The 144,179-nt window shown below is 48.8% G+C and overlaps 1 protein-coding gene across 4 annotated transcripts; it reads left to right on the top strand.

Moving 5' to 3' along the window:
- Window positions 1-44,694: 44,694 nt before the first annotated feature.
- Window positions 44,695-109,078, top strand: LOC140407924 (cation channel sperm-associated auxiliary subunit beta-like). 4 transcript variants are annotated; one of them, XM_072495116.1, is made up of 9 exons: window positions 44,695-44,868; window positions 48,514-48,638; window positions 50,877-51,077; window positions 59,416-59,526; window positions 66,270-66,380; window positions 83,913-84,054; window positions 104,855-104,949; window positions 106,824-106,898; window positions 108,350-109,078. In XM_072495116.1, exons 1-9 carry the CDS (start codon window positions 44,748-44,750, stop codon window positions 108,545-108,547), a joined length of 1,179 nt encoding a protein of 392 aa, XP_072351217.1. In that variant the 5' UTR covers window positions 44,695-44,747; the 3' UTR covers window positions 108,548-109,078. The 4 variants fall into 4 exon arrangements, with proteins under 4 accessions (XP_072351217.1, XP_072351220.1, XP_072351219.1 ...); XM_072495119.1 differs by having other exon boundaries at window positions 106,804-106,898; window positions 108,350-108,559; XM_072495118.1 differs by lacking the exon at window positions 48,514-48,638.
- Window positions 109,079-144,179: the final 35,101 nt, after the last annotated feature.

Raw genomic sequence — 144,179 nt, 5'->3', positions numbered from 1 at the left:
CTCCCCCTTGCTTTGCCATGCGTTCTGAAATCCTTTGTCTGTGAACTCACCAGAATGAGACTGGCCTATCTCTACATTACAGTAACTAATATCTCTAAAACAGTTATTTTATATCACATTTGTCAGGTTCATTGTCTGGATTAGGTTGTTGTACAGCGCCCCCACGGCTAGTGTTTGCATGAACACAACATATTTGGGGTATTTCCGTTTGCACAGGGGTACAATGCAGGGATGTCCACTTTTCCCATTACTCTGTGCGCTTTCAATTGAGCCATTGCGATGGCACTTAGGGCATCGATGATGTGGAGGGGAATAGAGGGGGGGATATGAAACATCGAGTGTGCTGAATGCAGACGACTTCTTATTACTGATCTCCAGTATGAGTAGGAGTATGGAGACGCCAAGTAAATGTGGCTCTTTTTCAGGGTACAAACTAAATGTAGGAAAAAGTGAGGAGTTCCCAGGGGCAAGTTAGGACCCTGGAGAAGTTGCTGCTTTGGTTGGTCAGGATGGGTTTTCAGTATCTGGGAATACGGATGGGCTTTATTGGACAAGTTGAATGTGGTCAACTTGGTAGAGGGGGTGAAGGAAGATCTAACGAGGTGGGATGTTCTCTCACTATCGTTGGCAGGGAGGGTTCAAACAGTGAAAAAGACGATTCTTCCGAAGTTTTAATCTATTTTCCAGAATCTCCTGATTTTCCTGCCTAATAATTTTGGGGAGGATAAATAGGATAACGTCGGCCCTTGTATGGGCAGGTAAGGTACCTCAGATTCAGAGAGTCTTTTTGCAGAGGGCGGCCAGGAGGGATCTGTGGAATGTCTAAAAGATGTTTTTTGGAGCAGCTTATGACAGAGCCTCCTAGGGAACAGGCAATTCTGGATTTCGTGATGTGTAATGAGGCAAACTTGAATAGGGAACTGAAGGTGAATGAACCCTGAGGGATCAGTGACCACAATATGATAGACTTTACCCTACAGTTTGAGAGGGAGAAGCTGCAATCAGATGTAATGGTATTACAATTAAATAAGGGTCACTGCAAAGACATGAGGTAGGGGTTGGCCACAGTTGATTGGAAAAGGAGCCTAGCAGGGAAGACAGTGGAACAGAAATGGTAGAAGCTTTGGGGGTCATTCGGGAGGCACAACAGAAATTCATCCCAAGGGGCAGCATGGTGGTGCAGTGGGTTAGCCCTGCTGCCTCACGGTGCCGAGGTTCCAGGTTCGATCCTGGCTCTGGGTCACTGTCCATGTGGAGATTATACATTCTCCCTGTGTTTGCATGGGTTTCGCCCCCACAACCCAAAAGATGTACACGGTAGGTGGATTGGTCACGCTAAATTGCCTCTTAATTCGAAAAAATGAATTGGGTACTCTAAATTTAAAAAAAAAAAGAAATTCATCCCAAGGGGGAGGAAAATGCTGAGGGCAGGCCAAGGCATCATGGCTGATGAGGAAAGTCAAGGACAGCATAAAAGCTAAAGAAAAATCATACAAAATGGCAAGGATTAGTGAGAAGCCAGAGGATTGGGAAGCCTTTAAAAGTGAGCAGAGGACAACTAAAAAAGCAATAAGTGGGGAGAAGATGAAGTATGAGTGCAAGTAATATAAAAGAAGATAGGAAGAGTTTTTTCAATATATAAAAGGTAAGAGAGAGGCAAAAGTAGACATTGGACCATTGGAAATTGTGGCTGGAGAAGTAATAATAGGAAACAAAGAAATGGCAGACGAACTGAATAGTTACTTCGCATCAGTCTTCACAGTGGAAGAAACCAGTAGGATGCCAGAGCTCCAGGAGAACCAGGGGGAAGAGGTGAGTGTAGTGACCATTACTAAGGAGAAGGTTCAGGGGAAACTGAAGGTGGATAAATACCCTGGCCCGGATGGACTACACCCCAGGGTTGTAAAAGAGATAGCTCAGGAGATTGTGGAGGCATTGGTGATGATCTTTCAGGAATCATTGGAGGGAGGAAGGGTCCCAGAGGACTGGAAAGTGGCTAATGTAACACCACTGTTTAAGAAGGGAGGGAGGCAGAAGACTGGAAATTATAGGCCGGTTAGCCTGACTTCGGTCGTTGGTGAGATTTTAGAGTCCACTATTAAAGATGAGATTGCGGAGTACTTGGAAGTGCATGATAAAATAGGACTGAGTCAGCACAGCTTCGTCAAGGGGAGGTCATGTCTGACAAATCTATAGAATTCTTTGAGGAAGTAACAAGGAAGTTAGACAAAGGGGAACCAGTGGGCGTGGTTTATTTAGATTTCCAGAAGGCCTTTGACAAGGTGCCGCATAGGAGACTGTTAAATAAGTTAAGAGCCCATGGTGTTAAGGGTAGGCTCCTGGCATGGATAGAGGATTGGCTGACTGACAGAAGGCAGAGTGGGGATAAAGGGGTCTTTTTCAGGATGGCAGCCGGTGACTAGTGGTGTGCCTCAGGGGTCGGTGCTGGGACCACAACTTTTCACAATATACATTAATGATCTGGAGGAAGGAACTGAAGGCACTGTTGCTAAGTTTGCAGATGGTACAAAAATCTGTAGAGGAGCAAGTAACATTGAGGAAGTAGGCAGGCTGCAAAAAACTTGGACAGGCTAGGAGAGTGGGCAAAGAACTGTCAGATGAGTGGCAGATTATGGGCAGCACGGTAGCATAGTGGTGAGCACAATTGCTTCACAGCCTCAGGGTCCCAGGCTCGATTCACGGCGTGGGTCACTGTCTGTGCGGAGTCTGCACGTTCTCCCCGTGTGCGCGTTGGTTTCCTCCGGGTGCTCCGGTTTCCTCCCACTGTCCAGAGATGTGCAGGTTAGGTGGATTGGCCATGCTAAATTGCCCTTAGTGTCCAAAATTGCCCTTAGTGTTGGATGGGGTTACTGGGTTATGGGGATAGGGTGGAGGTGTGGGCTTGGGTAAGGTGCCGGTGCAGACTCGATGGGCCAAATGGCCTCCTTCTGCACTGTAAATTCTATGATGATGAAATACAATGTGTAAAAGTGTAAGGTTATGCACTTTGGAAGGAGAAATGGAGGCATAGACTATTTTCTAAATGGGAAGATGCTTAGGAAATCAGAAGCACAAAGGGACTTGGGAGTCCTTGTTCACGATTCTCTTAAGGTTAACATGTAGGTTCAGTCGGCAGTTAGGAAGGCAAATCCAATGTTCGCATTCATGTCGAGAGGGCTAGAATACAAGACCAGAGATGAACGTCCGAGGCTTTATAAGCCTCTGGTCAGACCCCATTTGGAGTATTGTGAGCAGTTTTGGGCCCCACATCTAAGGAAGGATGTGCTGGCCTTGGAAAGGGTCCAGGCGAGGCTTTGCTCCATTCTGTGTAAAGTGACCTCCTCGATGGAGTAGGGCAGGTTGGGGTCTGTATGAAATGGAAGAATCGAGTGACCCCCGAGTGGCAGAGGTCCTCTTGGAGGGCCCGGAGTCGGTCCACTTGTGCGTTAGCACATTTGCTGCGGGATAGGGCATCAGGAGGCTCATTTAGCTTCCCGGGACGATACAAGATCTCATAGTTGTAGGTGGAGAGCTCGATCCTCCACCGTAAGATCTTATCGTTTTTTATCTTGCCCCGCTCTGCATTGTCGAACATGAAAGCAACCGACCGTTGGTCAGTGAGGAGAGTGAATCTCCTGCCGGCCCGGTAATGCCTCCAGTGCTGCACAGCTTCTACTATGGCCTGGGCCTCCTTTTCAACTGAGGAATGGTGGATTTCTGAAGCGTGGAGGGCACGTGAGAAGAAAGCCACGGGCCTGCCCGCTTGGTTGAGGGTGGCCGCCAGAGCTACGTCAGACGCGTCGCCCTCAACTTGGAAGGGAAAGGATTCATCGATTGCGTGCATCATGGCCTTTGCAACGTCCGCTTTGATGCGGCTGAAGGCCTGGCGGGCCTCTGCCGACAGGGGAAAAACCGTGGATTGAATTAGTGGGCGGGCCTTGTCCGCATAGTTGGGGACCCACTGGGCATAATATGAAAAAAATCCCAGGCAGCGTTTCAGAGCCTTGGAGCAGTGGGGGAGGGGAAACTCCATGAGGGGGCGCATGCGTTCGGGATCTGGGCCTATAACTCCATCATGTACTACGTAGCCGAGGATGGCTAGACGGTCGGTGCTGAGCACACATTTGTCCTTGTTGTAGGTTAGATTAAGGATTTTTGCGGTATGGAGGAATTTTCGGAGGTTGGCATCCAATCTCACTTCTGCTTATTGATCGAGCATCAATTTATTGAACTAGATGTTTGCCCCAGCAGCGTAGGTACAGAATGCAGCTGCTAGGGAGACACAGGCTCTTATACTCCGCCTTACTGGGCGGAACTAGCAGGCAGGCCTCACCAATGATATTGCTGTCTCAGTTACCTCCCACACCAATGGTCTTACAGCATCAACCTGGGTACCGTAATACCCCTAATACCGACTACCACAAAGATGGCAATGGTTGTGCTGGAGTGCACCCATACAGCTGATGGGAGAGCACCCAGGGGGTGCCCTGGGGGGACTCCTATATGACCCGCGGAACCAGGTTCAAACCAGGCTGTTAGCAGTGTGCAGCTGCTGCATGGCTGCCTTGCCGTCAATGGCGCTCCATGTCCATCCACCCTGACTCCACAGTGCTTAGCACTGTTGCTTCACAGCGCCAGGGTCCCAGGTTCGATTCCCAGCTTGGGTCACTGCCTGTGCGGAGTCTGCACGTTCTCTCCACTGATGCTACCAGATACGCTGAGATTTCCCTGAAGTTTCTGTTTTTGTGTCCTGAAGCTTAATGTGTTTGCTTTACCCAGATGTTTCTGGACCCTGAGGATTATTTCTGCATTTTCAGAATCCAGCACTAACTCCAGTTTGTATTGTGCTTTCTGCCCGTGCATTATCGCCCTGTCAATAAATACAAAAAGAAACTGTAGAGAGTGGTTTCCTCTCACAGTCCCGAAAGACGTGCTGCTGTTAGGCGAATTGGACATTCTGAATTCTCCCTCCGTGTACCCGAACAGGTGCTGGAATGTGGCGACTTGGGGATTTTCAAAGTAACTTCATTGGAGTGTTAATGTAAGCCTACTTGTGACACTAATAAAGATTATTATATTAATTTCAGAACTGCAAAATACTGCCACACCTGCACTTTTTAAAATTCATTCATGGGATGTGGGTGTCACTGGCAAAACAAACATTTATTGTCCACCCCTAATTGTCCTTGAACTGAGTGGTTTGCTGGGCCATTTCAGAGGGCATTTACGAGTCAACCAGATTGTTGTGGATCTGGAGTCACATGGAGGGCAAACCGGCAGGTTTCCTTCCCTAAAGGACATTAGTGAACCAGATGGGTTCTGTTGGGGCAAACTTGGACCTTGCAGTAGAAGGCAATTTGTGTGGCTCTGAGTGAGAAAGGGATGAGAAGTATGAACACCGTAAATAGTATTTGCATTGTCATGTACTTTTTTTCCACCTTCCCTCTCATGGCCTATCCGCAGTTCCCTATGAGCCAGAACACTTGGCTGCATATCAGTGGGAAACTGATCCAAAAAGGTGAGGCTTTGCTCCATCCTGTGTAAAGTGACAATCAGAATGTATAGGCTATTGGTCTGTGCCAGCATGTACTCAGCGGCCTACAAAATGTGATTCTACATGCTGGTGACCACTCTTGCCATGCAGCCTGGCATCAGCATGCATTCCTGTGACATCAGGGCAACATTCTAGAGAAGCGTGTTCAATCCCTCTGGAAATGCAGATCGAAGCACTTAGATTTCCCATTGGTTGTCCAATCGTTTCCTTCCCATGGATGATCCCTGTGGTTCCGCATTTACATCCAGCTGACCAGAGCAGGGCTGAGTTGAATAGTCACAGCAAAGACCAATATTGCAACAATTAGGTTCCTGGCCTGCTACTGCCACACCAATGCCCCGATACCCCACCCATTCCGAACAGGTCGATTTGAATAATATTCTGCCAAAGATGCAATTTTAGATGACTAAAGTGGTTTCTCTTCAGGCCCTCTGTCTTTCAACGAACTCATTTCCCCCTGCATAGATTTCTATGGGTTTGGGAAACTCATCACGGTAGCACAGCGGTTAGCAATGTTGCCCCACAGCGCCAGGATTCCAGGTTCGATTCCCGGCTTGGGTCACTGTCTGTGCGGAGTCTGCACCTTCTCCCCATGTCTGCATCGGTTTCCTCTGGGGGCTCCGGTTTCCTCCCACAAATCCTGGAAGACATACTGTTAGGTAATTTGGACAGTCTGAATTCTCCCTCTGTGTACCCGAACTGGTGCCGGAGTATGGCGACTAGGGGCTTTTGACAGTAACTTCATTACAGTGTTAATGTAAGCCTACTTGTGACAATAATAAAGATTATTATTATCAATTACTCAAGCAACTAATTACTTTGAAACTGAGTAAACTGTCACAGAAATGCACATTTTTGAAATTGCTACTCAAGGTTTTGTCATTTACTTTTATTTTACTTTCCAGGAAGATGATGCAGGATTTTCTAGACCTCTTGCAATGCAGTTTCTCACTGACAAAAAAGTAATGTTTTTTGAGCACATTTCTTGGATTGAACCTGATGTTGGGTCCAAACCTATGTTTTCTGAAGTTCACGTTGGAAAAGTTATAATAATGAGGTAATTAAACTGTTTATATCCTACAATATAGATTCTGTAAAAATGTTCTTCTCTCAGACATATTAGGATGAACTTTACAAGCAACATTATTCCCACAGCCTTGAATTGGGAAAGCAGAAACAAAGAATTTGGGTGTCTAGTGCATTTGTCTGTTCCCTGCCTCGTGTGCACTATAATTAGAATTAATTGGAGGTTTTCTCGCCAGAGACTCTGGTGCCAACCATCTTCACCACTTTCACTCCCACAGGCACGAAAGGATTGGAGTTGTGGCATTTAATGATAAAATTAATGAAGTCTGATCCTAACCCAACTAAGTTATAAGTCCTCACTTAAGCACATTATCCAGGCTGACACTTCGCTGCCATACTGAGAGAGTGCTGCGCTGCCAGAAGTGCTGTCTTTTAGCTGCAATCGAAGCTGAGACCATGTCTGGATGCTCAGCCCGATGGTATTTGAAGAGCATGGTGGTCTCCTGGTGTCTTGACCAACGTTCATCCCCCAATTAATACCACAGCAAAAAGCAGATTATCTGTTGCTTCATCCATGTGCAGTTTTGGTGCTTTGTTACATCCATCATAACAAGGGATGCAGTCATTGCGGCAAGAAAAAAAACAATTGGGCGTTTTCTGGATACTAGAATAACTACAGTGCAGGAGGAGGAAATTCGGCTCATTGTGTCTGCACTGACCCTCTGAAAGAACACCATACCTAGGCCACATGATGAATGCTATTTCTGTGGCCATCAAGTCCTGAAGTGGGACTTGAACTCGGAGCTTCCGGCCCAGAGGGTGGGGCATTGCTACTGCGCCACTAGACCCCAATAAATAAAGATCAAAGCTAAAATATCCCATGCTGGCTCCCCCACTGTGTCCATGAATAATATATTTATTATTAATTCCCAAAATGTAGACAAGACTGTCCTTTCTTGCCCATCCCTAGTGCAATGAAAATATAGAATTATTGAATTCCTGCAGTGCAGAAGGAGGCTGTTCAGCCCATCGAATCTGACCGACTCTCCGAAAGAACACCCAGCCTAGGCCCAATCCCCTTCCATATCCCTGTAAGCCCTTAACCCCACCTAACCTTTGGACTCTAAGGGCAATTTAGCATGGTGGCCATGCATTAGCAGTGACTATGATAGTTATTGCTGGCCACAGTAATTGTCTGGTTTCATCCAGGGCACTGCCAGAGACATAGCAAAGATCTTGTAAGAAATGCTTGAGACAGTTGGCAGATGGAATATTTGCCAGAGCTGGGTATTATTTACTAATCATGTGGTAACAATAGCGAGATAGAGCAGGCACGTGGATTTGCGTCATTGGCTGGCTTCCCAGATCGACAGGGTGATATCAATTGCACCTTTGACAATCCAAACAAGTCAGATAATGAGAAGCATCTGTCCAGAACTAGGGGTCATAGTTTGAGGATAAGAGTTAAACCTTTTAGGACTGAGGTGAGGAGACATTTCTTCACTCAGAGTGGTGAATCTGTGGAATTCACTACCACAGAAAGGGATTGAGGCCAAAACGATGTGTAATTTCAAGAAGGAATTAGATATAGATGTTGGGGCTAAAGGAATCAAGGGATATGGGGGAGAAGGCAGGATCAGGGTATTGAACCTCCTGATCAGCCATGATCATAATAAATGACAGAGTAGGCTTGAAGGGATTTTACAATGTACATTAATTATCTGGAAGAAGGTACTGAAGGCACTGTTGCCAAGTTTTCAGATGATACAAAGATCTGTAGAAGGACGGGTAGTCCTTGAGGAAGCAAGGGGGCTGCAGAAGGACTTGGACAAGCTAGGAGAGTGGGCAATGAAGTGGCAAACGAAATACAATGTGGAAAAGTGTGAGGTTATGCACTTTGGAAGGAGGAATCTAGGCATAGACTATTTTCTAAATGGGGAAATGCTTCAGAAAGCAGAAGCACAAAGGGACTTGGGAGTCCTTGTTCACGATTCTCTTAAGGTTAATGTGCAGGTTCAATCGGCAGTTAAGAAGGCAAATGCAATGTTAGCATTCATGTCAAGAGGGATAGAATACAAGACCAGGGATGTACTTCTGAGGCTCTGGTCAGACCCCATTTGGAGTATTGTGAGCAGCTTTGGGCCCCATATCTAAGGAAGGATGTGCTGGCCTTGGAAAGGGTCCAGAGGAGGTTCACAAGAATTATCCCTGGAATGAAGAATTTGTCGTATGAGGAACGTTTGAGGACTCTGGGTCTGTACTCATTGGAGTTTAGAAGACTGAGAGGGGATCTTATTGAAACGTACAAGATACTGCGAGGCCTAGATAGAGTGGATGTGGAGAGGGTGTTTCCACTTGTCGGAAAAACTAGAACCAGAGGACACAATCTCAGATTAAAGGGACGATCCTTTAAAACAGAGATGAGGAGGAATTTTTTCAGCAAGAGGGTGGTGAATCTGTGGAACTCTTTGCCGCAGAAGGCTGTGGAGGCCAATTCACTGAGTGTCTTTAAGGCAGAGATAAATAGGTTCTTGATTAATAAGGGGATCAGGGGTTATGGGGAGAAGGCAGGAGAATGGGGATGAGAAAAATATCAGCCATGATTGAATGGTGGAGCAGACTCGATGGGCCAAGTGGCCTAATTCTGCTCCTATGTCTTATGGTCTTATGGCCTCGTCCTGCTTCTATTTTCTATGTTTCTATGTTTAAGTACAATTCCATCAGTGTTTAGTTGGTGGGAAGCGACAAGAAAAGGTTCATCTAGATCTGTGATAGAATTCCTGGGACTTTCCAGGTGCATGCGTACTACAGAATCCAACATTTCCAATCTTTTCAGGCTTGAAGCCAAGGTGACGTAAGATACCAAATATGGCTGATGACATTTCTGAGCAACATGACAAATTACCATCAGAAACATTACAGTATAAGCCATACAATAACATTTGTCATCAAACAAGCCATCAGCATGCTCACAATTCTGTTTCAGTTGTCGTACTGTTCTGGAGGTGCCCTTTAGTACTCACAGTGAGGCCATTGCAATAGCACTAATATGCTGCGTTCTGCTCAACATAGTACGTCAGTGAGGATGAGAGAGGCGGGAGGAACAAATTGCCCACCACTTCTTACCTAAAAATGATTGTCGTGGAGATAAGGAAAGGAAGGTGGCCATCCTAGCCACAGCTCAGACTGTTACAATAGTTCAAAGTTTCAATCAGTAACTCACACCTGACCAAAATAATGATCACATCTTACATCTTACACCTCCTCCACTGCCAGTTATGCAAGCAGTCATGAAACCAACTATCCATCCATGCAAATGCATACATTTTTACAAAAATGTTTATTAAAAATGTTCATATTAATGAAAACAGACCGGAACAATCAAACATAATTACACAATAGAAGAAAAGAACAAAAAAGCAAAAACACACACAACAACTAATTAACTTTGACACAAAAATTAACCTAAACCCCGAACAGATGATGGTGACTAACTCCTTCTAAAAGGAAAGTAATGGTTGCCATCTTAGGTAGAACCTCTCCACTGACTCCCTGATGGTGTACTTGACCTTCTCCAAATGCAATAATGATACGAGGTCACCCAGCCAAGCCGAGGCACGAGGTTGAGTAGGAAACCTCCACCCAAGCAGAATTTGCCTCTGGGATGTCAACAAGGCAAAGGTGAAGACATTTCCCTTCACCCCAGTCTGTATCACCGGCGAATCAGACACCACAAATATGACCACCAGCGGACATGGATCCAAATCTACACGGAGTATTTCTGACATGGTGTAAAAGAAAGAACCCCAGAAGCCTATCAACTTGGACAGGATCAAAACATATGGTCAGTTGGCCCACGAGAGCAGCGCTCACTTATTCTCAACCCTAGAGAAAAATTCGCTCATCCTAGCTCTGGTCAGGTGCATCTTATGCAAAACTTTGAATTGAGTCAGGCTCAACTGAGCACAAGAAGACGTGGAGTTGACCCTGCAAAGGGCCTCACTCCATACCTCACCATTCAGAATGGAACACAATTCACTGTCTCATTTCACCCTCACCTCACTCAACGGAACATAATTTGTTGAAAGGATATGGCCAGAAATGTTCACAATAAACCCCCTGTCAGGCCTAGCCAGAGACAGAATCCTCATCGACAGGATAAAGGGTGGTGCAAAGGAAAGGAGGGGAAAGTTTTACGCGAAAAATCACAAATTTGAAAAGACCTGAAAAGACTGGAAACAGACAGTTGGAATTTCTCAGCTAACTCCTTAGAACTAGCGAATCTCTCCTCCATGAACAGGTCCCCAAATCTCTCCAGGCCCTTCCCCTCCCAGGACTTAAATGTCGAGTCCAAACCAGCTGGTAGGAAAAAGTGGTTATTACAAACGGGGCTAGCGAAGACAGGGAAAGGAGCTTGAAATGTTGTCCAAACTGCTTCCAAGTTCTCAGAGAGGACACTATCACTGGATTTGAAGAAAATCTAAATGGAGGAAAAGGCAACATTGTAGTAACTATTGCACGAAGACTAGACATAGTGCAGGAGCTTGCTTCCATTTGTCCCCATATGGAACTGGGATCGCTAAACCACAACAACATCTTCTGAATACTAACAATATGATGGTGAACACATCTCCATCTTGCACATGATATTCACTATACTGGACCCAGATGCTCTTTTTTTACACCTGCTGTTGTTGCTAACTTTAGCCTTAGTTTAATTGCTCTGTTCTATCACCTTTGCTCTTGAGTCGCCAGGTATCTTTCTGATACCGCCACGTGGTTCAAGTCCAAATAATGATCAATAATCCAACACACCGCTTAGTAAGAGTTAAATCAACGCACATTTATTATATACAGTAATCAATACTTATGCATAAATTCTACGTCTAAGCTACTTCCTACAAATAACAGGCCAATACTTAACTTGGAAATGGCCCACCAAGTCAGGGAAACAAATGGCCTTTCGTTCGGTTTCTGAGCCTGCGGGATTCTAAGCTGGTACAGATCAATAGCTAGGAACGCCTATCTCGTAGCGAGCGTTGAAGTAAGACTTACGATTTGAGCGGCTGTTGCAGAAGGCTAGCAGAAGGGTGGCAGGAGGGTGCAGAAAGGTGCAGAAGGGGTGATTTGAACTTGGACTCTGTTCTTATAGTCCCCAGGGGCTTCCCGCCTTTCGGGGCGGACCCTGTACCTGGTTCCAAGTGATTGGACTTTGTCCCAATCACTTGGTTCGATATTCTCCAATGCTGGAGCGATTCCTTGATCAATGGGCGGTCTTGGGGTGATCGTTCACCTCCCTTTGTGTAGGCTCCTGTTGGCGCTGAAGAGTCTGGGTTGGCTTTGTGTGTCTAAATTGTTGCACATTGTTCCCGGGGATTGCTCATTAGTATTCAGATGGCTGGTGTTTTGTTGTGCTGATGGCTGCAGGTATCGATCTTGTCTGGCCTTCCCAGAGGTGAATACACAGTTTACCTGCAGCTGCTTGTTTTCGTCCTGTTGGCTGATTTTCCCATCAGCCTTTTCCGTTCGCCATTTTAAATTGGAGTTAGCCATTCTAAATCGGGAGGTCGCCATTTTAACTGGCTACATTCCCTCCTTGTGATCCTAACGCGAAGCGTGAAGGATCACATCATTATGTTGCTTTCCATTCCCTGACCTGGGGGGGGGGGGCACTTCCTTCATGGCCTCTGCACTGACCATAGCTATCATAGCTATGCACCAAAAATTTTAACTAACAATTCTAAGGGCGCTATGTCAGACAGGGACATGCATTACAAAACAATAAACTGGGAACCTCTAACTTACTCTTAATATACTACACTCACTTAAACGTTCCATTATCCTACCTTCCTCAATCATACAACAAAATCATAGCATTTCATATAGTCTTTCCTGGCTTGGCAGTCAAGCTCAGGATGATACAATTTGCTCATGAAAAAGTTCTTTACAGTTCCTTATTTACAATAACAATAAACGCAAGTGAATATAGTTTATTATAGATCGCGGGAATCGGGGGTCTGGTCGTAACCGAACATAGGGGATCTGATCCTATATACCGGGGTTCGAGCGTGGTAGGCTCTCCTTCTCCATTTCCATAGACGCATAGTCTGCACAATGCAGCAGAGTATCGCTAATGCGAGTAATGTTTCGATTACATAGGACAGAGAGTACCAGGTTATAAACCTGGCACACCAAGATGCTGTGGTGTCGCTGGTGACTGGGATCTGGGTACTGCGGGATAGTGAAACATTAACGGCTGGGGGCCTTGAAGTCATGGGGTTCGCGGTCACGCGCAACCAAATGTCCAAAAGCACAAGTGTGATCCACTTGAAGGAAGTCCTCATGGCTCTTCTCTTTCCTTTTCTTTCTTTGTCTTCTCCAGTCCTAGAGCTTCTGGAGTTCTTTAGAAACAAGCATAGTGTCTGTAACTATCTTTGTTTAATATCTTGTACGCTAGTGTGTCTGTCCTTTGGTGCCAATTATTCCCTTGATAATTGGTCACTATGTGTGACTCCCTCATTTTTTTTCAAAAAAACAAATTTTAGGAGAAGACACACTTCCCAATGATGAACCAGTGCTGATTTAGCATCCAAATGTTCCAGGATGTAAATAGCAGATGGACGGCAACCTAAAGGTTACCTAAACAAAACAAAACAAAAAATGCCAAAATGAGGTGCGTATGGGCCACGACGGGTAAGAGTTGGATGGAGTCCCCGGGTAGGACGGCTACCAATGCCGTGTCTCTCCTACCCGAGCGTAGTTGACCAGAGGGGGGATTCCCAGGCAGGGCGGGTCTCAAGCCGTTTCTCCACTGCCTGAGCAACCGACAAGAACAGGCAAAAAATGTAGTCATCGTGGTGGGGCTGCCGTAGTGGTTCTATCCTTCGAACCAGGAGGGCAGTTACGAACGGGCGTCTGGTTCCGTAACCAGTCTCTGCAGACAAGCTCTCAGAGGTTTCTGCTGAACTGGTGAGTCTCTGTAGGCAAGTCCTCAGAGGTTTCGGCCGAATAGGCGTGGGGCAGTGAGAAAAAATTCTCCGGTCGGACATACAACATTTAACAAACTTACGAACAACATAAAACATTCTGCAGGTTCCATCAGAAAAAACAACACTTCTCCCAAGCGGTTCCTTTTAAAACATCATCTGGACACCTCAGTTCTCGGTTGCGAACAGGGTCGCAAAGGGGTTCTCGGTTTGGGAGTCAGACACAAGGTTGTCCTCTTCTCCCAGGTGCCAAACTCTGGAGTGGATTAGGGCTGAAAGGGCTGCATGGTGTGAGTTGGGGTTGCTCTCGTCGTTGCGGACAAGTTGGTATGAGTTGTCACGGTGCCAATAATTGGTGTCTAGTTGTGTGGGGACAAAATCGGGGTCGTCAGTGTGGTTCGGTGGTCGATGGTGGGGTTTATTTAGGAAAGTGATCATGAAGGGATCACTTGGATCGTAGTCGGAATCGCTGGGTGTGGGTCCTGTTGCATGGGGATAGTAGGGAGGCATGCTGTGGCTATCGTCCGAGTCACAGTCGCTGTCTCTGCTGCTGCAGTCTGTGGGCGTTCCGGGGTGGAGCGTATATTTCGGGAGTGGAGTCGAGGTCGAGTCCGTGGCTGGGCTGGACGTGGCGGGGGTTGGTAGGGTTATGTTGCCTGTGGGCGGGGTGTGGCGTGCTGCGTCGAGCATGACGTGGTGTGCGTGGTTCGACTGTGTTCCATATGCCTTCAGCTGGTTTATATGAAACCACGCAGTCTTACCATTGGGGTACTTTATTTTATAAACGGAAGGGCTTACTTTATCCGCAATGGAATACGGACCCGAGTATTTTGGTGACAGGAATGTGCTGGGGTTATATACAGAGAGCATCACTTGCTGTCCGATACTGTACTCAGTTGCATGCACTATCTTGTCGAAACAAGCCTTGCTCTGTTTCTTTCTTGTGCCCAATTTTACTGCGGCTGCTGGCTGAGCTGTTTTAACATTGTCAACTAATTGCTCCACGGCTTTCTCGTGTGTGAGGGCCGTCACTTTGGGGCTGGTCAAGTCCAAACCTAACAAATATTCTGTGCCTTTCATGGGGCGTCCTGTCATGAGAGTGTGGGGGGTGTAACCTGTGGAGGTAGAAATAGTGTTACGCAAAAACATCAGCGCAAAAGGGAGGACTGAGTCCCAAGTGGTGTTGTTCTGCTGGACCATTTTTCTGAGGGTGGATTTTAGGGTCCGATTCATGCGCTCCACGATACCACTCGACTGTGGGTGGTATGCTATGTGGAATTTTTGGTGATGCCAAATATCGTGAGGACGTTCTGCATGACACGTCCCGTAAAATGGGAGCCTTGGTCGGATTCAATGCTGCGGGGGAGTCCCCATCTTGTAAAGATGTGGTGGGTCAAAATCTTGGCTGTGGTTTTTGCCGTGTTTGTACGGGCTGGGAATGCTTCCACCATTTTGTAAATGTGTCAATCACCACAAGTACATATTTATAGCCATTCCTACAAGGGGGCAATGGTCCTATAAAATCGATCTGGAGGTTAGTCCAGGGGCCATTAACGGGTCGGGTGTGGCTGAGTTGGGCCTTTTTGGCATATCTGTCCGGATTATTCTGGGCGCAGTTAAGACAATTTTCTATGTAATGGTTTACATCCTCCTTTAAATTCGGCCACCAACAAAGCTGCTTGAGATGGGCTGTAGTGGGATTGATTCCCTGATGTCCATGACCGTCATGGAACAAGCAAATCAATTGATTCCTGTCCTGTTCAGGAACCACATAAAGGGTGTCTTTTAACACCACACCGTCATGTGTGGTCAGTGCATTTCTAAACCTCTCATAGGGAGCTGGATATTTTCCCTTTACAATCTCCTTGAGAATGGTGTCCTGCTTCTGGGCCTCTACTAGATCCTCGATCTTTGTCTGTGAGACCTGAACTGCACTCACTGGTGCGCTTTCGGGGGGTGTCCAACAATATCCATGCCTGGAACCTGCTTTAGCCAGTGCGTCGGCTTTCACATTTCCAGGGGGGGAGGAACGATGGTGACTGCGGATTTTGATTATCCCATAAGTCCTGTTCTGGGCTCTTTCTAAAATATGACGGAGCAATGAGGCTGAGGGGAGGGGTTTTCCATCTGCGGAAACAAATCCTCTTGCTTTCCACAGGGGCAGAAATTCCGTGAGGCTGTTGCAGACATAGAGGCTGTCCAAGTATATGTCTGCTGGGCTGGGGAAGGAATCTGGGTGCTCAACTATATATGCGATGGCCGCAAGCTCTGCTGCCTGCGCACCTAAGTGTCCGGGTAGTTTTAACGCTATTTCCTCGAGGGCGCGTTTGTACTGGTCCTCGACATAGATACCACAACCTGTCATGCGTTTCCCATCCAAGACTGTGGAAGATCCGTCCACATAGATCTTTATGGGCTCACACACGTGTCCATGTGCTGGGGGCTCTGGGTTGAACTATCTATCTTTCTGGGGGGTGTTTTAGCGATAAAGGGGCCTGTACTGTGGTGTGGAGAGATAATTTCGCATTCATGGGGGGTTCCGGGGTAATGTAAATTGTTGGCTAAATAGGTGTGTGTCTTTGTCCTTTTAACAGTGATGTCCCATCCCTGCAAGAGAAGGGTCCATCTAGCTGCTCTTATTTGACTGATGGTACTGTCCTTGAGTCGTCCGTCCAGTAAAAGTTGGGTGGGGGTGTGTTGGGTGAGAATTGTGATGGGGCTCAGTCCGGTAATGTATGAAAAATACTGAACTGCCCAGAATACTGTGCGCAGGTGCCTCTCACAGGCTGAAAATCCTTGCTCCACAGCATCTAAGAGTCTGGAGGCGTAAGCTACGGGCCTTAACTGGTCATGCCGTTCCTGGAGGAGCACGGCTGAAAGGGTGCGGTCTGTGGTCGCTACCTCTATGGCGCAAGGGGAATGCGGGTCTGGAACTTGTAGTGCGGGGGCTGCTATGAGTGCCTGTTTTAAAGAGTCCACAGCATCCGTATGCTGCGGAAGCCATTCCCAGGGGGCTCCCTTCTTTAGGAGGTCTGAGAGGGGTGCTGCCTTGCTGGTGAAACCGTCAATGTGGTTTCGGCAGTAGCCAACCAGTCCTAAAAACGACCGGAGGGCTGAAACGTTCTGGGGAAGGGGCAATTTAGCAATCGAGTCAATCCTTTTATGCTCGATCTCGCGTTTACCATGTGTGATAATTGTTCACAAATATATCACTTTATCTTCTAAAATCTGGGCCTTTTTGGGGTTAACTTTACAACCAATTGAGTGTAATAGTTCCAGGAGTTCGGATAGAAGCTCAATGTGCTCTTCCTTGGTGTCTGTCTGCAGTAGTAGGTCGTCTACATACTGTACCAGACATTCGGGGCAAGAGAATTTGGCTAAACCATTTGCCAGCTGTCGGTAGAAAATGGAGGGGGAGTTGTGGAATCCTTGTGGCAGGCATGTCCACGTGTACTGCTGTGCTTTAAAGGTGAAGGCAAATTTATACTGGCACGCCTTTGCCAATGGAATGGACCAGAATCCATTACTGACGTCCAAAACCGTAAAGAATCGAGAATTGAGTCCCTGCTTGAGCATGGTCTCGGGACTTGTTGCTACTGTGGGGGCTGCTGCGGGGGTGACTTTGTTGAGTTCCCGGTAATCGATGGTCAGTCGCCATGATCCATCGGGCTTTCTCACCGGCCAAATCGGGGCATTATTAGTGGAGGCTACTGATCTAAGTACGCCCTGCTCTAATAAGCTTTCTATTACTTTTGAGATTTCTCCCTCTGCTTCTTGGGGAAATCCGTACTGTTTTTGGGGTCTAGGGTCAGGTCCTGTTACTTGCACGGAGCCAGTCATCCGTCCACAGTCGTGCTTGTGGGTCGCGAATGCTGCCCTGTTCTTTTGCAGAACTGCCCTAACCTGCTTGTCCATACTAAGCGTGGTCGGGTTGAACCAAAATTCGCCTACGGCGCTAATTTTGTTCATGTACTCTCCTATGTTGAGCGTTGCGGGGGCTCTTGCGGATTTTGCCATCTTCCAGACACAGTGGTTGACTGGATCGAATGAAAAGTGGTGGGAATTCATGAAATCGATTCCCAGAATGTGTTCTGCTTTGTGGGGTAGGTCAACTAAAACTACAAGGTGCTTGGTGGTGATGGTGCCGATTTGAATGGGTACAGGGGTTGTGATGTGTCCCTGCTGTGAGTGGCCTGTAAAGCCGCTGAGGGTGATAGTGGCTGTAGTGGGCCACGTGTCTTTTTGAAACAGGGTGGAGGAATTTATTGTGGTGCGGGACCCTCGTGTGTCCCAGAGAAATTCGATGGGCCGTCCCCGAATTTTTGCTGCAATTACCGGTCGTCCTGACCTATCCTAAAGGGTGTCGCAGACCCAACTGGGGGAGCCCGTACACCGTCAATCCGTTCAGGTCAAGTCCGTCTGATCCGAACGGGCGCTAACGCTATGAATGGGCTCTGTCTTTTTCTTAATCAGAATGCCCGTCTGCTGGGCTCTCTGTGGCTTTTTAGGGGCATTGCACTCTTTTGCAAAGTGTCCCAACTGTCCGCAGTTGTAACACTCCTGTGACTTGGGTGGGGGACTGTTCTTTCCCTCATTCACCCATGCACGGTTCTGGTGTGTTTTTACTGCCTGCATATCTGCGCCGGCCTGCTTTTCCTCGCTATCCTTAACTGCGGGTTTGCTCTGAACAGATTGCTCCCAAGCGCGGGACAATCTTTTCACTACCCACTTAGAACATAGAACATAGAACGATACAGCGCAGTACAGGCCCTTCGGCCCACGATGTTGCACCGAAACAAAAGCCATCTAACCTACACTATGCCATTATCATCCATATGCTTATCCAATAAACTTTTAAATGCCCTCAATGTTGGCGAGTTCACTACTGTTGCAGGTAGGGCATTCCACGGCCTCACCACTCTTTGCGTAAAGAACCTACCTCTGACCTCTGTCCTATATCTATTACCCCTCAGTTTAAAGCTATGTCCCCTCGTGCTAGCCATTTCCATCCGCGGGAGAAGGCTCTCACTGTCCACCCTATCTAACCCCCTGATCATTTTGTATGCCTCTATTAAGTCTCCCCTTAACCTTCTTCTCTCTAATGAAAACAACCTCAAGTCCATCAGCCTTTCCTCATAAGATTTTCCCTCCATACCAGGCAACATCCTGGTAAATCTCTTCTGCACCCGCTCCAAAGCTTCCACGTCCTTCCTATAATGCGGTGACCAGAACTGCACGCAATACTCCAAATGCGGCCGTACCAGAGTTTTGTACAGCTGCAACATGACCTCATGACTCCAGAACTCAATCCCTCTACCAATAAAGGCCAACACTCCATAGGCCTTCTTCACAACCCTATCAACCGGGGTGGCAACTTTCAGGGATCTATGTACATGGACACCTAGATCCCTCTGCTCATCCACACTTCCAAGAACTTTACCATTAGCCAAATATTCCGCATTCCTGTTATTCCTTCCAAAGTGAATCACCTCACACTTCTCTACATTAAACTCCATTTGCCACCTCTCAGCCCAGCTCTGCAGCTTATCTATGTCCCTCTGTAACCTGCTACATCCTTCCGCACTGTCGACAACACCACCGACTTTAGTGTCGTCTGCAAATTTACTCACCCACCCTTCTGCGCCCTCCTCTAGGTCATTGATAAAAATGACAAACAGCAACGGCCCCAGAACAGATCCTTGTGGTACGCCACTTGTAACTGAACTCCATTCTGAACATTTCCCATCAACCACCACCCTCTGTCTTCTTTCAGCTAGCCAATTTCTGATCCACATCTCTAAATCACCCTCAATCCCCAGCCTCCGTATTTTCTGCAATAGCCTACCGTGGGGAACCTTATCAAACGCTTTACTGAAATCCATATACACCACATCAACTGCTCTACCTTCGTCTACCTGTTCAGTCACCTTCTCAAAGAACTCGATAAGGTTTGTGAGGCATGACCTACCCTTCACAAAGCCATGCTGACTATCCCTGATCATATTATTCCTATCTAGATGATTATAAATCATGTCTCTTATAATCCCCTCCAAGACTTTACCCACAACAGACGTGAGGCTCACCGGTCTATAGTTGCCGGGGTTGTCTCTACTCCCCTTTTTGAACAAAGGGACCACATTTGCTATCCTCCAGTCCTCTGGCACTATTCCTGTAGCCAATGATGACATAAAAATCAAAGCCAAAGGCCCAGCAATCTCTTCCCTGGCTTCCCAGAGAATCCTAGGATAAATCCCATCAGGCCCCGGGGACTTATCTATTTTCAGCCTGTCCAGAATTGCCAACACCTCTTCCCTACGCACCTCAATGCCATCTATTCTAATAGACTGGGTCTCAGCATTCTCCTCCACAACATTATCTTTTTCCTGAGTGAATACTGACGAAAAATATTCATTTAGTATCTCGCCTATCTCTTCAGACTTCACGCACAACTTCCCATCCCTGTCCTTGACTGGCCCTACTCTTACCCTAGTCATTCTTTTATTCCTGACATACCTATAGAAAGCTTTTGGGTTTTCCTTGATCCTACCTGCCAAATACTTCTCATGTCCCCTCCTTGCTCGTCTTAGCTCTCTCTTTAGATCCTTCCTCGCTACCTTGTAACTATCCATCGCCCCAACTGAAACTTCCCACCTCATCTTCACATAGGCCTCCTTCTTCCTCTTAACAAGAGATTCCACTTCTTTGGTAAACCACGGTTCCCTCACTCGACGCCTTCCTCCCTGCCTGACCGGTACGTACTTATCAAGAACACGCAGTAGCTGTTCCTTGAACAAGCTCCACTTATCCAGTGTGCCCAACACTTGTAGCCTACTTCTCCAACCTATCCCCCCCCAAGTCATGTCTAATGGCATCATAATTGCCCTTCCCCCAGCTATAACTCTTGCCCTGCGGTGTATACTTATCCCTTTCCATCACTAATGTAAACGTCACCGAATTGTGGTCCCTGTCCCCAAAGTGCTCTCCTACCTCCAAATCCAACACCTGGCCTGGTTCATTACCCAAAACCAAATCCAAAGTGGCCTCGCCTCTTGTTGGCCTGTCAACATATTGTGTCAGGAAACCCTCCTGCACACATTGTACAAAAAACGACCCATCTGATGTACTCGAACTGTATCTTTTCCAGTCAATATTTGGAAAGTTAAAGTCTCCCATAATAACTACCCTGTTACTTTCGCTCTTATCCAGAATCATCTTCGCCATCCTTTCCTCTACATCCCTAGAACTATTTGGAGGCATATAGAAAACTCCCAACAGGGTGACCTCTCCTTTCCTGTTTCTAACCTCAGCCCATACTACCTCGGAAGAAGAGTCCCCATCTAGCATCCTCTCCGTCATCGTAATACTGCTCTTGACTAGCAGCGCCACACCACCCCCTCTTTTGCCTCCTTCTCTGAGCTTACTAAAACACCTAAACCCCGGAACCTGCAACATCCATACCTGTCCCTGCTCTATCCATGTCTCCGAAATGGCCACAACATCGAAGTCCCAGGTACCAACCCATGCTGCCAGTTCCCCTACCTTATTTTGTATACTCCTGGCATTGAAGTAGACACACTTCAAACCACCTACCTGAACACTGGCCCCCTCCTGCGACGTCAAATCTGTGCTCCTGACCTCTATACTCTCATTCTCCCGTACGCTAAAACTACAATCCAGGTTCCCATGCCCCTGCTGCATTAGTTTAAACCCCCCCAAAGAGCACTAACAAATCTCCCCCCCAGGATATTTGTGTCCCTCAGGTTCAGATGTAGACCATCCTGTCTGTAGAGGTCCCACCTTCCCCAGAAAGGGCCCCAGTTATCCAGAAATCTGAATCCCTCCCACCTGCACCATCCCTGTACTTCTCGTTATGGGCCTCCTCTGAGGGATCATAACTCGTACAAGCCTCTTCTGTCCTGTTTCTGTGGCATGGGAGATAAGGGTGCGGGTCCATTTGGCCATGTTGTCTGGGGACAAATGGGCACGGTCTACGTCTCCAAAGACGGCTGCAAAGTGAATCTACAGGTGTCCAGCGAACGCTGTGGGGTGCTCGGATTTCTTTTGCTTACATTTGTTGAGGCCATCTACGGGGTCACCCCGGTTATACCCGATCGCATCCAGGATCGCGGTATGCATTTCTGCAAGGGTGCCTCCTCCTACATTCTGTGGGTCGGGAAGGGCTGCTGCTACTGACGGATCTAAACTTAAAACCATGAGCTTTACATGCTCTCGCTCATCCAGGCCGTACATGGTCGCCTGATGTTTAACTGTGGCAAAGAAATGGTGGGGGTCTGAGGTGGGGAGGAACGGTGTGATTTTATCGCACGCGTCCTGTAATTGGGTCACTGTTAAGGGGGTGGAATATAGAAATTCCGCATCGTCTGGTGTGGCTGTGCGGCGGGTGGTTACTGAGTTCATTGGAGTGTGAACTATCTGCTGTGTGGGGGGTTGGGGTGCTTTTCTCTTTTGGGGCTTTCCCTGCGCACTTGTTCCCTGAACATGTCTCTGCGCTGTTTCATTCAGTTCTTCCCAATCAGGGCCGTCTTCCTGATCTAATTTTTCCCCAAAGGGTTTCCTGAAAACCTTTATGAACAGAAAGCAGCGATTGCAGCTCTGCAATCTGCTTCCGGCACTTTGCGTGGTCTAACATGCTTTGTCTTTGTTCTGTGGTGGCAGCATGGAGTGCTCTTAATGCTGCCTTTAGATCGCTACACTGTCTCTGTAACGCTTCTACCTGTTTTTCTGTCTCCTCTCGTACCAGGACTGCACGTTGCGTGTCCTGATAGGCCTTTTCGTATTGAGACTGGAAGTTGCTTAAATGCACCAGTCAAGACTGGTGAGCCCTTTTGGCGTCACCCACCTCTCCATCTTTTGCTGCCAATTTCCTCCTCAATTCTAAATTCTCTCTTTCTACTTCGCTTACATCGACTTTACTCATCCGATGTATGGCCTCAACTTCTTTCTGGAGCGTCCTAGCGACCTCCTCTGTGCCTCGCAATTGTGCCAAGCAGGACACGATTGCCATCGGCTTGCGAGCTTTCCCTAAGCTCTTTTTGTGGATCTCGCTCAGGTTCTCCCACCAAGTATGTCCTATACTCCCGGGACCTGATTCCTCATTATCACAGAAATCATTCCAAAGGGGCCATCCTTTCCCTTTGAGATATTTCCTGATCTCTTCCTGCCAAATGGGACATTGTCCCACTCTACTGCTGCTGGTCGCTGCGACTGCAAATTCCTCAGGGTTCATGAGGCGCTGTATTGCCTGCATTGCCATCTTTCCTATCCGAATGCTTCTTTTAAATTTGCAACAGGGGAGCTAAGGCGGTGCTGTAAATACAGGTACGGCTTTCGCTACTTTCCGATATACAAACTTCCGACAGTTTTGACGCAACAAAAATCTATCAGTTTTACCTTATAGCCTTGTTAGTTACGCATGCATACACACACTTCCGAATTATGAGTATTGATCAGAACTTCTTGAACACTTGTGGTTTTCTGTTTCCAATTGGATCTCTAATTCAAATTAATAATTAATTTAATTAATTAATGGGTTCTCACGGAGTGGTTTTCCACTTCTAGATCGGGTCCCGTCAGGATGTCGCCAGATGTTGTTGCTAACTTTAGCCTTAGTTTAATTGCTCTGTTCTATTACCTTTGCTCTTGAGTTGCCAGGTATCTTTCTGATACCGCCACGTGGTTCAAGTCCGAGTAATGATCAATAATCCAACACACTGCTTAGTAAGAGTTAAATCAACGCACATTTATTATATACAGTAATCAATACTTATGCATAAATTCTACGTCTAAGCTACTTCCTACAACTAACAGGCCAATACTTAACTTGGAAATGGCCCACCAGGTCAGGGAAACGAATGGCCTTTCGTTCGGGTTCTGAGCCTGCAGGATTCGAAGCTGGTACAGATCGATAGCTAGGAGCGCCTATCTCGTAGTGAGCATTGAAGTAAGACTTACGATTTGAGCGGCTGTTGCAGAAGGCTAGCAGAAGGGTGGCAGGAGGGTGCAGAAGGGTGCAGAAGTGTCGATTTGAACTTGGACTCTATTCTTATAGTCCCCAGGGGCTTCCCGCCTTTCGGGGTGGACCCTGTACCTGGTTCCAAGTGATTGGACTTTGTCCCAATCACTTGGCTCGATATTCTCCAATGCTGGAGCGATTCCTTGATCGATGGGCGGTCTTGGGGTGATCGTTCACCTCCCTTTGTGTAGGCTCCTGTTGGCGCCGAAGAGTCTGGGTTGGCTTTGTGTGTCTAAATTGTTGCACATTGTTCCCAGGGATTGCTCATTAGTATTCAGATGGCTGGTGTTTTCTTGTGCTAATGGCTGCAGGTATCGATCTTGTCTGGCCTTCCCAGAGGTGAATACACAGTTTACCTGCAGCTGCTTGTTTTCGTCCTGTTGGCTGATTTTCCCATCAGCCTTTTCCGTTCGCCATTTTAAATCGGAGTTAGCCATTCTAAATCGGGAGTTAGCCATTTTAACTGGCTACACTGCAAAATGGCCAAATTCAACCTCATTTCGAGGGAGTTAGATTGTAAAGATATAGAAATATTTTTAAAACTTAATAGATTTGTTGGTTCAGCGTTGCAATGATATAGCATTGTTGACTTAAATACTTTTCAAACAAAGTAAACAGTAGTTATTTAAAAAATTGATGGAATTATTTATCATTAACCAAATACACATTCCTAATTTTAGGTTAGGGGGAGGGGCTGAGATCACAGAAGTTTACCAGGAGCCTTCCGAATGTCAATTTTTGGCTGTTGCAATTGCAAACATCTTGTGGTCATTTTATGCAGAACCTTTTCGAAGAAGGCTCTTTTTGAACAAACTGCTTATTGTGAAAAGAGAGAAAATATTCCACCTTGAGCTGTTGGATGCTGGTAAGCAACTCGATGTTAACAACATTTATTTAATTGAACCCTGCCTTAACATGTTATTTCCTTTAAGATTTTTTGTGTATCACTTCCTATCCCCTGTTATGATATTGCAGGGAGTGAGCGCCAGGCTGCTCAAATCCCAAAGAGAAACTTGATAAAGGCATCACAATGATTTGCAATTTGTATTTTATGAAGTCAGCAGAAATAAGTTCAAATCACTTGTGAAGATTTTAAAATCTAAATTGAAACATTTATTAAAGTGAAGAAAAATGTAATCTTAAAGGCGGTTAATCGTACTTCTACAAGCATTTCCCAAAAGATTTTTGCTTAATTAATGCAGAACTAAATGTCCCTTTTAGGCAACAGTCCTCAAAGATTCTACTTTGTAAAAATTCCAGTAATCCTACCGCTCATCATCTATTGCTGTAGGGAAAATCTAACACATTTTTCTCTCCCTCTCATCCAACACTAAGAAGCCAAAACCTATCTCAAAACTTTACTCTGAGAGTGGCTCATTTTTCTCTGAGGTTGGCAGAAACTGCTTTTCCAAAGTCTGTTTCCAGCAGACAGTGCTTCAGGATCTCATAACCACCTCCCTACAGTTTTCAACGTCTCTTTGAATATTCTACGTTCCCTCAGAAGTTCAATTCTTTCATGTTACGTAATGGCCGCTACTCTTTAGACAAAAAGTAAACTTACCACTCTGTTAACCATCAGCTTACACGCAATGTCAATTGTATATGTTCCTTTTCAAATACAATAGTTAACTTCCGGTCACTTCCCTTATCTTCCTAATGTAAATTTCCATTCATGCTGCCCATTGGTACCCCATCTCAGTTCTGTTCATATCCACTTCAAACCACTTGTCTTCCTCACCTAACTCCCCTTTGGTGTTCTGAACTCTGCAATTACTGTCTTCAGTTTAATTAAGGTACCCATACTCACATATACAAGCCTGTTTCACAGTATACGATAGTGATATTGGAAAAATATTGAAAAATATAGGGCTGGATTCTCTGGCAGTGGGATTCTCCATTTCACCAGCAACGCATTCATGTCCGCGTATTTCCCAACGGTGTGGGGGTGCCCACAATGGGAATCCCCATTGGCCGACTGGCGGGAGGGAGGATCCCGCTGCCAGTGGGGGTGCACGCACCCGAAAATGGAGAATCCTGCCCATAATATTTCGTAACACATCCTTAAAATTTTATTATTGCTATGAACCATTCCTCAGCTGAGAGGCCAGGCAGACATTTGGCAGCTTTGTGTCTATCTGCTTTCTGTGAGTGTGCTCAAATAATTTGGCCTCTGACTAATTAATCACCATTACAAATTTCAGGTCCACAGATGATTGCTCAGAGTATGCTGGAAAGATAGGGGTGAATTCACAGAGGAGGATTTTATGCTCCCATCAGCAATGGAACTAATGGAGGGTGGGGGCACAAAATTTGGAGTGAGAGTAAAAGACAGTTTTGAGCCGACAGAATATTAGTTTGGAATTTTGTTCTCCTGATCTATGTCGGGAACCGTTTTTGCATCCATTTGCATCTCAAGAATGGTCATTAAAAATACTTACTGGAATCACATTCTCTCTCCAAATTTAATAGCCCTACCAATGGATCAATAGAATGGTTTGTTTCACTACCATTTTTAGATGGCACTCACCTGGTGAGCTGCACTTCACCAGTGACTTCACGATACATACACAATGCTTTCCTATACCTTTAACATGGGACTTTGGTGCTTGTCAAAAGCTGGACCATGGCTGGTGTATGGGAGGCAATACCTGCTGGGAATGGGAAGGCAGAGGCATGACTCGGCGGGTGGGGGGGTTGAGGGAAAGGAGGACTTGACTGGAATATAGGAGGGAAGAGTGGAACAGTATGACTATGAGTAGGAAGTGGATAGACAGTCTTTGTCAGAGGTACAGAAGGTAAATTGTGTGTAACAGTCCTGGGGCTAAGGCCACACTGTTGGGGACATATTTAAAAGATAGGTCCATACTAGAGAACATTACATGGCACACACGTCTTGGTCCCGGTGATGGGAGGGGGAAGGTCTCTCTAGGCACTGACAGTTGGACACAACTATCGGAGTGTGACAGTGGCTAGCACTGCTGCCTCACAGTACTAGGGGCCCGGGTTCAATTCCAGCCTTGGGTGACTGTCTGTGTAGAGTTGTATGTTCTCCCCATGTCTGCATTGGTTTCCTCCCAGTCCAAAGATGTGCGGGTTCGGTGGATTGATTAAGCTAAATTGCCCCTTAATGTCCAGGGATGTGCAGGACAGGTGGGTTATGGGGATAGGGCGGGGCAGTGGGCCTAGGCAGGGTGCTCTTTCAGAGGGTCGGTGCTGACTTGAAGGGCCAAATGGCCTTCTGCACTATAGGGATACTATGGTTCTATACACGGTTAATGTGTGACTGAGTACAGTACTGCCCAGACAGTGATATAAGAAGGCACATCTCTCAGAGCTAGGGTCAGTCTAGTGACACGCAGATATGTGTAAAGATCTAGGATAAAGTCAGATTCATACCTGTATATTCTTTGCTGTATATATGAACACAGCCAGTAAGATTTATCAACAGAAAATGATTCTACACTCTAAACCTGCAGCTGATCTCCACATTCTGCCCGTGTATGTGTGGGTTTCCTCTGGGTGCTCGGGTTTCCTCCCACAGTCCAAAGATGTGCAGCTTAGGCTGATAGACCATGATAAATTGGCTCTTAGTGTCCAAAGGTGTGTGCAGATTAGGTTAAGGGTTTACTGGGATAGGGTGGGTAAGTGTCCTTGGGTGGAGTATTCTTTCAGAGGATCAGTGCAGATCTTGAGGGCTGAATGGCCTCCTTCTGCAATGTAGGGATTCTATGGTTCTATGATCTGTGATCAAAGAAGATAATTCAGGTTTGCACAAAATATCCTGGGGGCTTGCATGACTCTTACATTTTAAAAAAAAATGTTTTTTTAAAGAATTTTTCATATTGTACAAAACAAAGGCAAGCGTGATCACACTCGAAGAACAAAAGAAGAAAATATAATAATATATACACATCGGTCATCTTTTATTATTTACATCAGTTGACTTTTCTTATTTACAATGGTTCCAGCTTCTTGTTTTACTTTCTCCAATAGGTGTTCATTTCTAGCTGTGTCCCCTACCTCCCTCTACCCCTTTCATCTTGACCCCTCTCCTCTTCCGGTCTTCTGGCACGCCCTCATCCCTCATCAGTTTTTATGTCCTATTTCTGTTTGGTTGTCGTTTGCTGGGCATGATTGGGCTCATGGCTTCAGGTTAAAAATGAGCAAAGGAACCTCTTGCTGATTACCATGTACTGTCCACCATCAGCTGATGAATCAGTACTCTTCCATGTTGAATACCACTTGGAGGAAGCACTGAGGGTGGCAAGGGCACAGAATGGGTCTTCAATGTCCATCACCAAGAGTGGCTCAGTAGTACCACCACTGGACATAGCTGCTAGACTGGGATGCAGCAGGTGGTGAGGGAACCAACAGGAGGGAACAGCATACTTGACCTCATCCTCAGCAGCTGCTGCAGATGTATCTGTCCACGACAGTATCTGTAGACGTGACCATATCTCAGTCCTGGTGGAGACAAAGCCCCTTCTTCACATTGAGAATACCCTCCATCTTGTTGTGTGGCACTACGACCGTGCCAAATGGGATAGACTTCGAACAGATCTAGCAACTCAGGGCACCCATGAGGCGCTATGGGCCATCAGCAGCAGAGGATTGTACTCATCCGCAATCTGCAACCTCATGGCCTGGCATATCCTACACTCTACCATTACCATCAAGTCAGGAGATCAATCCTGGTTCAATGAAGAGTGCAGGATGGTATGCCAGGAGCAACAGCAGGTATACATAAAAATGAGGTGTTAACCTGGTGACGCTACAACACAGGACTACTTGTGTGCCAAACAGCATAAGCAGCAAGTAATAGACAGAGCTAAGCAATTCCAGAGTGAACACATCAGATCTAAGCTCTGCAGTCCTGCCACATCCAGCCGTAAATGGTGGTGGACAATTAAACAACGCACTGGAGAAGGAGGTTCCACAAATATCACCATCCTCAATGATGGAGGGACCCAGAACATCTATCCAAAAGTCAAGGCTGAAACATTCGCAACCATTTTCAGCCTGAAGTGACGAGTGTATGATCCATCTTGGTCTACTATGGAGGTCTCCAGCATCACACATGTCAGTCTTCAGCCAATACGATTCGCTCCACATGATATCAAGAAATAGCTGAAGGCATTTGATATTGCAACGGCTATGGGCCTTGACAATATTGTAGCAATGGTACTGAAGACTTGTGCTCCTGAACTTGCCACACCCATAGCCAAGTTGTCCAGTACAGCTACAACACTGGCATCTACCCGGCAATGTGGAAAATTGCCCAGGTGTGCCCTGTACACAAGAAACAGGATAAATCCAACCCAGCAAATTACCCAGCAAATTATCAGTCTACTCTCCATCATCAGATAAGTGATGGAAGGAGTCACTGCAGGGGCTGTTTAGCACAGGGCTAAATCGCTGGCTTTGAAAGCAGACCAAGGCAGGCCAGCAGCACCGTTCAATTCCCGTAACAGCCTCCCCGAACAGGTGCCGGAATGTGGCGACTAGGGGCTTTTCACAGGAACTTCATTTGAAGCCTACTTGTGACAATAAGCGATTTTTATTTCATTTCATTTTTCATCAACAGTGCTATCAAGCGGCACTTACTCTGCAATAACCTGCCTAAGGACGCTCAGTTTGGATTCCACCAGTCACTCAGCTCCTGGCTTCATTAAAGCCTTGGTTCAAATGTGCACAAAAGAGCTGAATGCCAGAGGGGCGATGAGAGTGACTGCCCTTGACATCGGGGTAGCATTTGACCAAGTAAAACTGGTGTCAATAGGAATCAGGGGGTAAACTCTCCGCTGATTAGAGTCATATACGCTACAAAGGAAGGTGGTTTTGGTGGTTGGAGGTCAATCATCTCAGCACCAGGACAACACCGCAGGAGTTCCTCAGGGTCCCAGGCCCAACCATCTTCAGCTGCTTCATCAATCATCTCTCTTCCATCATGAGGTCAGAAGTGGGGATGTTCACAAATGACTGCACAATGTTCAGCACCATTTGCGACTTCTCAGATAATGAAGCAGCCCATGTCCAAATGCAGCAAGACATGGTCAATATCCAGGCTTGGGCTGACAAGCGGCAAGTTCCATTTATGCCACAGAAGTGGCAGGCACTGACCATCTCTTACAAGAGGGGATCTAACCATCACCCCTTGACATTCAATGACATCACCGTAGCTGAATCCCCCACAATCAACATCCTGGGGGGTTACTATTGATCAGAAACTGAACTGGAGTAGCCATATTAATACTGTGGCTACCAGTGCAGATCAAAGGCTAGGAATCCTACAGCGACCTCCTGATCCCCCAAAGCCTGTCCTCCATCTACAAGGCACAAGTCAGGGGTGTAATGGAATACTCTCCATTTGCCTGCATGATTGCAACCCCAATTTTACCAGGCCTGGTTTACCAGGCTGTTTTCTGGGATAGTGGGACTGTCATTGGAGGAGAGACTAAATCGGTTTGGATTATGTTCATTGGAGTTTAGAAAACTGAGAGGGTATCTCATAGAAACTTATAAAATTCTAATAGGATTAGACAGGGTAGATTCAGAAAGAATGTTCCGATGGTGGAAGGAGTCCAGAACTAGGGGTCATAGTTTGAGGATAAGGGGTAAACCTTTTAGGACTGAGGTGAGGAGAAATCTCTTCCCCAGAGAGTGATGAATCTGTGGAATTCACTACCACAGAAAGTAGTTGAGGCCAAACCATGTCATTTCAAGAAGGAATTAGATATACCTCTTGGGGCTAAAGGGATCAAGAGATATGGAGGAGAAGGCGGGTTCAGGGTATTGAACTTAATGATCAGCCAAAGATCATAATGAATGGTAAAGCAGGCTCGAAAGCCCGAATCGTCTCCTCCTGCTTCTATTTTCTATGCATTTTTCTATTAAACAATTCCTGTAGTGAGTGAATGTGTGTGCGAGCACAGTTTAAATGTGGCACCAGGACATTTGGTTCTACGAGGTAACATTGGGGTGGACGAATCACATCTCGCCTGGGATTCGACAACTGTAGATTTGACATGCTGCCGACTTTTCCTGCTATATATTTTCACTCATTGTCCTGTGACATCATGCTGGCGGGGTGACGGGGGGATATCCTTATATGGGGGTTAGTACAGCGTAGAAGCCTGCTAATGAGATTTAAATGTATGGCAATTGTATTCCCGACCTTTCATGTTGGGAACCCCATTACATCATTGCCGGGGGGAGGCACTGACAATCGAGTGGGGAAATTCCATTGGTGTGAAAGCCGTTTTGGGACTCCCCCTTTATTCTTGGCCTCTGCCACCATTCCCACCTGCTGAATATGGGGGCAGAAACTCCCCCCTTCGGCCCAACAATGGAAAATTCCACCCACTGTGTCCATTGTTACCAGTGAGTTGCTATTGAGGGTAGACTGACAGGCCTTAAATTATTTGGTCTAAACCTCGCTTCCTTTTTAAACAAAGGTACGACGTTAGTTGTCCTCCAATCCTCTGGCACTTCATTTGTGTCCATTGAGAGTTGGAAAATGATGGTCAGATCTTTTGCTATTTCCTCCCTGACTTCTTCGGGCAACATCATCCACCCCAGTGATCTATCCACTTTCAAGGATGGTAATCCCATTAATACTTCCTCTCTCCCCATGTTTATCACATCCAGGGCGGAATTCACCCCCCACCCCCCCCCCCCCCACGCCTATTGGGGGGTTCTCAAGCCCTGCACCCCACCTCCTAAGGGCAGGGCACTACTGTGCCTGATCAATGGTGTGGGCAAAATGTCACCTTTACACGTGGCACTGCCAAGGTGCCTAGTTGGCATCAGCAGTACCAGGGTGCCACTCTTTCCAGAGGCCAACCACCCCGGGGCTTCCGATCACCTGGGAATCCCCCCAAGTGCCGTTCTGCTAGGTACCCATTTGTGGAGGCCAGTGCTAAACAGCACCCAGCTTGGGTCCCTCTGTGAGGTACGATCCCAGGTGTTGGTTAGATCCGGCAGAGACATGTTTAAGTGTACCTAATGGCACACTTAAATATGCAAATTTAGGCACCACCCATTATGGGCAGGATCCAGATCACGATGTCTTGCGAGATCTAAAGGGAGCTCTCTCATGAGATTTACCAACCACGTAATGCCCCGAGTCGGGCACAAGGCAACCATTAGATCACGCCCCAAAATTATGCATTGTACTATAGATCCAGTCTCACCGTAAGACATAGGAGCAGAATAGGGGGCGAGATTCTCAAACCCCCCGCCCGGATGGCCCGATGTCCCGCTGCTAGGATGCCTGTCCCGCCGGCGTGGATTAAACCACCTCTCTTACCGGCGGGACAAGGCGGCGCGGGCGGGCTCCGAGGTCCTGGGGGGGGGGGCGCGGGGCGATCTGACCCGGGGGGCTGTCCCCACGGTGGCCTGGCCCACGACCGGGGCCCACCGATCCGCGGTCGGGCCTGTGCCGTGGGGGCACTCTTTTCCTTCCGCCTTCACCACGGTCTCCACCATGGCGGAGGCGGAAGAGACTACCTCCACTGCGCATGCGCGGGGATGCCGTGAGCAGCCGCTAACGCTCCCGCGCATGCGCCGCCCGGAGATGTCATTTCCACGCCAGCTGGCGGGGCACCAAAGGCCTTTTCCGCCAGCTGGCGGGGCGGAAATTAGTCCGGCGTCGACCTAGCCCCTCAAGGTTGGGGCTGGGCCCCCCAAGATGCGGAGGATTCCGCACCTTTGGGGCGGCACGATGCCCGACTGATTTGCGCTGTTTTTGGCGCCGGTCGGCGAACATCGCGCCGATACCAGAGAATTTCGCCCTAGGCCACTCGGCCAATCGAGTCTGCTCCTCCATTCAGTCATGGCTGATATTTTTCTCATCCCCATTCTTCTGCCTTCTCCCCACCCCTGATCCCTTTATTAATCAAGAACCTATCTATCGCTGTCTTAAAGACACTCAGTGAATTGGCCTCTACGGACGTCTGCGGTAAAGAGTTCCACAGATTCACCACCCTCTGGCTGAAGAAATTCCTCCTCATCTCTGTTTTAAAGGATCGTCCCTTTAGTCTGAGAGGGAAAGTGTTTGCTGCTTTTATATTCTATCCCCCTTGCAATAAAGACCAACATTCCATTTACCTTCCTCATTACATTCGGTACTTGTATGCTAACCTTTGTGTTACATCTACAAGGCCACCCAGACCACTGTGTACTGCAGCATTCTGCAGTCTATTTAAGTAATATTGTGCAAGTGTGTTACTCCCAGTGCAGGCCTTACTGGGAGAATAGATCTGACCAGGCCCCAGTTGGGGCCTGCTTCCAACCTCTAGTCTGACGACACTCAGGTGGTGGGTTTCTGCCCCCTACCTGGAGAGCTTGTATTGGAAGAAAATTAATTGTTGTCTCATGATCCTCATGGGGGTTATAACACTGCCAAAATAGGGAACCTCACATCTTCCCACATTCTACTCCATCTGCCACATGTTTGCCCACTCAATTAGCCTATCTGTATCCTTTTGGATACTCTTTGTATCCTCCTCACAACTTATTTTCATGCCTATTTTTGTACTATCAGCAAATTTGGCTACAATGTAGTTGGTTTTTCATTCAGGTCATTAATAAGGTTTGTAGATAGCTGATCCTTGTGGTTTTCCACTAGTAATAGCTTGTCAATCTGAAAATTACCCATTATCCCTCTGCCTCTTGTCAGTTAACCAATCCAATTACTGAATAACTACCACAACTGTTGTCAAAATATGGGTGGGTGAATATAATTTGAAATTGTTGAACTCAGCATTGAGCTTGAAAGGCTGTGTCATGCCTAATCAATAGATGGGGAGGAAAATTAAGAAGACAGGCAACAGCTTGCAGACTGAAGGGTGGTGTTGCACAAAATGATCACCTAATCTGGCACACAGCCAAGTCAAACCTTCAAAGTCCTCCTCACTAACTTTGGGAGCTTGTGCCAAAATTTGAGAAACTAGCTCACAGAATCCTACCTTGCAACCAATGCCGCAGTAGAACCCATTCTACATATGTCCTCTCCCACCAGAAGGGGAGACTGATCAAACTGAGGATACAGTGGAATACAGTCAGAAGGAGTTACCCTGAAACTCCTTAACACTGACATCAGACCCATGAAGTTTCATGGCATCTCGTCAAACATGGGCAAGGATATTTACCACTAACCACCCTCCACCAATTGATGGATCAATACTGCTTCATGTTGAACATTACTTGGAAGAAACAGTGATGGACTCAAGAGCATACACTGTATTTTGAATGGAGACTTCAATGTCCATGAGCAAGAGTGGTGTTGTAGCACCACTATTGATTGAGCTGACTGAGTTTTGAACTACATAAGTTTGGTAGTGCAGCCTCTTTAAAGAGCAAGGCCTTTGCAGTCCAGAGGACTGGCTTGTAGCCTATCACATGAGAGCATGCAAACTTCAACCAATGGGGAAAAAGTCCAGGGCCCTCGTGCAGAACGGACCTGGAGCCAGAGAGTGAAGGCCTGTTTAGTGACTCTGTGTCTATGTATAGTTTACCTTTATTTGTTACCAATAAACCCTTGTTCAGTTATATTGGAAATCTCCCTAGCATTGCCTCAAGCCACCACATTGGCGACGAGTATAAACCAGATCGAAAGCAAGTCCTCCGTAGTTCAAAATTCAAGGGAGAAGGGAGAAGCCTTGAAAGTGAACAGAGAAAGTGAAAAACATTGATGGCATCAATAAAGAAGTGAGTATAAAATGCCCATGATTGGGAACCTTGACCCATTCGACCAGGGAGGTGAAGGCTGGAACCAGTATATCGAGCGGCTCCATTAACGGAGAAAGATAATCAGAAGACATTAACAGTTTGTGGGCTCCATAAGGAATTTGACGGCCCCGGAGGCTCCTGACAACAAGTCGTTCGGCTAGTTAGTGACGCTGGTCAGAAAGCATTTCAATCCCAGACCCTCAATCATACTGCAACAATACAAGTTTAATTTGGATGCCTGGGACCCAGGAGATAAGATCTCTACCTTTGTTGCCAGACTCCACCAAATGGCCTTGGATTGTGAGTTCAGCACAGTGCGCAGCGACAAGCTATGCGACCGCTTAGTTTGCGGTATGAACAACATTAGTGTACAAAAGAAGATTCTGGCTGAAAGGAAGATTACCCTAGATATGGCGATGGAAATTGCTCAGGCAACTAAGTGCGTCAAGAGGGGTTTGCCACAATCTAAAAGAATGCAAGAGGGTGAGATGAATGAGCTGTGGGTGGAATGGCTGCAAGGTGCACAGTTAGGTTGACAGGCACAGAGGAAATTCTGCTACAATCCCGGGAACAGGATTGTAGTCAGTGGTCAGGGAAGAAAATAGGTCAGCAGAAGTCAAAATGATTACTGCCGGTATGAGGCTTACCACCCTCAAGAAGTGTGGTGCTGCAGGGAGTTTATTTGTTTTTGAATATCCAGCCATGTTGCCTTGTCAGGCAGAACGTGCCAAATCAAAAACAAAATCAAAAACAAGGCATAATTCCAGTGGACAAAGTGAAGAGAAATTCAGATGAAGAACTTGAAATATACAGATTAAACATGGAGAAAGTGAGCAAGACAGCTCCAGTTGAGATTGTTATCACAGTAAATGAAAAACACTAAAAATGGAGGTTAGCAGGGGAGACTAGGACCCGGGGGCACAGCCTTAGAATAAAAGGGAGTCACTTTACAACAGAGATGAGGAGAAATTTCTTCAGCCAGAGAGTGGTGGGTCTGTGGAATTCATTGCCACAGAGGGCGGTGGAGGCCGGGACGTTGAGTGTCTTTAAGACAGAAGTTGATAAATTCTTGAATTATCGAGGAATTAAGGGCTATGGAGAGAGAGCGGGTAAATGGAGTTGAAATCAGCCATGATTGAATGGTGGAGTGGACTCGATGGGCCGAATGGCCTTACTTCCGCTCCTATGTCTTATGGTCTTATGGACACCAGGATGTCAGCCACGGTTCTGGGTGAACAACATTCAAATATCTTTGAGAATAAGTTCAGCCTTTGAACCTAAGTAGATTAATAGCCAAGTTGACGATATATATAGGAGAAACCCTGGAAAATCTTGGGGACAACCATGGCGCCAGTGTCGTATCAACAACAGGATGTCCAGCTACCTGTGATCATTGTCAAGGGGCATTAGCCAAGATTCATGGGACAAGATTGGCTATGCCAAATCAAGTTGAACTGGTCTTCAAAATTTCAGATAGTGTCTTACAGGAAGTCTTATGTAAATATAAAGACCTATTCCAGAACGAGTTGGGTTGAATAAGGGGAGTAAAAGCCAAGATTTACATCAAACCTGATTCCACACCAAAGCTTTTCACAGCGAGACCTGTCCCTTGCATCTTACACTAAAAAGTGGAAGCTAAATTCAAACGCCTGGAAGAATTGGGAATTATCAGACCTGTGCAGTTTTCTGAATGGGCTGCCACCTTGTCCCTGTGCTAAAACCGGACCTCTCAGTTAGAAGATGTGGGGATTACAAGATTACGATAAACCAGACAGTCCAAGTAGACAAATACCCAATTCCATAAATTGAAGACCTTTATGTGAAGTTGACAGGGTGCCTCACGTACACCAAACTCCATCTGTCATGCCTGTTTGCAGTTGGAACGGGATGAAAATTCTCAAAAGATTGCGACAATTAACACACATAAAGGCCTGTTTCAATATACCAGATTACCCTTTGGCATCAGCTCGGCCTTTGCAATATTCCAACACACAATGGATAATCTGCTCCAGGGCATCCCCAAGGCTGTGGTCTACTGGATAATATTCCAGTAAGGAACATCACATGAAGAGCACCTAGCAAGCCTCGAAGAGATGCTGAGAGGATTTAGTGATACGGGAATCTTACTGAAGCATGAGAAGTTCACTTTTCAAGCTAGTGAGGTCACTTACCTCGGTTAGAAGTGGACTCAAAAGACCTGCACCCACGCGAAGACAAGGTGAAAGCCATTAGAGAAGTCCTGCCACCTAAGAATGTGGAAGAATTAAAGTCCTTCCTAGGGATGGTAAACTACAATGTTTTTTTTATCTCCAACCTAGCAACGACTATGGCGATACACAATCTGTAACCTCAATGTCTGGCATATCCCTCACTCGGCCATGACTATTGAACCAAGGGATCAATCCTGATTCAATGAGAAGTATAGAAAATCATGCCCGGACCAGCACCAGGTTACTAACATTTATTTGCCAATCTGAGGAAGCTACTACACAGGATTGTACTCTTGCTTAACAGTAGAGGTACCATGCTATAGATAGTAGTAAACAATTCCACAACAAACAATTGGATCTAAGCTCCACCCACACACCTATAACATCTAATTGCAAATGTTGGTGGACATTTAAGAAACTAATGGGAGGATGAGGCTCCAAGAACATTCCTATCCTCAATTATGGTGGAGACCAGCACAAATGTGCAAAAGCCAAAAAAAACAAGAACAAGTCCATTCCACCAGCTACTTTCCCAACTATCTCCTTTCAATGATCAGAAAATTGATAGAAGTTGGCATTGACAGTGCTAACAAGCAGTCAAAGCTCAACAATAACCTGCTAACCAATGCACAATTTGCATTCTTCCTAGACTGCTCGGCTCCAGGCCTCATTGCAGTTTTGGTCCATGCATCAACAAAATGTTGAATCCCAGAGGTGAGGTAAGATTGACTGCCCTTGACATCAAGGTAGTATTTGACCAAATGTGACATCAAGAAGTCCCAATAAAATTGAAGTCAGTGTGAATAAGTAGGAAAGCTTGTCACTGGCTGGAGTCATACTTAAAACAAAGCAAGGTAGTTGTGGCAGTTGGAGGTCAGTAATGTCAGTCTCAAGATGTTGCTGCAGGAGCTCTTCAGGGTAGTGCCTGACCAACTTCAGCTGCTTTATTAGTGATCTTCATTTGATTATAATGTCAGATGTGGGACGTTCACAATGTTCAGTTTATTATACAATTCCTAAAATAATGAAACAGTCCATGCCGCAAGCAACAAGATCTGGACAACATTCAAACCTGAGCTAATGACTGGCAAGTAACATTCATCTCTAGGCATGGCCATTTCCAACAAGACTTTAACAATTTCCCTTTGACATTTATTAGGATTATCATTACTGTTTCCTTGCCATCAACATTCTGGGGATCATCATTGACCAGGAACCTAACTGACAGAGACTAGGTGTCCTTTGATGAGTAACCCAACTCCTGACTCCCTAAAACCTGTCCACAATCTACAAATGGGTGTTAGAAATGTGATGGAAACTCTCCATTTGCTTGGCAGATCCAACATGACTAATGCAACTTTTGGCATCCTTTAGGACTAAGCAGTCCATTTGATTGGCACCCCATCAACCATCTTAAATATTCATTCCCTCCACCATAGGTGCATGGTAGAATCAGTGTGCACCATCTACAAGATGTGCTGCAGCAACTCACCAAGACTCCTTCAATAGCACCTTTAAAACCCATGACCTCTACCATCTGGAAGGACAGGAACAGCACATACATGAAATCACCACCACCTGCAAGTTTCACTCCAAGCCTCACACCATACTGACTTGAAACTATATGCAGCTGGATTCTCCACCCTGCCGCACCACATTTCTGTTTCACCCCACCGGTGGGATGCTCCGTTATGCCGGCTGGTCAATGGGGCTTCCCATTGTGGGGCAGCCCCACGCCATTGGGAAACCCCCAAGCTGCCGGCAAAACGGAGCATCCCTCCGGGGGAGAATCCAGCCCATTTTCCTTCACTGTCGCTGGGTCAAAATCCTGGAGCTTCCTTTTTAATAATAATAATCTTTATTAGTGTCACAAGCAGGCTTACATTAGCACCGCAATGAAGTTACTGTGAAAATCCCCTAGTCGCCGCACTCCGGCACTTGTTCGGGAACATTCAGGGAGGGAGAATTCAGAATGTCCAATTCACCTAACACGCACGTCTTTCGGGAATTATGGGAGAAAACCGGAGCACCCGGAGGAAACCGACGCAGACATGGGGAGAATGTGCAGACTCCGCACTGACAGTGACCCAAGCCAGGAATCGAAACCAGGACCTTGGTGCTGTGAAGCAACAGTGCTAACCATTGTGCTATCATTCCACCCATAAGCACTGTGGGTATAGTTACAAGGACTGCACAGTTCAAGAAGGAAGCTCACACCACCTTCTCAAAGGTATTTAGAGATAAGAAATTGCTGGCCTTTCCAGCGATGTCCATATCCCTTGAATGAATAAATAACACAAACATTTTAGATGGGCATCTTATCACCAGATTAAACATTAATTGCCTTCAACATTAGTGTGGCAAGGCTGCAGTGCAGATTAAGCTGCAGCAATACGCTAAGGCCTCTTTACTTGCAGCTTGCAAACCCACAACTTCACTACCCGGAAAGAAAAAGGCAGCAGGTGCATGGGAACACCATTTCTTCCAAATTTGCCTCCAAAACACACCAATCTGCCTTGGTCATACACAATCATTATGGAGTCAGATTTCTGGCACTCCCTACTTAATGGTATTGTGGAAGGATCTTCACTACATGGATTACTTGGTTCAAGAAGGCCCAGTATCACCTTCTCAAGGCTATTAAGAATGAGAAATAAAGGGGCAGCACGGTGGCACAGGGGTTAGCCCTGCAGCCTCACGCACCGAGGTCCTAGGTTCGATACCGGGTCTGGGTCACTGTCCGTGTGGAATTCGCACACTCTCCCCGTGTTAGCTTGGGTTTCGCCCCCACAACCCAAAGATGTGCAGGCTAGGTGGATTGGCCACGCTAAATTGCCCCTTAATTGGAAAAAGTTAATTGGGTACACCAAATTTCTTTTTAAAAAAAGAATGAGAAATAAATAAATGCCAACCCCAACATTAACAGTTCTCTTGAACTTTATCGTGCGGCTATCGTTTTGAAAGACTGTACCGGCACTCTGCTGTAAATTCCAATTTCACCTATGCAATCTGATCACAGTTATCACTTGTTATCTGTAAGTCGTAAGAAAATTTATATAAACCCCCTTAATTTAACATTTAATAACTGATGAGGAACATAAATTCTGAATCTCTCAAACAGTCCAATTGGAGTGCTTAATGAATCTTGTTAGATATTCACAGATGGGCTTGTGTTGCAGGGCTTGTCTTGTTCACCAATCTGAATTCTACAGTGTTTATCACCTATCCCAAAGACAATTTCCATGTTCTAATGAGGATAGCATCTTGCAACAATATGCTAATTACCTAAATTACTTCACTTTATTATTTATACACATAACCACCCAGGTTGATAATATGCCTTATGCTTAGGGCCCTTCAGATCATAGGATCTTCAGGGACCAAGGCAGCAATGTAAGCAAGGCTTGAAATAAGTGTGTCTTCTTTTGCAGCTCTAGGTTCAAAGCCCATCTTGTAGCATCTCTGAAGATGCAGTCTAATAATAATTAATAATAATCTTTATTGTCACAAGTAGGCTTACATTAACACTGCAATGAAGTTACTGTGAAAAGCCCCTAGTCGCCACATTCTGGCACCTGTTCGGGTGCACAGAGGGAGAATTCAGAATGTCCAAAAGCACATCTTTCGGGACTTATGGGAGGAAACCAGAGCACCCGGAGGAAACCCACGCAGATACAGGGAGAACATGCAAACTCCGCACAGACAGTGACCCAAGCCGGGAATCGAACGTGGGACCCTTGAGCTGTGAAGCAAAAGTGCTAACCACTGTGCTACCATGCCGCCCTGAGTAAGGATAGATAGAAGATGAGGACAAACTCTTTACTGGAACCCAAAATTACAGCAATGCAGTCAAGGGTGATGTCAGGAAGCACTTCTTCACACAACAGTCTTGAAATAATCAGGAACTCTCTCCCCAAAATAGTTGTTGAGGCTAAACCAATTAAAATTTCAAAACTGTGATTGATTGACTTATGTTATGGACAAAGATATTGCTGAAAAGAGAACTTCATCTTGCGCTTGCCAGGACAAATGCAAGAATGCCAAATTTAAAATGATCACAACAATTTATACTGCAGGAAGAAAGTGAGTTGATTGGCTGGAAAGTCGGCTCTGATCCAATCCAATTAATAATTTAATTTAATAATCTTTATTGTCACAAGCAGGCTTACAGTAACACTGCAATGAAGTTACGTGAAAAGCCCCTAGTCGCCAAATTCCCACAGCACGTCTTTCGGGATTTGGGGGAGGAAACCGGAGCACCCGGAGGAAACCCATGCAAACACAGGGAGAACGTGCAGGCCCGCACAGACAGTGAGCCAAACCGGGAATCAAGCCTTGGACCCTGGCACTGTGAAGCAACACCACTGCGCTACCGTGCCACCCACACATTCGATTCCCTTTATCTCAACCTGTCATTTCTCAACCCCTACGAGGTCAACCTTGGCATCGGCTGCAAATGTGTTGAGAATCCTGATGAAAGATAATTAGCTGAAACATGAACTTTTTTCACCACAGATGCTGCCAGAGCTGCTGAGTGTTTCCAAGATTTTCTGTTCTTATTTCCACTTACTAGCATCTGCGGTGTTTTGCTTGTCAGATTCTGATGCTTATGTTTAATTGCTCTGACCCCTTTAATTTAACTTTCTTTTCCATTTTCATTCATATTTTTTGCAGTGGCTCACATGAAACATAAAATTTGTAAATTTACAATTGGAACCTCATTATATAAACTACAAATTATTTTTTTTATCTCACTCATGCCAAAAACTTTGTTCTGTTATTTAACATCGCTGTACTGAATATCATTGGAGTACATTTGAAATCAAACTCCTGGTCCCAGTGCAAATCAGAAATTCTTGTTCTGTTACTCATTCTGCCCGACCTTGCCCTTTGGCTTGCTCTTAGCTTTTCAGTCATTGATCTGTGAGTAATGGTATGAAAGATAGACTAATAATTCACATCACCAATTTGTTTCAACAGATTATGGCTTTGAAGCTGATGATTTTGAGAAGACATTGGTTGTTCCTGGATACAGTAGTTTTCTGATATTTAGAGTGAATAGCAGCAATCTTGTCCTAGCATATGCTACAATGCCAATGCTAACTTCTTACTACGTATTAATCAACAAAGGGAAATGGTTCCTTTATGACTTCAGCTCCAGGAATGGCACATGGAGTATTTATGAAAATATGTGTTCCTCCTGGACTGAGGATTCCAACAAAGCGTATCTGAATCCATTCATTCATTTGGATCTTAATGATACAGTCAAATTTAACTTCAAAATGTCAAGCATAAAAACAGGTCAGACATTCTAGTGGAATTTGTCATATTTGTTAAAGCGCTAGAATGAACTCCAGCTGTGTTCTTCCATTAATAGTTATCTTTTTCTTGTTTGAAAAATGTATACGAGCAACTAATTGCATTTTAAACTGCATTGAAAACTCCTATGGAAGCCTACTTGTGTAAGACAATTCACAATGAAAGTGTCCATGCTTTACCTACAATATTTGCAATACCTGGTATAATTATTTTCAGGGGCAGCACGGGGCACAGTGGTTAGCACTGCTGCCTCATAGCGCCAAGGTCCCAGGTTTGATCCCGACCCTGGGTCACTAACAATATGGAATTTTCACACTCTCCCCGTGTTTGCGTGGTTTCACCCCCACAACCCAAAGATGTGCATGGTAGGTGGATTGGCCACGCTAAATTGCCCCTTAATTGGAAAAATGAATTGGGTACTCTAAATTTATTTATTTTTTAAAATTATGTTTTTAAAATAATTATTTTCAGTGATAAATATGATGTAACATTAGCAGCAAACTAGATAACCATTTTAACATTGGCCTGAGCAAGGACATGGCTGTAACTTTCCCAACAGGTTAAAGTTAGGAGAAGGGGCATAAGCAGGAGAAGAGGTTCCTTCAGGTAAGCCTTTTTTTTTACGGAGCCAAGAATAGGAGTGGGCAGCTGATTCTGTATGACTTCCTGGAAATTTTGCTAATGTGGCCCGGCTATTAATATCCTGCCTTCCCAGGAGTAAAAATCACCCCCATGATCATAAAAGTCTTCTTCTGTGTGGTTGAATGCTATGGTTTATATGTTTAAAAAGTTCATTACTGATATAATTTCTTCTTATAAGATTGTCTATTATTAATATAAAATGGTTTATTTAGAATTAAAGACTCACATAATGGTTACAACACAGAGGTTAGTTGACCTGTCATCTCTGTGCTGGCTCTCTGCAAGAATAACTCAGTCGGTCCCACTCTCTTGCTATTTCCCTTTAACCCACAAAAATATTTTGATTTCAAATCATTATCCATTCTCTTTTGAAAATCAAGATTAAATCTATCTCCAGCACAACCTCAGGCAGCGAATTCAAATGCATTCCACTTGCTGTGTGAAAACATTTATCCTCATGATCTTTTGCCCTTCACTGTAAATTGGTGTCCTTGGGTTCTGCCAAAGGCAACAGTTTCTGCCTATCGACTCTGGCCAGATTCTTCATGATTTTGAACATCTCTAAATCACTCTGACCATTTTATTCTGTAAGGAGAACCACTTATCTAATCTATCCATGTAAATTAAGACACTCATGCCTAGAACTGTTCTCGTGAATCTTTCCTACAGCGTTTCTAATGCCTTCACATCCTTCCAAAGTATGATGGCCACAATCAGGGTTCAGGACATTGGGGTATGGGCACAAACATAATGCCAAACATTGTGCTTTGGGCCTAGGAGCTTTGGGGGCCTGGGCTTGTTATTGTAAACAGAGTTCTTGGCCGGGATTCTCTGCCCCGCCCACCGCGTTTTCCTGTGCATCGCGCCCCTATAGGCAGCGGGATTCTCCGTTCCTCCAGCCGGCCAATGAGGTTTCCCATTGTGGCTACCCCACGCCATTGGGAAACGCACAGGCGCAAGTGCACTGCCAGCAGACCAGAAGATCCCGCCGACGGAGAATTCCGCTGCTCATCTTTGTCCACATTGAACAGCCAGAACTTCAGACCAGAAAAAAACGGCTGTTTAAAAAAAAGGAACAGCCAAAACTGACAGTTCTGATAAAGCCAGTCAACCAACCCAATCTGTTTATTTTGTATTTTGCGCTCTCTTCTTACTGTCTTGTTGACTAGAAGAAACAATTCACCCCTATCTGCTTTGTTTTATCCTTTCAGAATCTTGAAGAGCTCTAAATTAGTGAGCCAGAAAATCTTTAGCAAAGATTTTAAGTCTTGGGCACTATTTAGTTCAAAAATAAATGACCAGGGAGTGTTGCAACTGTACGGCAAAGGGGAGGAAAGCATAAATCAAGGTCTGAGGAAAGCATAAATCAAGGAAGGAAGGAAGCATGGGAGTTTCACTAACGCGTCTCCCACCTGAGTGAAGTAAAGCTTCCAGGCTCCAAGATTTCATCAGTGAGGACCTTTTTCTTACAGTGTCCTAGAATGGACAAGACTCAGCATCACCTTGAGTAGGCCACAAACAAGTCCTGACCGAGATGGTCAAAAGAAAACTTGGTCTATTGTGAAGCAAATAGATTTACAATTTACTTCAGATCCCAGCCGGGTCTGTTCCGGGGCTGTTCCATCAGTTACATACCCGGCTGGCTTTGTACAGATCATGATTATGAATGGCCTCAGGCTTCGTGCCCCCTTAGTGGGCGAGCTCATATTCGGGGAGACTGGTCGTTTCAACCCCGTAGGTCTGATGTGGGTTATAACACCACCCTTTCCCCACTCAGCCTGATCGAGTGGTCACAGCTTTGGAAACCCCCCCCGTCTCCTCAGCTCTCATCTGTCACTGTCATCTGTCCCGTGGATCACTGGAAGGCCATGTGCACTACCCTGTCAAAGGGGGAAGGTGAAGGGCCCTATAAGAACACCGCAGAACCCACACCTGAGGATCAAGTGCTCTACTGAACCATTTTGCCCTTGCCTTCTGTGGTATCTGCTCTCCTTCTTGGAGAATAGTGTAGGGGATCCATGGTACTTTCAGAATGGGGAGATCAGCATGCAAAGTGTTAACTGCTGACCTGCAATCAGTGACAATCACATACATTGGTGGCGAGTAAGTGGGCATAATTGACACAGCTACTGAAAGAATGTTAATGGATAAATGGATCACTGATCTGATATGCAAAGGTCTTTCCATAGCTGGAGCTGCTCAGTCATGAACGCACAGACAAACTCCCACTGCGCCCATCAAAGTGAATGCTTCAGAGTGTGTCAACTGGGCACTTACCCAAACCACTAGCTCAAGTTTCCCTTTCCAATGTCAGGGCCCATCAAGAAGGCAGAGGCCCAGCAGCTGAAGACTGCAGTCTCAGGAAGGGTGAGTTTTACATGCTGCTTACTTCCTCTTTTTGTCTTCCACTTTTCATGATGAGTCCTTCCCTCCACTTCAGGAAATACCTATTTCCCTCATTGCTCATCGATGCACTTGCCCCTTTCCCTGTCACCAATCCTTCTTTCCTTCCCTCCACTAACTCTCACCCTCTGAGCGAAGTGCCTTGCCAGCTCAAGCCCCATCAAGACCCCCCAACCGCATTCTCCCAAACACCTCCACCTGATCTACCTTGCCCATTGGTATCCACTCTACCACTGACTACCCCCCCCCCCCCCGCCTCTACACTCCTCCTTGCTCTTGAATGAAAATAAAAATTGCTTATTGTCACAAGTAGGCTTCAAATGAAGTTACTGTGAAAAGCCCCTAGTCGCCACATTCCAGCGCCTGTTCGGGAAGGCTGTTATGGGAATTGAACCGTGCTGCTGGCCTGCCTTGGTCTTCTTTCAAAGCCAGCGATTTAGCCCTGTGCTAAACAGCCTCAACTTGCATGCAGGCTGGTCACCCCCTCAACCTTGCACAGTTAACTGGCTGCCCCTGTACTATCCCCACACCACAAACTCGCTACTACCCTGAGGCTCCTGCCTATGTGAGGCAGCGCCCAAACCCTCTCCACCCCAAGGCCCCATTCCTGCTTGAGGCTGAACCCCCTCACTACCCCAAGGTCCCATACCTGCTGAATCCCCCAGGGCCTTAAGGCCCAATGCCTTCTCAAGGCATCCCACAACCCTTCCCCAACAACCCTGAGGCTCAATGCCTTCTCAAGGCAGCATATCACCCCCGAAATCCCCAGCAGTAATGCCTTTTCGTGGCTGACACCCGCCCCCCCCCCCCCGCCCCCCCGCCAAACCGCAAGGCCCCATAGCTGGCTCCCCCTCTCCTATAAGACTCATCGATGTTGGCCCATGGTAAACTCTGCGTTCACCTCCAAACTCCCCTCAGAGGTGACCTTGTCAGTTTTCATTTTAAAAACCTGTCAGAAAAGACGCCTAGGTGAGGATGTCCGTTGGTGGCCATGGATTGAGTGGTCACAAATCTGGTAGCTCCCACTCGAAGAGGTGTTTTTCAGTCGTTCCCTACCCAAATTGTTTGATATTTGAGGGCAAAAGGTGCATGAGTGCCCAGGGACTGTAATACTCCTTTGGTGGGGCTGGTGTATGGCTCATTGGACTATGGGTGCCACGAGGAAGAGACAGCAGCTGGAGTAAGAAAATTTCTGTGGTGTGACACTGGAGAACATGGTGGAGAGCAAGGGGACAGCGCTTCCCTCCCAGTGGTCGACGGAGCAGCTGGTGGAATTCCTGAATGGCAAATTTCAGCAGCAGAGGAAGGAGGCCTCGAGGGATTTGGTTATGGTGATGGAGCTGCTTAGGGTGGCAATCGAGCAGGTGGAGCAGAGGAAGGAGGCTGAGAGCCTGGCGATCCAAAAGGTGGAGCAGTCGGTGGTGGAGCATGACAATCGGTTGACCTTGCTGGAAGCAGAGATGGCCATGGTGTTGAGCAGCCAGAAAAGGCTGAGGGAGAAGCTGGAGAACCTTGAGAACCGCTTCAGGTGGCAGAACCTGAGGATTGTGGGGATGCCTGAAGGCATGGAAGGTGCGGAGACTGCCAAGTATGTGGCAAGCATTTTGGAGAAACTGATGGGGGAGCGGGCCGTTGACCAGCCCCTCAAGGTGGATCGAGCGCACAGGTCACTGAGGAAGAGGCCGCTGTTGGGGGAGCCGCCGAGGGTGATGGTGGTGTTTGGAGAGCATCCTGCCCAACAACCTCCACCTCTCCCCAAGGATACAAGATATACAAGATACAAGACACCTTTCTCCTTCCCATTGCTCTGGGTTTTCCAGTGCAGCATTCAAAAACTGTGAGGCCTATTGTCTCAGCCATTGGTCTCTCTTTCCCAGATCACATTCAATTGCAGAATGACCCTGAACGACAACACTCCTTCCCTTTATGTTGTGCTTTATGAAATGCAAGATACAAATGTTATTGGGCTTCCACTTGATGTGTACAGCCAACAGGTATAGTGGGAAGTGCTGGTGTTCACAGAAATGAGTATAATTAGCAAGTAACACTCTTGGTATGCTGCCTGCATTCGCTTAATGGGTGTGGGTTAATTATACATCAGGATTTGATTCTGTAGCAAGGTCATATGCACTTGAAATGACTGATGCTCCCAGACCTGCTGAGTTTATCCAGCATTTTCTGCTTTTGCTTCAGCATTTCTGTACCTGATTTTTGAGGGCTAACCAAATTATAGTTCCATGGGATTGAAATTTATTCATCTTGTATGTCAAATTCTGTTGCTGAAATGCATGGGTCATCATGTGATTGATCTTGTGACCTCATCAGTCACAAAGTAAAGCAGAGTTTTAGGTATATTCAGTTTAGAAGATAAGCGATAAAACACTCAGTAAAATTACCAATAATGTAGATGGAATAAAACAATTTCCATGCTTATTTTTAATAAATGGAAATTGGTTAAAAAATGTGTTGGACACTAGTCAATAACCTCTAGGACTTTGAATCAAATTGAAGCCAGCTGTATTAAATGGCAGTCTCCTCAAACTTTTATATGAGTCCTGTGAAATCTCATTTTAATGCCCAGAGTTCCCTTTTTTTAATAATAATTTTTATTATTGTCACAAGTAGGCTTACATTAACATTGCAATTAAGTCACTGTGAAAATCTCCTAGTCACCTCACTCCGGGCGCCTGTTCGGTTACACTGTGGGAGAATACAGAATGTCCAATTCACCTAACAAGCACGTCTTTGGGACTTGTGGGAGGAAACAGGAGCACCCGGAGGAGACCTACCCAGATGCGGGAAACGCGCAGACTCTGCGCAGACAGTGCCCAATTCGGGAATCGAACTGGGACCCTGGCGCTGTGAAGCAACAGTGCTAACCACTGTGCTACCGTGTCGCCCCACTTAAGCCCAGAGTGAAAATTAGTGGGGATATGATAGTTGTTGAGCTGAGAGGGGTGGATACCCATCTTTTCACAGACATTTATTTTTGAGGAAATCAGTGGCCTCAAAGGTTTGTCCCTTAAGCATACCCACAATAGATAAAAATGCGAGATGTTGAAGGGACTTTGCAGCTGTTAGCATTGAGTCCAAGCTCGACAGCAGTCATTGCTGCCTTGGAGTCATGACCCATTGTGGTCTCATTGTGTAACCTCACGGGGGGATCTCAATCCACAGTTTGGGAATTCCTGACCGAGGAAAACAGGTACATGGGAACACCACCACCTGCAACTTCCCCTTCAAGTCACATACCATCCTGACATGGAAATATATTTTTGTTCCCTCAATGGCTGGGTCAAAATCCCGGAATACCTCCCTAGCAGAACTGTGGATGTATCTGTGCCTCTTGCATCAAGAAGGTACCTCACCCCCACCCTCTTAATGGTAAATATGAATGGTCAATAAATACTGGCCATACCAATGATGCCCACAACCATGATCACATTTTTAAAAATCATGTTGTTAGGAAAGAGTGGGAATCTTCAAGCTATAACGGGAATGTTTGATTCTGTATAGAAGGTGATCCAACCCTCTTTCCTATTTAAGCCGAAAAAATAATGGTAATAAGTTCATTTTTCATATCTTCTTGGGTCTTGTCTCCTATACCAGGTGCACAAGTATTTAAAGTGACTGTTGGAAATCCACAGTTGGTACAAATACAGTCTGAAAGTAAATGGGATGAATCTGGTGTCAGCATCTTAAATCTAGTTATTACCAGCAATTTTAACCAGAGGGTAAGGATATTCTTTTGAAATAAAATGCAATTATTTAAGCGTTTCATAAAATGTTGATTGTATTTAATAGCTTTGCACAGATGATGGTTGCAATTTGGCTGCAAATTGTGTATTTGTGGATAATGCTATATAAAATATACAGTGTGTATTGTTTGGTCAGACTCCCAGTTTGTTGGTGAGATCTGGTTAGGAACCAATAACATTTTGTTTAAAATAGACAAAGTTTGAGATTTAAGGCATTAGCTCAGTGAATAAAGCTACAAGATTCTACAGATTTGAACAAACAAAAGTAAACTTTACTATACAAGGTCAGAAAGATAAAACATCGCACTGCACAATGAATGTCAAATGCGACTCAAAATGATTCTGCAGATTTCTCAACAATCCACCCTGACATTAGTAACATCATGTGCTTGGTTTCTCCATCGGCAGGATCCTCCATTTCGCCGGCAGCGCACTCATGCCCACGGATTTCCTGACGGCATGGGAGTGCCCACAATGGGAAACCCTATTGGCCGGCTGCTGGGATGGAGAATCCCGCTGCCGACAGGGGCGTGCTGCACCAGAAAATGGGTGTGGCGGGACAGAGAATCCCGCCCCATGAATCAACCACTCTCAATGAAACTCCTTCTCTGACACAAGAATTTCCAATCTTCACCTTCAAAGAACTTGGACGGGATTCTCCGTTGGCTGACGCCGAAATCGCAAAACCTTTATGTTGAATTTGGCTGAGATGAGTACAAGAGCCTTTCTTTCAGGTGTTATTCAACGGACTTCTTAGGCACTTTTAAGCCAAAAAGCAAGCTTTATTCTAAGAATTTAGTGAACATTTGTATAGACACACAGCAAGAATTTTTATCAACTACAAACATAAAGACTCCACACAGCTACAGTAATCTATGTATGACTCTTAATGAATTCCCCCTTAACTGTTCCAATTCAATAACAAAATCCAAGTAAAACCAGAAACCCCTTTTCAAAGGTGTGGCCCAGCACACAGAATTCTTACTGGTATAAGACTTGTTATTGATACTCTTCCCTTTTTCAAACAGCAGATTTGAATTCCTTCCAGAAAGTAATTATTTCTTTTAAGTTACCAAGTATCTGGAACAGCTTTTAAAATGAAGATTGAGAGACACTTCTTTCAACCTGTGCAGTTCAAACCAGTCCAAAACTGAAAGCGAAAGTAAAAACTACTAGAGCCACAGCCCAGCTCCACCCACACATTGACATCACTGAAGCCATATGATAAGACAAAAACATTTCTTAAAGGGACACTCCCATGACACAGTTCACTTGTGCTTTTAAAAATCGTGAAACCAACATTGTGGCTGATGAGGGAGAGAGAGGAGGAGGACACACAGAGAGCGACTGTGGGCTGTCTGGCCGGACACTGGCCAGGCTAGCTGGGGTGGAGGATAATGCATTTTGGCAGAAGTTTTTGGAAGAGGCAACATAGATTTAATGGTACAACTCTAAAAAGTGCGCAGGAACAGAGGGACCTCTAGTTTCATGAGAATTGATCTTTGACGGAGGCAAATTAGCAAAGCCTATTCAATTTTCAGTTTACAAATAAAGTATGGGATGTTATGCGGAACCTTTATAAAACTCTGATTAGGCTGAAACTGAAGTACTGCAGCTTACTCTGGTCGCTAGACATTAGGAAGGATGTGATTGTCCTTGGGTAAGTGCAGAGGAGATTCACCAGGATTATTTCAGGGATGTGGAATTTTAGCTGTAAAGTTAGTTTGGAAAGCTTGGTTGTTGTCCTTGGATCAAAGGAGATTGAAGGGACATTTATTAGCTGAGTACAAGATTATGGCAGATTAGAGAAGGAAGAAGAAAAGCTGTTTCCATAAACTGATGCTCAAGGACTAATGGACTAATGGACATAGATATAAGGATTTAGGCAAAATTCTGGAGTAGATGGTGGTACTGGAACCTGAGGAAGAATCTTTAAGGGTGCTTGAAGTGGAGATTATCAATGATTTCAAAAATAAATTGAAAAGTCACTGGAGGAAAATAAAATTGCAGGGTGTCATAAAGATTGTAGGACTATGACTATGACAAATGACTGCCTGCATCAAACAGCGAGTGGATTCAGAGGTCTTAGAGCGACCTTATTTGAATCATCCTCCAGGAAGATGGAACATTGCTCTCTGTCTCTCTCAGAAGTCTCAGCTAATTATGCGTGTCAGTTTGTCCAGCAGAAACTAACTTGTTTTCTCAATATTTCAGGGATACACCACAATCTTGGTGACCATTCCTGAAGCTTCGCTGATCTGTCCAATCACTTGCTTCGCCATTATTGTGCAATGCAGTTGTCCAGCAGGAAAAATGATTGTATATGAAACACCTATATTTATCAAAAAGGAAGATTGGTTACACTACAATGAAAAAAATGAAGCACATGAAAATGCCATTTTGAAAAACTTGCCTGTAAGTAATATGCAGAAAATTAGATTTTTATATCTGAAATATTTGTGTAGAAAAATAATATTGTCCAACAAAAAATATTTTGTGTCAGAGTTCCTGTTATGAAAATCTTTTTGTTCCCTGAACCCTAAATACAATGATGTGGAGAAGCTGAAGCTGCCCCCACCATAAACTTAAATTAAACTAATTAATTAATTAGTGATGGCTGGTCAGGTGATGTGCTTGAGCTGCTTGATGTGGGAGCTGGCAGATCCCATTGCGAGCTGCAGCGACCACATCTGCAGTAAGTGTTGGCTGCTTGAAGAGCTCCGGCTCAGAGTTGATGAGCTGGAGTCTGAGCTTCAAACACTGAGGCACATCCGGGAGGGGGAGACTTTCCTGGACACTGTGTTTCAGGAGGCAGTCACACCTGTCAGAGTAAGTAGTTTAAATCCTGCCAGTGGCCAGGGACAGCAGGGTGTGACTGCAAGTCAGGCAGGTAAAGGGAACCAGCAGTCAGGAACTCAGGAGCCTCAGCCCTTGACTCTGTCCAACAGGTATGAGGCACTTGCTCCCTGTGTGGATGGCGGACAGGGTTGCAGGAAGGATGAGTCAGCTGACCAAGGCACCATGGTTCAGCAGGCCATTCAAGAGGAGGGAGCAAATAGGCAAGTTGTAGTTGTAGGGGATTCTATTATCAGGGGGTTAGATAGTATCCTTTGTGAGCAGGATAAAGAGTCCCGCATGGTATGTTGCCTGCCCGGTGCTAGGGTGCAGGACATCTCTGACCGGCTTGAAAGGATACTGGAGAGGGAGGGGGAGGATCCAGTTGTTGTGGTCCATGTCGGTACCAACAACATAGGCAAGTCTAGGAAAGAGGACCTGTTTAGAGATTATAAAGAGCTAGGATTCAAATTAAAAAACAGGTCCTCAAGGGTCATAATCTCCGGATTACTGCCCGAGCCACGTGCAAATTGGCATAGGGGGGCAAGAATAAGGGAAGTTAACACGTGGCTGAAAGAGTGGTGTGGGAATGAGGGATTCCTTTTCATGGGACACTGGCATCAGTTTTGGGACAGGGGGGACCTATACCGTTGGGATGGTCTCCACCTGAACCGAGCTGGGACCAGTGTTCTGGCAAAAAGAGTAAATAGGGTGGTCAATAGGACTTTAAACTAAAGATTGGGGGGGAAGGGAAAGTCAGGGAACCAAGAGGTGAAGTAATCAGCGGGGAGCGTAGATGCTTAGGATTACAAAAAACACGAACAGACAAAACTCAAGAGTGGTTACGATTGTCCCCATCCCACAAAATATGACACAGTGTATGGAAAGGCTCAGTAAACCAAGGTCCACCACACTAAGAAAACAAAAAGGGACAGTCAATAGAGAATTAAAGGTGCTATATTTAAATGCGCGCAGTGTACGGAACAAGGTAGATGAGCTTGTGGCCCAGATTGTGACTGGCAGGTATAATGTGGTAGGCATCACAGAGACATGGTTGCAGGGGGTTCAGGACTGGCATTTAAACATCCAGGGATTCACAACCTATCGAAAAGACAGAGAGGTGGTCAGAGGGGGCGGGGTTGCCTTGTTAATTAGGAATGAAATTAAATCAATAGCACTAAACGACATAGGGTCAGATGATGTGGAGTCTGTGTGGGTAGAGTTGAGGAAACACAAAGGCAAAAAAACCATAATGGGAGTTATGTACAGGCCTCCTAACAGTGGTCAGGACCAGGGGCACAAAATGCACCACGAAATAGAAAGTGCATGTCAGAAAGGCAAGGTCACAGTGATCATGGGGGACTTTAATATGCAGGTGGACTGGGTAAATAATACTGCCAGTGGACCCAAGGAAAGGGAATTCATTGAATGTTTACGGGAGGGCTTTTGGGAACAGCTTGTGAGATGGAGCCCACGAGGGAACAGGCCATTCTGGACTTAGTGTTTTTTAATGAGCCAGACTTGATTAAAGATCTTAAAGTAAGGTAGCACTTAGGAGGCAGTGATCATAATATGGTCGAATTCAATCTCCAATTTGAAAGAAAGAAGGTAGAATCAGATGTAAAGGCGTTACAGTTAAATAAAGGTAACTACAGGGGCATGAGGGAGGAACTGACAAAAATCGACTGGGAGCAGAGCCTAGTGGGAAAGACAGTAGAACAGCAATGGCAGGAGTTTCTGGGAGTAATTGAAGACACAGTACAGAGGTTCATCCCAAAGAAAAGAAAGTTTATCAGAGGGGGGATTAGGCAGCCATGGCTGACAAAGGAAGTTAGGGAATGCATCAAAGCTAAAGAGAAAGCCTATAATTTGGCAAAGAGTAGTGGGAAGTCAGAAGATTGGGAAGGCTACAAAAACAAACAGAAGATAACAAAGAGAGAGATAAGGAAAGAGAGGATCAAATTTGAAGGTAGGCTAGCCAGTAACATTAGGAATGATAGTTAAAGTTTCTTTAAATACATTAAAAACAAACGGGAGGCAAAAGTTGACATTGGGCCACTCCAAAATGACGCTGGTAATTTTGTGATGGGAGACAAGGAAATAGCTGAGGAACTGAATAAGTACTTTGTGGCAGTCTTCACAGTAGAAGACATGAGTAATATCCCAACAATTCCGGAGAGTCAGGGGGCAGAGTTGAATATGGTAGCCATCACAAAGGAGAAAGTGCTAGAGAAACTAAGAGGTCTAAAAATTGATAAATCTCCGGGCCCAGATGGGTTACATCCTAGAGTTCTAAAGGAGATAGCTGAAGAAATGGTGGAGGCGTTAGTTATGATCTTTCAAAAGTCACTGGAGTCAGGGAAAGTCCCAGAGGATTGGAAAATCGCTGTTGTAACCCCCCTGTTCAAGAAGGGAACAAGGAAAAAGATGGAAAATTATAGGCCAATTAGCCTAACCTCGGTTGTTGGCAAGATTCTAGAATCCATTGTTAAGGATGAGATTTCTAAATTCTTGGAAGTGCAGGGTCGGATTAGGACAAGTCAGCATGGATTTAGTAAGGGGAGGTCGTGCCTGACAAACCTGTTAGAGTTCTTTGAAGAGATAACAAATAGGTTAGACCAAGGAGAGCCAATGGATGTTATCTATCTTGACTTCCAAAAGGCCTTTGATAAGGTGCCTCACGGGAGACTGCTGAGTAAAATAAGGGCCCATGGTATTCGAGGCAAGGTACTAACATGGATTGACAATTGGCTGTCAGACAGAAGGCAGAGAGTTGGGATAAAAGGTTCTTTTTCAGAATGGCAACCGGTGACGAGTGGTGTCCCACAGGGTTCAGTGTTGGGGCCACAGCTGTTCTCTTTATATATTAACGATCTAGATGACAGGACTGAGGGCATTCTGGCTTAGTTTGCCGATGATACAAAGATAGGTGGAGGGGCAGGTAGTATGGAGGAGGTGGGGAGGCTGCAGAAAGTTTTAGACAGTTTAGGAGAGTGGTCCAAGAAATGGCTGATGAAATTCAACGTGGGCAAGTGCGAGGTCTTGCACTTTGGAAAAAAGAATAGAGGCGTGGACTATTTTCTAAACGGTGACAAAATTCATAATGCTGAAGTGCAAAGGGACTTGGGAGTCCTAGTCCAGGATTCTCGAAAGGTAAACTTGCAGGTTGAGTCCGTAATTAAGAAAGCAAATGCAATGTTGTCATTCATCTCAAGAGGCTTGGAATATAAAAGCAGGGATGTACTTCTGAAGCTTTATAAAGCATTAGTTAGGCCCCATTTAGAATACTGTGAGCAATTTTGGGCCCCACACCTCAGGAAGGACATACTGGCACTGGAGCGGGTCCAGCGGAGATTCACACGGATGATCCCAGGAATGGTAGGCCTAACATATGATGAACGTCTGAGGATCCTGGGATTATATTCATTGGAGTTTAGGAGGTTGAGGGGAGATCTAATAGAAACTTACTTACAAGATAATGAATGGCTTAGATAGGGTGGATGTAGGGAAGTTGTTTCCATTAGCAGGGGAGACTAGGACCCGGGGGCACGGCCTTAGGATAAAAGGGAGTCACTTTAGAACAGAGATGAGGAGAAATTTCTTCAGCCAGAGAGTGGTGGGTCTGTGGAATTCATTGCCACAGAGGGCGGTGGAGGCCGGGACGTTGAGTGTCTTTAAGACAGAAGTTGATAAATTCTTGATTTCTCGAGGAATTAAGGGCTATGCAGAGAGAGCGGGTAAATGGAGTTGAAATCAGCCATGGTTGAATGGTGGAGTGGACTCGATGGGCCGAATGGCCTTACTTCCGCTCCTATGTCTTATGGTCTTATGGAGATGCCAGCGTTGGACTGGGGTAAGCACAGTAAGAAGTCTTACAACACCAGGTTAAAGTCCAACAGGTTTGTTTCAAATCGCTTTCGGAGCACTGCTCCTTCCTCAGGTAAATACAATGACCCAGATCTTCAATCCCAGCAGTGAAGAATGCCGAAATTCTCATGGCATTAATCCTTTTGCATTGAACTATTGGAGCTTTTCCAGGGGCATGAGTGGGGTGAGTAGTGTTGAGGGAGATAGAGAGTATCAGGGTGAGTAGTGTCAGGGAAGAGAGTGAGCAGTGTCGGGATAGCGGGAGGAGTAAGCAGTGTCGGGGGAAAGAGTGTGAGCAGTGTCGGGGGAGAGCGTGAACAGTGTTGGGAGTAGTGGGGCGGTGAACGGTGTCCGGGTGGGATGAGTAGTGTCAGGGAGAGGGTGACCAGTGTCGGGGGGAAAAGGGTGAGCAGCGTCAAGGGAGAGCGTGAACAGTGTTGGGAGTAGTGGGATATTGAGCGGTGTCGGGGTGGTGGGGGTGGGATGAGTAGTGTCAGGGTGAGGGTTAGTATTGTCAAGGGAGAGAGTGACCAGTGTTGGGGGGGAGGGGGAGCAGTGTCGCGGGAGAGGGTGTGCAGTGTCGGGGAAAAGGATGAGCAGTGTTGGGGGAGAGGGTGAGCAGTGTTGGGGGAGAGGGTGAGCAGTGTTGGGGGAGAGGATGAGCAGTGTTGGGAAGGGTGAGCAGTGTTGGGGGAGAGGCTGAGCAGTGTTGGGGGAGAGGGTGAGCAGTGTTGAGGGAGAGGGTGAGCAGTGTTGGGGGAGAGGGTGAGCAGTGTTGGGGAGAGGGTGAGCAGTGTTGGGGGAGAGGGTGAGCAGTGTTGGGGGAGAGGGTGAGCAATGTCGGGGGAGAGGGTGAGCAGTGTTGGGGAGAGGGTGAGCAGTGTTGGGGGAGAGGGTGAGCAGTGTTGGGGCAGAGGGTGAGCAATGTCAGGGGAGAGAGTGAGCAGTGTCGAAAGAGAGTGTTTCAAGTTTAAACGGCAATGCTTCTTCAAAGTCTGTCTCAGTGAGAGGTCTTTACTGAGCCAATGTAGGATGGTGACTTACAGACAGATTGCCTCATGGCATTGTCATCTGACGACAGAAATCCAGGTGTAATGCTGGACTGAATACATTTCAAAACCCTAACTTTTCATATGAAATTAAAGAAATATGCCGAGAAAATAAAAGACACATTTGCATGAACGGTCATTTATAACTGTAAGTTACCCAAGTTATCCATTATACACCCACTGTTCTCATGTATTAACAACGGTTTGTTATTCTAGTCAGTCTGTGCTCATGCATTGCAGACACAGTGGGAAATTCTCCAGCCACGTTGCACCCGGCGCAAATCCCATTATGGGTGGGGGGGGGGGAGAATTGCCAGAGAGCCCCAAAACAGGATTTGTGCCTCCCAGCCCACTCCAGCTCATATGTGTAGTGATATCATGGTTGCGTTGTAATTCACTGACTGACCATTAGGAGTCTCATTAGTATATAAGCCCATGTTAGAGTTAGGTGACCTCAGACTGACGAGGAAGCTGGAAGAGGGAGGTTGCCTGTGCATGATCATACTGTTATTCATCTGTTGTTTTGTATAGTTTACCCATAGTTAGTGTTAATAAATCATTTCTAGCTTCAGCTACAGGTGTTTTTGTAATATAAATCAGGCCATCTGACAAGAATATTACTGTATGATCGTGCAATTAATCTGCATGAGAGAGATTAAAGTCGAATGCAGCGACAAGCTGGTACTCCAACCCCTGAGCAGGAAGTCACCTGGGGGCAATAACTGCTGGTCCTTAAAAGTGGGGACTCAGGCGCCATACACTCCAAAGGGAGCATGGAAGTGAGTACCCCTCTCTATTTCCTCCATGGAGCACATTGCCAAATGCTGTGGATGGTCCTTCAAGGGACTGGGAGTTGGGGGGCTTGGGATGGACTGGAGGGGGCCAGGTTGAGAGTCTTCTGGCAGTAAATCGGGTGTGCAGTAGGCCTCCTGGAGGCCCGCTCCCATCTCAACCAGGGCCTTCATTCTGGCGACCATGGAGCGCAGCTAGTGGACCACCTCCCTCTCGACTGCACCACATCACACTGCGACTGTGCCACCATTTTCTGGGTCTGCGCCATATCAGCCAGTAACTGCGACGTCTCCCTCTGGGTCTGTGCCATGTCAACCAGCACCCATGCTATGCCACTGATGCCCTCAGCTATGGACCATTAGGACTGGGCCACGCTCTGGAGTGTTGCTGCAATGTCCAGATGACTGCCTGTGACAAGGCAGGGTCCTGCTCCTCGGTCACCGCCCGCACAGAGTGCCCCAGACCTTGGATATCTTGACTCACGGCCAAAACCTTTGCATCCCGTCCCAAGCCCCACGCAGTGTTAGCTTGGGTGGCACGCATTCTCCGCACCACCACCTGCCCCTGTAGGCATTGGACACCTTAAACTGCACCTGCAGATGCTGGATGGTTGCTGACACCCCCACATACAGTCCTTGACTCTGTGACTGCAGCTGCACTGTTGATGGGACAGCCCTTTCCAGAAGCCCAAAACCGTCCATGGGGTCGGGCCGCTCTCTGACTGTCCACCCCCTCGGGGGTTCATACCTCCACCTAATTTATTGCAGCATGTGTGTGGTGCGCACCAGATAGTGCCCTAGGAGCTTCTTCACTAACATACCTAACTGAGGTGAGCGCCTCTGGGATGGTGGAGGATGTTGGAGACAGCAGTGTCGTGAGAATCGAAAGCCAGTGGTGATGTCCTTGCCAGGGGTGCAGAGGTGCTTGGAGGACCTGGGTTTGAGAGCCGAGGCTGGGCTGTGCCCTCTGGCACGCTGGCAGCAGCCTCTGTCACTGCCCCACCAGCAGATTTCTTTTTTTTTCAATTGAAGCAGAATAAAGAAAATATGTCTATGTGGCTCTGGTGACCTCTCACTATGATTGAGATAATTAAAATTGGATAAGATTATGTACAGAGGAACAGTTATAATCATGCATTTAGGAAGCATTGGTGTGTAACTGAAATCAGACTTCATTGACATTTTTAAAAATAAATTTAGAGTACCCAATTTATTTTTCCAATTATGGGGCAATTTAGTGTGGCCAATCCACCTAACCTGCACATCTTGGGTTGTGGGGGTGAAACCCACGCAGTCACGAGGAGAAAATGCAAACTCCACATGGACAGTGACCTAGGGCCGGGATTCGAACCGGGTCCTCAGCGCCGTAGTCCCAGTGCTAACCATTGCGCCACATGCTGCCCTTCTTGGTTGACTTTTGATTGATTACTTCAATCTTCAGTGTATCAATGTACTTCTGTCTTGGCTTAATATCTAACTAGAAATGAAACACTGATATTTGCTGCAGCATACCAGATGTACTCCTGACAATGAGGCAATGGAGGTAATGTCACTGGAGACCCAGCCTAATGTTCTGGGGGCAGGAATCAAGTCTCACCAAGGCAGCTAAATTCAATTAATAAGTCTGGAATAGTAAGTTAAATTCTGTAATGAAGACCATGACAATTATTAGCAAATGTTGAAAGCCCTTCTGGTTTACTAGTGTCCTTTGGGGAAGAAAATCTGACTTCCTTACGTGGTCTGGCTGACATGTGACTCCAGAGTAGGCTCACAGAAATGTGGTTGATTCTTATGCCCTCTGCAGTCGCCTAACTGGACACTCAGTTTACAAGCCTTTAGGGATGGACAAATAATGGAAAACAAGATAGAGAAGTAAAACTGAACAATGATTTCACATGCGTCAAGGCAATAGAATTAGAGGGTGTGATACATAGATGTGAAGACAAATTTAGTGGATTTGTGGGGAAATGCATTTTCACACAAGAAGATAACGAACAAAAAGTTGGGTTGAAACAGGGAACATTTGAGAAGCAACTGAAGGTTATAGTAAGGTGACAGGCTAAGTATTCTGGATGCAAGACATTACAAGGGCTTTATCCATAAAAATGATATTATAATATGCCACACTTAATCTATATATTAATTCCCAACATCTGTTATTTCAAACTATCAACGTAAGAGAAGAAATCCCGCTTTTTTTGTTCATGATAGGTGAATTACAGACCACCATCTATATTTGGAATAAATCTTCCTGTTTCCGAAAATTTCTATAATGCTGATCCGAGTAAACCCAAATTCCGAAATTTTTATGAACTTTCAAAAGTAAGTATTTTGTTCAGATACGTGAAATAGGAATTGTAACATTGATCCATGTTGGTAACTGGCCATTTTCTATTTGGACACAGGCAGAAAGACGACAATAGTACAACCTTCAATTTGTCTGCACATTCTCCCTGTGTGTGCGTGGGTTTCCTCCGGGTGCTCCGGTTTCCTCCCACAGTCCAAAGATGTGCAGGTTAGGTGGATTGGCCATGATAAATTGCCCTTAGTGTCCAAAATTGCCCTTCGTGTTGGGTGGGGTTACTGGGTTATGGGGATAGGGTGGAGGTGTTGACCTTGGGTAGGGTGCTCTTTCCACGAGCCGGTGCAGACTCGATGGGCCGAATGGCCTCCTGCACTGTAAATTCTATGAAAGTCAATGGGAATGAAAAATGGGAGGGGTAGGTGAGTGGCTGCTAAGTTACCACCATTTTGACCTAAACTGAAAATTTTCCCCATAAATTCCGCACATGACCCAGCTTTGATCCTCAGTCTGAGCTGAGTGGCTATCTTCACAGAAAGTATTGTAGCAGCACTGACGTTGTCCTACGAATGCTTGGGCAGTGGAGGAGAAAACGTCATGCAAGTTTACCAACCCTCCTGGAATGCTTGCAAATGTAATGCAATGGTAGCATGATCTGGCAGCCCAGGAAATCAATATTTGGAGTTGTGATTTGCACCTGCGCATAGCTGTTTCCCTGTTGGGAAACTCATTAATAATTAATTGAATTTTTTGATTCCCTGTTCCAAGGAATATTCTCCAGGGCTCTGATTTTAATAGGAACTATTTTTCAATCCTGAAGCTTAACATTTATGTGTATCTAAAATGCATTATGTTCTTGAATGTCCAATTTTGACGCACAGTTTCAGAGGTGTTCTATGTCAACTAATAGCCAAATATATTCTGCACAGGGCAATGAGTAAACTGTTTGTTGTCTGTTTAATGTTAATGATGTTTAACAATGATGTGGAGATGCTGGCGTTGGACTGGGGTGAGCACAGTAAGAAGTCTTACAACACCAGGTTAAAATCCAACAGGTTTGTTTTGAATCACTAGCTTTCGGAGCAGTGAAAGCTAGTGATTCGAAGCAAACCTGCTGGACTTTAATCTGGTGTTGTAAGACTTCTTACTATGTTTAACAATGGCAGTTGCTGGAAGCGCAAGGTGAAAACAGTGCAGTGCCCTCTACAGGGCATTCGGAATCTGCATGAACAGAGCAAGCAAATATGAGGACGCGGTTTAACGGAAATGAAACAGAATCTGTGTAGAGCATGTTTAGCTGAGTGTTTCCTGGTGCTGGCAGCGCTGAGAATGACCCTGCTATTAAACGGGACTCTGTTTCATTTCAGGGCCTCAATGAGCAACACCCCACCGAGCCCGCACTTAGTCCCATTTCCTGCACTAACAAGCTCCGCTCCATTTTTAAATGGCACCTGATCTCTAAACTGCTCACCATGGCCTCAGGACCCCCCAATGCCCCAACTTACCAATGAGAGAGTCTTGAGCCCCCTACATAAAGGCAGGGCATCCAAGTCCAATCCCCTGCATGGGCAAGATGCCACACTGGCATCACCGGGGTACTACCATGGTGCCAGTGTCATCTGAGCACTGTGCCCAGGCTGCATTGCCAGGGTGCCCATGTCCTGGCAGTGTCATAGTGTTCAGGTACCAGGGAACAACCCTGTCCACAACCCGACCACTCAAGGGCTCCCGATCGCTTGGGCTCTAAACATTTGTCCGACATGACCTCATTTTGATGAAGTTGTGCTTACTCAGTCCTATTTTATCATGCACTTCCAAGTACTCCGCGATCTCATCTTTAATAGTGGATTCTAAAATATTACCAATGACCGAAGTCAGGCTAACCGGCCTATAATTTCCCATCTTCTGCCTCCCTCCCTTCTTAAACAGGGGTGTTACATTAGCCACTTTCCAGTCCTCTGGGACCCTTCCTGCCTCCAGTGATTCCTGAAACATCACCACCAATGCCGCCACAATCTCCTGAGCTATCTCTTTTAGAACCCAGGGATACAGTCCATCCGGTCCATGTGATTTATCCACCTTCAGACCTTTCAGTTTACGCAGAACCTTCTCCTCAGTAATGGTCACTGCACTCACCTCTTCCTCCTGGTTCTCCTGGAGCTCTGGCACCCCACGTGTTTTCCACCGCAAAGACTGATGCAAAGTAACTATTCAGTTCATCTGCCATTTCTTTGTTTCCTATTATTACTTCTCCAGCCACTATTTCCAGTGGTCCAATGTCTATTTTTGCCTCTCTCTTACCTTTTATATATTGAAAGAAATTCTTCCTATCTTCTTTTATATTACTAGCTAGCTTGCACTCATAGCTCATCATCTCCCCCTTATTGCTTTTTTAGTTGTCCTCTGGTCGCTTTTAAAGGCTTCCCAATCCTCTGGTTTCCCACTAATCCTCACCACTTTGTATGCTTTTTCTTTAGCTTTTATGCTGTCCTTGACGTCCCTTGTCAGCCATGAATGCCTTTTCCTCCCCTTAGCATGTTTCCTCCTACTTGGATTGAATTTCTGTTGTGCCTTCCTTATAACCCCCAAAACCCCTGACTTTGCTGTTCCACTGTCTTCCCTGCTAGGCTCCTTTTCCAATCAACTCTGGCCAGTTCCTCCCTCATGTCTTTTTAGTTACCCTTATTTAATTGTAATACCGTTCCATCTGATTGCAGCTTCTCTCTCTCAAACTGCAGGGTAAATTTTCAGAGTGTCAGGGTTCTGATTGAAAATTGGCGTGTCACTCCTGCTGCATAGCTGAGTTTTTAGTGCAGATCTTGAACCTCTCTGAAAAACATCAGTGGGCGTGATTTATGCCGTCACTTTGGCTGAGCCTGATAGAGCCGGATCAGGGTGCCCTTTCGCCCTTTATCATCACTGAAAGAACCCCCCAGTCCAGCTAGTCCCCATAATGGACACAGTAGACCTCCCCACTACAAGCATCAACATCAGGCTCTCCATCTCCAAACATAATGTGAACCCTGCCCCCAATAGGAGTTCCGCAGAGGGACTGCCTCGGCACTGCCCCTGGCACAGGTTGGCACTGCCGGGTTGTCACTGTTTAGGGTCGGGGAAAGTCAGTAAATGAGATCTCTCCGGCAAGAATCTCAGTTCCCGACTCTCACAAGATTTTGTGCGTTGCTGTTCTTGCTGATGGCAGATATGGCCGCCATATAACCCCCATTAACTTGCAGATAAACTATCCCTCCTTAACCTATGAATCCGTTACATCCTTTGACACAGTTGATCACATTATCCACCTTCATTACCGTTCCAACATCCTTGCAACTGTCTTTCCTTCCCAAGTCTTTGAACATGATCTTGCATCCCAACTCTGTGCCATCTTTTCCAGGAACTGCCAGTCAAGTTTCCACCCCAACGTGGTGCCAAAATAACTCTTATCAATGTCGCAAATCACATCTTAAATAACTGCGACAAATTAATAGATTCCTTTTCAACCTTCTTGATATGTCTGCTGTTTTTGATAAGGTTGACCACACCATCCTTCGTCAATGCCTCTCCATGTTGTACAGTTGAATGGGGCTTCCGTCCCCTGATTTCATTCTTATCAATCCAGCTATAGCAAGCAAATAACGTGCAATGCCTTCCCTTTCCCTTCCTGCACCATTACTTCTAGTGTTCACAAAGGATCCATCCTTGACGCCCCATCCTATTTCTCATTATTAAGCTAGATTATTTGATTATTATGACTCTGCTGATTGTGGGAATTTGTAATCCATCATTTTAGCTGTTGTGTTTCCTACATTACAGCAATGCCCACTGTCATGCCCAGTAAAGGCATGCCCTATCCATAACTTTTAAAACATGCACATGTAATCAGTTTGGAGTATTTTGCAACTGATTTTTCTTTTAATAATTAACATTAAAATTCGACAAAAGAATCACCTGACTTTATCTGTAAATTTAGACTGTCACACTGTCCCAAAGGGAGGTCTTGTGGCACAATGGTAGAGCCCCTACCTCTGGACGAGAAGCTCCGGGTGCAAGTCGAACACCAAGACTTGTTCGCCATAGAAGGAGTGTTCATAACACAGTTCAATGGGTTGATAATCAGCTCAGGAATCCTTCCACCACTTTAGCACTATTCCCCAAAGTGGATGTGTGTGAAAATACACTGATTAAAACCTGTCTCAAAATGAATAAATGTCACATTCCAAACTGAGAAATGTTAATATCCACATCCTGAGATCATTCAAAAGAGATTTCCTGACTTGAATGGGTCTTTCCAGGACAGAAGATTGTGATTGTTTCAGATGCCCAGGGTGAATGTCTGCACACAATATTCTACATTCTAGCTAATTATCTTAAGCCCAAAAACATTTTGGAAAGGAGTTATGAAAGGCCATCTGTGAAAAAAAGCTGTAAGTGCTGCTTGCAGAACACAGAACAACACTGCAGAGTCAATAGCAACAGTAAGAACAGCGACATCTACACCTTTTTAAGACCTGGAGACTGCAATGATGTACGGTTTCCAAGCCTGTTCCTTTTCAAGTCCTCCACTACAGAAAACCGACCTAGTAGCAAAATACGCATAACTAATTGTGTGACCTGCTGAAAATCCATCTCTTCAAGCGAATCCTGCAATAATCCTGATATTTTTGACTCTGGCTATTGGTTCCACCTGCACTTCAGGAATGAAAACACCTCCTTCACTGGACTTGCAACATGTTACAATCCCAGTTGATGTTATAACTGGATGGAAAGATTCCAGAATGGAACACTGGCTCAAAAGACCTTAGGCTGGATTCTCTGTTTTTGGGACTATGTCCCCACACCATCATAAACACTGTGACCTTTCACGCCAGGGCCACATGTTCATAGCCCTGCAGGGGGCTAGCAGTGAACCAACGGAAAGCTCGCAGCTTTTGCTGCAGATACGGGCCCCCAGACGCCCAGGTCCGAGGTCGCACAGCAGCGGCCTCCAGCGGCCGCGCAATGCTTCATGGCAGACTCAGATCGCAGAGCTGGACCCTCCAAATACTGCCCCTGATCGGCCACGTGTCTGGCCTGGACCGCCCACCCAAAATTAGCACGGTGCCGTATTAGACACCCCCTGCCCACTGATCGGCCCGTCCCCAACCATGGCGGCCGCAGACTGAGGGAGCGACTTAATGGTTTGACTTTTGGGGTGAATGTGAGATTAAATAATTCTTTTTAATTAAACCCACAAAAAGCTTGCTGCTAGTTAGTCAAATTGACCATGCATTCAATGTTGAAGAAACATCCACGCCTTTCTTTTCAAAAACACGCTGATTATAGACATTAAGGGAAGGGATCATGGGTTTCAGTTCTCCATGATCACAGTCTGTAACATAAATCAGAAACTATAGAGCTATATGGATGCAAATCCATTTGTTCAAAAGTGGGAAGGGAGTAAAAAAAAATCATAGAAAAAGATGGTCACATTTTAAGCTCACAATTACAAATGCAAATTGCCCATTATTACGATTCCAGACAGGCAGTTTGGAGAAAGCTGTGGAGAGCCAGTCTTCTTTCCAAGTAGGATAGGGGAAAAAAGAGTAATAATATTTTAAAAGCAAGCCAAACAAATAATTAAACTTAAGAGTTCCGATCCTGGATGAGCCCCCAATTTTATCACAATCCCAGACCAGACCCCAATAGTGGCTAGGATACTGGACCTCAATATTTTAGTTTATTTTAAGACTGTGCGGAAAGAATGATTTGCTCCAGGAGTGGTTGCATGAAAAAAATAAGGCTTTGGTATTTCTAAAACAAACCTTTATTATAAATACAATATTAAAGTTTTAACTTCACCACCCGAGAAAGAATAGCTTACAATTACCCCTTGACACAACTATACAATTTCCCATCAAACAATAAGAAAAGAAACATACAGCTCTTAATCCATCTTATAATTAGCAGGGCATAGAGTAATACTTGTGGCACAGAATGGATTCTGGCTCTTGTTAGAACCATTTCAGGCTCTGGCTGAATATCTTCAAATAACTGCTTCAACGTGGTTGTTTCAGCTTCTTCCTTGTCTTCAGGCAAGAATGTTCTGCTTTTCAAATAGTCTGACTCTTTTCCCCCTATCCTACTGGGAAAGAAAACTGCCTTTATCTGTGGTCTAAAAAAACACAAAGATTGTCAGATTAGGCTTCACTTCCGAAAGCCTTTTCTCCCAAACCCTGTCTCTCTCCACAGCTTTCTCCAAACTGCCTCTCTGCCTTTTTGAAAGTGTCTCTCTGCATTCCTTGGCTCCACCCAGTAATGACCTCATTTCACCAAAGCTAATATATGCTTTAAAAAAAACAAATTCATTCTGCACATTAACAGGGACTTACCCAGTCAAACCACAGTCCATTAGCCTCGACTGATAAACACATTCCTGCATCAGTTTCTCTTAAAACCACCCAGATTCTACAAACAAAATTCTTTGAAACAAACACATTCTAACCCCAGGCTTTTAAAACTTTATAATAAAGGCTTGTTTTTAGAAATACCAAAGCCTTATTTTTTTCATGCAATCACTCCTGGAGCAAATCATTCTTTCCCACTACATTTATAATCCAATTTTCCTTACAATATCACAACAACTACTCATTTTAGGTTTTTTTTAGGGTGCTTTACATTTCTATAGCCAAACCTTTATGCTTCCCATGAAGAATCCTTCTTAATTCTTAATTCTCCTTATTGGATTGAAATTCAAAGGTAACATTTTGTCTTATTTTAATTACAGAAAACAGGGCTTTACAAGCAATGTGAAATGAAGAAATCAAGAAAGGAATGTGGCTGTACAGAAGCGATGAAATTATCTTCATTCATTCAATACTCGGATTGTAGAGAGAAGGTAAGAGATTTGCTCAACAATTACTTCAACTGTGCTTTGCATTATAGCATAAAAAGCAAAAGCATATTTGGTGTAGGTTAGGATAAACAGCACTGAATCAATACTTATCAGCACCCACATTCAGTCTGTACATGGTCAGTATGTAATTACCACGAACCGAGTCCATTTATGATCACAGAAAAAAAATTATATTATTAAATTTAGGCTGTCCAAAGACAAATAGCTAAAGGTTTTAATCGCAAAGTAAAAATATTTGACCAATTAGTCTTAAATATTAAATGCAAAGTGATAAGATTTTGCAACAACTACAAATTAATAGTTATAGGGTTGGATAAGTTAATATTGAATTAATCATTTTATCACTTAATGTTCCAATTTCAGCCACATAGTCCTTTCAAGCAGAATTCAAATTTGTTTTCTTTGCGGACAGGGTTGATTTTCCCCAGGCAGTACCATCTGCATAAATGGGTTTCCACCCATGCAATCTTCAACACAATGGCCTTCTGCTTTCCAGAACCTTCTTAGCTTCTCTCTAGAACTCTCTGTTCTTGTCTGCCTACCACATGGCCTCTGTATTTTAGCTTCCTTCCTGTTGGCATTGCTTCCAAGGTGAAATGAACTAATATTTCTGATTATCCAAAAAATATAGTTGATCCTTTTACAGGTGATGCAAACTCTTAAAAGACATTTTCAACTCAAACATTTATAGATTCCCCAAATGTTTTAAAGTAGATATAAGTTTTATTTCCTGTTCCAGGCCAAAGACCATCGCAATTCTCCCACCCCCTTGGAAAAAATAAACTTTCACCACAGTAAAGCTTTCTTCACAACAGTGTTCAAAATATAGCAAGTTCTTAACTTCATGAACAAATTAAACACCATATCATACAGACAACAACAATGATTAAGTATATTTCCAAAAGAAGCTTCATGTCAAATATACAGTTTTATTTTGTAATCTTATAAAACCCCATGTATTCACCTGGCTTTGAGACATTTACTGTCCCTTGTTCTGAAAACTCTTGAGAGGGCACCTGCAATCATAATTTTGACTGGCAACATGCACAATTTATAGATCATAGATCATAGAATTTACAGTGCAGAAGGAGGCCATTCGGCCCATTGAGTCTGCACCGGCTCTTGGAAAGAGCACCCTACCCAAGGCCAACACCTCCACCCTATCCCCATAACCAAGTAACCCCACCCAACACTAAGGGAAACTTTGGACACTAAGGGCAATTTATCATGGCCAATCCACCTAACCTGCACATCTTTGGACTGTGGGAGGAAACCGGAGCACCTGGAGGAAACCCACGCACACACGGGGAGGATGTGCAGACTCTGCACAGACAGTGACCCAAGCCGGAATCGAACCTGGGACCGTGGAGCTGTGAAGCAATTGTGCTATCCACAATGCTACCGTGCATTTACAATTTCTATTGTAAATGGCTGCAGCATCAAACCCCACTAAAGGAGCTCAATGATGATGTACCTGCACTTTGAGTGTTATATGTGCTTTTCTGACAAAATGTGTTGATGCACATCCCCCTTTCTTCAGTGGCTAACGTCGATATCACATTGAAACAAAGAGCAGAAAGCATGATGCTCGCCCTTAGCGCTTTTTGCTGTGAAATTGTATTTTTTCGACCATTCTGGGTTGAACAACATCTTTCCCCTAAGGGTTTGAATTGGTGAATTGTGGTGTGTGTCAGGATGTTGGTGTGATGAGGAGAACATCTGGACGTTTTTCCCAGGCGCTGGTTGGCCTGAAAATCGCCTATAATGGCCTATATTGGTATTATCCAATGAAGCCGGTAAGAACATGCTGAGGTCGGTAGCAAATAGTTACAGAACAGGCCTAATCGGACCTTTCCACAGGTACAGTGAACTGACCTGAAAATAATAATGGGGGTGGGCTGACATTTAGCTCCTTTTTGACCATTCCAGCCAATTACTGGTTGGTTTTGCCATCATTCATTTCTGACCATTCTGCATTGGTCAATGATGCCCGTGAAAAAGACAGGCCTTCCCTGTCAGAGCCAAGTGGCATCATGAAAGGTGCAAGGTGGCAAGGTTTTGGAATATCCGGCGACAGCCTTTCTGTAGTGGAAAGGGCTACACTAGTGACAAAGAATCAGGAAGAACTCTGGCAATGAGCTTTACTGCCACACCAAAGGTCGAAGACTCTACAATGGAGGTTGACACCTTTTGAGAAACCTTTCAATAGCTTCCTCTCCCCCCCAGTCTTCCTCCCAATTACTAGCCTGTGTAGAACTTTGTCTCTGATGAGGGGGGGGGGGAGGTCGATTCTACAAAATGGAGACAAAGTGTTCACGCCGTCGTAAACGCCGTTGTGTTTCACGATGGCGCAAAACGGGCATGGGGACGACCGATTCTGTTCCCCACAGGGGGCACGCACGGCGCTGTAGCAGTTCACGCCGCTCCAGCCTCCCTTCCCGGTGCCAAATAGGCGCCGCGCCAATCCTCGCATGTGCAGTTGGGCCGCGCCAACCTGCTCCTACGCATCATGGCGTGTGGGTTCAGGGACCGGCCGCGCAACAAAGTAGGCCAGGGGGGGGAGAGGCCGGCCTGCCGATCGGTAGGCCCCGATCGCGGGCCAGACCTCATCAGATGCCCCCCTCAGGTGAAGGAGCGCTTTTCCCCGCCCCACAGGCCGCCCCTCGACTCTTCGCGCAGAGTTCCCGCCGGCAGAGACCAGGGGTGAACGGCGCCGGCGGGACTCTGCCATTTCCGCGTGGCTGCTCGGCCCAACCGCACCGGAGAATCAGCGGCCCCACCGATTCCAGCGGCCCGCGACCGGCGCCATGTCGAACGTGGGGATGCAAATGCCTCCGATTCTCCGCACCTCAGAGAATCGCGCGCTGGCGTCAGGGCGTCGTGGCGCGGTTGTGGCGATTCTCCGGCTTGGCGCGGGCCTCGGAGAATCGCTCCCCAGGGTGTTGATTTCCTGTTAAGTGCCACTCCAGGACTTGAGCACAAAAATCAAGGTTGACTCTTTGAAGCAATACTTGTCATAATATCCACTCATGTATATAATAAGATGCAGACAGGCAGTGATTGACACACAGAATGACCAGTGAGCACTCAACACAGTGCAGCCAATCACCTGACAGGACACTACCACTATAAAGCCAGAGTGCACTAGGTTTCCCGCTCTCTCGGACCCAGTCACTGAGACAGTCAGAGTCCACGAGCTAGCAAGTGCAAACACCATGCGGTAGCTAGTAAGTCTGGTCAGTCTACTACAAGGTCTCCAGTCAGTTCAGTATAGTGTTGACCCACAGCTGAATATGTATATCAGTTCTATCATTGAATAAAACAGTGTTGGATCTTCTCCAGTGTTAGACGTCTGTTTCTAGCTTCCCTGCATCAAGTGCAGTCCACATCGAACCGACCTGCCTAACACATCATGGTACCAGACTGATACTGATCTTGACGGACCTACCTCGAATGAATCAGCATTGACCAGCAAGCAGCCATCTGGTGAAATGGAAAACATCCAGCCTCCTCCGCAGCTCCGCATCCCCGGCAACCTCGGCGCCAATTGGAAAATCTTCAAGCAAAAGTTCCTCTTGTACATCGAGACCTCCGACCTCGAAGCAGCATCGGATGCCAGGACGATTGCGCTATTTCTCTCCACCACGGGGGCCACGCCATCCTCATCTACTACTCCCTTACGTTCGCTGACGGCGAAGACAAAACAAAATTCAAAACAGTCCTGCTGAAGTTTGACACCCACTGCGACATTGAGGTGAATGAGAGCTTTGAACAGTATGTTTTCCAGCAGAGGCTTCAGGGTAAGGATGAACCTTTTCAGTCCTTCGTGACCCATCTCCGCATCCTAGCGCAGTCATGTAACTATGACTCGGCGGCTGATTCCATGATCTGGGATCAGATCGTTTTCGGGGTCCACTCCAATTCCCTTCGGCAGCAGCTCCTGAAAGTCAAACAGTTAACCTTCTCTGTCGCTATCGAGACGTGTGTTGTCCATGAGCATGCTAAGAATAGTTACTCCAACATCAGGGTGGCAGAAACTGCAAAGCTGGCCTCCCACGAGGTAGAATGGGTGCAGGCCATTACACCAATGCAGGTCCTGAGTATCGAGGAGAGTGGCCATTTCGCGCGCTTTTCCCGGGTCCCTGCGCATCCACGACTGAGTGGACGACGAGCCCGACAACCCGACTGCGCAGGTGCGTACGTCGACTGACCGCACTGTGCATGAGTGACATCGGCGTCATAACGTGTCAAAATTGTGGCTCCGCACATTTAAAGCGGCAATGTCCGGCAAAAGGACGCCGGTGTCTACAGTGTGGCAAGCTTGGCCACTACGCAGCCCTTTGCAGATCTGCTCCACCGCTCAGCAGCCACCGATCCCTGCTGCGGCGCAGAAGTGTCCGCTCAGTACAACAAGGCATACCAAATTCCAATCCCGACAGCCCAACAGACCCTGATGCTGAGTGTCTCAAGTCCCCATACCGGGTGGATATCATAACTACACATGCGCTGCCTTCCACCACAGCAGCGAAACGCCTCTTGATCCTCACTGTGGATCCCGCGACGAGTGGTCTGCTGTCCTCACAGTTAACAAGGCTCGCATCTGATTGTAACTGGACACCGGCGCATCAGCGAACCTCATCTCAAAATCTGACCTCGACACCATCCGCGCCAGACCAAGCATTCTTCCACCGGCCTGCCAGCTCCTTGACTACAATGGCAATGCCATAGCTGCCAGTGGCTCCTGTCAACTAGGGGTATCCAACAAGGCGATCAAGGCAACACTGCGGTTTGAAATCGTCGGGCCTGACAGAGCGTCCCTGCTCGGTGCTCGAGCCTGCAAGCTCCTGAACCTGGTTCAGCGAGTCCACACCATTTCATCATCACTGGCGACGGCCTCGCCTGATGGAAACTTGCAAGCCGACATAGATGGCATTATGACGCAGTACCACAGCGTATTCGATGGAATGGGTACGCTTCCATACCAATATAAAATCCTGGTCAAGCCGAATGCCACCCCTGTAATTCATGCACCACGCCGGGTGCCGGCACCCCTCAAGGATCGTCTGAAGAAGCAATTACAGGACCTCCAAGACCAGGGCATCATATCGAAGGTCACAGAGCCAACAGACTGGGTCAGCTCCATGGTCTGTGTGAAGAAGCCGTCAGGGGAGCTTCGCATTTGCATTGACCCTGAGGATCTAAACCACAACATCATGCGGGAGCATTACCCGATACCAAACCGTGAAGAGTTGACCAGTGAGATGGCTCATGCCAGATTCTTTACTAAGCTGGACGCCTCCAAGGGTTTTTGGCAAATACAGCTGGACGCGTCCAGTTGCAAGCTGTGCACATTCAACACCCCGTTCGGTCGCTGCTGCTACAACTGGATGCCTTTTGGGATCATGGGCGAAATTCTCCGTTACCGGCGGAAAGTCCGCCGATCGGCGCAAAAAACGGCGCAAATCCCACTTGCGTCACGTCATAAAAATGGGACGATAGTCTCCGGCCCGAAATGGGCTAGCAGCGACGTAACGGGATCCGCGCTTGCGCAGTGGTTCACGCCGTGCAGCGTCATACGCGCTGCACGGCATGACGGCTCATAAGGCCGCGCAGCTCCCCCCCACCCGACCGGAACACCCGACCGCAACACCCGACTGGATGGCTGGCCGTCGCTCAGCCCCGAGGTTCGAGTCACGCGATGTGGAGGCGCTCCTGGACGCGGTGGAGCAGAGGAGGGACGCCCTGTATCCCGGGCACGGCCGCAGAGTTGCCCCACGCCACAGCCGGCGTCTGTGGAGGGAAGTGGCAGAGGCCGTCACCGCTGTGGCCCTGACACCACGGACAGGCACCCAGTGCCACAAGAAGGTGAACGACCTCGTCAGAGAAGGCAGGGTGAGCCTCCCCCATAGCCCCCCTCCCCATATCCCCCCCTCCCCCATCTCCCCCATATCCCCCTCCCCCATATCCCCCCTCCCCCATATCCCCCTCCCCCATATCCCCTCTCCCCATATCCCCCCTCCCCCATATCCCCCCTCCCCCATATCCCCCCTCCCCATATCGCCCCTCCCCCATATCCCCCTCCCCCATATCCCCCATATCCCCCCTCCCCATATCCCCCATATCCCCCCTCCCCCATATCCCCCCTCCCCCATATCCCCTCTCCCCCATATCCCCCCTCCCCCATATCCCCCCTCCCCCATATCCCCCCTCCCCCATATCCCCCATATCCCCCCTCCCCCATATCCCCCCTCCCCCATATCCCCCATATCCCCCTCCCCCATATCCCCCCTCCCCCATATCCCCCCTCCCCATATCCCCCCTCCTCGATATCCCCCCTCCCCCATATCCCCCCTCCCCCATATCCCCCCTCCCCCATATCCCCCTCCCCCATATCCCCCATATCCCCCCTCCCCCACATCCCCATATCCCCCCTCCCCATATCCCCCATATCCCCCCTCCCCCATATCCCCCCTCCCCCATATCCCCCCCATATCCCCCCTCCCCCATATCCCCCTCCCCCATATCCCCCCTCCCCCATATCCCCCTTTCCCCCATATCCCCCCTCCCCCATATCCCCCCCTCCCCCATATCCCCAAGTGAATCCAGCCCTAACCTTAACCTCTGCAATGCACGCGCAACCGATGGCGTGCATTCATATACCTGCCTAACACTGTTGCCTTTTACCCCTGCCACCACCCCCACCCCCCCACAGGCGAAGCGCGCACACAACAATAGGGAGCATGTGAGGACTGGAGGAGGGCCCGCTGATGAGAGGCCACTGACCGTACACGAGGAAAGGGCCCTGGAACTGGCTGGCGGACCTGAGGACCGGGAGGTTGCTGATGCAGAGGTCGGGGGCCCACGAGCAAGTGAGCCACCAACAGCCCGTCCCCATATCCCCCCTCCCCTACATCCCCCTCCCCCGGATCACCTGATCACTGCCTGATGTCTAACCATGCATGCTTCATTGTGTATCGCAGGACCAAACGTCCAGGCACCCATCCCCGCAGATGCACACCGCCCGCAGGATGCCCCTCGGAGACCACAGGAGACGGAGAGACCCGCACCCTCCAGCATGCGACGCCCGCAGAATGCCCCTCGGAGACCACGAGAGACGGAGAGACCCGGACCCTCCAGCATGCGACGCCCGCAGGATGCTCCTCGGAGACCACGGGAGACGGAGAGACCCGGACCCTCCAGCATGCGACGCCCGCAGGATGCCCCTCGGAGACCACGGGAGATGGAGAGACCCGGACCCTCCAGCATGCGACGCCCGCAGGATGCCCCTCGGAGACCACGGGAGACGGAGAGACCCGCCCCTCCAGCATGCGACGCCCGCAGGATGCCCCTCGCACACCACGGGAGACGGAGAGACCTGGAGCAACAGGGAGACGACACCCCCGTCACGTGCGGGAGCGACCACCCAGCGATGAGGGGGGCAGCCATAGGCCCCCGTCACATCCGAGCCAGGACACCACTACCCAGGACACCACTATCCAGGACACCCCTACCCGGGACACCACTACCCAGGACACCCCTACCCGGGACAGCACTACCCGGGACAGCACTACCCAGGACACCCCTACCCGGGACAGCACTACCCGGGACAGCACTACCCAGGACACCCCTACCCGGGAAGACGAAATACCGGACAGCGACTCAGAGTGGATGGCTGGAGACGAACCCCCACCCCAAAGTGCCATGGAATAAGAGTGGGACGAAGAGCACGACACAACGCCACTGCTGTCACCAACACCCTCCACCATCGCAGAAACACTCACCACGGTTGGTCACTTTAGTGATGAGGCGTCTGGTACACTCACTGGTGCGCACAACACAGCCGTCCCGGTACAGCAGGTGGAGGTAGTAGCAGCAGAGGGACCGGGCGGTCGGAGGGCAGCCCAGGCCAAGCGAACATCTGCCGCCCAGATGGATCCCGGGTTCCTGCAGTTACCACACCCACACATAGATCCGATGCAACCACCGACACGGAGACGAGCGAATAGGGTGACGGGTGGCTTGCGGCGGCTGCGGTCGCAGGTGGAGGAGTCCACCCGCGTCCAGGAGCTGGGAGTGGTCCCGGTCATGCGTGCCACCCAGGCTGACACCGCACGGGTGGCGTCCGCGGTGGAGGCAATGGGTGCGACGGTGTCAGACATGGGGAACGGTTTGCGAGGCCTGGGGCTCATGGCCTCTCACAAGAGGCCATGAGCCAGTGCCAGCGCCAGATGGCAGAGGCGCTCAACGCCATAGCCCAGTCTCAGCAGGCCATGGCCCAGTCTCAGCAGGCCATAGCCCAGTCTCTGCAGGCCATGGCCCAGGCTCAGCAGGCCATGGCCCAGTCTCAGCAGGCCATGGCCCAGTCTCAGCAGGCCATCGCTGAGGGCATCGGCGCCAGTGGCCATGTGCGAGCCGGCGTCGCACTGTCACAGACAGGGTTTGACAACTCCCTGGGCTCCATGGCTGCAAACCTGCAGACCCCTGTCGATACCAGCACGGGCCTCCAGGACTGGCAGCGCCAGATGTCGGGGGGGCGTCGGATGGCCAGTCCGTTCGCATCCCCCACCCATGTAGAGGCCTGGGGGCCATCGGGCACCCCGAGGGAGGAGGAGGTGGTGTGGTCCGTCCCGGCTCCCTCTGTAGGGGAGATCCCGGTACACCACGACACCTCGGACTCCCCCCCTTCCGTCCCAGGTGCATCGGGTGGGCAACGGGCAGGACAGGCTGGCAGCTCGCCATCCCAGTCGCCCGGGCCGCAGCCTGGCCCATCTAGGCCAGGACGCCCCAGGAAACGGCCGCCAAAGGGATCCAGTGTCAGAGGGCAGGAATCGCAGGAGTCCACCTCCAGTTCTGCTGTACCGTCTGGGGAACCACGTAGACGGAGTCAAAGGGCCCGTAAGGCCAAACAATTAGACACTGAGTAAGTTGGCACGGGTGCTAGGGCACGTGCATGAACTCCTTTGGTTATTAAAGTCAATGTTACACCTACCGAAGCTGCCTTTGTGCTCTGTCCAAAGTGTGCGGGCGTGTCATGTACGTTGAGCGCAAGTGTGTGTGTGAGGGGTGGTCTTACCTCAGCCCCAGGTGAGTCTGCCTCCTTCCCCCTGGGCCGCCATCAACATCCCCCAGGCAGAGGACGGGACCGTGCGCTGCAGTGTCACAGCCGCATGCAGGGATGGTCCGGGTGGATGGTGGTACTGTGGCCATGGGTCAGACATAGTCCAACGATGTAGAGCCAGGAGCTCATCGCAGGGCGGGTTGTCATCATCCTCCATGGCCTGCGATAGACACGCGTCCACCCGCAACTGGGTGAGCCCGGCCCGTTGTGACGCCGGTGGATCGGCAATTGGTGGGGGGGGGGTGGTGTGCATGCGGGTGGGGTGTGTGTGGGGTTGGGGAGGGGGGTGAGGGTGCTGGGTGGGTGGATGGGTGGGGGGTGTGGGTGGTCGGCTGTTGCCATGGTGTGCGGTCTGTGGCCATACTACCCGATTCCCACGCCCATCTAATCAGTGAAGCGGGCGGCTATCAGTCTGTCCCGTGCCCGCTGGGCCAGCCGGTAACGGTGGACAGCCACCCGCCTGTGTCTACCCCGTCTGCCCTGACCATTGCCCCCATCCCCCTCATCTGGGGAAGACTGTGCCTCTTCCTGCTGCTCCTTCACTCCGCCCTCCTCTGCCTGCGGCACATCGCCCCTCTGCTGGGCTATGTTGTGCAGGACGCAGCACACCACAATGATGCGGCCGACCCTATCTGACCGATACTGGAGGGCGCCCCCAGAGAGGTCCAGGCACCTGAAACGCATCTTCAGCACGCCAAAGCACCTCTCGATCACTCCCCTTGTCGCTACATGGGCATCATTGTAGCGGTTCTCCGCCTCATTGCGTGGCCTCCGTATAGGCGCCATCAGCCATGATCGCAATGGGTAGCCCCTGTCGCCCAGCAACCAGCCCCTCAGCCGGGGATGGCGTCCCTCGTACATGCCGGGGATGGATGACCGCGACAACACGAATGAGTCGTGTACACTGCCTGGGTGACGGGCGCAGACGTGCAGGATCATCATGCGGTGGTCGCAGACCACCTGTACGTTCATCGAATAGGTCCCCTTCCTATTAGTGAACACGGCCCTGTTATCTGCAGGTGGCCGCACGGCGACGTGCATCCCATCGATCGCGCCCTGGACCATGGGGAACCCGGCCACGGCAGAGAAGCCCACGGCCCGGGCATCTTGGCTGGCCCGGTCCACGGGGAAGCGGATGCAGCGGTGCGCCATGGCATAAAGGGCATCTGTCACTGCCCGGATGCACCGGTGCACCGATGTCTGCGATATGCCGGACAGGTCCCCACTCGGTGCCTGGAATGACCCCGTTGCATAAAGGTTCAGGGCCACCGTAACCTTGACGGACATGGGGAGAGGGTGTCCCCCGCCAGTGCCATGCGGTGACAGGTGTGCCAGCAGGTGGCAGATGTGTGCCACGGTTTCCCGGCTCATCCGGAGTCTCCTCCTGCATTCCCGGTCTGTGAGGTCCTGGTATGACTGCCGGGGCCGGTACACACGGGGCGCCCTCGGGTGCCTCCGTTGCCGTGGGGCCGCGACGTCCTCCTCCCCCTCCTCGTCCTGTCGGTCAGGTGTCCCTCCAGCCTGGGCGGCTGCCGCCTGCCCCTCTGCGGCAGCCTGCGCCGCCTCTCTGGCATGCTCCTCCTCCTCCTCCTCCTCCTCCTCCTCATCCAGGGCAACATAGACATGAGCAGCTGCCACCACGGCGGCCAACATCGCTGGATGGTCTGAAAACATGACGGCCTGGTGGGGGGGAGGGGAACGACGACATGTCATCATTGCCCATATCCCCTCCTCCCCCCAGCCAGGTGGCATGGACCGCATGGGTCCAACTGTTGGAGGCTGGCACCTGGCCAGGTGGACCAACTCATTTGCCCTCCCATCACCCTCCTCGGCACGGACCCCCTCCAACCCCCAACCTCCACCCCAGTACGGACCCCCTCCCCAACCTCCACCCCAGCACGGACCCCCCCCAGCCCCCAACCTCCACCCCGGCACGGACCCCCTCCCCAACCTCCACCCCGGCACGGACCCCCCCCCAACCCCCAACCTCCACCCCAGCACGGACCCCCTCCCCAACCTCCACCCCAGCACGGACCCCCCCCCCAACCTCCACCCCGGCACGGATCCCCTCCCCAACCTCCACCCCGGCACGGACCCCCTCCCCAACCTCCACCCCGGCACGGACCCCCTCCCCAACCTCCACCCCAGCACGGACCCCCTCCCCAACCTCCACCCCGGCACGGACCCGCTCCCAACCCCCAACCTCCACCCCAGCACGGACCCCCTCCCCAACCTCCACCCCAGCACGGACCCCCCCCCAACCTCCACCCCGGCACGGACCCCCTCCCCAACCTCCACCCCAGCACGGACCCCCCCCAGCCCCCAACCTCCACCCCAGCACGGACCCCCTCCCCAACCTCCACCCCAGCACGGACCCCACCCCCCCAACCTCCACCCCGGCACGGACCCCCTCCCCAACCTCCACCCCGGCACGGACCCCCTCCCCAACCTCCACCCCGGCACGGACCCCCTCCCCAACCTCCACCCCAGCACGGACCCCCCCCAGCCCCCAACCTCCACCCCGGCACGGACCCCCTCCCCAACCTCCACCCCGGCACGGACCCCCCCCAACCCCCAACCTCCACCCCGGCACGGACCCCCTCCCCAACCTCCACCCCAGCACGGACCCCTTCCCCAACCTCCACCCCGGCACGGACCCCCTCCCCAACCTCCACCCCGGCACGGACCCCCCCCAACCCCCAACCTCCACCCCGGCACGGACCCCCTCCCCAACCTCCACCCCAGCACGGACCCCCCCCCCAGCCCCCAACCTCCACCCCAGCACGGACCCCCTCCCCAACCTCCACCCCGGCGCGGACCCCCTCCCCAACCTCCACCCCAGCACGGACCCCCCCCAACCCGCAACCTCCTCCCCAGCACGGACCCCCTCCCGGCACTCCCCCGGAGCCCAGCCTACTCTAACCACCCCCCCCCACCCCACCCCCGCCGCACACACACACACACAAGCCGAGACACACCTCTCCTCACGCAATCAGTCTGCGGCCACGCCATTTCCTGCCCAGAGCCAACCCCCCAGGCCGTCACTCACCTCCTCTCTGGTCGGCGTGAGCCTGGAGCACCGGGTCACGCCGATGAAAAGGAGGTTTGATTCACGTCGACTTGAACGGTCATCACGTCGACGGGACTTCGGCCCATCCGGAAGGGAGAATATCGGCAGGCCGAAAATCGGCTGCCTTGCGCAGACCCGTGACATTCTCCGCGGCAGCGGCGCCATTAACGCCCCGCCGACTTTTCTCCCTTCGGAGACTTCGGCGGGGGCGGGGGTGGGATTCACGGCGGCCAGCGGCCATTCTCCGACCCGGCGGGGGGTCGGAGAATGACGCCCCATATCTGCCTCCGAAGTATTTCACCGCATCATGGAGCAGATGATGGACGGCATCGAGGGGGTGCGAGTATACGTTGACGACGTAATTATCTGGTCCACAACTCCCCATGAACACATCGCTCGCCTCAAGAAAGTATTCCAGAGAATTCATGAACGTTGTCTCCAGCTCAGCAGGGCCAAGTGCTCATTTGGTCAATCGGATATTAAGTTTCGAGGCGACCACATCTCGCGGCAGGGTGTGCAGCCAGACGCCGATAAGGTCTTGGCGATCAGCGCCATGAAGACCCCGGAGGACAAGAAGGTGGTCCTCCGCTTCCTCGGGATGGTCAACTTCCTCGGGAAATTCATTCCCAATATGGCATCCCACACCACGGCCCTCCACCATCTCGTCAAGAAGTCGACGGAATTCCAGTGGCTGCCCACGCATGAAGAGGAATGGCGTGAGCTGAAAGCAAAGCTCACCACAGCCCCGGTTCTAGCATTCTTCGACCCAACCAAGGAAACCAAGCTATCGACTGATGCAAGCCAGGTCGGCATTGGGGCGATGCTCCTTCAGCGAGATGACTCCTCATCCTGGGCTCCAGTGGCGTATGCCTCCAGGGCCATGACGCCCACTGAGCAACGGTACACTCAGATTGAGAAGTAGTGTCTGGGCCTCCTGACAGGGATAGTCAAGTTTCATGATTACGTTTACGGCCTGCCAAAATTCAAGGCAGAAACGGACCACAGGCCTCTAGTCCATATAATCCAGAAGGATTTAAATGACATGACACCTCGGTTACAGCGAATTCTTCTTCAGCTACGCCGCTACGACTTCGAACTTGTCTACACGCCAGGCAAAGAGCTGATCGTTGCAGATGCCCTATCCAGGTCCATTACCACACCGTGTGAACAAAGTGACTTCATCTGCCACATAGAAGCGCAAGTGCAGTTGTGTGCCACCAACCTTCCAGTCTCTGACGAACGGGAGGTCCAAATTCGTGAGGAGACGGCCAAGGATCCTCTGCTGCAGCGTGTGATGCAGCACCTTACCAATGGCTGGCAGAAGGGACAATGTCCCCAGTTCTATATCGTAAAAGACGACCTGACGGTGGTGGAGGGAATCCTTCTGAAACTCGACAGGATCGTAATTCCTCAGAGCATGCAGGCTATGGTGCTGGGCCAACTCCATTAGGGTCACCTTGGGGTCGGGAAATGCAGACGCAGAGCTCAGGAGGCAGTCTATTGGCCGGGTATCAGCCAGGACATTGCCGACACAGTCCTCAACTGCCCTACCTGTCAGAAGTTTCAACCAACTCAACCCAAGGAAACGTTGTAACAGCACGAGATCGTGACCTCTCCGTGGTCCAAAGTAGGTGTAGACCTTTTCCACACCAAGGGGCGTGACTACATACTCCTGGTCGACTACTTCTCCAGTTACCCAGAAGTGGTGAAACTGTCCGACCCCACAGCGAAGGCGGTAATCAAAGCTTGCAAATCCAGGCATGGGATTCCACTCACGGTAATGAGCGACAACGGTCATAGATAGATTATCATAGAATTTACAGAAGGAGGCCATTCGGCCCATCGAGTCTGCACCGGCTCTTGGAAAGAGCACCCTACCCAAGGTCAACACCTCCACCCTATCCCCATAACCCAGTAACCCCACCCAACACTAAGGGCAATATTGGACACTAAAGGCAATTTATCATGGCCAATCCACCTAACCTGCATATCTTTGGGCTGTGGGAGTAAACCGGAGCACCCGGAGGAAACCCACGCACACATGGGGAGGATGTGCAGACTCCGCACAGACAGTGACCCAAGCCGGAATCGAACCTGGGACCCTGGAGCTGTGAAGCAATTGTGCTATCCACAATGCTACCGTGCTGCCCTTGCTTTTACAGCCAGGAGTGGTCTGATTTTGCACAGTCCTACAACTTCCGTCACGTAACCTCCAGTCCCCACTACCCGCAGTCAAACGGGAAGGCCGAGAAAGGGGTCCATATTGTAAAGCGGTTGCTGTGCAAAGCTGCAGACTCAGGCTCCGATTTCAACCTGGCAGTGCTGGCATACCGGGCAACCCCACTGCCCACTGGGTTGTCTCCAGCGCAGATGTTCATGAATCGCACTCTGAGGACCACAGTTCCAGCCATCCATGTTCCAGACCTTGACCACCTCACGGTCTTACAGAAAATGCAGCAGTCACGGGCCCAACAGAAGGCCACATACGATGCTCATGCCACGGATCTACCTGAGCTGGCCCCAACTGATCATGTTCGTGTCCAGTTGCCTGAGGGTGGCTGGTCAGCCACAGCTGTTGTGATCAAACAAGTGGCCCCAAGATCGTTCCTTGTCCGCATGGCTGATGGCTCCCTGCTACGGCGCAACAGACGGGCACTGCGAAGAGTTCCACGCCCGATACCTGACCGAAGTGCCCCGCCGCCCACGATGCTTCCTCTGGACGTACCCTACCACGAGGCCACCGATCTACCAGCAATCCTGCCGGCCCATGCGACCACCGCGATGGCAGCGATCCCGCCTATCCACGTGCAGGCGGCTCCTGATCCACCTCTGCGGCGATCAACAAGAATTCGTCACCCACCACAAAGACTGAATCTGTAGACTGAACTTTTGTACATTTTGTGACTTCGTCGATTTAACCTCTGTAAATATTGTTTCGTTTGCCATGTATCTGCACCATTGACACCTTCCTATGTATATATGTTTATTTAGACACCTTTTGTATATAGTCAGGCATACATATATATATATATATATATATACACACGTACACCTTAGTATTTATTTATCTAAAAAAAGGGGGGGAAGATGTCATAATAGCCACTCATGTATATAATGAGATGCAGACGGGCAGTGATTGACACACAGGATGACCAGTAAGCACACAACACAGTGCAGCCAATCACCAGACAGGACACTACCACTATGAAGCCAGAGGGCACTAGGGACTCTCGGGACCCAGCCACTGTGACAGTCAGATTCCACGAGCTAGCAAGTGCAAACACCATGCGGTAGCTAGTAAGTCTAGTCAGGCTACTACAAGGTCTCCAGTCAGTTCAGTATAGTGTCGACCCACAGCTGAATATGTATATCAGTTCTATCGTTGAATAAAACAGTTGGATCTTCCCCAGTGTTAGACGTCTGTTTCTAGCTTCCGTGCATCAAGTGCAGTCCACATCGAACCTACCTGCCTAACCTACTGAGGGAATGATGCTCAGTGGAAGGCACTGTATTTTGGATATAAGATTACATTGAGGCCCTCACAGTGGATGTAAAATACCCCATGACACTATTTTGAGAAGTGCAAATTGGCTGCTACATTTAATTATTTTTATTCTTTCATTGACTCTGACTATTTCTGGCAAGCATTTGTTACCCATACAAAATTGCCCCTGAGAAGGTGATGCGGAACTGCCTTCTTGAACTGCTGCAGTCCATCTGGTGTAAGTTCGCCCACATGCGGGGAGGAAGTGAGTTCACATTCATGGAAAACAAATCAACTTAACACTGGACACCAGTTGGTTTCCAGATTCACTGTGGTGGATCCCAGCAGAAGATCACGTTGGAAATTCATGCTGGCATAAAGCCAACTTTTGGACTCCTGCCGAATTCTAACCCCCCCTCCCCCACCCCATTCCATCTCCCCGAGAACGCCATTGAACCCGCTGGCGGGACATGAAAAAATTCCACCCCATTTTCTGCCCACGTCACAGGTACCTGTCATAGATAAGATTGCATGGTGTATCTATTCACAAATATTTGAAGACAATCTCGTCATGTGAACAATTGTAGTTTATACATTGCATAATTTACATATTGAGGATTAAACTACATGTTCCCCTCAAAACATTTCACAAACTTCCTGTTTATATTTTAAAGTCTATGGCTCCACAATACAAAGAAGTTCAACTGTTACTGCTTTAATTCCTTGAACCCTTATCTTTGCTTTGCTATATGAAGATTTAAAGTCCCCCAAATTATCACAATGCCTTTGTTTCAAATTCCAATTTTTTTGCTGAATGCTATGTCCGATGGTACAACTACAATTTGGAAGCCTATAAAATATATTCCACTGAAGGGAAATAACAAACTAACTGTTAGCAAGACTCCATGGACAAGTAAAAACATAAATGAATAATTGAAGGTGAAGAACGAGACAAACGTTAAGTACATAGATAGCAGAGAAGTGCATAATATAAGAGAACAGGAGAGAAGTTTAAAAAACTTAGAAAGGCAAAGCGGAACAATGAAGTTAAGTTATCAAGGAGAATAAAATAAAATGGTCAAATATTTTACAGAACATCAACTAAAAAAAAACCTGGGATATGAACTGAGCCATTAAGACTTTGGCAGGATAATACCACAGGTAACAAAAGAAAGATGGCAGAAATATTAAATATTTATTTCACTTCATATTTACCAGGCAAATACTTCAAATTTCAAAGGCCGAGGCTCCTCCCTCACTACATGCTGGATCCCCGTATCTGCCTGGCTCACAGTCACACCTTCCTGTCCCTGAACATTGACCAACTCTAAAGTTTCTCTTAACTTCAGCCATGTAACTGCCTTCTATAACAAAGTGCCCCAGTAACTTTCACCTGCAAAGTAATGTTGCACAATGTCTGCAGCTTGAGCTCTAGCTCAGCAACTCCGATCTGAAGTTGCTCGAACTAAGGAAGATTTACTGCACTCTGGTTGTCCAGGGTTGCAATTAGGGCACGCCATCATCTCTCTCTGACCTTATTTATTTATTTTGTTAGTTAATGAGTTATTAATTTAGCAAAGTAAAGTAAAGCAAGTTATAGCTTCCTAACTTGGAGACAAAAGAAGAACACTCACCAACTACTGGGGGTAAAACAAAAAGAGTTAAAAAGCTGAACCTCATTCCCATAGAAACTTAAGTATACAAGCATTATTTTGTTTGGTAATACACTATTTTTCTTGCACAATTGCACTACCATTGTTTGTCAATGGAGCACACACAACAACGTATTATGATAATGTTAGTGTGGCATTCCAACTAATATCACATTGTCTATTCCTGTAGGTTTACCGGGTTACCTATCCAGTCAATGATTTTCTTCTCAAACTTTACCTGAAGAAATCAAACCAAGACCTTCAGCAATTGAGCGCTCCTTACTTTGTTTTAATCTCTGAACTTAACAACAGGACTAACTGGGTGGCGACTAGTAAGTGAAGTACATGCAGAAGGAGTGCAAATCTTATATATTCCTGCTATTATTCCATTTAACAGCAACTATTTTAATGTATTTCTGTTTAATGTTTGTGCACCTTAACCTTCATTTCAAAGCGCAACTGTCTTGACCTCCCCATTTTTTGTTTGGAACCTGCCGAATGGTCTTCTGTCTTGTGAAGAATGGTATGACAAGAATAAAAGATGTGCAATGGATATCAGTGAAGGGAATGATTTGCTGCTTGCGGAATTGCTTTGTGCTGAAGCTGTTGGCGAATGATGAGTTCAGAATTCATATGCCAGATGATTCCATTGCCTCAGATTAGCTGAGAGTGCCTTAATGAGTCCTTCCTGGGCATCCCTGGCAACTAAATGATCAACCACAGCATCATCCGAGATCTGTCTGGACACCTGGATCGCATCTCCAGCATCCCAACAGTTTGCTAAATTCTATCTTTTGTGCTAATATACCTTTCCTGGACATCAACTTGAGTGTCCCGACTGGTATCACCAGACTTATTCTTAGAAGGTAATTGTAGTTTCCAAGCAGTCATCTCCTGACTCTGCTTGGAGGTCTGTGGGAGACATGATTATGCAGGATGAATGTATCATGGCACTCCTTGGATACAGAAACATCGAAAACTTATGACCCAGAAGGTCATTCAGCCTATTGTTTCTATGCCAGCTGAAAAAGAGCAATCCAGCCTAATCCCACTTTCCAGCTCTTGGTCCATGCTCTACAGGTGACAGTACTTTGAGTCAATACTCCCACCATCCTCTGGGCCCACCAGTAAATATTTCTCAACTCCTCTCTAATCCTTCTGACAATTACTTGAAAACTATCCCCTGGTTATTGACTCCAAATGTCAAAGTGACCTCCCGGAAGGAGCTGGAGGTGAATAAAGTCAGAGCTGTAGTGACCTTGACCACTGTTGGCAAACCGTGAGCAACTGGTCCATTTGAAAGGCGACAGATGTCAATGACTGGCAGGAAGCTCTGTGCCACCTGACTCTTAACTACCCTCTGAAATGTTCATTTCAAGGACAATTATGGATGGACAACAAATGTTGGCTTTTTCAGAAATGCATACATCCCATGAAAGAATAAAGCATAAGACCCCTGTTTTAATGATACTTGCTTGAATTATTGCTGAATTCAGCAAGATCAATAGGAGCATACATTTTCCGTCAATAGGAGGAAGAAGCCTGCTGCTATAATCAAGAAGACATGATTAAAGTTGATTGAAGAGCAACAGAAGCATTGCTCCCCAGTCTCAGATACAGGGCTTGATGACCTAACCAGATCAGAAAAAGTGAATGTATTTGCTTATTCATCTGCATGCTGTGGTGCAAACCATAATATCGTCACTCTGTCATGCAAGTTTACTCCATGAGATCACTCCTCACAATTGAACTTGCAATGCATTACCTCGCTTCCCATGTATCTATCCACTGCTGCTATGCACCCCAATCCTTGTGCAATGTGATGCATTTGTCTGATTTTCACCCTCAATGAATGCACTGCGTTCATAATAATAATCGCTTATTGTCACGAGTAGGCTTCAATGAAGTTACTGTGAAAAGCCCCTAGTCGCCACATTCTAGCACCTGTTCGGGGAGGCTGGTACGGGAATTGAACCCGCGCTGTTGGTATTGTTCTGTATTACAAGCCAGCGATTTAGCCCACTGTGCTAAACCAGCTCCTACATGATCTTTCTTCACTCGCAGATCTGGGGCGAAATTCTCCGGAAACGGCGCGATGTCCGCCGACTGGCGCCCAAAACGGCGCCAATCAGACGTGCATCGCGCCTCCCCAAAGGTGCGGAATGCTCCGCATCTTTGGGGGCCGAGCCCCAACATTGAGGGGCTAGGCCGACGCCGGAGGGATTTCCGCCCCGCCAGCTGGCGGAAACGGCCTTTGTTGCCCCGCCAGCTGGCGCGGAAATGACATCTCCAGGCGGCGCATGCGCGGGAGCGTCCGCGGCCGCTGACAGTTTCCCACGCATGCGCAGTGGAGGGAGTCTCTTCCACCTCCGCCATGGTGGAGACCGTGGCAGAGGCGGAAGGGAAAGAGTGCCCCCACGGCACAGGCCCGCCCACGGATCGGTGGGCCCTGATCGCGGGCCAGGCCACCGTGGGGGCACCCCCCGGGGTCAGATCGCCCCGCGCCCCCCCCAGGACCCCGGAGCCTGCCCACGCTGCCTTGTCCCGCCGGTAAGGTAGGTGATTTAATTTACGCTGGCGGGACAGGCAATTTATCGGCGCGACTTCGGCCCATCCGGGCCGGAGAATCGAGCGGGAGGGGGCCCGCCAACCGGCACGGCGCGATTCCCGCCCCCGCCGAATATCCGGTGACGGAGACTTCAGCAACCAGCGGGGGCGGGATTCACGCCAACCCCCGGCGATTCTCCGACCCGGCGGGGGGGGGTCGGAGAATGTCGCCCCTGGTTTCTTGTCTCTTACAGAAGAAACCTCAAAATGCAAAAGAAAAGCAAAGAGCTGGCAGGAGCCCATGAGAAATTGGGCAGTTAACAGGTGTAGAAGAAGGTGCTATGGAGATAAGTAATACAGGTGCATCCCTCTTATCAGAGAGCGAGAGACCAGGAGCTATCAGGTGGTGGGTGATAGAATGAAAACTACCCCTGACATGTAGGCTGACTATATCCAATCCATAACTGAACTCTGAGATGACTAGGAATGATGATTGTCGAGATTGTCACTTGGTTCCAACTGACACGTATCCCTGTTTGTGGTCTTCAATGTCCTTCAGACATAGGCAAAAGTCCTGAAACAAACTAGGAGCTGTCTCCATGTTTGCTGCTATGCTGGCTTTGTCCAACATTAGACTCACTCTGAGTGTGGGTTAGGTGCACTCTTACATCACTGTGTGAACAGTACTATACTCAGTCCCACATTAATCCTGTATGTACCAAATCTTTATACTGCGGTGAGCATGTGGTCCTACAGACACAATCTGTTCTGTGCCTTTCTCTCTTGGAGCCTCTTGGACATTTGACCCCAAATGTCATGCTAACATCAATAAAAATCAGGTTTTGAGAGAAACCTTCAAAAACCCTTGAAAAAGAAGGCAACAAACTGACATTGTCTCTAGTCTTCTGTGTTGCACACTGGGGAAAGGTGTTGCTAACTTTTCAGTTAGTTCAATTGCTCTGTTTTATTACCTTTGCTCTCGAGTCGCCAGGTATCTTTATGATACCGCCACAAGGTTCAAGTCCAAGTAATGATCAATAACTCAATACACCGATTAGTAAGATTCAAATCAAAGCACATTTATTATACACAGTAATCGCTACTCATGCACAAATTCTACGTCTAAGCTACTTCTACAACTAACAGGTCTATACTTAACTTCGGACTGGCCCACCAGGTCAGGGGAACAAATGGCCTTTCGTTCGGGTTTTGACTCTGCGGGATTCGAAGTTGGTACGGATTGGTAGCTAGGAGCGCCTATCTCGTAGTGAGCGTTGAATTAAGACTTACGGTCTTTCGGCGGTCACTGCACCGGTCACGGTCAAGGTTGGTTCGCGTTGCTGGGTGACCCGGGCAGGAAGAAGAGAGCGAGTTGAACTTGGGGGCTTAATCTTATAGTCCCCAGGGGCTTTCCCGCCTTTCGGGGCGGACCCTGTACCTGGTTCTAGGTGATTGGACTTTGTTCCAATCGCTTGGTTCGATTTCTCCAATACTGGAGCGGTTCCCTGATCGATGGGCGGTCTTGAGGTGTCCGTTAACCTCTTTTGTGTTGGCTCTTGCTGGCGCCGGGGAGTCTGGCTTTGCTTTGTTTATCCCAAATGTTTCAATTGCACCCGGGGATTTCGCATTAGTATGTAGATGGCTGCTACATTATTATGCTGATGGTCGCTGGTATCGATGCTGTCTGGGCTTTTGCAGAGTTTTAATACACAGCAAACCTGCACCTGCTGGTTTCTGCCTGTGTTGGCTGAATTTCCCTTCAGCCTTTGCCGTTCGCCATTTTAAATCGGGAGTTGGCCAACTTAGGTGGCTACACACCCTCCTTGTGATCCTAGCGAGAAGCATGAAGGATCACATAACTGCGTTGTCTTCATTCCCTGACCCGGTGAGCACTTCTTTCATGGCCTCTACACTGACCATAACTATGCAAAAACGTTTTAACTGACAATTCTAAGGGTCGCTATGTCAAACAGGGACATGCATTACAGAACAAGAAAATGGGAATGTCTAACTATCCTTAATACACTACACTCACTTAAACATTTCATCACTCTAACTTCCTCAACCATACAAACAAACTCATAGCAGTTTATACACATTTTTCCTGGCTTGGCAGTCAAGCTCATGAACATTTCTTTATTTATAACAAAAACGCAAACAAATGCTCTTTATTATAGATCGGGGGGTCGGGGGTCTGGTCGTATCCGAAAATAGGGGATCTGATCCTATATACCGGGGTGCGAGCGCGGTAGGCTCTCCTTCTCCATTTTCTCAGACGCATAGTCTGCACGATGCAGCAGAGTATCACCGATACCAATAGGGATTCTATCAAGTAGGACAGGGAGTACCAGGTTATAAACCTGTCACACCAAGATGGTGTGGTGTCGCTGGTGACTGGGCTCTGGGTACTGTGGGGAAGTGAATCATTAACGGCTGGGGGGCTTGAGGTCATGGGATTCACATTCGCGCGCAACCAAATGTCCATTATAACGATGAACCACACGGAGGATGTCCTCATGGTTCTTCTTCTTTCACTTCTCTTCTCTTCTCTTCTCCTGTCCTGGAGCTTCTGGAGTTCTGTGGAAACAAGCATAGTGTCTGTTACTATCTTGGTTTAACATCTCGTATGATAGCCTGTCTGTCCTTTAGTGCCAATTACTCCCTTTATAATTGGTCACTATGTGTGACGCCCTCATTTTTTTTTTCAAAAAACGAATTTCAGGACAAGACACACTTACAAATAATGAACCAGTGCGAGCCGTCTCGCAGACTGTGCGATTTACCATTAAAATGTTTGAGGATGTAAAAAGCATATGGTTGGCAACCTAAGGGTTACCTGAAACAAATCAAAATCTTTTGAACTAAAACTTTCCAAAATGAGGTGCGTATGGGCCGCGACGGGTAAGAGTTGGATGGAGTCCCCGGGTAGGACGGCGACCAATGCCGTGTGTGCCCTACCCGAGCATAGCTGACCAGAGGGGGGTTCCCTGGCAGGGCGGGTCCCAATGCCGTTTCTCCACTGCCTGAGCAACCAACAAAAACGGGCAAGAAATGTAGTCATCGTGGGGGGTTGCCGTATTGGTTCTACCTTCGAACCAGAAGGGCAGTTACGAACGGGCATCTGTCAACAGACGAGTTCCTCTGAACAGGCGTCTGGGACAGTAGCAAGTCTCTGTGGGCAAGTCCTCAGAGGTTTCAGCCGAAAAGGCGTGGGGTCGTGAAAAAAAAAATTCCGGTCTAACATACAACATGTAACAAAACACTACAAACAACATAAAACATGCTGCAGGTTCCATCAGAAAGGACACCGTTTTCTCCCAAGCGGTTCCTTTTAAAACATCATCTGGACACCTCAGTTATTGGTTGCGAACAGGGTCGCAAAGGGGTTCTCGTTTTGGGAGTCAGACTCAAGGTCGTCATCTTCTCCCGGATGCCAAACCTTCGAATGTATCAGGGCTGATAGGGCTGCTTGGTATGATTTTGGATCGCTCTCGTCATTCCGGGCGGGTCTGCACGAATTATCGCTGTGCCAATAGGGGGTGTCTAGTTGTGTGGGGACGGAATCGGGGTCGTCATGGTAGGTCGATGGTCGGTGGTGGGGTTTGTGTAGGAAAGTGATCGTGAAGGGATCACTCGAATCGTGGTCAGATTCGCTGGGTGTGGGTCCTGTTGCATGGGGATAATAGGGAGGCGTATTGTGGCTATCTTCCGAGTCACAGTCACTGTCTCTGCTGCTGCAGTCTGTGGGCGTTCCGGGGCGGAGTGTATATTTCGGGGGTGGAGTCGAGGTTGAGTCCGTGGCTGGGCCGGACGTGTTGGGGGATGGTAGGGTTACGTTGGCTGTGGGCGGGGTGTGGTGTGTTGCGTCGAGCATGACGTGGTGTGCGTGGTTAGACTGTGTTCCATATGCCTTCAGCTGGTTGATATGGAACCACGCAGTCTTTCCATTGGGGTACTTTATTTTGTAGACGGAAGGGCTTACTTTGTCCGCAATGGAGTACGGACCCGAGTACTTTGGTGACAGGAATGTGCTGGGCTTGGATACGGAGAGCATGACTTGCTGTCCTACACTGAACTCAGTCGCATGCACTGTCTTGTCGAAACAGGCCTTGCTCTGTTTCTTTCTTGTGCCCAATTTCACTGCGGCTGCTAGCTGAGCCGTTTTAACATTATCCACTAATTGTTTGACTGCGTTCTCGTGTGTGAGGGCCGTCACTTCGGGGCTGGTCAAGTCTAAACCTAGTAAAAATTCTGTGCCTTTCATGGGGCGTCCGATCATGAGAGTGTGTGGGGTGTAACCTGTGGAAGTTGAAACTGTATTGCGCAAAAACATCAGCGCAAAAGGGAGGACTGAGTCCCAAGTGGTGTTGTTTTGCTGGACCATTTTTCTGAGGGTGGATTTTAGGGTCCGATTCATGCGCTCCACGATACCACTCGACTGTGGGTGGTATGCAATGTGGAATTTTTGGGTAATGCCAAATATCGTGAGGACGTTCTTCATGACGCGTCCCGTAAAATGGGAACCTTGGTCGGATTCAATGCTGCGGGGGAGTCCCCATCTTGTAAAGATGTGGTGGGTTAAAATCTTGGCTGTGGTCTTTGCCGTGTTAGTTCTGGATGGGAATGCTTCCACCCATTTCGTAAACGTGTCTATCACCACGAGTACATATTTATAATCATTCCTGCAAGGGGGCAATGGTCCTATAAAATCAATCTGGAGGTTAGTCCAGGGGCCATTAACGGGGCGGGTGTGACTAAGCGCAGCCTTTTTGGCATATCTGTCTGGATTATTCTGGGCACAGATAAGACAATTCTCGATGTAGTGATTTACATCTGTAGCGCACAAAGACTCCATGAGACGAAAAGAGTGAAGTCGATGAGGCTTTATTAAGCGTGTCTGTTCCCCAGCAGCCCGATAGTAAACTGGCCTGCGGGGGAAGGCACCGGCTTCTTATACTTCGCCTTCAGGGCGGAGTATGAGGTCAACGGCCAACCAGGACCCGGGATCTGTCAGCCAATGATATTAGGGCTTCCAGTCCCACATGACCCCCAATACATACTACCACATTCACCCCTTGTCAAAAATGAACCCGGCGGGGTGATGCTTCGTATGGTGGTAAGGGTTTACAGGGCTGGTCCTGGGAGGATAGAACAGTTACATGGTAATACAGTATTGGACAGTATCGTCCTGTTACAACTATTTACAGAGGGTATAGGAAAAACAAAATGTTCATTGAACAGTCCATCTTTGTTTTACATCGACGCCACGAGTCGGTCGGGCGGTCTGGTCGTCCGTGTCGATCGCCTCGGCCCCCACGGTGGTGGTGGTGCTTGTACCAGCGTTGTCGCCTCCGGGAGCCGCACGGTTTCAGCTGTCGGTGCAAAGGGGAGGGGGACTGATCCTCCTGGGAAGGGGGCGGTCGCGGGGTGCGGCGGTGGCAGGAAGGGGGGCGGTTGGGTTGATGGTGTCGGGGGGGTGTGCGTGGTGCCGGCGGGCGCCAGATCCCGCAGGGAGACCGTGTCCTGTCGGCCGTCGGGGTACTCCACGTAGGCGTACTGGGGGTTTGCGTGGAGGAGGTGAACCCTTTCGACCAACGGGTCCGCCTTATGTGCCCGCGCATGCTTTCAGAGCAGGATGGGTCCTGGGGCCGCCAGCCAGGTTGGCAGCGACGTTCCAGAGGAGGACCTCCTAGGGAAGACAAGGAGACGCTCGTGTGGCGTTTGATTAGTGTTTGTACATAATAACGACCGGATGGAATGGAGAGCGTCCGGGAGGACCTCCTGCCACCGTGAAACTGGGAGATCCCTGGACCGTAGGGCCAGTAGGACGGCCTTCCAGACCGTGCCGTTCTCCCTTTCTACTTGCCCGTTCCCCCGGGGGTTGTAGCTGGTCGTCCTGCTTGAGGCTATGCCCTTGCTGAGCAGGAACTGGCGCAGCTCGTCACTCATGAAAGAGGACCCCCTGTCGCTGTGGACGTATGCGGGGCAACCGAACAGTGTGAATATGGTGTTCAGGGCTTTAATGACTGTGGCCGCGGTCATGTCGGAGCAGGGAATGGCAAAAGGGAAGCGGGAGTATTCGTCCACTACATTAAGGAAATATGCGTTGCGGTCGGTGGAGGGGAGGGGCCCTTTGAAATCGAGACTGAGGCGTTCAAAGGGGAGGGAAGCCTTAATCAGGTGCGCTCCATCTGGCCTGAAAAAATGCGGCTTGCATTCCGCGCAGATGTGGCAGTCCCTTGTGACTGGACGGACCTCTTCGAAAGAGTATGGGAGATTGCGGGACTTGATGAAGTGGTAAAACCGAGTGACCCCCGGGTGGCAGAGGTCCTCGTGGAGGGTTTGGAGGCGATTAATTTGTGCGTTGGCACATGTGCCGCGGGATAGGGCATCGGACGGCTCGTTCAGCTTTCCGGGCCGGTACAAGATCTCATAGTTAAAGGTGGAGAGCTCGATCCTCCACCTTAAGATCTTGTCATTTTTAATCTTGCCCCGCTGTGCATTATCGAACATGAAGGCTACCGACCGTTGGTCAGTGAGGAGAGTGAATCTCCTGCCGGCCAGGTAATGCCTCCAATGTCGCACAGCTTCCACTATGGCTTGGGCTTCCTTTTCCACTGAGGAGTAGCGGATTTCTGAGGCGTGGAGGGTTCGGGAGAAAAAGGCCACGGGTCTGCCCGCTTGGTTAAGGGTAGCCGCTAGAGCTACGTCGGAGGCGCCGCTCTCGACCTGGAAGGGGAGGGACTCGTCGATGGCGCGCATCGTGGCCTTTGCGATGTCCGCTTTGATGCGGCTGAAGGCCTGGCAAGCCTCTGTCGACAGAGGGAAGGTCGTGGTCTGTATTAGGGGGCGGGCCTTGTCTGCGTACTGGGGGACCCACTGGGCGTAGTACGAAAAGAACCCCAGGCAGCGTTTCAGGGCTTTTGGGCAGTGCGGGAGGGGAAATTCCATGAGTGCGCGCATACGTTCGGGGTCGGGGCCTATTATCCCATTGCGCACTATGTAGCCCAGAATGGCTAGCCGATCGGTGCTAAAAACGCACTTGTCCTCGTTGTACGTGAGGTTCAAGGCTTTGGCGGTCTGGAGGAATTTTTGGAGGTTGGCGTCGTGGTCCTGCTGATCGTGGCCGCAGATGGTTACATTGTCGAGGTACGGGAACGTGGCCCGTAATCCATGTTGATCAACCATTCGGTCCATCTCCCGTTGGAAGACCGAGACCCCGTTTGTGACGCCAAAAGGGACCCGTAGGAAATGGTATAATCGCCCGTCTGCCTCGAAGGCTGTGTACTTGCGGTCACTTGGGCGGATGGGGAGCTGATGGTAGGCGGACTTGAGGTCCACGGTGGAGAAGACTTTATATTGGGCAATCCGATTGACCATGTCGGATATGCGGGGGAGAGGGTATGCGTCTAGTTGTGTGTACCTGTTGATGGTCTGGCTATAGTCAATGACCATCCTTTGTTTCTCCCCTATCTTCACTACTACCACCTGCGCTCTCCAGGGACTATTGCTGGCCTGGATTATGCCCTCCTTTAGTAGCCGCTGGACTTCGGACCGAATGAAGGTCCGGTCCTGGGCGCTGTACCGTCTGCTCCTAGTGGCGACGGGTTTGCAATCCGGGGTGAGGTTCGCAAACAAGGACGGGGGTTGCACCTTGAGGGTAGCGAGGCCGCAGATAGTGAGTGGGGGTATGGGGCCGCCGAATTTAAACGTAAGGCTCTGTAGGTTACATTGGAAGTCTAAGCCCAGCAAGGTGGGGGCACAGAGTTGGGGAAGGACGTTAAGTTTGTAGTTTTTGAATTCCCTCCCCTGTACCGTTAGGGTGACTATGCAGAATCCCTGGATCTGTACGGAGTGGGATCCTGCAGCTAGGCAAATCTTTTGTGCGCTGGGGTAGGTAGTTAAGGAACAGCGTCTTACCGTGTCGGGGTGTATAAAACTTTCCGTGCTCCCGGAGTCGACTAGGCATGGCGTCTCGTGGCCGTTAATTAGGACCGTTGTCGTCGTCGTCTGGACAGTCCGGGGCCGAGCCTGATCGAGCGTAACCGAAGCGAGCCGTGGTTGTCGTAGTGGGGTGGGGTCCGTTGTTGCCGTCCAAGATGGCGTCGGGGATGGACAAAATGGCTGCCCCCATACATCGCACGTGGCTGGGGGGTCACAAGATGGCGTCGGGGGTGGACAAAATGGCCGGGGGCAGCGGCGGTCGGGGCCCAGGTAAGTTGCGCCGGCGGGTCAGGCGTGGGGTGCGGGACGGGGGTGAGGGCCCAGGTCGGCGGCGCCGGCGGGACAGGCGTGGGGCGCGGGGTGAGGGCCCAGGTCGGCGGCGCCGGCGGGACAGGCGTAGGGCGCGGGACGGGGGTGAGGGCCCAGGTCGGCGGGTCAGGCGTGGGGCGCGGGACGGGGGTGAGGGCCCAGGTCGGCGGCGCCGGCCGGACAGGCGTGGGGCGGCGAGAGCTAGGACCGCGCGGAGCTCCCTCACCGGGGACAGCGGTGGTCGGGGCCCAAGTCGGCGGAGCCGGCGGGTCAGGCGTGGGGCGCGGGAGGGGGGTGAGGGTGGCGTTCGGGACGCGAAAGACCCATTCCTCTCCGTGGAGAGTGTTGGCCGGCATCCAAATCGGGAGCGCCGGCGGCGGGTCGTACATGGACTGCGGGGAGGGGGGTTGGGGAGCGTGGGCGGCGTGCAGGGCTCCCAGTTCTCCCGGGGCAGCGGTGGTCGGGACCCAGAGCAGCTGCGCCTGCCGGTCGCACATGGCGTGCTGGGGGGGTTGGGAGGCATAGACTGCCTGTAGGGCTCCCTCTGGCCCCGGGACGGCGGCGACCTCGCGGGATCGGCACACCACCGCATAGTGGCCCTTTTTCCCGCAGCTATTGCAGATGGCTGCGCGGGCCGGACAGCGTTGTCGGGGGTGGTTCGCCTGGCCGCAGAAATAACAGCGGGCGCCCCCGGTGCGACTCGACGTTTGGGCCGCGCAAGCCTGTGGGGTGTCCGGGGGGGGTTTTTTGCCGCGACGGGTACGTACGGGGCCCAATGGCCTGCCGCGCGGTCGGGGCCGTAGGCGCGGGTAGCGCGGCGTAGAACTCGTCCATCGATTCTTCGGGAGCTTGCCGTCTCGTCGCGAGCTGGTAGCGAGCGTAGATTTGGTTAACTGGGCGGACATAGAGACTTTTCAGTGCTGCGAACGCCGTCTGGAAATCGTCAGTGTCTTCAATGAGGGTGAAAATCTCCGTGCTCACCCTCGAGTGCAGGACCTGCAGTTTTTGTTCGTCTGAGACCCGGCCAGTGGTCGGTCTGAGGTCGGCCTCGAAGCAAGTCTGCCAGTGTTTGAAGGCTGCTGCCGCATTCACTGCGTGGGGGCTGATCCTCAGGCATTCTGGAATGATCCTGAGCTCCATAGTCCTTTTTAGGCACGCTTAATAAATTGTAGCGCACAAAGACTCCATGAGACGAAAAGAGTGAAGTCGATGAGGCTTTATTAAGCGTGTCTGTTCCCCAGCAGCCCGATAGTAAACTGGCCTGCGGGGGAAGGCACCGGCTTCTTATACTTCGCCTTCAGGGCGGAGTATGAGGTCAACGGCCAACCAGGACCCGGGATCTGTCAGCCAATGACATTAGGGCTTCCAGTCCCACATGACCCCCAATACATACTACCACAACATCGTCCTTTAAATTCGGCCACCAACAAAGCTGCCTGAGGTGGGCTGTAGTGGGATCGATTCCCTGATGTCCATGACCGTCATGGAACAAACAAATCAGTTGATTCCTGTCCTGTTCAGGAACCACATAAAGGGTGTCTTTTAACACCACACCGTCATGTGTGGTCACAGCATTTTTAAACCTCTCGTAGGGTGCTGGATAGTTTCCTTTTAAAATCTCCCTGAGATTGCTGTCCTGCTTTTGGGCGTGCACTAAATCCTCGATCTTAGTCTGCGAGACCTGAGCTGCATTCACTGGTGCGCTTTTGGGGGGTATCCAAAAATATCCGTGTCTGGAACCTGCTTTAGCCAGTGCGTCGGCCTTTACATTTCCAGGGGGGGAGGAACGATGGTGACTTCGAACTTTGACTACACCAAAAGTCCTATTCTGTGCTCTCTCTAAGATGTGACGGAGCAATGGGGCTGAAGGGAGGGGTTTTCCGCCTGCGGAAACAAATCCTCTTGCTTTCCACAGGGGCAGGAATTCCGTGAGGCTGTTGCAGATATAGAGGCTGTCCGAGTATATGTCTGCTGGGCTGGGGAAGGAATCTGGGTGTTCCACTACATACGCGATGGCCGCAAGCTCTGCTGCCTGCGCGCCTAAGTGGCCTGGATGTTTTAATGATATTTCCTCTAGGGTGCGTCACTGCGTGTCCTCGACATAAATACCGCATCCTGTTATGCGCTTCCCTTCCAATACTGTGGAAGATCCAGCCACATATATCTTTATGGGCTCGCACGTGTCTGTGTGCTTGGGGCTCTGGGTTGAACTACCTATCTTTCTGGGGGGTGTTTTCGCAATGAAGGGGCCTGTGTTGTGGTGTGGAGTGATAATTTCACATTCATGGGGGGCTCCGGGGTACTGTAGGTTGTCGGCTAAACAAGTGTGGGTCTTTGTCCTTTTAACAGTGATGTCCCGTCCCTGCAAAAGAAGGGTCCATCTGGCTGCTCTTATCTGACTGACGGTACCGTCCTTGAGTCGTCCATCCAGTAAAAGTTGGGTGGGGGTGTGTTCTGTGAGGATTGTGATGGGGTTCAGTCCGGTAATGTACGAAAAATACTGAACTGCCCAAAATACTGCGAGCAGGTGCCTCTCACAGGCTGAAAATCCCTGCTCCACGGCATCTAAAATTCTGGAGGCGTAAGCTACGTGCCTTAACTGTTCGTGCCGTTCCTGGAGGAGCACGGCCGAAAGGGTGCGGTCTGTGGTTGCTACCTTTATAGCGTAAGGGGAAAGCGGGTCTGGAACTTGTAGTGCGGGGGCTGCTATGAGTGCCTGTTTTAAAGAGTCCACAGCATCCGTATGCTGCGGAAGCCATTCCCAGGGGGCTACTTTCTTTAGGAGGTCTGAGAGGGACGCTGCCTTGCTGGCGAAACCGTCAATGTGGTTTCGGCAGTAGCCAACCAGTCCTAAAAACGACCGGAGGGCTGAAACGTTCTGGGGAAGGGGCAATTTAGCAATCGAGTCAATCCTTTTATGCTCGATCTCGTGTTTACCGTGCGTGATAATTGTTCCCAAATATATCACCTTGTTTTCCAAAATCTGGGCCTTTTTAGGGTTAACTTTACAACTAATTGAGTGTAAGAGTTCCAGGATTTCGGACAGAAGCTCGATGTGCTCTTCCTTGGTGTCTGTCTGCAGTAGTAGGTCGTCTACGTACTGGACGAGACATTCGGGGCGAGAGAATTTGGCTAAACCATTTGCCAGCTGTCGGTGGAAAATGGAGGGGGAGTTGTGGAATCCTTGTGGCAGGCATGCCCACGTGTACCGTTGATTTTGAAAAGTGAAGGCAAATTTGTACTGGCACGCCTTTGCCAATGGAATGGACCAGAATCCATTACTGACATCCAAAATCGTAAAGAATCGGGAATTGAGTCCCTGCTTGAGCATGGTCTCGGGACTTGTGGCTACTGTGGGGGCTACTGTGGGGGTGATTTTGTTGAGTTCCCGGTAATCGATGGTCAGTCGCCATGATCCATCGGGCTTTCTCACTGGCCAAATCGGGGCATTATTAGTGGAGGCTACTGATCTAAGTACGCCCTGCTCTAATAAGCTTTCAATTACTTTTGCGATTTCTCCCTCTGTCTCTTGGGGAAATCCATATTGTTTTTGGGGTCTAGGGTCAGGTCCTGTGATTGGTACGGAGCCAGTCATCCGGCCACAGTCGTGTTTGTGGGTCACGAATGCTGCCCTGTTCTTTTGCAGAACTGCCCTAACCTGCTTGTCCGTGCTAAGCTTGGGGTCGGGTTGAACCAAAATTCGCCTACTGCGCTGATTTTGTTGGCGTATTCTCCAATGTTGAGCGTTGCGTGGGCTCTTGCAGACTTTGCCATTTTCCAGACACACTGGTTGACTGGATCAAATGATTGTGGGAATTCATGAAGTCTATTCCTAGAATGTGTTCTGCTGTGTGGGGCAGGTCAACTAAAACCACGGGGTGCTTGGTGATGATGTTGCCGATTTGAATGGGTACAGGGGCTGTGATGTGTCCCTGCTGTGAGTGGCCTGTAAAGCCGCTGAGGGTGATGGTGGCTGTAGTGGGCCACGTGTCTTTTTGAAACAGGGTGGAGGAATTTATTGTGGTGCGGGACCCTCCTGTGTCCCATAGAAATTCAACGGGCTGTCCCCAAATTTTCGCTGCAACTACCGGTCGTCCGGACCTATCCCAAAGGGTGTTGCAGACCCAACTGGGGGAGCCCGAACACCGTCAGTCCATTCCGGTCAGGTCCATCTGATCTGAACGGGCGCTAACATTATGAATGGGCTCTGTCTTCTTCTTACTCAGAGTGCCCGTCTGCTGGGCTCTCTGTGGCTTTCGTGGGGCATTGCACTCTCTTGCAAAGTGTCCCAACTGTCCACAGTTGTAACACTCCTGTGACTTGGGTGGGGGGCTGTTCTTTCCTTCATTCACCCATGCGGGGTTCTGGTGTGTTGTAACTGCCTGTATATCTGCGTCGGCCTGCTTTTCTTTGGGAGTTTTAACTGGTGGTTTGTTTTGTACAGATTGCTCCCAGGCGCGGGACAATCTTTTTACTACCCATTTTTCATTATGAGCCTCCTCTGAGGGAACATAATTTGCGCAGGCTTTTTGTCCTGTTTCTGTGGCATGGGAGATAAGGGTGCGGGTCCATTTGGCCATGTTGTCTGGGGACAAATGGGCGCGGTCTACGTCTCCAAAGACTGCTGCAAAGTGGATCCATAGTCGTCCAGCGAACGCTGTGGGGTGCTCGGTTTTCTTTTGCCTGGATTTATTGAGGCCATCTACGGGGTCACCCCGGTTATACCCGATCGCATCCAGGATCGCGGTATGCATTTCTGCAAGGGTGCCTCCTCCTACATTCTGTGGGTCGGGAAGGGCTGCTACGACTGAAGGGTCTAAACTTAAAACTGTGAGCTTTACATGCTCTCGCTCATCCAGGCCGTACATGGTTGCCTGCTGCTTTACTCTGGCAAAGAAATGGTGGGGTCTGAGGTGGGGAGGAACGGTGTGATCTTATCGCATGCGTCCCGTAATTGGGTCACTGTTAAGGGGGTGGTGTATAGAAATTCCGCGTCGTCCGATATGGCTGTGCGGTGGATGGTTACTGGGTTCATTGGAGCCTGAACTATCTGCTCTGTGGGGGGTTGGGGCGCTTTTCTCTTCTGGGGCTTTCCCTGCGCACATGTTCCCTGAACATATCTCTGCGTTGTTTCATTTAATTCTTCCCAATCAGGGCCGTCTTCCTTATCTAATTTTGCTCCAAAGGTTTCCTGGAATCCTTTTTGGACTGAAAGCAGCGATTGCAGCTCTGCAATCTGCTTCCGGCACTTTGCGTGGTCTAGTGAGCTTTGTCTGTGCTCTGTGGTGGCAGCATGGAGTGCTCTTAACGCTGCCTTCAGGTCACTACACTGCCTCTGCAATGCTTCTACCTACTTCTCGGTTTCTTCTCGTACCTGGACTGCACGTTGCGTGTCCTGATAGGCCTTTTCATACTGGGACTGGAAGCTGCTTAAGTGCGCCAGACAAGACTGGTGTGCCCTTTTGGCGTCATCCACCTCTCCGTCTTTTGCTACCAACTTCCTCCTCAACTCTAAGTTCTCTCTTTCTACCTCACTTACTCATTCGATGTATGCCTTCTACCTCTTTCCGGAGCGTCCTAACAACCTCCTCTGTGCCTCGCAATTGTGCCAAGCAGGACACGATTGCCATCGGCTTGCAAGCATTTCCTAAGCTCTTCTTGTGGATCTCGCTCAGGGTCTCCCACCAAGTATGTCCTATACTCCCGGGGCCTGATTCCTCATTGTCACAGAATTCACTCCAAAGGGGCCATCCCTTCCCTTTGAGATATTTCCTGATCTCCTCTTCCCAAATGGGATATTGTCCCACTCTACTGCTGCTGGTCGCTGCGACCGCAAATTCCTCGGGGTTCATGAGGCGTTGCATTGCCTGCATTGCCATCTTTCCTGTCCGAATGCTGCTCTTCAAATTTGTGACAGGGGTATTAAGGTGGTGCTGTAAATACGGGTACGGTTTACGCTACTTTCCGAAATACAAACTCCCGAAAGCTTTGTCGCAACAAAAAATCTATCGGTTTTACCTTATCGCCCTGTTAGTTACGCATGCATACACATACTTCCGAATTATGAGGATTGATCAGAACTGCTTGAACGCTTGTGGTTTTCTGTTCCCAATTGGATCTCTAATTCAAATTCTGGGTTCTGCCGGAGTGGTTATGTCACTTCTAGATCGGGTCCCGGCGGAGTCGCCAAATAATATGTTGCTAACTTTTCGGTTGGTTCAATTGCTCTGTTTTATTACCTTTGCTCTCGAGTCGCCAGGTCCAAGTAATGATCAATAACTCAATACACCGATTAGTAAGATTCAAATCAATGCACATTTATTATACACAGTAATCGCTACTCATGCACAAATTCTACGTCTAAGCTACTTCTACAACTAACAGGCCTATACTTAACTTCGGACTGGTCCACCAGGTCAGGGGAACAAATGGCCTTTCGTTCGGGTTCTGAGTCTGCAGGATTCGAAGTTGGTACGGATTGGTAGCTAGGAGCGCCTATCTCGTAACGAGCGTTGAATCAAGACTTACGGTCTTTCGGCGGTCACTGCACCGGTCACGGTCAAGGTTGGTTCGCGTTGCTGGGTGACCCGGGCAGGAAGAAGAGAGCGAGTTGAACTTGGGGGCTTAAATTTATAGTCCCCAGGGGCTTCCCGCCTTTCGGGGCGGACCCTGTACCTGGTTCTAGGTGATTGGACTTTGTTCCAATCGCTTGGTTCGATTTCTCCAATACTGGAGCGGTTCCCTGATCGATGGGCGGTCTTGAGGTGTCCGTTAACCTCTTTTGTGTTGGCTCTTGCTGGCGCCGGGGAGTCTGGCTTTGCTTTGTTTATCCCAAATGTTTCAATTGCACCCGGGGATTGCGCATTAGTATGTAGATGGCTGCTACATTATTATGCTGATGGTCGCTGGTATCGATGCTGTCTGGGCTTTTGCAGAGTTTTAATACACAGCAAACCTGCACCTGCTGGTTTCTGCCTGTGTTGGCTGAATTTCCCTTCATACTTTGCCGTTCGCCATTTTAAATCGGGAGTTGGCCAACTTAGGTGGCTACAAAGGTGAAACACCAGCTTGAGAAAATGAAGCAAATAAACACAGAAAATAGGAGCAGGAGAAGGCCATTTAGCCCTTCGAGCCTGCTCCATCATTCGTTATGATCATGGGTGATCATCCAACTCAGTAACCTGTTCCCGCTTTCCTCCATATCCTTTGGTCCCTTTAATCCCAAGAGCCAAAGCTAACCCCTTTTTGAAAACAACAATGTTTTGGTCTCAACTACTTTCTGTGGCTCATCACTCTTGGGTGAAGACATTTTTTCTAATCTCAATCCTAAATGGTTTAACCTGTAATCTTAGACTGTGACCCCTAGTTCTGGACTCTTCCACCATCAGGAACATCCTTTCTGCACCTACCCTCTCTAGTCTTGTTAGAATTGTATAGGTTTCTTTGAGACACCCTCATTCTTCTAAACTCCCGCAAATAACTAACTCAATATCTCCTTATACGTCATCCACCATCCCAGGAATCAGTCTGGTAAACCTTTGCTCTATAGCAAGAACATCCTTCCTCAGATAAGGAGACCAAAACTGCAAACAATATTTCAGGTGTGGCCTCACCAAGTCCCTGTATAATTGCAGCAAGACATCTCTGCTCTTGTGCTTGAATCCTCTCACTATGATGGCCAACACATTTGCCTTCTTTACCGCCTGCTGCACCTGCATGCTTACTTTCAGTGACTAAGGTACAAGGACAACCAGGTCTCATTGCACATTCCCCTCTCTCAATCTATAGCCATTCAGATAATAATATGCCTTCCTGCGTTTGATATCAAAATGGATAACCTCACACTTATCCACATTATACTGCATCTGCCATACACTTGTTCACTCACTGAATTTGTCCAAATCACAGTGAAGCATCTCTGCATCCATCTCACAGCTCACCCTCCCAGCTTGCTTTGTGTCATTTGCAAATTTGGGGATATTACAATTAGTTCCCTCATCTAAACCATTAATATAAATTGTGAATAGCTGGGACCCAGCATGGATCCCTGCACTACCCGACTAGTCACTGCCTGCCATTTGGTCGAAAAAGACCCATTTATTCCCATTTTTTGTTTCCTGTCTGCCAACAAGTTTTCTATCCAACTCAAAACTCTATTCCTAATACCATGTGCTTTAATTTTACAGTCTAATCTCTTCTGTGGGACTTTGTCAAAACCTTCTGAAAGTCCAAAGAAACCACATCCACTGGCTCTACTTGTCAATTCTACTAATTACATCCTCGAAGGATTCCAGTAAATTTGTCAGTCATGATTTCACTTTTGGAAATCCACATTGACTGCCCAATCCTGCCACTGTTTTCCAAGTGCTCTTGTTTTAAATCTTTTATAATGGACTCTAGCATTCTCCTCATGCCGACATCAGGCTGACTGGTCTATAGTTCCCGTTTTCTCTCTACCTCCATTTTTAAATAGTGGGGTTAACACTAGCTACCCTCCAACAAGTGAAAACTGTTCCAGAATCTTGGATGGTGACCACTATTGCATCCATTATTTCTTGGACCACTTCCTGAAGTACTGTGGGATGTAGATTATCAGGTCCTGGGGATTTATTGACCTTCAATCCCATCAATTTCCCCAACACAATTTCCTTACTAATACTGATTTCCTTCAGTTCTCCCTCTCACTAAATCCTGTGTTCCCCAACATTTCTGGCACGTTATTTGTGTCCTTCTTTGTGAAAACAGACCCAAAGTATATAATTGGTTGCTCAGCCATTTCTTTGTTCTCCAACCGGTTTCTGATTGTAAGGGATTTTCAAGAATTTTCTCTTCACATACCTATGTAAACTTTGACAGTTAGTTTTTATATTTCCCGCAAGCTTACTCTCGTACTCTATTTTCACCTTCTTAATCAATCCCCTTGTCCTCCTTTGCTGAATTCTAAACTGCTCCCAATCCTCAGGTCTGTTGTTTTTTCTGGCCAATTTGTATGTTTCTTCCTTGGATCGAATGGCACTTTCACCTCCTATGAAGAACTTCACATCTGTATCATTCACACCTGCTCTGGTGACAAGACAATTATTCAATACTTGAGACAAAGAACAAGAACAAAGAAATGTACAGCACAGGAACAGGCCCTTCGGCCCTCCAAGCCCGTGCCGACCATGCTGCCCGACTAAACTACAATCTTCTACACTTCCTGGGTCCGTATCCCTCTATTCCCATCCTATTCATGTATTTGTCAAGATGCCCCTTAAATGTCACTATCGTCCCTGACATGAATGAATTAGATAATAGAAAAGTAGAACAATTAGGATTGCACCATCGTCAACAATGGAATAAACCTGTGGACCTGGATGTAAATCAAGTTCCTGTTTAATACTGTAGAAACTAGACGTTATGAAGTTTGGGCCTCTGATTTTTTGCTTCAAGAAGATTTGAGTGCACCCATGACTTCCCGATAAGGTCCAAGTGTGAGCTGCAGCTTATATTCATATAAGTTAACAAACTTTGAACTTCCTCCAGGTCAGACGTCATGGGCCAATGGCTTTTCAACAGTCAAGGCAGGATCTGAGCAGAAGGACTTGGTGATCATCATAATAGGTCATCACTGCTTTATTCCTCAGCTTTGTGTCCAGAAAATAGGTGCACACAAGAAGCAGAGATCACACAGATCTTGTGCGATCTAACCATTTTTAGTTGAACCTGTAGACAGATATCTGCCTCAAAAACGGGTGCATGGTTTCTGCTGTGGAAAGAAAATAATACGTTTGAAAATATCTGAAGAGGTCACCAACTTTGTTGTAGGAAAGCGGACATTTCCAAATGAATCAATCTTGAGCAAGTGGGAGGTCCAGAAAGTTCAGAAAGACCAACATTATGGAACTCACTAAAACTAGAAGGGTTGTTTCAGAGTGTCCCACAGCAGAAAGGAAACATGGAACACTGAAAGGGTAATATCTCTCTTGACAGACCCTGCTGACTGCACCCAAACAGGATGAGCCTCAACCAAAGAGAAGATCAGGAACTCAACTTCTCATCTCTATTAAAAGGAGCCAATGTGAAATTTAAGGAGAAGATAAGATTATTGGTTGTATCCATTTATGCATGTGTTGATTATAGATGCCTAATCTCGGAACTAGCACAGTCCTGCAGCCGATAAATAATGCAGGCAGTTGAAGAGAGTTACTGCATCCTGAATGAATATTTTTCAATTTTATAAACATTGAGAAAATGATTGAAATGGCTAAGTAAAAGAGTGCAGCTGATTTTTAAAAGTCTGATATTGTGAATTAAATCAGATCTTGATGATGACATTTGTATTTTGTCTAGGTACAAAAATTAACCCAAGTTTTGACAAACTAAGAAAATATTTTGTAATGTCTACAGCTATGCACAATCCAGATGGACTATCCATCAGTCTATTCGTAAGTAATAATTTTGCCTTGATACATTAATCAAACATTTAATTAAAGATAGAGTGAGTTTATTAGTTACCAAACACAAGGAATACAATAAAAAAATACATGCACAAACATTCACACTGATTAGAAATGAGGGACAGGATTCTCTGGTCTCCCCTTGACGTGTTTCTCGGAGGCAGGAGGCAGACCGCCATTGGCCAGTGGCAGGATATTCAAGTCCCGCCGCAATCAGTGGAATTTCTCATTGATTCTACCTCACAACTGCAGGACGCCCGCTGCGGAGTGCGCCATAAGCAGGACCATAAAATCCCGCCAGCGTGAAGAGCTGGAAGATCTCACTCAAGGAGTCCGAAAATAAGTGTCTTTTAAAAATATACGAATCAGTCATTAACTTGTCCGTGAGGAGTAGGTGGTGAAGCGTTGCAGTAGTTGAAATTCGTGATTTTAGTAAGTCTGACTTCAACAGTTGAATAGTTAATTTTGAGATTCCAGGGCGCTGCAGTTTAACTGTGAGGGGCTGTCCTACTTCCTTTTCAGTAGTGGCTTTGCTGATTTGGCTGCTTCCAGGAATCAGAGGGTTAGGTTGTTATCTGATACTCTTGCTTCTGTGTCACACATTCTGGCATACCCAGCTCTAATCCCTCTTGACCTGGTTTGTAGCTGGCTTTTTATCCCAGTCTCTCTTGTACTCCTGGGAAGGTGAAAACCCATAAACTGGGACATCGCTTACACAATATGATTCCTGCTGAGAAGATAATCAGCTTCCATTATCTCCACAGGAGATTACATTCAAATGCTTTGTGCTTTTAATATGTCCCTGTCTAGAAAAATGGGGTGATATTCCATTGTCGCTCAGGACTCAGTATCACCCACGCAGGAAATTCTCAGTCACTGAATTTACATTCTCAGAATTTATATCCTCAACCATCTTTGGCTTGAATGTCCATTTAAAAAAATATACATGGTGGGATTCTCCATCCTGCCATCCCTGTTTTCCGGCACAGCGTGTCCCCAACGACAGCGGGAATCTCCATTCCCACAGTCGGCAATGGGGCTTCCCATTGTGACCACCCCGCGCCATCGGGGAACCCACGGGCATGGGTGCACTGCCAGCAAGTCAGAGGATGCTGCCGACAGTGAATCCCACTTCACATGTCTTGTTTAAAAGTCCAATATGTCCATATGTAATTGGGGAGTTTTCTCCATGATCATGACAGTAGGTTCTGGAGAGAAGAGAAATTAAAATAGAAAATGTATATTTTCACCATCTGCATCGTGGAATTCTGAAAAGATTGAGCAATGAGGGAGAAGTGTGATTAGAGGAGGAATATTCAGAATGTGGAGGCCCTCAACTCTAAATGCATCAGCTCCGCCAGTGGCCATCGCTTCAACCGTGGGATCTCCCATTATGGCAAGACTCTTCCTCCCTCTTTGGTTAATTCCTGATGTCTCCTTTTGTGCCCAACTTTCTCCTGCAAGAGAAATGTGTCAGCAACTGTTTGCACTTTAGGTCAAGCCATGTTGTTCAACAATCCTCCCACTGATGAGTTAAAAACTCACTCCTGAATGCACCAGCCCTAACTTTTGCAGCCATCATTAGATGGTAACTGGTGGGAAAATATCTCTAATTCATGCCATTGCATTGATTTTGGTGCAGAATCCCTTGGTGTGGGCTGTTACAGAGCATCTTTTAGAGGAATGGAGTATCTCTGACTAACAGTAGCTTCTGGACTTCTGTGTTTAAATTTGTAGACACCAGGGAAGTTTCCATCTAATTTGCTCTGTTTTAATATAAACATTATTAGCCTCATCATTGTTCTTGTCGCAAAATCATATTCAATCTGTTTTACCTCACAGTTGATTTTTCTGCAATGTAGGGTTCAGAACTGTATCATTTCCGAATAACAGTAATTTCCGGAGTATCCTTCTGTAACTTGGTTGAGGAATTTCAGGTAATACCAGTTCTGTTTAGATATTTTAAAGTGAGTTTGCCAAAGAAAAAGGAAGAATGAGAGGGAAGGACTTTCAATTCCAAGTAGTTACTCATTTTATAGAAGCATTAAAGGAAGAAGAATTTTGACTGGTGTTAACTTAAGAACATTAACCTTTCATTAAATGTGATATGATGTCATTAGAAAAGTAGGATATTATCTAAATGGAGAGAGATTGCAAAACTCTGAGGAATAGAGTGAAATGGGTTAATAAGCAGGTCCAGCAATTGATCAGGAAGGTAAGTGGGATGTTGTTGTTTATTGCGAGGGGAATGAAATATAAAAGTAGGGATGTTTTGCTATAGTTCTACAGGGCATTGATGAGAGCACATCTGGAGTGTGTGTACAAATTTGGTCTCCTTATTTAAGAAAGGACACAATTGCATTTGAATCAGTTCAAAGAACTTGACTTTTTTCTGGGATGAGTGAGTTATCATGAGAAAAGGTTGGACAGGTTCTAGGGGCAGGGGTTCAAATCCCACCATAGCAGTTGGTGGAGCTTGAATTCAGTTAATATATCTGGATTATAAATTTGTACCCATTGGGGTTTAGAAGAATGAGAGATGAATTTATGGGCAGCACGGTAACAAAGTGGTGTTAGCACTGTTGTTTCACAGCGCCAGGGCCCCAGTTCGTTTCCCGGCTTGGGTCACTGTCTGTGCGGAGTCTGCACGTTCTCCCCGTGTCTGCGTGTGTTTCCTCCGGGTGCTCCGGTTTCCTCCCTCAAGTCCCGAAAGACGTGCTGTTAGGTAATTTGGACATTCTGAATTCTCCCTCAGCGTACCCGAAAAGGTGCCGGAGTGTGGCAATTAGAGGATTTTTGCAGTAACTCCATTGCAGTGTTAATATAAGCCTACTTATGACAATAATAAAAGATTACTGGAACGTAGGACCCTGATGGGGCTTAACAGGATGGATCCTGAAAGGATTGTTCCCCTTGTGGAACTAGGGGACACGGTTTAAGAATAAAGGATCTCACATTTAAGATGGAGCTGAGCAGATTTTATTTTTCTCTCAGGCAGCTGTGAGTCTTTAGTACTCTTTTCCTCAGAGAGTGGTAAAGGCAGGGTATTTTAATGTAGAGATAGATAGATTCTTGACTAAAAACGGCATCAAGGGGTGTGTGTGTGTATGTGTATGTGGGGGTGGAGGGGACAGTAATGTTAAAGCCATAATCATATAATGCACAATCGTATGGAAAGTCACCCCTGATGCTGTTGAAGCTTTCTTCTTCCACTCATCAAATAAAAAATAAAAGCAGATTGTCTCCTTTATCTGTTTAGAAAGTTTGTATTTACAGTTCAGGGAGATATTATTCCAAACTGATGATGCAAACTGTGTAAATAATGGTTGTAGTTTAACATAATGCTGTGTTTGATTTTTCACTCGTGAGGGTTTCATTTTTCTTCCAGATTTATGTTGATGACCCACCAATGGCATATCCATTCCACTATTTGGTCAGCATGATAACTGCCATCGGTCTAGGAACATTTATTATGTTTTATTTCACTTTGCAACATTACTGGAGTAAATTCAACATTAAAACCCCATGTTGGAAGTTTAAAGTACATCCATCACCAGGGAGCAAGCTGTTTAAATTCAATAAATAAATCTAAAATAAAGACGATGCAAATTTCTGCATTTTATTTTCCAGTATTAACTGGTCTAGAATAAACTGAGCTAATTGATATGAATATTTGGAAGAAAACAGTGTCACTGGGTTTGAGCACCACCCTCATCTTGAAGATGAGATTCAAATCAAGCTCAGATAGAAAGGGGGCTAAATTGGACCGTACCCTATGCACTAATGATCAATTAATCCACATCCATTGAATTGCAATGCTGGAAGCATACCAACTTCATGTTTCCTGCTCTTTTCCATGATCTCTGCATTTAGCCGATACTAACACTAGGATTCAATAGGGGGGTCAACATTGTGAGTGGCTTGAACTAGAAGGAGACTGACTAAATTTTAAAGAGGTCTTTATTTAAGTCAGATTTGTATAGCATATGCATGCTTCAGTCAATGTTTTGGAATGTTTTTGACAGCTGTAAGTGCTACTCAGTTGAATTAAATTGCATACACAACAGACATGTTCACTTTAAAAAATAAAATTTGAGCTTCTCGTTTTCTGTTTAAATGGTTTGTATTTACTGTTTCAGTGGATTTTATTTCAGATTGACAATGCAAACTGTCAGTAATTCAACATGCTCGGGGCTTGAAAATGTTGTAAATACCTGCAACCATAAAAGACAAACTTTACATAGTGCCTTTCATCATGTCCATAAGACATCACAGAGCATTTCACATTTAACAAGGTACTTTTGAAGTGTAGTCACTGTTGTAGGAAATGTGGCATTTAAGGTGGCTGCCTCATGCCACCAAGGACCCGGGTTCAATTCTGGACTTGGGTGACTGTTTGCACTTCCTCCCTATGTCTGTGTGAGTTTCCTCCCGCAGTCCAAGGATGTGCAGGCTAGGTGGATTGACCACACTAAATCACCCCTTAGTGTCCAAAGACAGGTGGGGTTACGGGGATAGGGTGGAGGTGTGGGCCTAGGTAGGGTGCTCTTTCAGAGGCTCAGTCCAGACTCAGTGGGCAGAATGGCCTCCTTCTGCACTTTAGGAATTCTATGGTTCTAATTTGTGCACAGCAAGTTCCCACAAACACCATGGCAATTATAACCTGTTTCCCTGCTTTTGTGATGTTGATAGAAAAATCTATATTAATTCGGTCACTGAGGTTAACTCCCATTCTTTGGAATACTGCCATGGGAATTATAAGATCCACCTTAGGAAGGGAAACAGGGAACCTATTTAACATGTCATCTGAAAAACAGCCCCTCAGTACTGCACCAGAGTATCAACCAAGAGTGTTGTGTTCAAGTCCTTGAGTGGATCTTTAACCCATTGGAAAATGGGTTAAATCATTGGGTTAAATCGGCGGGTGCCGATTTGATGCCAAATCGCAATGGTCTGTCAACTCGACAGCTACATCATTGCGTTCCGGAACCCATGGTCAGTAAACATCATTTGCATATCATTAGCGGGTCCAACCCAGTATTCTCTAGGGCCTCTGCTATTCTCCTCCTCCGATGGGCCGAGTTCCCGACGGCATGGGTCACTTAAAAAATCGTGAAACCGGTGTCCTGGATGATGAAGGAGAGAGAGAGGAGGTAGGACACAGAGAGGAACGACTGCGGGCGGCCAGGCAGGACACTGGCGGGGGCTCTGCCAGGGCCGGCGGTGGGTGGAGGTGGTGATGGGAGGAACAGGCCGAGTCACCGGGTGACCCCCTACGGGACTGGACGGTTTCCAGGCACGAATCACCATTACCGTGGCCTGCAAGGTAGCCATCTTGCTGCGCACCCCACTAACCACCTACCCTAGTCCCTGGTTCTGCAGAGTGACACCAACCATATGGACCCCCCCACACCCACACCCCATCCCCTGCCACATCCCACCTCACCCCTGCCGCCACCCGTCGGCGGCCCACCCAAGAAACACCCACAGTAGCCCCTATGGGGGCCACGGTGCCTACCCCTGGCAGGGGCAGTGCCAGCCAATGGTAGCCCTGGCATTAGGGATGGCCGCCAGGGCCAGAGGCCCCCATGGTGCCGGCCACTAACGGGGCCAGGGCTGCGGGGATGGGGGGGAGGGATATTTGAGGGCAGAGCCCGCAGTGCCAACGTGTAGCCTGGTTGACCTGGTTGGGCACGAGGGGTACGCACCATATTAACATGTTGACCTGTCACCCCCTGCAGGCAATGGATATTGGAATTCAACCAGCAACAGTGGCCTTCCTGCCAGTTGCCTCAGCCCTGCAACTGTACGAGCTGGCACTGCTCGAGGAGGAGGAGGAAGCTGCAGCAGCAGAGTGAGCAGCAGCAGAGTGAGCAGCAGCAGAGTGGGCAGCAGAGGGGTAGGTGGCATCTGCCCAGGTTGGAGAGTTGGCTGCCCAACAGGCTGAGGAGGAAGAGGTGCCGAGGAGGAAGAGGTGCCAAGGAGGTGTCGCATGAGGCCTCGTGTACACTGGCACCGCCTGTCATTTGAGGACCTGCCAGATTTGGTATGCCGTCAAAGGCTGAGCAGGGAGACAGTGCGACATATCTGTCAGATGATGGCACACCTGTCACCGCGGGGGTATGGGGGAGGACACCCGTCTTGAACTTTTACACAACGGGGCCCTTCCAGGCGCCCAGTGGGGACCTGTCTGGGATCTCACAGACCTCGGTGCACAGGTACGTCCGCGCCATCACGGAGGCCCTTTATGCCCAGGCAGAACAATACATACATTTCAATGTGGACCAAGCCCACCAGGATGCCCGGGCAGCAGGGTTCACCTGTCAATTCCTGACAAGTTTGAAATGTCTCCCCAGCTGAGGAATTTGCTCCTGGGTGATGGGTTATCCACTGCGGTCATGGCTGATGACACTTATCCGGAGACCACAGATCAATGCGAAGATCCGTTATGACGCCCATACAGCAACCAGGAGCGTGATCGAGCAGTGCTTCACCTCAACAGCAGCCTCCCAGACATTCTCGATCCACTGCAGTTCACCTATCACTGCAACCGGTCCACAGTAGATACTATCTCCCTGGCTCTACAATCAACACTTGAACACCTCGACAACAAGGACACCTACGTGAGACTGCTGTTCATTGACTACAGCTCTGCCTTCAACACCATTATCCTGACAAGACTTATAACCAAACTGCAATCTTGGACTTGACCCCACCCTGTGCAGCTGGATCCTTGACTTCCTCACTAGCAGACCGCAATCTGTCAGGATAGGCAACAGCACCTCCTCCACAATAGTCCTCAACACCGGGGCCCCGCAAGGATGTGTGCTCAGACCTCTACTGCACTCCCTATACACATATGACTGTGTAGCAAGATTTAACTCCAACTCAATCTATAAGTTTGTGGATGGATTTGACTGTGATGGGTTGTATCTCAAACAATGATGAAACAGACTACAGTAGGGAGATAATTCACTTAGTTGCATGGTTTACTGAAAACAACCTCTCTCTAAATGTCGCAAAGACCAAGGAACTGATCATCAACTTCAGGAAGCATAGAACGACACACACCGCCGTCTGCACCAATGGCTCTGAGGTGGAGTTGGTCGATAGCTTTATGTTCCTGGGGTCACTATCACCAAGTCTTTCCTGGTCCACTCAGGTTGACCAACAGTCAATAAAGCCCAGTAACATCTCTACTTCCTACGGAAGCTGAAGAAATTCGGCATGTCTGCATCGACTCTCACAAACATTTACAGATGTGCCATGGAGAGCATCATATCCAGCTGCATCACAGCTTGGTATGGCAACTGCTCGGCCCAAGATCGCAAGAAACTGCAGAGTGTGGTGAATTCAGCCCAATGCATCACACAAGCTTGCCACCCGCACATTGATTCTGTCTACACCTTGTCGGAGCATTTTCAAGGCCTGAGTATTAAACCAGCCTTAACGTGGGGTCTGTCCCTCATTGTTAGGCCTTAGCTTAATAAACAGAGCAGACACACAACAATCTTGGATAAGGCGGCTATTTATTACCTCAAGCTTGGTTTTGTGTACACGGAGATGGACCTGGAGAATGCTAAGATCGATCTACTGAACACTGATAAAAACACATCAATTATACAATTTCCAAAAATCAATAGCCCACCCCAATTGGACTCGATCCAATCCCTGAAGTTGTCATGTCCAAACCTACCCAATAAAATTGCAATCAACCCATGATTGAGCCTCATCCTGTCACCTGTTGTTTACCAAAAGCTTTATGTCAATCTTAAGTTGTTTTCCCCATCCCAGCATCCTGCCATGGATTGTTTCTGGGAGCCAGGGTATCAGAAGTGGCTTCCTTTTCACTTCATAGATTGTTCCAGAGGATACTGGAGGCCAGTGATATAGCGTGCTTATTATGTCGTCTGCTAACCACACATCTTGTGTGTCTCAAAAAAATGGATAAGTTAGCTATCCTAAATTCCATCATGCATTATGGTCACTGCTTGTACCCCAGAGTTTACATGATTATCACTGCTATGTCCCAAAATACAGGTTTAATGGTTAATAATGATTACCCAGTACACTTTCTATAATTAATCTCAATCCTTAATAAACTAACTTATGTAAAACTACTCTAGTGGCATCCTAGCTATTCCGTTTTAAGAGATCTCATCACTGGACACCCCCTTCACACCTCCCACTGCCTCAGGAAGGCAGACACCATTATCAGAGACCCCTCCCATCCAGGCTTTGCCTTCTTCCAGACCCTTCCATCAGGCAGAAGATACAGAAGCCTGAAGACCCGCACATCCAGACATAGGAACAGCTTCTTCCCCATAGCTACTAGACTCCTCAACAACTCTCCCTCGGACTGATGTGTAAGGACACTATTCAGAACATCCTGTGCTGCTCTTGCTCATGTATTTGCTTTGTTTGGCCCCTTGTTCCACACTGTAACCAATTACTGTGTGTCGCTGTACCATTTGTCTGTGTACTCTGTTGATTATTCTTTTTTGTCTACTATGTACGTACTGTGTATGTTCCCTTGACCGCAGAAAAATACTTTTCACTGTACTTCGGTACATGTGACAATACAAATCAAAGCTCCATCTGGTGGTAGAAGAGCAGGATTGTACTGAGGAACACATAAGCATCCTGTGTACAGCATCATCTGGTGGCTGATGATTGGAATTGCAATGACCTGACCATCTTGTACCTAGCTCCATCTGGTGGTAGAAAGATGGAACTGTACTGACCTGAATTCCCTGAGCAAATCTATTCCGAGAGGCCACAGCAGTGAAGTTTCACCTCAAAATTTTCCATTTATTCCCCATTTTCTTTTAATCCTTTCCTATCCTTACCATGTGTCTCTCTTGTAGGTGGCTAGATGAAGGATGGAACAAGGTGGGGGGATTAGGTAGACTGGTAGACCATTGTCCTGTTATTTTTTATATACATCATCTTTTCCTCTTATTATTAATAAACGTTTGTTTGATGTCTTACTTATAAATCTGGGGCTGGATTCTCTGATTTTGAGGCTACGTCCCCACGCCGGCGTGGGAACGGTGGCGTTTTATGACAGAAGAAATGACATTAAATGGCCACCGATCCTCCGTTGGCCGTGGGCTAGCATCAAGGCAGCATACAGCATCCAGCTCTAGCTGCCGATACGGCGTGGAGAATTGCCGGGTCCGTGGCCAGCACATGTGCACGGCGGCATCCTGCTGTGGCCACCCCATGCTACATGGCGACGGCCGCTCGCGGACCTGGCCTGCAAAATAGTCCTTCCCTTTGGCTGGCTCGCACGCCTTGGACCATCCCTCCTCCGTTCCCCAGCCCCTGATAATGTCCCCCATGCCCAGGGATCAGCCCTCCCCCAACTGTAGCGACGCTGAACTGAATCTGCAGTCGCCATGCCGAGTTCCCGGCGGATGAGACCACACGCGACCGACGCCGTTGGGAACACGGCCAGTTGAGGGTAGAGCATTGGGGGGTGGGCCTCAAGCAATGTCCTGAGGCCATCGATACTTTGCTCGGTGTACTCTCTGAACTCTCGGTGTACTCTCTGATTTCGACATCAGCGACTGGAGAATACAGCCCGTGGTATCTGTAATTTATTGGAGCAGTCAAGGCTTAAAGATCTTTGGGAAACATGATTTATTGGTTAATTCACTTATGTGGGGACTCCGGGGTTGTGGGGCTGGAACTGACCACGCCCTCGTAACACTACACATAAGAAAGATAGCTAGTAAAAGCCTTATGATTTTAGATAAGTTAAATCAGTGCCTTTAGGCATGAGGGAAAAATAACAATCAAGTTTAAATTGTTCCAATTTTAATTGTCCTCTTTGGCCTCAAAGTTAATCCTTCTTTTAGTTATTTATATTTAAAGAGGAAAGTTTTGAGAATGACCCTTAGCAATTCTCATTTGTCTTGGGGTTAATTGCATCCTTGATAAATCGGAAAAAGAACAAATGCTTTTGAGTTAATTCTGTAATAAAATAAGATAGTATATGAATCTTCTGAGCTTATCGACCGTTGACACTGTGAGGGAATTGTGAAAAATGGGTTGCCAAAAATGATCCCCAGCATGTGTCATGTTTCCCTGATCTGTAAATGAATTCGAGCTAGCTTGATGCTCCTCTCTCTCTCCTCTGTTGTTGAAGAATCCATCCGGATTGGGGCTATTTGATTTCAATGCAACTCCTCCCAGGGCAGTGTCGGAGACAGGAGCCTGGCCTCTCAGTAAAACTCCAAGTGTGGCTGAAGACTGCCAGCCCAGGCTACGAACGGAATGCTCTGATCTATTTTAAACCCCGTTCGCACAGACAGTAATTGGACTCTTGCAGTCGAAACCACTTTCAACTGCCCCCAGACTGAACAAGAAGAAAGGATTCATTCTGGCCCGAGAACTATTTTAAACTAAAAGACGAGAGGTCGCCCATACTGCAATCATGGTCCTTTCATTCCAATAGAACTTCCAATGTTCCCAGCCAACCTGCATTCACTCCCATTGCTGATTAAAGCATAACACTGCCGTACGACATTCTAATTGAACATGCACAACCATTCCCATCTATTTGTTAATGCAGAACATATTAAATAAAAAATCATGTTACATATTGTGGGTCGTGAGGGACAGCCATTTGGAAAGGGTGGGTTGTTGGAAAAAGCGTTTGAAAAACATTGCTCTGAAACATAAATACACCTCCACTTTTCAAATGTATTTGAAATCAGTTTTGTCCCATGTGATCATAAATCTCACTCATTCTTCGATTGATGAGTTAGAGAACTATGACAATTTAATTCTGTTAGTCTGTGAATACGTCACACATTAATTGTCTGTCAGTTTGGCTTAGTGGAAGCACCCTTATTTCTAATGAAATGTGCGTTCTTGCTTCCTAATTATGCTGATATTTCCATGCTAGTTTTGAGCGATTGCTGCATTGTCAGAGATTCCATTTTTCGGATCAGCACCATGGCACAGTGGTTAGCATTGCTGCCTCGCAGCACCAAGGACCTGGGTTCAAATCCAGCCTTGGGTGTATAGTTTGTATATTCTCCCTGTGTCTACATCGGGGGCGAGATTCTCCGACCCCCCGCCGGGTCGGAGAATCGCCGGGGGCTGGCGTGAATCCCGCCCACGCCGGTTGCCGAAGTCTCCGGCACTGGATATTCGGCGGGAGCGGGAATCGCGCCGCGCCGGTTGGCGGGCCCCCCCGCTCGATTCTCCGGCCCGGATGGGCCGAAGTCCCACAGCTAAAATTCCTGTCCCACCGGCGTAAATTAAACCACCTACCTTACCGGCGGGACAGGGCGGCGCGGGCGGGCTCCGAGGTCCTGCGGGGGGGGGGTGCGGGGCGATCTGGCCCCGGGGGGTGCCCCCACGGTGGCCTGGCCCGCGATCGGGGCCCACCGATCCGCGGGCGGGCCTGTGCCGTGGGGGCACTCTTTCCCTTCCGCCTCCGCCACGGTCTCTACCATGGCGGAGGCAGAAGAGACTCCCTCCACTGCGCATGCGTGGGAAGCTGTCAGCGGCCGCTGACGCTCCCGCGCATGCGCCGCCCGGAGATGTCATTTCCGCGCCAGCTGGCAGGGCACCAAAGGCCTTTTCCGCCAGCTGGCGGGGTGGAAATTCGTCCGGCGCCAACCTAGCCCCTCAAGGTTGGGGCTCAGCCCCCAAACATGCGGAGCATTCCGCACCTTTGGGGCGGCGCGATGCCCGTCTGATTTGCGCCGTTTTGGGCGTCAGTCGGCGGACATCGCGCCGTTTCCGGAGAATTTCGCCCCAGGTTTCCCCCCACAGTCCAACGATGTGCAGGTTAGGTGGTTTGGCTATTGTTAAATTTCCCTTTAGTCTCCCAAGATGTGCAGGTTAGGTGGGCTTGTGGGGAAAGTGCGGGCCTAGGTAGAGTGCTCTTTCGGAGGGTCGGCACAGACTCGATGGGCCAAACGGCCTCCTTCTGCAGTGTGGGATTCTATGATTCTATGAATATCCTCTAGTACCAAAACAAAGTAGAAGGAAGTTCTCCCCACATCCTGACCAGCATTCCATGTTCCACTAGGAGTAAATTAACAAGTTAACTGGTAATTTCTCATTATTCCTGGATTTTGCAGTCAGTGGTGAAGCAAGAGGTCAGTTTAAATCTGCCGCCAGATTTCTTGGCATACAGTTGTCGTGATGTCAGCAAGCAAGCATATGGCCAATTACATTGACGTATTTACACACAGCAAACCAGGAAGTTAAGAGCATTTAAAATTCTACACTTTTAGATTTGATTTTCCAGATAATTAAACCATTATCATTTATTTTGCCAGGATAGAAGCTAGAATAAAGGTGACAAGGACTTTTAAAAATATTTTAAAATGCAGTGCTTTGACATTCAAAAAGATTAATGAAGGTTTGTGGTGGGCCAGAAGATTGGGATCATTTTAGGGACCAGCAAAGGATGACTACAAAAAGAAAGGAAATTGAGAATGAGTGTCATCTAGCAAGAAATATAAAAACAGACAGTAAGGGCGTCTACAGATTTATAAAATAGTAAAGAATACTTCAAGTAAATATTGGCCCTCTGGAGAAGATGAGGAATTAATAATGGAAACAATGACATGGCAGAAACTATGGACGCAATTCAGCAGCCTCGCCGCACCAGACTTGGTGTCGCGAAGAAGCCGTTGAATCACGCGAGAAGCCTCTCGCAAGATTTGCGACACTTGAAACGTCTTGCGAGATGCACTCGCGAGATGTTCACTGATTTCTCTCGGTAGTCACTGGCTGCACCTGCAAGACCTCGCCAGAGCATCTTTACAGAATCACAGAATAATACAGTGCAGAAGAGGCCCTTCTGCCCATCGAGTCTGCACCGACACATGATAAATTTCTGACCTGTCTACCTAATCCCTTTGCCAACACTTGACCCATACCCTTGAACGTTCTGACGTGCCAAGTGCTCATCTAGGTACTTTTAAAGGATGTGAGGCAACCCGCCTCTACTATCCTCCCAGACAGTGCATTCCAGGCCATCACCACCCTCTGGGTAAAAGCGTTTTCCTTCAAATCCCCTAAACCTCCTGCTCCTCACCTTGAACTTGTGTCTCCTCATAACTGACCCTTCAACTAAGGGGAACAGTTGCTTCCTATCCACCCTGTCCATGTCCCTCACAATCTTGTACACCTCAATCAGGTCACCCCTCAGTCTTCTCTGCTCCAGCAAAAACCCAAGCCTACCCAACCTCCCTTCATAACTTAAATGTTCCATCCCTGGCAACATCCTGGTGAATTGCCTCTGCACCCCCAATCCCATCCTTCCTATAATGTGGGTTTGATTCCAGCCTGTGTGACCTTGTGGAGTTTGCACATTCTCCCCAGATCTCAGTGAGTTTCCTCCGGGTGCTCTGGTTTCCTCCCACAGTCCAAAGATGTGCAGGTTCGGTGGAATGGCCATGATCAATGCGCAGAGTTTCGGGGATAGGACGGGGGGGGCGGACCTGGGTGGTGTGCTCTTTTGGAGGGTCGGTGCAGACTTGATGGACCAAATGGCCTCCTTCAGCACTGTAGGGATTCTATGGACTATTGAATATCAATTCTGTTTCAAAAGTTTGTCTCAAGAATACATTTCAACTACTTCCTCACAGAATTTAGGTACTCGGCAATTATTCCTTATTAAATCAAAGTCAGAAGTTAAATATAACTAATTGTCAAACCTGCTTGCTACAGCATGTTTACATAATCAAACCATTCTTTATCAGTTCAAATTTCCTGGCTTCTCTTTCTCTTTGAATTCAAGGTTTTCCCTTGCTCTTACTCTTTGAAATTCTAAATCAAGTTTTCACATGTCATTTTCTCTTTTTCTTTCTTCCTGTCCTCTTTAAAATTAAACTTCCTTTTCTCTGTCTCTTTTAACTTCGCGATTTTTCACTTGCAATAGATCCTAGCCGACTCTGGATTGTCTTTTTCTTCCTCAAGGTTCAAACGTTGAGTCAGTAACATTTCCACTTTTCTATCTCCTGCTTTTAACTCTAATTCCAACTATTCTGCCATTGCTTTTAAATTAACCTATTTTAGGTTAGGCATTGGAAGGCACTCAAAGACAAGTCCACTCTTTCAAGGAAAGCTTCAACAATAGACAAAGCCATTTTTAACTATTCAATGAATACAGCAAAAGTCACAAAAAATACAACCTCTTTCATCTAAAAGCTTTGGCCAGACCCACAGTACTCACCGCAGTCTGCGGATTAAAATTCCACAGATTTTGTTACAATACCCATAGAGACCAATACCTTTTACAAAAGGATCCCAACTTCCAGTTATTAACTGAAAGAGTGACATGGCCAAATTTCACATTTTTAAACTTTTACTGTAACAAGTGACTAAAAGTACTATCAACTAAACACTATTTTCATTTGTAGGCAACTCATATTTTAAATTACAGAGAGGCTTGTTCCCTGTTATACTTACCAAAAATCATACACCCCGTGGAATTACAGTCCTTATAGCAAAAGGTTCACAGTTGTTCCTAGCTTCCCATTTTCCTGTTTCGCTGAGTAGGAACATAGAGGGAAGTCTCAAGTCAATTGTCAGAGTTGGTGTCAAGTGCTTATAATTTCTATTACTGATACTTTTAAGGTATGATTGATTGACAATTTTATAGGGTTGTATAATAGCAGTTTTTAAAGAAAGTTATGAATGAATTTTTTAGAGCTTTTCTACACATGCTATTGTGCATTAGTTATTTAAAGAGTGCATACTAAGTGAATGGATGTGGAAGTCCTTTGAATTGCCATGGAGGGTGTGATGGGCCATTGTAATGAGGGTGGGTCCATGGATTGTCGGAGAGTATGAGGGGCTATTTTTGGGTGAGTGAAAGGGCATACATTAGCATGAGTTGATATGGATGGGGTATGAAGAGTGGGTAGGGGGTATGAGGGGGCGGGAGGGGTGAGGTCTAAAGTGATTAATATTGAATTGAGGGACTTTTAACCAGCCCACCTCAGCACTGAGCAGCCCCACTGGCCATCTCACCATGGATGGAAAACCTGATTCTACATTGAACCCAGTACTCCCAAATGAAAATCATGCTAATCACAGCAATTATTCCCAAGGCAGGTGCACCAAGCCCAGAAATGTCCCTACTCAAGCTACATATTCGATAGTGAGAATCCTCAGAGTCTACTCATTGTAAATTTAGAGATTGCTGCCATTGTCTCCAAGCTCAAATACTTTGCACCTTCTGTCAAATAAAACAATCTAAACCTTCCTTTGATTTCTAATAATCAGACCATTCAGGCTTACATTTCATTTTCCTAAATGTAAGTGCCAAAACTTTATAATTTTGTAAACCTTATAATTAGAACAATATTTACAAGGCCAGCATTTGTTGCTCATTTCTAGTTTCCTTGAGAAGATGGTGGTGAGATATCTTTGTGAACAGTCCATCTAGTCTAGGTATTTCTAGGATATCAACCCACCCATAGTGAAGGAAAGATGATATAGTTCCAAGTCAGGATTTTGTGCACCTTGGAGATTCAGGTGTTTCTATGCCCTTGTTCTTCTAGGTGGTAACGGTCTCCGGTTTGGATGATGTTGTTGATGAAGTCTTGCCAAACTATTGGATTGCATCTTATAGGTGGTACATCAGTGTTGGAACGTGTGAATGTTTAAGGTGGTGATGGGATGGCAATCAAGTAGGCTGCTTTGTCCTGGATGGTGTTGAGCTTCTTGAGTGCTGTTGGACCTGCTCTCATCCAGGCGAGTGAAGAGTATTCCAACACATTCCTGACTTGTGCCCTTGTAGATGGTGGACAGGCTTTTGGATGTTAGGAGATGAGTTACACACTGGGGAATTCCCAGCCTCTGACTTGCTCTTGTGGCCACAGTAATTATATAGCTAATTTCAGTTACATTTGTGGTCAGTGGTAACTCGCAAGGCATTGACTCTGGGGATTCAGCGATGGTAATCATTTACTTTCATGGGAAAGTGGTTTGATTTGTGTTTGGGGTGGTCATTGCCTGATATTTGTGGCACGTATGTTAGTTGCTACTGATTAGCCCAAGTCAGAATGTTGTCCATAGAGTCTGAGGAGTTGTGAATATTAATTAACACGGTGCAGTCATCAGTGAGCATCCCCACTCTGGCCTGATGATCAAGGAAAAGTTATATTTGGAGAAGTTAAAGATGGTTGGGCCTAGGACAGTATCCTGAGTAACTCCTACTGAGATGATTGGCCACCTGCACAACCATGGGGCCATAAATGGCCGAATTGGATTTGTCTTGCTTTTTGTGGAGAGTTCATGTCATAATTGGGGGATGGATTCTCCATTTGGGAGACTAAGTCCCCACGTCAGCGTGAAAATGGCCACCGATTCCCTGCTCCGGGGATGAGGGGGGAGCTAGTAGCCAGGCAGTGTAGAGCTCCGAAACGGCCTGGAGCATTGCTGGGTCCGTGGCCGCGCATTCACACGAAGGCGACCTGCAGCAGTGGCCGCGCCATGCCTCATGACGGATGCAGCCCGCAGACCCGGCCCGCAAAAATAGTCCCCCCTTTGCTGGCACCCGCATCCCGGACCCCCCCCCCCCCCCACACACACACACACTGCCCCCAGCCCCAAAAAATGCCACCGCAAATCGGCCCTACCCCCGACTGCTGGACTGAGTCCGCAGCTGCCACGCTGAGTTCCCGACAGATGAGACCACACGTGTCCCACACCGTCAGGAACTCAGCCGGTCAGGGACGGAGCATCGCGGGGCAGGCCTCAGGCAATGGCCTAGAGAACGCCGCTTTTCAGGGGCGGAGCATTGCGAATGCAGCTCCACCCCCCCAATTTCGTCGTCATCGGCGATTTTCCACCCCATCGCCAAACACGATTTTGGCGTCAGGGATCCAGGAATCCAGCCCCAGGACTCTTTCAGCTGGTGTGGTGGTGGCTCATTAATGAAATCATGAAGCTTGTGTGCTTAACACAAACACCATTGTCAGTAGGCTTAAACTATTAACAGTTCCAAGTACGGTCATGCATGACGCTTCTCCCAGCATGCAAGGGAGTGTTCTTCTAGACTGTTCTCTGACAATGTGACTGCACACCATCACACTGTGGGCAGTAACACTCTCCATTCCCATGTTAACAATTGCTCTGCAGAGCATCTTTACATTATATTGCATGCAGGCACATACCATCGCAGGACGCACCCAGGCAAGTTTCCACATTGTCAGGTAAATGTCAGTGTTGCAGCTGTAGTGGAATGGCTTGGCTAGGGGAATGGCTAGTTCTCAAGCACAAATCTTTAGGCCAATAGCCTTTGCTGTATCCAACGCATTCAGATGTTTCTTGACATCATATAGAGTGAGCCTAATTGGGTGAAAATTAGCACCTATGATGGTGAGGGCCTCAGGAGGATCGATCATCCCATCAGCATTTCTGGCTGAAGAGTTGTAGTAGGTTGCAAATGCTTCAGCTTGTGTAATTCATTTTCCTCTGGTAGTGCACAGGTATGCATTTTCTTTGCAGGATATTTAACTGTTGCCATCTGTAGCCACCTGAATTGGCCAAGTCCCGATTTAAAATGGCGAACGGCAAAGGCTGAAGGGAAATTAAGCCAACACAGGCAGAAACCAGCAGGTGCAGGTTTGCTGTGTATTTAACTCTGCAAAAGCCCAGACAGCATCGATACCAGCGACCATCAGCATAATAATGTAGCAGCCATCTACATACTAATGAGCAATCCCCGGGAACAATAGCAACATTTGGGACACACAAAACTAAGCCAGACTCACTGACGCCAGCAGGAGCCAACACAAAAGAAGTTAACGAACACCTCAAGACCGCCCATCGATCAAGGAACCGCTCCAGTATTGGAGAAATCGAACCAAGCGATTGGAACAAAGTCCAATCACCTAGAACCAGATACAGGGTCCGCCCCGAAAGGCGGGAAGCCCCTAGGGACTATAAAGTTAAGCCCCCAAGTTCAACTCGCTCTCTTCTTCCTGCCCAGGTTACCCAGCAACGCGAACCAACCCTGATCGTGACCGGTGCAGTGACCGCTGAAAGACCGTAAGTCTTAATTCAACGCTCGCTATGAGATAGGCGCTCCTAGCTACCAACCCGTACCAACTTCGAATCCCGCAGACTCAGAACCCGAACGAAAGGCCATTTGTTCCCCTGACCTGGTGGGCCAGTCCGAAGTTAAGTATAGGCCTGTTAGTTGTAGAAGTAGCTTAGACGTAGAATTTGTGCATGAGTAGCGATTACTGTGTATAATAAATGTGCATTGATTTGAATCTTACTAATCGGTGTATTGAGTTATTGATCATTACTTGGACTTGAACCTCGTGGCGGTATCATAAAGATACCTGGCGACTCGAGAGCAAAGGTAATAAAAAAGAGCAATTGAACCAACTGAAAAGTTAGCAACACATCCTTCTGTTCATATGAAACTGAAAGCTCCAAAATGACAATTGTGTATTAGGGTCATGTTCTGGCCAGTGCACTAGCTGAGCATGGGTAATGTGGAACAGGAATGCACAATTGTTTTTTTAACTCATATCCATCTCAAACTCACTGAGACCAACCACAACACAGCACCACAACCCTTACTCAAATCAAGGTGAGCTAACTGGAGATCTGACACCTTGCTGTCTGCCGGGCTCAGTACCAGAAGATGGTACATTTGTCCGTTGAATAGCGAGGGGGTGTTGTTGGGGGCGCAGTGATAAATATGTCCCTATATTTTGTACACTGCTCATTCTTTTCGGTGTGGGGAGGTATTCACAATATGCCTGATTTTGTTTACAGATTAATACATTCCGGAGCAGTGTAAGGTCAATAGCAGGCAATGGTGACACAATTTAAATCGATATTGATGCTAGAAAGTTAAATATCATCATAAAACCCCATTTAGCAACCTATTGATGTAAAAGAGGCAATAACTTTGCACAAAGTTGTTTCTCAATTATATTGAAAGCCACAGTGAATCCGGCTTCAATAGGAATGGAACAGATGATGTCAGGAGTGAACTTTCATACCTCACGGTTGCAACACAAAGTGCAGTTCCCTCCCTGTGAAAACAATCCAGTGTACCCTAGGAAAGATCCTTATTCGAGTGTTGCACAATATGTCAAATGCACAGAGCACCGAGTCAACTGGAGGCCACAATTTTGACTAGAATGACAAATGGAAAAATCCATGTAATGGTGCGACCAATTAATATGTGGCTTATCCAGTCCTTCTCTTTAGAGATTTTTGCTCTCCCTGCCCAATGAAAATCACTGATGGGCTGTTTAAATCCTCTGTGTGATTTACCTCCTGGTATCTTTCCTGGATTGATCTACCTTTCCTTTTTACTTTAATCAATTGACAGGGCTCGCCCAAAGCCAGTAGTATCCATTTTTACATATGTGGAATGTGTTCCTAGCACATTGGGCGCCCAATACAATTTTTATTTGGTGCCTGGGCAGAAAAACATCAACTTAACATTTGAAGCCAGCAAGAAGTGGATCGGAACCACTGCAGTCCACCTAAAGTTAGTTTTATTACTTTCCCTGGGGGTGTGGGGATGCACAGCAGCTGGAATGCTCGAGTGGGAGGAGTGGGGTAAAGGACTATCTGTCTACTTCTTATAGAAATCATTGAAGGTTCATGGCACAGAAAGAGGCCACTTGGCCCATTGTGTCTGCATCAGCCAAGAAACGAGCCACCAAGCTTAATTCCATTTTCCAACATTTGGTCCGTAACCCCGCAGGTTAAGGCACTTGAGGTGCAAATCCAGACATCTTCTAAATTAGTTCAGGGTTATTGCCCTCTGGGTGAAAACATGTTTCACCATCTCCCCTCTAATCTTTCTCCCAATCACTTTAATTCTACCCTCTGAGGAAAATATCAGAGGGCTCTTCTGTCAGTCAAAGAGTCTTGTAATTATTGTAAACTCAACTTTCTTGACTTGAATGCCAGTCACAGGTTTCATGACTCAAATACTCCCAGGAAATGGAGAGGGGTGGTTAGAGGGGGAGAGGAACACCTAGTGTCACTCTACGCAGATGACCTACTGCTGTATGTGGCGGATCCAGTGGGGGGGATGACAGAGGTTATGCAGATATTGAGGGAGTTTGGAGATTTCTCGGGATATAGGCTTAACATGGGAAGAGTGAGCTTTTCGTAATACACCATGGGGACCAGAGTAGAGGGATAGATGGCCTGCCGCGAAGGAGAGTGGAAAGAAACTTCCGATATCTGGGGATTCAGATAGCCAGGAGCTGGGGAACCTTACACAAACTCAATCTGACTCGGCTGGTGGAGCAAATGGAAGAGGATTTCAAAAGGTGGGATATGCTGCCGCTGTCACTGGCGGGCAGAGTGCAGGCGATTAAGATGATGGTCCTCCCGAGGTTCCTATTTGTGTTTCAATGTCTCCCCATATTGATCACTAAGGCCTTTTTCAAGAAAATAGATAGGAGCATCATGAGCTTCGTGTGGGCAGGGAAGGCCCCGAGGGTAAGGAGGGGGTTCCTGCAATGTAGCAGGGACAGAGGGGGACTGGCGTTGCCGAACTTGGGCGACTATTACTCGGCCGCCAATGTGGCGATGATCCGCAAGTGGATGATAGAGGGAGAGGGGGCGGCGTGGAAAAGGCTGGAGATGGCGTCCTGTAAAGGAACGAGCTTAAAAGCGCTGGTGACGGTGCCACTACCACTCTCCCCGAAAAGGTTTACCAGGAACCCAGTGGTGGCGGCAACATTAAGTATCTGGGTGCAATGGAGGCGACAGAAGGGTGTATTGGGAGCCTTGGTGTGGTCCCCGATCAGGAACAACCATAGGTTTGTCCCAGGAAGGCTGGACGGAGGGTTTCAGAGCTGGCACCGGGCAGGAATTAGGAGAGTGGGAGACTTATTTATAGATGGGACGTTTGCGAGCTTGGGAGCGCTAGAGGAAAAGTATGAGCTGCCTCCAGGGAATATCTTTAGGTATATGCAGGTGAGGGCGTTCACGAGACGACAGGTGAGGGAATTCCCGCTGCTCCTGACACAGGGGATCCAGGATAGAGTGATTTTGGGGGGTGGGTCAGGGAGGGCAAAGTGTCCGAAATATACCGGGAGATGAGAGAAGAGGGGGAGGAGCTGGTAGAAGAGCTGAAAGGAAAATGGGAAGAAGAGCTCGGGGAGGAGATTGAGGAGGGTTTGTGGGCTGATGCCCTAAGTAGGATAAATTCCTCTTCCTCGTGTGCCAGGCTTAGCCTGATCCAATTTATGGTGCTACATAGAGCACACATAACGGGAGCTAGGTTGAGCAGGTTCTTCGGAGTGGAGGACAGGTGCGGGAGGTGCGGGGGAAGCCCGGCGAACCACACACACATGTTTTGGTCGTGTCCAGCATTGGAGGAGTACTGGAGGGGATTGGCAAGAGTGAGCTCGAAGGTGGTGAAGGTCCGGGTCATGCCAAGCTGGGGGTTAGCTATATTTGGGGTAGCGGATGAGCCGGGAGTGCAGGAGGCGAAAGAGGCCGATATTGTGGCCTTTGCGTCCCTGGTAGCCCGGCGAAGGATTTTACTCACGTGGAAGGAAGCAAAACCCCACGGCGTGGAGGCCTGGATAAACGATATGGCAGGGTTCATAAAACTGGAACGGATAAAGTTTGCACTGAGAGGATCGGCTCAGGGGTTTTCCAGGCGGTGGCAACCGTTCCTCGGCTATCTAGCGGAACGTTAGGGGGGAAATAGATAGCCAGCAGCAGCAGCCCAGAAAGAGAGGGGGGGGGGGGGTAAATTGTTTTTGTTCTAGATGGGGTGGAGGGGCGGGGGGGGGAGCACTATCTCGTGTTATTTTGTTAGCTCACTACTTTATTTAAACAATGTTATCTATTAGTTATCGTGTTACCGTTTTTGTTGATTTGTAAGGAGGAAAAATTGTGTTTGAAAACTTTAATAAAATATATTTTTTTAAATTTTAAAAATGAATCAAATACTCATCAGTCTATTGATCTTTCCTTTGGCTGCAATATCACAAAGACAGGTGAATTTTGGTCAAAAGCAACCTTCTAATTTCCTGGCAGGCACTTAAATGCACCAGTCAAAGCTAAAATGTTTTTCGAGGTAACCCAGCCAGGCGTTTGTTTTAAGTATTATTTCTGGATGGATATCGATCAGAAAGATACGTGCCCCTCCGTTGCGAAATTGTGACTTATAGAATCATAGGGCGGAATTCTCTGAAAATGGAGCTATGTCCCCACGCCCGACAGAAAACGCGCATGAACTTTCTTGGAGAAAGTACACAGTGCTTCTACATTTTGAAGGGGGCTTGCAGGGCCCCGGAGAGCTCCACGCAGCTCCAGCTGCCGATACGGGGCCGTGCACCTCCGGCCGCGGGTCTGCGCATGCGCACGGCGGCCGCCTGTGGCAGCGGCCCCTTGCAACATGGCGGACCCACACAGCAAGCCAGCCCCCAAAATATAGGCCCCCACCCAGATCGCCCGCGCCCGCCGATCGGTTGGCCCTGGTCGGAACCTTGGCCGTCCTGGAGGCCCCCTCCCGGCGACGGATCCCCCCCACCCCCTAGCAGGGCGGCCATGACAGCCGCTACTCCGAAGTGCCCGCTGGGTGGAACCATGAGGGAACCACGCCGGCGGGAACCTGGCCTGCTGCCGGCAGAGAATGGCCGTGGGGCCTCTTTCAATGGTCCCCGACCGTCGCCGCGGCGCACGCGCGACTGGCGGCAATTCCCCGGTCCGCAGAGAATCACGGGAAGACGTCAGACCCCTATTCTCTGCCCCCACGCTGAGACCGGTTTCGGCGTGGTGGCTCGAAGAATCCCGCCCATAGAGGTTACAGTGTAGAAGGACGCCATTCAAGTCCGCTCCGGTCCTTGGAAGGAGCACCCCACTTAAGCCCACACCTCCACCCTATCCCCATAAACCCGTTAACCCGACCTAACCTTTTGGATACTAAGGGGCAATTTACCATGGCCAGTCCACCTAACCTGCAAGTCTTTGGACTGTGGGAATAAACCGGAGCACCCGGAGGAAACCCACACAGACACGGGGAGAAAGTGCAAACTCCACACAGACAGTCATCCGAGGCCGGAATTGAACACGGGTCCCTGGAGCTGTGAGGCAGCAGTGCTAACCACTGTGCCAGGATGTTAAATCATCTCTGGATTAGCATTGACCACATTCAGAAAATTGTCCACACATGGTTATTATTTCAGAACTGATGATGTTTGTAGAAATCTGACTTTCAAATATGGAACCAAATCTTCAGCTAAGGGTCAGATCCCTTGGGCGAAATTCTCCCCCAACGGCGGGATGTCCGCCGACTGGCGCCAAAGACGGCGCCAATCAGACGGGCATCGCGCCTGCCCAAAGGTGCAGAATGCTCCGCATCATTGGCGGCCTAGCCCCTCAATGTTGGGGCTAGGCCGACGCCGGAGGGATTTCCACCCCGCCAGCTGGCGGAAATGGCGTTTGTTGCCCCGCCAGCTGGCGCGGAAATGCGGCGCATGCGCGGGAGCGTCAGCGGCCGCTGTCAGTTTGCCGGCGCATGCGCGGGATCGTCAGCGGGCGCTGTCAGTTTCCCGCGCATGCGCAGTGGGGAGAGTCTCTTCCGCCTCCGCCATGGTGGAGGCCGTAGCGGAGGCGGAAGGAAAAGAGTGCCCCCACGGCACAGGCCCGCCCGCGGATCGGTGGGCCCCGATCGCGGGCCAGGCCACCGTGGGGGCACCCCCCGGGGTCAGATCGCCCCATGGCCCCCCCCCCCCCCAGGACCCCGGAGCCCGCCCACGCCGCCTGGTCCCGCCGGTAAATACCAGATTTGATTTACGTCGGCGGGACAGGCAATTCCTGGGCGGGACTTCGGCCCATCTGGGCCGGAGAATCCAGCGGGGGGTCCCGCCAACCGGCGCGGCCCGATTCCCGCCCCCGCCCAATCTCCGGTACCGGAGACTTCGGCGGGGGCGGGGGCGGGATTCACGGCGGCCAACGGCCATTCTCCGACCCGGCGGGGGGTCGGAGAATGACGCCCCTTGTTTCCGACTGTAATCAGACAAAAAACTGGCCTCTTGCTTTCTAAATTTTCTGGTCAACCTCACCATGGAGGATCTGCAGAACTGATTGAGTGCAGGAAACTTCAGACAGATCAGTGGAGAGAATCTGCACAGAAACAACTGCCCTCTTTTTTTACATAATTGGCTGCTGTACTCTGGTAAGTGTTTAAATGTCTCAAATCTTCTGTGTGTCAGTGAATGAGTGCATGATTGAATGGTTGAATGTGTTGGTGTGTCAGGGGCGGTGTAGTTGTGGTAAGTGGATAAGGCAGAAACTGGGTAGGGTGGCAGATAGTTAGGCTGATAGGTGGATAAATTGGTGAGATTGGGTCAGGTTGAATCGAGGAGTCAAGGGGGAAGTGAATGGGGTGGTGGGGGGGGGGGGGTTGTTGTTGTTTTGTTGCCCGGGAGTTAAACTAAGATTTTTCTGTCTAACATTTCATAGTCAATATCCAGGTAAATAAATTGGAAATTTCCAACGTCTCCAACTGTAAATTGTAGTTGCAGACATTTTTGGAGAGTCCCTTGAAGCAGGGGAATTCTCCATCGGAAATTTAAACCTCCCGGCAATTCTGGCGGAGTCCATGCATCAGATTTTCTAGGGGTCCCAAACAGCACCTTGGCGGTTTGGTCCAGTCTCTGACTGTACGGAGACTGGAAGATCTGAGTCATGGATTTTCACTGTATTTGACATTTTCTCTGTCTTTGATGCACAGAATATTTCCATATGGTAGATGTGGCCTTTAGAGATCCTTTCAATCCTGACTCTTTCTACAAATTGTGAACAAAAGCTCAAGATCTTTATAGGCCTCTGGTCACACACTTGTTTACCACCTGGGGTGTAAGTAATCATCCTGAGCTCTAATCTCAACACTATAGTTATCTCGTTTCACAATGTGACGCAAAAATAAGTCAACACATACCAATCACATCCTATACTTTCAGCACAAACAGCATGATCAGCTCAATTTTACCATCTCTCACCCCCACCCCTGTTCCCTCACCCTCTCCCTCCAGGTAGAGGGAGTGGAGGTGAGGGCAAGAGCTGGTAAACTGCTGAGGAGCCATGTCAGGAATTTTCCCCAATGCAATCCCACCACTGGGTAGGTTTCCCAGTGTCAGGAACAGCTGTGGTTTGGAGGCAACCAATTTCAATGAGTAATGGCCCAATTGAAGGCCACTGTCCCAAGGTGGCACGGTGGTGCAGTGGTTAGCACTGCTGCCTCACGGCGCCGAGGTCCCAGGTTCGATCCCGGCCCCGGGTCACTGTCTGTGTGGCGTTTGCACATTCTCCCTATGTCTGCATGGGTGTCACCCTCACAACCTAAAGATGTGCAGGGTCGGTGGATTGGCCACGCTAAATTGCCCCTTAATTGGAAAACAAAATTGGCTACTTTAAAAAAAAATTTTTTAAAAGCCATTTTCCCATCTGCTGCCCAGATGCTCCATTGGAGCCAATTGTTTCATGGTGCTGAGAGGGATCCACTAGGCAGCAGGTGAAGCCTCACAGCCCTGACACTCCGCCACTGAAGAGGTTTCCCCTCCATTATCTGGGGGTTGTCCACTTGGCCCACATAAATATTTATTTAATGCTCACTCTTCAGATATGCCTTAAAATTGAATTGTTTTCCGATCTTGTTTCAGCACCGGCCACCTCTCTCAGTGGCGCTCCCTGTCCCGAGCTGAGAGTCCGCTCGTCGGTAAGGTGCAGAATCCCGGGTCTGCTGCATTATGTGCCACATCAAAGCCGAATGCTTTCACCAAAGACACCTGATGTGCATTATGAGAATTCAATAGCAAACACCAAAGATCTTCCATCATGTTGGGCTCAACAGCAAGGAGATCACCCGCCAGAAAATTTAGCTTAAATGAGCAGACCATGTCTCTCACATGGATGAATTCAGAATCCCCAAGAAGATTGTCTTGAGGGGAATGTCTCAGGGAAAACATTATCAATGTGGTCAATACAGACACTCTTAAAAACTGGCTTTGCAAAGGTCTGCATTGCAGACCACTTCCTCTCTTGGGCCCATGTGGAGGGGGGGGGTGGGGGTGGCGGTGGGGGAGGGGTGGGGGGGAGGTGGGGTGGGGGGGAGGTGGGGGGAGGGGAGGTTGGGGGTGGTGGAAAAGGTGGAATTGTGTATTCAAAGGCACCGTATCTGATAGAGGGACACAGCATCGGGAAGGGAAGGGTGGGCTGAGACCCATGCCCCCTTGTCCTTACTGCCCATCTGCATTCCCACCCTGCTCCCGCAACCCCGAGCCTGAGACTCCCCTCCTGGCATCACTCACCTGGGATAGGCGGCCAGGGAGTGCTTGTGTCGGTTGTGAGGGCTGGACGCGCGGCCTATCAGGGGGTCTCTTTTGTGGGTCTAGCCATGGAGCTTGGCACGGCTGCTGGAGGCCGCTGACGTGCGCATGCACGGCCTCCAACCTGGGAAGTGCGGGGGCCCGTATCTGCAGCAAAAGCTTCAAGATTTACTCTGGGTCCCTGCTAGCCCCCTGCAGGGCTTGGAATTTGTGAACCCTTGAACCAATGTTTTCTGGCATAAAACTCTACATTTTTCATAGATTCTCATAGAATGTACAGTGCAGAAGGAGGCCATTCGGCCCATCCAGTCTGCACGGCTCTTGGAAAGAGCACCCAACCCAAGGTCAACATCTCCACCCTATCCCCATAACCCAGTGACCCCACCCAACACTAAGGGCAATTTTGGACACTAAAGGCAATTTAGCACGGCCAATCCACCTAACCTGCACATCTTTGGACTGTGGGAGGAAACCAGAGCACCCGGAGGAAACCCACGCACAAACAGGGAGGATGTGCAGACTCCGCACAGACAGTGACCCAAGCCGGAATAGAACCTGGGACCCTGGAGCTGTGAAGCAATTGTGCTATCCTCAATGCTACCGTGCTGCTGTGATGCCAGCGTGGGGACATAGTCCGAATAATGAATATTTGTTCCTGGAGAAGGTCTGCCACTGCCAGGTTAGGTGCCTGAGAGTCACTTAATTTGGAGAATGTTCAAAAAAGAGATAACATGCAGAAGGAGGCTATCAGCCCATTGAGTCTGCACTGGCCCTCCAAAAGAGCTTCCCACCTAGGCACACTCCCCCGCCCTACCTCCACAACCCCACCTAACCTGCAAATCATTGGACACTAAGGGGCAATTTAGCATGGCCAATCCACCTAACCTAATCTAATCTAATAATCTTTATTGTCACAAGTAGGCTTACATTAACACTGCAATGAAGTTACTGTGAAAAGCCCCTAGTCACCATATTCCGGCGCCTGTTCGGGTACACAGAGGGATAATTCAGAATATCCAATTCACCTAACAGCACATCTTTCGGGACTTGTGGGAGGAAACCAGAGTACCCAGAGGAAACCCACGTAGACACAGTGGGCTAAACAGCTGGCTTGTAATGCAGAACAAGGCCGGCAGCGCGGGTTCAATTCCTGAACCGGCCTCCCCGAACAGGCGCCGGAATGTGGCGACTAGAGGCTTTTCACAGTAACTTCATTGAAGCCTACTTGTGACAATAAGTTATTATTATTGCAGACACGGGGAGGACATGCAAACTCCACACAGAATGTCACCCAGTGTCGGAAATGAACCCGCGTCCCTGATGCTGTGAGGGAGCAGTGCTAACCACTGTGCCGCCGTGCTGCCACCTCAAGGCTCACTAGCTCTCCATTAAATAAAGATCAGTTTAAGTAATGTAAACAAGAGTGTATAGTTCTGATCTTTTGTAGGATTCCACATAAATTGGAGCACTGTGTAATCCCGTAGGCTGAATGTTCTCTAGCGTTTCTGGGAGTGAATAAAGTTACCCATTAATGTGAACAGCCCAATTTGACCCTTTGGCTCAGAGTTCCTCCTCGGTGCTCCCCCCTGACAGAGATTCCTCCTTCACAACCTTCTCTCTGAGATGTCCCACATCTTTATTCTCAATTAAATGCCAGTGATTTGAACTTTAACCCAAGGTCCCCTCTCCCCACACTCCAGCCCAGCCAATCTCACCTTCAGTTCCAACCCTCCCAGCTCTTGTTTTTTTTAAAATTCCAATTAAGGGGCAGTTTTAGCGTAGCCAATCCACCTACCCTGCACATCTTTTGGGTTGAGGGGGTGTGATTCCACACAGACAGTGACCCGGGACCGGGATTGAACCTGGACCCTCGGTGCCGTGAGGCAGCACTGCTAACCCCTCCGCCACCGTGCTGCCCCCTCCCAGCTATTCCACATATATTTAACTCCATAGAATCGTAGAAAAGTTACAGCACAAAAGGAGACCATTCGACCCATCTTGTGCATGCCAGCCCGAGGGCACTCTTTCCCCATTTCAATGACCACCCTCCCCCTCCCAACGTTAGCTTCAAATCCACTTACATCGACGTGTATTTAATTTGCCACTAATGTTGACCACTTTGTTTAACAAAGTTTGGCTGGTTTAGCTCAGAGGGCTAGACAGCTGGTTTGTGATCCAGAACAAGGCCAGCATCGCGGGTTCGATTCCCATACCAGCTTACCCGAACAGGCGCCGGAATGTGCCGACTAGGAGCTTTTCACAGTAATTTCATACTTGTGACAACAAAAGGTTATTATTATTATTATTATTATTATTATTATTATTAATGGAGAAATGGATTCTGTTTCTTTTTCTGGCTTTAGAACCTTGATTCCACTAACTGGGTAAAACCTCTACTGAAACAGTCATCACAGAGAATATAAATATTGCTCTGATCAACTTCACCTTCGCAGGGGGATTTTCACTTTCTATTTATTTTTCCGTTGTTACCAAGTTGCTATAGCTTCAATGGTCAGAACCAATCACAAAGATTCCAAAGTTGCAGTTCAAATCCCGTTGGTCAACAACGGATTGAAGGTTAATTAGGGCTTTTTTAAAAAAGCTGGTGCACAGCACAAAAAGTCACCTGATCTTGTTCACTTTAAAGAGGGAGAAAAGGCCTTAGCTGCTGTTTGCTTTGTTAGTGACATCCTGGAAACCACAGCAGGGGTGGAATTAATTCACACACACAGTAAAAGTGTAGAAACTTTCAACAGCTGCTACACATGAAAGATACTGGGCCTTGGTGTAAAACTGAGAGGCACTGATGCTACTTTCAAAAGGTGGACAGCTGTCGCCAATAGCAACCGGGCATCTCAGGAGCACAACAGTCTTTCTCACGAAACCCCTAAAACGGTTACGGGTGGGGAGAGTTCCTCTGTTCCGCATTTGTGGGAAAATCATAAATCCGAGTACAAAGAAATCTGTATGGTTCCTGACCTCTGGAAGTCCCAGTGAAGTACACTTAAAGAGTAGCCATTACTTTAATGTGGGAAAGCATCTGGCTAATTTGCAATGTGATTATGATCAAATCATCTGTTTGTTTTGGGGGTAATGTTGATTGGCCAGGACATGAGGGGAATTCCCCTGCCCTTTTTCCAATAATGACCTGGAACCTGACATCCAGCCGAGTGTGCTGTCAGCTCCTGGCTTTGAAGTCTCATCTGAAAAAACGAGAGTATACTTCTCTATTTCTCTGAACAAAAGCAGGTTGATTCATGATTCCTCCGCAATCTTCACCATGGGTACAACAAGGTGGCATGTCCCAAATGGGGAAGCAAACCTCCCCAAAGAGTCCAGGTTTTACATGCACGTCGTAGCCTGAAGCTCTGGACAGTGATGGTCGAGGCTCCAGTTTCTTTCCATCACATGGCTGACCTTCCCGACTCAGGCGGGGGAGACTGAAACAATGAAGCAGCTCAGGGGTCTCGGGGGGGGGGGGGGGGTGTTGGTTAGGGACGTGTCGGGTTGAGTGGTGAGTGTTGGGTCAGGTCCGGATACACGGGGGGGGGGTGGTGGTTGTTGGGGGTTGGTGTAGGGTTCATTGCAGACATGGGGGTTGGGTTATCAGAAGTGTGCCGGTGGGGGTTATCAGGCCGGGTTGACAGGGGATCAGGTCAGATCCAGTCATTAGGTGGTGGTGGGGAGGGTTCGGGTCTGGACGTGGGGGTGGGGTAGCAGGTGTCAGGTAATGGGGACGGAACAGACGGGTGTGTTGGGCCGGTCCGCACATTAGTAGGTTGAGGTGGGTTGCTTCGTTGAGAGGGAATGGGGGTGGTCCCCTCGGGGGGGGGGGGGGGGGGGGGGGGGGTCGGGGAGTGTCCTGTGCAAGACTGGATCTGGTTTTTTAAAAATAGTGTAGAGTTAGAGGTGCTTTTTATCCTTCTAATTCTTTCAGAATAACTATGAGGGTAAAATTGGCAGAACCGTCTGAAGTTAGCAATTTAACTCGCTTTGTCAGATCATTCCCAGCTCAGCGCAATCGTCCAAGGGAAGTTGGCTCTTCTGGACAATTTCCAGGTAAACACCTACGTGGGACCTTCCGAGAGGGATTCCCCAGCCCCCCTCCCCCCCATGTGACACTGGAGAGCCAGGAAGTTAGGGCCCATAATTTTAAATAAATATTGCAGCATGTGTTTGCATTTTCAACACACTTAATATCCATGAAGCCAGCTCTGTCCATTAACATCCTCAGTGTTTCCCTTCCTTGCCATTTTGTCTTTATTGTTCAGTGCTGTGCTCTTGGTGGAAGCGTCTTGTGCAACAGCCATTAAACCAAGGCCGCATATGCCCTCTTAGTGGCTGAGAACGATCCTATGACACTGCTTCCACGAAGAACAAGAGTTTTCTTCATTTGTCCCAGTCAATATTTATCTCTCAAGAAACCCCGAAGAGTGGATCATTGTTGTTTATGGAGGTCTCGCTGAGTGCAAATTGTATATAACAGTTACGTCATTGTTTTCGGACATCCTGAGGTCATGGAAGGTGCTATAAAAATGCAATTTCTCCTTTCCTCCCTTCATTATGAGTGGTGTAAAAATTATTCCAGTGCTGAACACACAATTCAATTAGACTGTGAGTGGTGTGCTCCCACTAGATGGAGTCATTGTAATAATCTTTCTGTCCACTACTGTACAGCCACCTGTTGCTCTTTTATCTTTATTAATAATAACAACAAGACGCGAGTACGTTCAGTGTACTGGACAAATGACCACACAACCAGTATATTAGTCCAATTATTGTTTATTATTAAACATAGGCTCGGTTCTATGCGTAATAATCAACAGGAAGGAGCAGCGCTCCGAAAGCTAGTGACATCGAAACAAACCTGTTGGACTTTAACCTGGTGTTGTAAGACTTCTTACTAAACTATACCTAACAGCTTAAATGACCTTTCTTAACTTTCATATAACCGGCTCTGTGCAGGTTAGACAAGGCCTTTGTCTGAATCCCCACGTGTGGCGGCTGGAAGTTGTCAGGTACGTCTAGGCTACGGCTCGTCCTTCTGGTAGCGATCACCCGTCCTTGAACTTGGCTGATCGATGTGCTGCAATTGGTGGGGCAGAGGCCGGTCCCAAAAGAGACAGAACGTTGGTTGCGCAGTTCTTCTATCCTCCGATCTTTCGTGCTCTTTTGGGCGGTCCCAACTCGGGATCCAATGGATCGATAGGATTTTGATCCCCTTAATTGATTCTGGCCAATTAGGGGCGGGTACCTTGATTGCTGGGCAGGTCCTAGTTGTTATTGTCCAAGGCATGTAGGCACTCCCAAATAAGGTAAATAGGTGCCCCCGAGTCTGTTACTGCTGCTATGTTTCAATCTGTGTCCCATTGTCCTGGTGAAATCAGTGATTGACCTTTAGCAGGTGCAAGTTTCTGTGTAGGTCTGGTTTCCTCTGCACAATACACAGGGGCTGTGTATCGTCTGTGTCCCAACCTGACCACAATTCCCATTATCCTTTTCAGGCGGCTATTTCAGATGGCCACATACCAAATTTTTAAAAACACAGCCCATACAAAATTCCAAAAAAGAAATCAACATTACCTCACGTCACCTCTTTTATTCGGTAGTTTCAGCATGGCGTCACACCGTCGTGCCAGAGTTGTAGTCCTGTGGTGATTAACAGCCCTGTTTCGGGAGGCTCCAGACCAGGGTCACAGGGTTATTGAATTTGCCTTCCTGCTTCCTCTGCCAGGAAGAGTACAGATAACAAATGCTGGGCCCTGGAGAAACCAGTGAGGAAAATGTAGGACGGCTAAAAGGCTAAATCTCGCACACTTCTCAATTAACATACATTTTTCATGACAGCGTAGACAAGGAGATGTCGAGGACAGGTTCATAATGACAGAAGGTTAAAAGTTCAAATCCCATTTTAAGCTGAAATCCACAGCAGATATTTTTCAGCCAGTGCTGAAATACCCCCCTGCACTTCCTGTTTAAGTTTGTGTTCACCGCCCTTGGGTTCAGTGCTATCTGCTACAGACGCACATTGCGGACGCATTGAGTAGAGTCAAAGGGTCCGCAACATGTGCCAGGCTCAGCCTGATACAATTTAAGGGTCGTTCACTGAGCTCACATGACAGTGGCCCAGATGAGCAGATTCTTTGGGGTGCAAGACAGGGTGTGCAAAATGTGCGGGAGGACCAGCGAACCATGTCCACATGTTCTGGGCATGTCCGAAGCTTAGGGGATTTTGGCAGGGGTTTGCAGATGCCATGTCCACGGTGTTAAAAACAAGAGAGGCGCTGAGTCCAGAGGTGGCGATTTTCGGGGTGTCGGAAGACCCTGGAATCCAGGAGGAGAAAGAGGCAGACATTCTGGCCTTTGCTTCCCTGGTAGCCCAGAGACGGATACTATTAGCTTGGAGGGACACAAAGCCCCGAAGTCGGAGACCTGGCTATCGGATATGGCTAGCTTTATCTGTTTGGAGAAAATGAAGTTCACTGTTAGAGTTCGCCCGGAGGTGTCAACCGTTCGTCAACTTCTTCGCGGAAAATTAATCGTCAGCAGAAGGGGGGGGGGGGGTTAGTTTAGCTTAGAGTAGGGGGGTTAATAAAGATGGGACCTGTACGGCTTTTGCACTATGTTTATAGTTTCATGTACATTGTGTTGTTGTTATAATACCAAAAAATACCTCAATAAAATGTTCATTAAAAAAAAAAGAACTGCACACAGTACACCAGCTGTGGCCTCACCAAAGTTCTATATAATTCCAACATGACTTCCTTGCTTTTGTAATCTATACCACGATAGACAAAGGCAAGTGTGCCCTTTTTTACCACCCTATTAACCTGCCCTACCGCCTTCAGAGATCTATTTACAAACACGCTAAGATCTCTTTGTTCTTCAGAACTTCCCAGTGTGGTGCCAGTCATTGAATATTTCCTTGTCAAATTGCTCCTTCCAAAGCGTCACACGTTTCAGGATTAAATTCCATTTGCCACTTTTCTGCCCATTTATACATCTCGTCTATATCTTCCTGTCACCCAAGATTCTCAGCCTCATTGTTAATCACTCGGCCTATCTTGTGACATCTGCAAACTTACTGATCCTACCCCCCACATCGTCATGTTCCAGTACAGGTACAACATTGGCATCTATCCGGCAATGTGGAAAATCTCCCAGGTGTGCCCTGTACACAGGAAACAGGACAAATCTTACACAGCCAATTACTGCCCAATCAGTCTGCTCTCCATCATCAGCAAAGTGATGGAAAGAGACATCAACAGTGCTGTCAAGCGGCACTTACTCGGCAATAACCTGGTCACCCTTCTCCATTACCCAACCACTCATTCACTCCGACTTGATGGCTGGCCGTCGCTCAGCCCCGAGGTTCGAGTCACGCGATGTGGAGGGCGCTCCTGGACGCGGTGGAGCAGAGGAGGGACGCCATGTATCCCGGGGCACGGCCGCAGAGTTGCCCCACACCACAGCCGGCGTCTGTGGAGGGAAGTGGCAGAGGCCGTCACCGCTGTGGCCCTGACACCACGGACAGGCACCCAGTGCCACAAGAAGGTGAACAACCTCGTCAGAGCAGGCAGGGTGAGCCTCCCCCATATCCCCCCTCCCCCATATCCCCCTCCCCCATATCCCCCCTCCCCCATATCCCCCCTCCCCCATATCCCCCCTCCCCATATCCCCCCCTCCCATATCCCCCCTCCCCCATATCCCCCTCCCCCCATATTCCCCCCCATATCCCCCCTCCCCCATATCCCCCTCCCCATATCCCCCCTCCCCCATATCCCCCCCTCCCCATATTCCCCCCTCCCCCATATCCCCCTCCCCCATATCCCCCCCATTTCCCCCATATCCCCCCTCCCCCATATCCCCCTCCCCATATCCCCCCTCCCGCCCTCCCCATATCCCACTCCCCCAATTCCCCCCCATACCCCCCCCATATCCCCCTCCCCCATATCCCCCCTCCCCCATATCCCCCCCTCCCCCATATCCCCCCCTCCCCATATCCCCAAGTGAATCCAGCCCTAACCTTAACCTCTGCAATGCACGCGCAACCGATGGCGTGCATTCATATACCTGCCTAACACTGTTGCCTTTTACCCCTGCCACCAGCCCCCCCCCCCACAGGAGAAGCGCGCACACAACAATAGGGAGCATGTGAGGACTGGAGGAGGGCCCGCTGATGAGAGGCCACTCACTGACCGTACACGAGGAAAGGGCCCTGGAACTGGCTGGCGGACCTGAGGACCGGGAGGTTGCTGATGCAGAGGTCGGGGGCCCACGAGCAAGTGAGCCATCAACAGCCCGTCCCCATATCCCCCCTCCCCTATATCCCCCTCCCCCGTATCACCTGATCACTGCCTGATGTCTAACCATGCATGCTTCATTGTGTATCGCAGGACCAAACGTCCAGGCACCCATCTCCGCAGATGCACACCGCCCGCAGGATGCCCCTCGGAGACCACAGGAGACGGAGAGACCCGCACCCTCCAGCATGCGACGCCCGCAGGATGCCCCTCGCACACCACTGGAGACGGAGAGACCCGCACCCTCCAGCATGCGACGCCCGCAGGATGCCCCTCGCACACCACGGGAGACGGAGAGACCTGGACCCTCCAGCATGCGATGCCCGCAGGATGCCCCTCGGAGACCACAGGAGACGGAGAGACCCGCACTATCCAGCATGCGACGTCCGCAGGATGCCCCTCGCACACCACGGGAGACGGAGAGACCTGGAGCAACAGGGAGACGACACCCCCGTCACGTGCGGGAGCGACCACCCAGCGATGAGGGGGGCAGCCACAGGCCCCCGTCACATCCAAGCCAGGACACCCCTACCCGGGACAGCGCTACCCAGGACACCCCTACCCGGGAAGACGAAATACCGGACAGTGACTCAGAGTGGATGGGTGGAGACGAACCCCCACCCCAAAGTGCCATGGACTCAGAGTGGGACGAAGAGCACGACACAACGCCACTGCTGTCACCAACACCCTCCACCATCGCAGAAACACTCACCACGGTTGGGCACTTTAGTGATGAGGCGTCTGGTACACTCACTGGTGCGCACAACACAGCCGTCCCGGTACAGCAGGTGGAGGTAGTAGCAGCAGAGGGACCGGGTGGTCGGAGGGCAGCCCAGGCCAAACGAACATCTGCCGCCCAGATGGATCCCGGGTTCCTGCAGTTACCACACCCACACATAGATCCGATGCAACCACCGACATGGAGACGAGCGAATAGGGTGACGGGTGGCTTGCGGCGGCTGCGGTCGCAGGTGGAGGAGTCCACCCGCGTCCAGGAGCTAGGAGTGGTCCCGGTCATGCGTGCCACCCAGGCTGACACCGCACGGGTGGCGTCTGCGGTGGAGGCAATGGGTGCGACGGTGTAAGACATGGGGAACGGTTTGCGAGGCCTGGGGCCTCCCGTGCAGGCGGCGTCTGTGGCCCAGGAAATGGCTGCCCTCTCACAGGAGGCCATGAGCCAGTGCCAGCGCCAGATGGCAGAGGCGCTCAACGCCATAGCCCAGTCTCAGCAGGCCATGGCCCAGTCTCAGCAGGCCATAGCCCAGTCTCTGCAGGCCATGGCCCAGTCTCAGCAGGCCATGGCCCAGTCTCTGCAGGCCATCGCTGAGGGCATCGGCGCCAGTGGCCATGTGCGAGCCGACGTCGCACTGTCACAGACAGGGTTCGACAACCCCCTGGGCTCCATGGCTGCAAACCTGCAGACCCCTGTCGATACCAGCACGGGCCTCCAGGACTGGCAGCGCCAGATGTCGGGGGCGCGTCGGATGGCCAGTCCGTTCGCATCCCCCACCCATGTAGAGGCCTGGGGGCCATCGGGCACCCCGAGGGAGGAGGAGGTGGTGTGGTCCGTCCCGGCTCCCTCTGTAGGGGAGGTCCCGGTACACCGCGACACCTCGGACTCCCCCCCTTCCGTCCCAGGTGCATCGGGTGGGCAACGGGCAGGACAGGCTGGCAGCTCGCCGTCCCAGTCGCCCGGGCCGCAGCCTGGCCCATCTAGGCCAGGACGCCCCAGGAAACGGCCGCCAAAGGGATCCAGTGTCAGAGGGCAGCAATCACAGGAGTCCACCTCCAGTTCTGCTGTACCGTCTGGGGAACCACGTAGACGTAGTCAAAGGGCCCGTAAGGCCAAACAATTAGACACTGAGTAAGTTGGCACGGGTGCAGGCCACAGATGAGTTTTAGGGGCTAGGGCACGTGCATGAACTCCTTTGGTTATTAAAGTCAATGTTACACCTACCGAAGCTGCCTTTGTGCTCTGTCCAAAGTGTGCGGTCGTGTCATGTACGTTGAGCGCAAGTGTGTGTGTGACGGGTGGTCTTACCTCAGCCCCAGGTGAGTCTGCCCCCTTCCCCCTGGGCCGCCATCAACATCCCCCGGGCAGAGGACGGGACCGTGCGCTGCAGTGTCACAGCCGCATGCAGGGATGGTCCGGGTGGATGGTGGTACTGTGGCCATGGGTCAGACATAGTCCAACGATGTAGAGCCAGGAGCTCATCGGAGGCGTGTTGTCATCATCCTCCATGGCCTGCGATAGACACGCGTCCACCCGCAACTGGGTGAGCCCGGCCCGTTGTGCCGCCGGTGGATCGGCAATTGGGGGGGGGTGTGCATGCGGGTGGGGTGTGTGGGGTTGGGGAGGGGGGTGAGGGTGCTGGGTGGGTGGATGGGTGGGGGGTGGGGGTGGTCGGCTGGTGCCATGGTGTGCGGTCTGTGGCCATACTACCCAATTCCCACGCCCATCTAGTCAGTGAAGCGGGCGTCTATCAGTCTGTCCCGTGCCCGCTGGGCCAGCCGGTAACGGTGGACAGCCACCCGCCTGTGTCTACCCCGTCTGCCCTGACCATTGCCCCCATCCCCCTCATCTGGGGAGGACTGCGCCTCTTCCTGCTGCTCCTCCACTCCGCCCTCCTCTGCCTGTGGCACATCGCCCCTCTGCTGGGCTATGTTGTGCAGGACGCAGCACACCACCATGATGCGGCCGGCCCTATCTGACCGATACTGGAGGGCGCCCCCAGAGAGGTCCAGGCACCTGAAACGCATCTTCAGCACGCCAAAGCACCTCTCGATCACTCCCCTTGTCGCTACATGGGCATCATTGTAGCGGTTCTCCGCCTCATTGCGTGGCCTCCATATAGGCGTCATCAGCCACGATCGCAATGGGTAGCCCCTGTCGCCCAGCAACCAGCCCCTCAGCCGGGGATGGCGTCCCTCGTACATGCCGGGGATGGATGACCGTGACAACACGAATGAGTCGTGTACACTGCCTGGGTGACGGGCGCAGACGTGCAGGATCATCATGCGGTGGTCGCAGACCACCTGTACGTTCATCGAATAGGTCCCCTTCCTATTAGTGAACACGGCCCTGTTCTCTGCAGGTGGCCGCACCGCGACGTGCATCCCATCGATCGCGCCCTGGACCATGGGGAACCCGGCAACGGCAGAGAAGCCCACGGCCCGGGCATCTTGGCTGGCCCGGTCCACGGGGAAGCGGATGTAGCGGTGCGCCATGGCATAAAGGGCATCTGTCACTGCCCGGATGCACCGATGCACCGATGTCTGCGATATGCCGGACAGGTCCCCACTCGGTGCCTGGAATGACCCCGTTGCATAAAAGTCCAGGGCCACCGTAACCTTGACGGACACGGGGAGAGGGTGTCCCCCGCCAGTGCCACGCGGTGACAGGTGTGCCAGCAGGTGGCAGATGTGTGCCACGGTTTCCCGGCTCATCCGGAGTCTCCTCCTGCATTCCCGGTCCGTGAGGTCCTGGTATGACTGCCGGGGCCGGTACACACGGAGCGCCCTCGGGTGCCTCCGTTGCCGTGGGGCCGCGACGTCCTCCTCCCCCTCCTCGTCCTGTCGGTCAGGTGTCCCTCCAGCCTGGGCGGCTGCCGCCTGCCCCTCTGCGGCAGCCTGCGCCGCCTCTCTGGTACGCTCCTCCTCCTCCTCCTCCTCCTCATCCAGGGCAACATAGACATGAGCGGCTGCCACCACGGCGGCCAACATCGCTGGATGGTCTGAAAACATGACGGCCTGGTGGAGGGGGAGGGGAACGACGACATGTCATCATTGCCCATATCCCCTCCTCCCCCCAGCCAGGTGGCATGGACCGCATGGGTCCAACTGTTGGAGGCTGGCACCTGGCCAGGTGGACCAACTCATTTGCCCTCCCATCACCCACCCCAGCACGGACCCCCCCCAACCTCCAACCTCCACCCCAGCACGGACCCCCTCCCCAACCTCCACCCCAGCACGGACCCCCCCCCCAACCTCCACCCCAGCACGGAACCCCCCCCCCACCTCCACCCCAGCACGGACCCCTCCCCCAACCTCCACCCCGGCACGGACCCCACCCCCCAACCTCCACCCCCCAACCTCCACCCCGGCACGGACCCCCTCCCCAACCCCCAACCTCCACCCCAGCACGGACCCCCCCCCAACCTCCACCCCGGCACGGACCCCACCCCCCAACCTCCACCCCGGCACGGACCCAACCCCCAACCTCCACCCCAGCACGGACCCCCCCAACCTCCACCCCAGCACGGACCCCCCACCCAACCTCCACCCCAGCACGGACCCCCCCCCAACCCCCAACCTCCACCCCAGCACGGACCCCCCCCCCAACCTCCACCCCAGCACAGACCCCCCCCCCAACCTCCACCCCGGCACGGACCCCACCCCCCAACCTCCACCCCGGCACGGACCCCCTCCCCAACCCCCAACCTCCACCCCAGCACGGACCCCCCCCCCAACCTCCACCCCGGCACGGACCCCACCCCCCAACCTCCACCCCGGCACGGACCCAACCCCCAACCTCCACCCCAGCACGGACACCCCCCCAACCTCCACCCCAGCACGGACCCCCCCCCAACCTCCA

This window comes from Scyliorhinus torazame, chromosome 2 (assembly GCF_047496885.1).
Source record: "Scyliorhinus torazame isolate Kashiwa2021f chromosome 2, sScyTor2.1, whole genome shotgun sequence".
Lineage (NCBI taxonomy): Eukaryota > Metazoa > Chordata > Chondrichthyes > Carcharhiniformes > Scyliorhinidae > Scyliorhinus > Scyliorhinus torazame.
The sequence above is the reverse complement of the archived record's forward strand: the minus strand, read 5'-3'. Positions and strand labels throughout refer to the sequence as shown.

Excerpts from the sequence above, each read along its gene's own strand:
- LOC140407924 (XM_072495116.1), top strand. The coding sequence starts at position 44,748 with ATGCTTCAGAGTGTGTCAACTGGGCACTTACCCAAACCACTAGCTCAA. Across the intron at positions 59,527-66,269 it reads ATTTTTATGAACTTTCAAAA|AAAACAGGGCTTTACAAGCA; the intron begins GTAAGTATTTTG and ends TTTTAATTACAG. Across the intron at positions 106,899-108,349 it reads ACTTGGTTGAGGAATTTCAG|ATTTATGTTGATGACCCACC; the intron begins GTAATACCAGTT and ends TTTTTCTTCCAG.